The 106,364-nt window shown below is 31.5% G+C and overlaps 13 protein-coding genes across 19 annotated transcripts; 7 read left to right on the forward strand and 6 right to left on the reverse strand.

The window, feature by feature from the left end:
• The first annotated feature begins 1,935 nt into the window (after positions 1-1,935).
• On the forward strand, positions 1,936-5,248 carry LOC114414978 (G-type lectin S-receptor-like serine/threonine-protein kinase SD2-5). Its single transcript, XM_028379451.1, has one exon. It carries the CDS (start codon positions 2,608-2,610, stop codon positions 5,059-5,061), a length of 2,454 nt encoding a protein of 817 aa, XP_028235252.1. The 5' UTR covers positions 1,936-2,607; the 3' UTR covers positions 5,062-5,248.
• A 1,007-nt stretch (positions 5,249-6,255) lies between these two features.
• Positions 6,256-11,763, forward strand: LOC114414979 (putative L-ascorbate peroxidase 6). Of its 2 annotated transcripts, none has more exons than XM_028379452.1 (10): positions 6,256-6,439; positions 6,522-6,630; positions 6,724-6,851; positions 7,632-7,786; positions 7,871-7,913; positions 7,996-8,092; positions 8,404-8,487; positions 9,180-9,301; positions 9,617-9,683; positions 11,354-11,763. In XM_028379452.1, exons 1-10 carry the CDS (start codon positions 6,298-6,300, stop codon positions 11,454-11,456), a joined length of 1,050 nt encoding a protein of 349 aa, XP_028235253.1. In that variant the 5' UTR covers positions 6,256-6,297; the 3' UTR covers positions 11,457-11,763. The 2 variants fall into 2 exon arrangements, with proteins under 2 accessions (XP_028235253.1, XP_028235254.1); XM_028379453.1 differs by having other exon boundaries at positions 6,259-6,439; positions 7,632-7,702.
• A 5,867-nt stretch (positions 11,764-17,630) lies between these two features.
• Positions 17,631-24,380, forward strand: LOC114414980 (protein WVD2-like 5). Of its 2 annotated transcripts, none has more exons than XM_028379456.1 (9): positions 17,631-17,784; positions 18,650-18,928; positions 19,021-19,266; positions 19,424-19,464; positions 19,589-19,660; positions 19,809-19,905; positions 19,999-20,070; positions 20,153-20,263; positions 23,399-24,380. In XM_028379456.1, the coding sequence occupies exons 2-9, from the start codon at positions 18,659-18,661 to the stop codon at positions 23,873-23,875; spliced, it is 1,386 nt and encodes a 461-aa protein (XP_028235257.1). In that variant the 5' UTR covers positions 17,631-17,784; positions 18,650-18,658; the 3' UTR covers positions 23,876-24,380. The 2 variants fall into 2 exon arrangements, with proteins under 2 accessions (XP_028235257.1, XP_028235258.1); XM_028379457.1 differs by lacking the exon at positions 17,631-17,784 and adding an exon at positions 18,268-18,402.
• Positions 24,381-28,935: 4,555 nt separating this feature from the next.
• On the reverse strand, positions 28,936-32,619 carry LOC114414981 (EIN3-binding F-box protein 1-like). The gene is made up of 2 exons (XM_028379458.1): positions 32,280-32,619; positions 28,936-31,588 (listed from the first exon to the last, which is right to left on the reverse strand). The coding sequence occupies exons 1-2, from the start codon at positions 32,302-32,304 to the stop codon at positions 29,697-29,699; spliced, it is 1,917 nt and encodes a 638-aa protein (XP_028235259.1). The 5' UTR covers positions 32,305-32,619; the 3' UTR covers positions 28,936-29,696.
• Positions 32,620-42,873: 10,254 nt separating this feature from the next.
• On the reverse strand, positions 42,874-47,055 carry LOC114414982. Of its 2 annotated transcripts, none has more exons than XM_028379460.1 (5): positions 46,554-47,055; positions 44,585-44,787; positions 43,897-43,984; positions 43,528-43,594; positions 42,874-43,257 (listed from the first exon to the last, which is right to left on the reverse strand). In XM_028379460.1, the coding sequence occupies exons 1-5, from the start codon at positions 46,607-46,609 to the stop codon at positions 43,204-43,206; spliced, it is 468 nt and encodes a 155-aa protein (XP_028235261.1). In that variant the 5' UTR covers positions 46,610-47,055; the 3' UTR covers positions 42,874-43,203. The 2 variants fall into 2 exon arrangements, with proteins under 2 accessions (XP_028235261.1, XP_028235260.1); XM_028379459.1 differs by having other exon boundaries at positions 42,895-43,257; positions 44,585-44,792; positions 46,554-47,048.
• Positions 47,056-47,719: 664 nt separating this feature from the next.
• Positions 47,720-51,941, reverse strand: LOC114414983 (phospholipase D alpha 1-like). The gene is made up of 5 exons (XM_028379461.1): positions 51,827-51,941; positions 51,544-51,670; positions 50,560-50,640; positions 48,568-50,428; positions 47,720-48,336 (listed from the first exon to the last, which is right to left on the reverse strand). The coding sequence occupies exons 2-5, from the start codon at positions 51,637-51,639 to the stop codon at positions 47,894-47,896; spliced, it is 2,481 nt and encodes an 826-aa protein (XP_028235262.1). The 5' UTR covers positions 51,640-51,670; positions 51,827-51,941; the 3' UTR covers positions 47,720-47,893.
• Positions 51,942-53,775: 1,834 nt separating this feature from the next.
• Positions 53,776-58,650, reverse strand: LOC114414984 (phospholipase D alpha 1-like). Its single transcript, XM_028379462.1, has 4 exons — positions 58,338-58,650; positions 57,651-57,716; positions 54,716-56,576; positions 53,776-54,390 (listed from the first exon to the last, which is right to left on the reverse strand). The coding sequence occupies exons 1-4, from the start codon at positions 58,425-58,427 to the stop codon at positions 53,942-53,944; spliced, it is 2,466 nt and encodes an 821-aa protein (XP_028235263.1). The 5' UTR covers positions 58,428-58,650; the 3' UTR covers positions 53,776-53,941.
• A 3,980-nt stretch (positions 58,651-62,630) lies between these two features.
• On the forward strand, positions 62,631-63,839 carry LOC114414985 (ethylene-responsive transcription factor SHINE 2-like). Its single transcript, XM_028379463.1, has 2 exons — positions 62,631-62,888; positions 63,025-63,839. The coding sequence occupies exons 1-2, from the start codon at positions 62,809-62,811 to the stop codon at positions 63,500-63,502; spliced, it is 558 nt and encodes a 185-aa protein (XP_028235264.1). The 5' UTR covers positions 62,631-62,808; the 3' UTR covers positions 63,503-63,839.
• Positions 63,840-71,861: 8,022 nt separating this feature from the next.
• LOC114414987 (RNA-dependent RNA polymerase 6-like) lies at positions 71,862-78,018 on the reverse strand. 2 transcript variants are annotated; one of them, XM_028379465.1, is made up of 3 exons: positions 77,854-78,018; positions 73,880-76,615; positions 71,862-73,105 (listed from the first exon to the last, which is right to left on the reverse strand). In XM_028379465.1, the coding sequence occupies exons 2-3, from the start codon at positions 76,592-76,594 to the stop codon at positions 72,206-72,208; spliced, it is 3,615 nt and encodes a 1,204-aa protein (XP_028235266.1). In that variant the 5' UTR covers positions 76,595-76,615; positions 77,854-78,018; the 3' UTR covers positions 71,862-72,205. The 2 variants fall into 2 exon arrangements, with proteins under 2 accessions (XP_028235266.1, XP_028235265.1); XM_028379464.1 differs by having other exon boundaries at positions 77,717-78,018.
• Positions 78,019-79,922: 1,904 nt separating this feature from the next.
• Positions 79,923-81,639, forward strand: LOC114414988 (SPX domain-containing protein 2-like). The gene is made up of 3 exons (XM_028379466.1): positions 79,923-80,282; positions 80,355-80,481; positions 81,000-81,639. The coding sequence occupies exons 1-3, from the start codon at positions 80,040-80,042 to the stop codon at positions 81,380-81,382; spliced, it is 753 nt and encodes a 250-aa protein (XP_028235267.1). The 5' UTR covers positions 79,923-80,039; the 3' UTR covers positions 81,383-81,639.
• A 146-nt stretch (positions 81,640-81,785) lies between these two features.
• LOC114414989 (protein SPA, chloroplastic-like) lies at positions 81,786-83,267 on the reverse strand. Its single transcript, XM_028379468.1, has 4 exons — positions 83,004-83,267; positions 82,794-82,869; positions 82,317-82,413; positions 81,786-82,035 (listed from the first exon to the last, which is right to left on the reverse strand). The coding sequence occupies exons 1-4, from the start codon at positions 83,148-83,150 to the stop codon at positions 81,957-81,959; spliced, it is 399 nt and encodes a 132-aa protein (XP_028235269.1). The 5' UTR covers positions 83,151-83,267; the 3' UTR covers positions 81,786-81,956.
• A 2,693-nt stretch (positions 83,268-85,960) lies between these two features.
• LOC114414990 (DEAD-box ATP-dependent RNA helicase 56) lies at positions 85,961-91,346 on the forward strand. Of its 3 annotated transcripts, none has more exons than XM_028379470.1 (12): positions 85,961-86,141; positions 86,247-86,393; positions 86,482-86,582; positions 87,014-87,186; positions 87,275-87,506; positions 87,599-87,717; positions 88,341-88,397; positions 88,486-88,670; positions 89,559-89,703; positions 89,803-89,886; positions 89,975-90,038; positions 91,027-91,346. In XM_028379470.1, exons 2-12 carry the CDS (start codon positions 86,281-86,283, stop codon positions 91,035-91,037), a joined length of 1,284 nt encoding a protein of 427 aa, XP_028235271.1. In that variant the 5' UTR covers positions 85,961-86,141; positions 86,247-86,280; the 3' UTR covers positions 91,038-91,346. The 3 variants fall into 3 exon arrangements, with proteins under 3 accessions (XP_028235271.1, XP_028235272.1, XP_028235270.1); XM_028379471.1 differs by having other exon boundaries at positions 85,963-86,019; positions 86,278-86,393; XM_028379469.1 differs by having other exon boundaries at positions 85,973-86,141; positions 86,278-86,393.
• A 10,223-nt stretch (positions 91,347-101,569) lies between these two features.
• On the forward strand, positions 101,570-103,190 carry LOC114414991 (probable sugar phosphate/phosphate translocator At5g25400). The gene is made up of 2 exons (XM_028379472.1): positions 101,570-102,749; positions 102,957-103,190. The coding sequence occupies exon 1, from the start codon at positions 101,627-101,629 to the stop codon at positions 102,665-102,667; it is 1,041 nt and encodes a 346-aa protein (XP_028235273.1). The 5' UTR covers positions 101,570-101,626; the 3' UTR covers positions 102,668-102,749; positions 102,957-103,190.
• Positions 103,191-106,364: the final 3,174 nt, after the last annotated feature.

Here is a 106,364-nt window from a genome sequence, read left to right on the forward strand (position 1 = left end):
TTTCATTCACTCGTGTCTAAGACTTCACTCAAATCAATTAACTAGTTGTTAGATTCTAATTTGTGATTATGAATACACAGAAAATATAATCCAATATTCTCGTCTAGGGGTAGGTAAACGGGCTGATCCGTCTCGCGTAAGTCCGTATTGACAGCAGAATGGACCAGCCCGTCCTGCATTCTTACATAGACCAAATAAATTGGTCCGCTCCAGCCCCACAGATCCCACGGGTCAAACGGACTGGTTTGCAGACATAATTTTAAAAGAATTTCAATTTCAATAAAAATACAGTACAATCAAATTAAGTTCAATACTAATGTAAATAAAATCTTAACAATTAGTCAATTATATCAATAAAATAAATAATATCTTAATAAAAGAAAATCCAAGCAATAAATCTAAAATATGAAACTTAAACATCTCCAACAACAAATGGTTTCATATTTGAAGAAATAAAATCCTAATGCAGGCAACCCGCGGAAACCACGAACCAAACCTGCATAGTCCGCGGTTAAGTGGGGTGGGCCCACAAATATAACATAATCATGAACCATTTAAAAAATAGGTCCGTTATCCGCGCAGACCGTGGACTCCGCGGGCCAGTCCATTGACCTGGACCTGTTTACCCACCCCTACTCTCGTCTAACGTTATTTGGTTTTTTTTTTCGTGAATACACTCTCTTTTCTATTTTTTTCCCAATTTACACCACTTTACAATTTAATTTCCAATCTACACTACTTTGGATTTTGTGCTTTGATTCACACCGCTGCAAACTCAAATGAACGTAAATACACTCTCTCTCACCTTTTTGTTTTTTTTTTTAATTTAAAATATTATAAAATATAAGTATTATATTATATAATTTTTTAAATTGGTTTTAAAATTACTTAAAAATTTTGCACAATAGAAATTTTGACTACTTTTAACAAACCAGTAATCAAAATACAAGAAGACATGTATCCTGTACAATATATTTCAGATCATCATTAGTTTTGTCATATTTACGTTGTAATTGTATTTTTTAATATGTTTCATTATTTTCGACTATCATCTTAGTTATTATATTTTAAAATTTTATATTTATTATATAAGATAGATGTATCAAGTATTTTTTCACTGTGTTTTTTAATTTGTTTTAATACTACTGACTAATTTTCTTATTTTTTAATTAACGAACATAACAAAAAAAAACATTAACAACACATAAATTTAACTATAAAATTACATACAACATAACTAAAAAATTGTGCTCTAATTTTATCCAATTTGTTTTTTCTTTTTCTTTATTTGTATATTTTTCTTAAAAAAAAATAAAAAAACAAAATTAAAAAATTTAATTTAATAAATAAGTAATTTTAAAATCAATTTAAAAAATTATATAATATACTATTTATATTTTATAATATTTTAAATAAAAAAAACAAAAAGGTAAGAGAAAGTGTATTCATGTTCATTTGCAAAAATAGTGTAAATCAAAACACAAAATCTAAAGTAGTGTAAATTGAAAATTAAATTACAAAGTGATGTAGATTAGAAAAATAAAAGAGAGTGTATTCACGGAAAAAAAAATCACGTTATTTTTCTATAATACACATTTCTCAAAAGATTATTTATTATATAAGTTATTAAAATAAATTGAATTTTTAATATATTTTTTAAATAGAATATAATTAAAATTTTATTTAATTATTTAGGTAAAATATTAATAATGAGAATGTTGTTAAAACTAATTAATAACTTTTCATTTTATAAAATATTAAATATTTAGAAACAAAATTTTATCATCTATAACAATAACAATTTTATCCAACTTTAATAAAATTATTTTGAATAAAGAAAAATACCACAAGCCTGGAAGAAGAAAAGAAGGTTCTTCAACGAGTCAATTCGTGAATCCACAAAAAATATTTAAAAAAGGAGGAAGATACCTCCCTTAATGCGTTTCACGGCTCCAAGACCTGAGTTAGCTGTAAAGTACAAAGGCAACCAAAGTCAGATCCACTCTGAAACCATCTTCTACCGCGCTTCTCTTCTGTGTAAATACTATCGCAAATTCTCTGCTTTCTCCACCTTCATTCATTCATTCATTGTCATACTTAACAACGCGCTTCTTCTTCCACCTCTTTCCTTTTGCATCTTTGATCTCCTTTCACGTGCCACGCAGATAGACTCGTGGTCAAATGAAGAGTACTTTGCCCAGTTGTCTTTGTTGACTTTTCCCACAACTGCTTCTCTCTTCCCTTCTCATCTCCACAACCACAAACTAACCGTATCAACCCCTCCGTTTCACAATTAATATACTCCTTCATTTTCAATCTGCTCATGCCCCTATCCATTTTCTTACGTGTGATTTCAGGATTCTTCATATTCCAAATCATCTACTATTAGACTTCTTGATTGGTCAAATCCTATATTTGGGTCTGTTCATATTCTCTCATTTCTTGTTCTTTCTCCGTACTTTACATACCCTTCATAAAACATTATTAATAAAAAACAGTTACTTGGTATTCTTTTCTGGGGTGGTTCTTGTTGTTGGTTGGTCTCATATTGCTAGCGGTTAGATGAATTCTGTTTCTTCCATGTGCGTTTGATTTCCATTTGTGAACATGGGAAAACATTGGTCTTTCTTCCATATTACGGGTACCCTTTTCCTTTTGTGCAAAGTCTGTCTAGCTGGGAGTCAATATTCTGGACGTGTCTTACCCGGGGTATTAAATGGTTCTCAAATGAATTGGATTGACAGAGATGGCAAGTTCCTTGTCTCAAAAAAGGTTCAGTTTGCCTTTGGCTTTGTCACCACAACGAATGACACCACCAAGTTTCTACTTGCAATCATCCATGTGGCCACTACCAGGGTAATTTGGACCGCCAATAGAGCAGTTCCTGTTGCTAACTCGGACAATTTTGTGTTTGATGAAAAGGGCAACGCTTTCTTACAGAAAGATGGAACCTTGGTTTGGTCAACAAGCACAAGTAACAAAGGGGTTTCTTCAATGGAATTGCTTGACACAGGGAATTTGGTTTTGCTTGGAATTGATAATAGCACAGTGATTTGGCAAAGTTTTAGCCATCCAACAGATACTTTGTTGCCAACTCAAGAGTTCACTGAGGGAATGAAACTCATCAGTGATCCTAGCTCAAACAACTTGACCCATGTTCTTGAGATCAAGTCTGGTAATGTTGTTCTCACTGCAGGTTTTCGAACCCCGCAGCCTTATTGGACTATGCAGAAGGACAACCGCAGAGTCATCAACAAGGGCGGTGATGCGGTGGCTTCAGCAAACATTAGTGGAAATTCATGGAGGTTCTATGACAAAAGCAAATCTTTGTTGTGGCAATTCATTTTCTCTGCAGATCAAGGCACAAATGCGACTTGGATTGCTGTTTTGGGGAGTGATGGCTTCATCACTTTCTCGAACCTCAACGATGGAGGGTCAAATGCTGCTTCTCCAACAACAATACCCCAAGATTCTTGTGCTACACCGGAACCTTGTGATGCATACACCATATGCACAGGTGACCAAAGAAGGTGTAGTTGCCCTTCTGTTATTCCTAGTTGCAAACCTGGTTTTGATTCTCCCTGTGGTGGTGACTCAGAAAAGTCCATTCAGTTGGTTAAAGCTGATGATGGGCTTGATTACTTTGCGCTTCAATTCCTTCAACCTTTTTCGAAAACCGATTTGGCTGGTTGCCAATCTTCTTGCCGCGGAAACTGCTCGTGCCTTGCTTTGTTCTTCCACAGAAGTTCAGGGGCCTGTTTCCTTTTGGACAGTGTAGGTAGCTTTCAGAAACCTGATTCTGATTCTGGTTATGTTTCTTACATTAAGGTCTCGACAGATGGAGGCGCTGGCACGGGTTCTGGGGGCGGCGGAGGTGTCCATAAGCACACCATAGTTGTTGTGGTCATTGTCATAATAGCCTTGGTTGTCATTTGTGGTCTGGTCTTTGGGGGAGTTAGATACCACAGAAGAAAGCAAAGGTTGCCTGAGTCTCCTAGAGAAGGTTCAGAAGAGGACAATTTCTTGGAGAATTTGACTGGCATGCCAATCCGTTACAGCTACAAGGACCTTGAGGCGGCCACTAATAACTTCTCTGTGAAGCTTGGGCAAGGGGGTTTTGGGTCAGTGTACAAAGGAGTTCTACCCGATGGGACTCAGTTAGCAGTGAAGAAGTTGGAAGGTATTGGACAAGGGAAGAAAGAGTTCAGGGCTGAAGTTAGCATCATTGGTAGCATTCATCATCTTCATTTGGTTAGGCTTAAGGGATTCTGTGCTGATGGAACTCATAGGCTCCTTGCTTATGAATACCTGTCTAATGGCTCCTTGGATAAATGGATATTCAAGAAAAACAAAGGTGAGTTTCAGTTGGATTGGGATACTAGGTTCAATATAGCTCTGGGAACAGCAAAAGGACTTGCTTATCTGCATGAAGATTGTGACTCAAAGATTGTTCATTGTGACATCAAGCCGGAAAACGTGCTTCTGGATGACCACTTCATGGCCAAGGTTTCGGATTTTGGGCTGGCTAAGCTCATGAACCGAGAACAAAGCCATGTTTTCACAACACTGAGGGGCACCAGGGGATATCTTGCACCGGAGTGGATAACAAACTATGCCATATCAGAGAAAAGTGATGTCTATAGCTATGGTATGGTGCTACTAGAGATCATTGGGGGAAGGAAAAACTATGATCCCAGTAAGTCTTCAGAGAAGTCCCATTTCCCAACTTATGCTTATAAGATGATGGAAGAAGGGAAGCTGAGAGATATTTTTGACTCGGAGTTGAAAATTGATGAGAATGATGATAGGTTTCAATGTGCTATAAAAGTTGCATTGTGGTGCATACAGGAAGACATGTCAATGAGGCCATCTATGACCAGAGTTGTCCAAATGTTGGAGGGTATTTGTATTGTTCCTAACCCACCAACCAGTTCTTCGTTGGGTTCTCGCCTTTATGCCACTGTGTTCAAATCCTCCAGTGAAGGGGCCACCTCTTCTGGTCCCTCAGACTGTAACAGTGATGCTTATCTCTCCGCGGTTCGCCTTTCAGGGCCTAGATAACAATACCTGTCTCTTTTGTTTATTTTCTGTGTGTTGTATTGTTGAGTAAATTAGTTTGTGTAATACAGCAGAGCTACTCTGGATTGTGTGGGCTTTGCATGCTTCCAGCTCTTGTACATTTTGTTCAAGTTCCTCAAATTTTGTAATATAAATAGCTATTCATAATCATCCTGCAGCATTTCTTTCTCTTTTATTTTTTATACATTATTAGCAACCTACAAAATCTAATACAGTTGATACTTGATAGGTTTGCTCACCTCAAAAGAGATTCATTTCCAATGATCAGCAGGATAACCTTATTGCTAAAAAAGAAAAAGTTGCACTTTCTTTTTACATTTCATGAGAGTTCCAAATTTTTATTGATCAAAAGATGCTGTCAGGGTCAGGAATGGTGATATTGATGACTTATCAGTGATAGGCTCAAATGGAATATTTTTTTTTTGACTTTTTAGGTTAGAAATTGTACCCTCCTAGATCTTGACATGCTGTTGGCTTTCTATTCAAGCGACTAGCGTCATCAGGAACTGTGTACTCTCCAGAGTTATGTCACGGATTTTTTACTGCAGTGCTCCCTCGTCTAAATACTCAATTTATATTAGTTTGGGGAAATATTTCCAAATTACACATCTTTTTTTGCTTTACAGGGTTCTGTCATCCCAACTTATAAAGAAATAATTTTTTATATACATATAAAGGAAAGTTAGAATGACATAACCTGACATTTGAAAATATTTTTCAAACTAGTATAGATTGAATATTTAAATGAGATAAAAGGTGCAGTAAAAATTACCTTATGTCATGGTCGACCTTTTATTCAAACCACTTTGTACACAAGGCATTTGTGGCTCACGGCTAGCCTACTATATCCATTTAAAAAATCATTTTGTTATTCTAATCTTGGAAAATTTGTATCTTTTTAGAAAACAAATTATAATAAAATATATTTAAATTTGTATGCAGATTTGCTGTCTCTCTATCTGTATAAATAAAATCAACAGCATGAAAAAAAGTAAGTTGCAAGGGACGCTTAATATTTATAAAAGAAAATGATTTGTGAATATAAAAATATGATAATAAAAAACTATCCTTGTTCATCTAAAAATAAAAGAATATTTTTTTTAAAAAAAAAATGTATCTATCAAGTATAATGTTAGTAATTTTATTATGTTAAAATGACGAAATTAGTGGAAAGGGGGTTAAAGAAAGAAAGAAGGTGTGTGGCGTCAGGTAGAGATAATGAGATTAGGTGTGAGTGTGAGTGTGAGTGTGCGGTGCTCAATCGGCACCGCTTCAGGCAACACCCAAACCGATTATCCCGCCAAATTCCAACGGTCATCTTTCTCAACTGCCAACTTCCTCCCCGACAACGCTTCTTCAGGTAAGGGAGGCAACCTTCAACCTCGGATGGAGCTGCTGTTATTGTGCTTATACTTTAACTACACGGTAACCGTTTTTCGTAGATTTAGCAGTTTCAATTTCGAGTAGTAGCAGCAGGAGAGGGCTAATACGCATAGCCACGTTGCCATGTCTTCTTCCCCTCATAGGTTGCCTCCCAGCCAACGCCATGCAGTAAGTATGTATATAATTAAAATTTAATTTTGGACCATACATATTACATATTCATTCATGTCTTGAATAGTGAATACATGGTGGTGATTGAAGGCCAGGTTCAAAGGAATATCTTCTCATTAAAGAAGAGGTGAGGAAGGTCTTGTCCAAGGGAAAGGCTGCTGGCGTGCTTCGATTGGTATTCCATGATGCCGGAACCTTTGACATCGATGACAGTACAGGTAGTATTCTTATCTCATCTGAGGGACTCAAGGTTGCTGTTATTTTTCATACAGTCCTTCTACTCTCTTTTATGACCAGAGTAAAACATTTGTCTGAAAAATGAATAGCCATGTTTTCTCAGTGTCAAACAAACAGAAACAATCCTCGTTATGACTTTAAAAGTAGTTATTATACATAGCAGTTTGTAATTGGATTGGATGACAGTATAATAACCTTTACACGATCAGTGCATATATTATGTTTTTCCCGTTAAATATGTAGCTAGTCCACATTTGGGGTGCCAATGCCATTTGTTTTGACTTTTTTACCTGATATAATTAAGCTTGCATCCTCTACTTGATATGCTTCCTTAATCATCCAATTTGGCATCAAGAGCCTCACTCTAAAACTAAGTAGAATTCCAAGCTGAATTCGATTTTGAGTCTTACAGGAAAAAATGCCAATCATTGCTATCATGGAGACAAACCATGCTAGTAACGTAGTGATGGCTTTTTCAGATATGTCTCATTGCTGGTCCTTTTCAAACAAAATTATCCTGTGACTTTTCTCCTATGTAATGAATAATCAAATGGAAAATTTCCCATCTTTCTCTTTTCTATAACTCCATTTTAGTAGTAGTTCTAGCCTTTGCTCATCGATTGAATTTGTTTAGGTAATTTTTCACAAGGCGTGAGCCAATTATAGAGGAAGCTGTGCGGTATCTTATTATGTTTTCTTGGTAATAGTGTCATCATCAAATTCAAAATGTACATATATTTTTTGCACTTTTCATGTTGCAGGTGGTATGAATGGTTCTATAGTCTATGAACTTGAAAGACCTGAAAATGCTGGCCTGAAAAAATCAGTAAAGGCATGCTCTGTCTCACTTTTTTCTCATTCCCCTTCTATCACTTCTATTTCTATTACTATTTGGAGAATTCCACATGATAGTGAGGTAGTGATGGCTTTAAGACAAATATCTTTTCTTACATTTTAACTGCCACCTAATATCTCAGTGGACGTATCACATATTTTTTAGGTTCTGCAAAAAGCAAAGACTCAGATAGATGCTATCCAACCAGGTCCTTCTTCTATCTGGTAACTGCTGCTAATAGTAAGTGATAATTTGGTCTGGATCAACAAATTTTCGTTTATCTTTATTAGTATCTTGGGCGGACATGATTGCTGTGGCTGGAGCTGAAGCAGTTGAAGTATGTGGAGGTCCACCTATTCAAGTTTCACTGGGCAGATTAGATACACTGTAAGATGCTTGGTTTCTAGTTGACTTGTTTTCAAGTTAGTACTTATGAAGTATGATGTGACAAGCAACTGGTCTTTTCTTAACAGGATGACAAACAAACAGTTATATGTTAGTTTTGGTGCATTAGGTGCTCTGAAAATGTTTTTTAGCCAATTATTGAATTATGTTCAATCTGTTTGTTTAATGAATGATCAACCATTTTGCTGGGAATAAAAATTTCCTCCATGGGAATTTAACTCATTGGTTTTCATATAACAATGAAGTCTGGTTAGTCTTCAGTCAAATAATATTTTCATTCATTTTAATGATAGGGTGCCTGATCCAGAAGGGAGACTTCCTGAGGAATCTCTCAATGCTTCTGGTTTGAAGAAATGTTTCCAGAGCAAAGGCTTTTCGTGAGTATGAGGAAAAACTCCTAATTTACCTTGTATTTGTGTTCTATAAAGTATCATTTATTTGTATCTATTTTAGACTGGTGCAGCTATACATCATCTAAAAACTGTCTGATTGTCCATAACATGAGAATCTTAAGATTACAAAGGCAGACTGAATCTTATACTACCTCCGATCCTATATATAAGAAACAATTACCTAATTCATAAACACCAATAAAAGTAGTTAGATTAGTTAATTTGTCATAAAATTTTATTTTATTTCAAGACTACCCATAATATTAGATGATTTAAGAGGTGAATATTTTTTAAAAAATAATTTTTCAACTAATGAGTGTCTCTTATTTTGATGATACCTCAATAAATGCACCCACTTTGATGGAAAAATGATTATAATCATTAATAGACCTCACAATAATTAGGGGTCAAAAGCAAATTTAGCAATAAAGTAATCTTATGTTTCTTATAATTAAGACCAAGAAAATGTTACATTTTGTTTCATATATAGAGGATTAGAGGTAGTATCTTATAAAGTCCTAATTCTAAACCAAACTAACAAGGCAAGAAAATAGTGATTTTCTGACCCAAAAATTACTTATCATATGTTTATTAGTCATTGTATAAATTTTATAAAATATTTTACTTGAATTAGTTTTGCTTATGCATCCTTATCATTTGGAGCTTTTCTTTCATAGAACACAAGAACTTGTGGCTTTGTCTGGAGCCCACACTATTGGAAGTAAAGGTTTTGGAAGCCCAATTTCTTTTGACAATTCATATTATAAGGTTCTTTTGGAGAAGCCGTGGACGTCTTCAGGTAATTTAACAGCTTATCTCATTTAAACATTGTTTTTATATTTTTTTTGTATACTTGCTACAAGTCGTTGTTTTCTGAAGACAATAAGACAATAAGGAAATGCAAGAGTTGAATGGATGTTACTATGTTAGGCTTAGCCATTGGATTATCACATAATTTTTGTCCAGTCTTCTCTGGATATGTTCCAATCAACAGCTCTACTTTGCGGTTGCATGCTCATTTTTCTGGATAGACCCAACATATTTATTGGTTTGTTTTTGTAAAAAAAAAAAAATTATTTGTATAATTCTCATCTGCTGGTTGTCTTTTATGCAGGTGGTATGCCGAGTATGATTGGACTTCCTTCAGATCACGCTCTTGTTGAGGATGATGAATGCTTAAGGTTCTTTATCTTTGACAACCTCTTATGCTACTCTTAATATGAATTTGTCCCCCACTTTTTTTCTTTTCTGGCTAAGCACTAAAATTTTAGTGCTGAAGTGGTAAATCCTTTAAAGAATGTTAGGTTATCTAAACAGGTAAAACAATTAAAATGAGAAGCATATCCTTTTCTTGTTTTTCAGGATTCTATAAAATAACAGGTAACGCAAATAATCCATCAATTGGAAGCAAATAATCTCTATCAATTGGTAGTGAATAAGTTATGTTAGTTATATTTGTCTGACACTCTGACACCATAATTCGTGATTCATCGTGTCTTGCCCTAGTACACCATATCCTTGTCTCTGGAGTACTAGTTTACACACAAAACTAAACATTGAATTTTCCTTTTCTAGACCTCTAGTTGAAATCTGAAACATCAATTTTCAAACAGTTAGGTGATGATCCCGAGCCTAACGCATGTTCTTGTTCAAATTCTTGTATTATAGTTGTTTGTTGGCCTCAGGACTCATTTCTGATTCTTTTTTGTCCATGTAAGCAAACAATACAACAACAACAACAACAACGCCTTATCCCACTAGGTGGGGTCGGCTACATGGATCAACTTCCGCCATAATGTTCTATCAAGTACCATACTTCTATCCAAATCATTAAGTTCGAGATCCTTTTTTATAACCTCTCTTATAGTCTTTTTGGGTCTTCCTTTGCCTCGAATTGTTTGTCTTCTCTCCATCTGGTCTACTCTCCTCACTACAGAGTCTACCGGTCTTCTCTCTACATGCCCAAACCACCTAAGTCTATTTTCCACCATCTTCTCTACAATAGGCGCTACTCCAACCCTCTCTCTAATAGTTTCGTTTCTAATTTTATCCTGTCGAGTCTTACCACACATCCACCGCAACATCCTCATCTCCGCTACACCTACTTTATTCTCATGTTGGCTCTTGACCGTCCAACATTCTGTTCCGTACAAAATCGCCGGTCTTACCGCAGTCCGATAAAACTTTCCCTTTAGCTTGATCGGTACCTTTGCATCACATAACACTCCCGATGCTTTTCTCCATTTCATCCATCCTGCTTGAATGCGATGATTCACATCCCCTTCAATCTCCCCATCATCCTGTATTACAGACCCAAGATATTTAAACCGTGTGACTTGAGGGATAATATGGTCTCCTATTTTCACCTCTGAGTTAGAAACCCTCCTTCTTTTGTTGAACTTACATTCCATATACTCCGATTTGCTTCTGCTTAGGCGAAAGCCATGTGTTTCTAAAGCTCGTCTCCAAGTTTCCAACCTCTCATTCAACTCCTCCCTTGACTCTCCAAGGAGGACTATGTCATCTACAAAAAGCATACATCTCGGCGCTATCTCTTGGATTTGTTCCGTGAGGACATCCAGACCATGTAAGCAAACAATGACGTGCTGAAAAGAAAATTGTCTTTTTAAGTAAGCTAGAGTCGGTATTGTCTATCAAAAACTCCCATCAATCATGTATTTAGGAGGGGGAAATTTTAACTAAAATTTTTAGCTGGACCATTTTATTATATCTTAATGATGACTAGACATTCACTTGCATGTTACATATCCCGGTGCACCGCATGTGTATGTTTCTGCTGATTATATGTTCCTTAGTGTGCATAACTAAGAGAGCTCCATTGATTGAACAGATGGATTAAAAAATACGCAGACAGTGAGAATCTATTCTTTGAAGATTTCAAAAATGCGTATGTCAAGCTGGTGAATTCTGGTGTGAGGCGGAATAGCTTATAAATTCAGGAGTTGAATGTTCCAACTTCCACTGAAGGGGCAACTTGCATTTTTATTGACTTTCTAACAGTGTTTATGCACAGTTGCCATGAAGTTTTGGGTGCTTTATTATTGATTTGAACATCAAGATCTACTACCCCCTAAAAATCAACCAACGAAGTATGTGCATGCAGGGCCAATAAATTTCATGGAAAAGTCGTTTAAGGGGTGTATTGGATTAAGATTTTAAAAGACTATTTTAGCATAATTTTTTTTTTGAATTTTAAAGATTATGTAAAATTATTATGATTTATTATATTTCTTTACAAGATTTTTATGATAGTTTGAATTTTAATGGACTTTTATCATAAAAATTTAAAGGATTTGAAATGATTTTATAGGTTTATAAGATTTGAAAGAATTCTGTAAATTTTTAAAAATACATTCTAAATTATAAGAATTAGTGAAAAAATAATAATAAATATTAAGTTTGGATAAGAAAAGTAAAATCAATATATTTTTTTAATCTTTTAATAGTTATATTGATTCTAGTTTTATGTTCTTCTATATTAACTTTTATTGTAATAGTATTTTTTCATTCTCACTTTTGGATTTGAACAATATATTTAAAATTATATGTTAATTTTCTAATTTTTTTAATTACTACAATCATTTCACGATAAATCTAATTATATGTATAAAAAAGGTGCAATAATAAGCTTATACTATAACGGAGTAGTGAGGGTGAAAATTGATAAAAGGGTTACTAAATTATGTGGATAATGAAATTAAGGGTGATAATTACGAAATATTACGTGTGATAGATATAATCAAACTAAAGAAAGCATGATTAGTCTTAGTACATAAGACACATTTTTAATTTAGAAAACAAAGGAAAAAATGCATAGGAGAGAAATATATTTGAATTTTTTTATATTCCAAAAGAATAGAAGAAATATATGTGACACACACATCTTAAAGAATATTAAAGAAATAAAAGGGTATATGTGATGAGAGAAAAAAAATGATAACCAGTAGAAAAAGAAAGAAAAAAGTTTAGTAAAATTTTAAGGTGGTGAAATTATTTAACAGATGTTTTATACTAAAAAGTCCCGATAAAATCTATCAAAATTTTTCTTAAAAAAATAATTCATCGAAATTTGTATATTTTTTAATATTAAAATACTTTTTACAAGTTATAACAAATTCTAATTAAATAGCATTGAATTTTGTTGTCTTTCTTTTTTAATTAAATACCACAAAATTTATTTATATTATTTAAAAATTTTGATTGAATATCATAAAAAAAATTATAAAAAAAACTATTTTAAAATCCTTTAAAATCATAATTCAATAATACAACCCCTAAATTTGAAATATGAAGGCTTGACACATGGAACAATTTTCGTATGAGCACAGTTCTTTTAAGTTTTAAACACAACCAAACGCTTTTTAATATTATTTATTCTATAAAGATTTCCTTTCATGACTCATGGTCCATGTCCAATTACAAGAAAATTATTTATTAGGGATTATCACTCTATTTTATTTTATTTTTTACTGAAGTCACTTAAAAAATATATAATGTTAATTATGAATAAGTTTCTGTTAATTAAGTAAAGATATATAATTAGAAAATTTTCAAGTATTTTGAGACCTAGTCCTTGAACCACTAATCCCTTTACCAATTTTTACATTTTAAATTAAGATCACGTGCTTAATGGAACTTTAAGATACGTCCAGTTACGAAATTAATAAAAAGCATTTGATGATATTTTGGACTTAATTATAAAATTTTAAAAAATAAGGACCTTTGGTAAAAAAATAATGATTAAAATATTTTTTGTCCTTATAAAATTATCAAAATTTATTTTTAGTTTGTTAATTTTTTTTGTCTGTTTTTTATTCTCAAAAAAATTAAAATATGTGTTTTTGATAAGAGTTTAGGTTCGGATTGATCGCAATTTATGTGTTTGATGCTTATCCAATAAAAATTTGGACATGTGTAGCGTAAATTGTTTTTCCTTTCTCTTACTCTGACCCCAGCTGGTCCCCAACCATGCCTTTTTGTAATGTGATAATTAGCTTATTTTATTGTTGACAAGGTAAGTTATGCATTTTCGTCAATAATATTTCTTTCTTGGTGTGTATCTTAGGATCTTTAATGATTGAGTGTCAACTTAGTTGGGATCTCCTGCATTATGTGAAGTCATACACCAAGATCCATTAAAAAAAAAACAAACAAAATGAGATATTCTAAAATATTTTAAAAAAATAAAAAACAAAGATTTAAACCGTTAATAATTATTTTAATTTTAAACTTTCCGTTTTCTCTCCATTAAAAATTTAATTCCTCTTTCAAATTTGGGCACCGCTCAATTGCTCAAAGTTTCAAATCCGTGAAGGACTTATTGGTTTTGCTATTTGAGATGGTTCTTCTCACTTCTGGGTATAGCCTTGACAACCTCAATAGCTTTTGGAAACAGGATCCATAGGATGTTGAAGCTTGGATTGAGCATCGATCAGGATGGAAGAGTGATGTGTTGCTTTCTTTATTAGTAGAGCTTTTATTGACAATGCGGAGAATTTGGAGCGTTGCACTAAATATCTTGGTCAATCACTAATCACTAATCACTAATCACGTTCGAATTTCCAACTTTGCTCGATCCCTTTGCAAATGACCCTATGAGAATTGAATTTAACTTTGTTGTTTTGGAAAATGTTGTTGGTGAAGAGTGAAGCGTGAATTGTAATGCTTTTTTTCTTTCCCAAAAGCGTGAATACATGAATTGTAAATTCTCTCAATTTTTTGAACCAAAATCAAAGAATGTATTCGGGTTTGCTTGTAAAGTTATGCACTTTAAAAGCCCTCGACCAATTTTAAGAATTGTTGCTTCAGTTGTGTAAAATAAAATTGAAAAAAGTTAGGGTTCATAAAAGCATCTTCATGAACTTCCTTTGCACTTTTTTTTTTTGTTTCTTTCTTTCTTGTATTTATGTTTGGGTTTTGTTTAAATGGAAATATTTGGTTGTTCTGGGTTGTGGGTGGTTGTAATGTTGTTTTGGGTTCTGGATTCTAGGTGGTTAAAATAATTTCTTGTTTTTTTTTTTTTTTTTTTTACTTTGAAAATATCATAGTGATGGTTAAAAAAGTTGTCATTATGTGTTAATTATAATATTCAAGGTATTTTAAAAAATGTATTTGTGATAAATTTTAGTAGCTAATATTTTTATATTATCAGCTTATCAGATTTATATTGACTCATTTTGGATCGTTCTTTAAAACATAAAAAACTAAAATAATTTTTTTTAAAAAAATATAAGACTAAAGTGAAAAAAATACCAAAAACATCGTTTAGCCTAAAAAAAATTAAGGACCTACATATTAAGAAATTTAAGATAATTCAAAGAATGGACATGAATTTCTCCCCCGATTTTGTATCAGAGGCTTTAGCAAATGATGTTAACCTCCTTGTTTAGCTCGTTGCAGTTTTTCTGTTTTCACTTTACCAAAAAAAAATAAAAAATTGGAGAATATCACACGAATTTAATTGTATTTAAACTTGAGTGACATTTAAATGAAAGTTTTCATCCTACCAAGGGAAAATAATTACTCGACTTAGGGTAAATAAATAATTTTATGTTTTCTTAATGTGTTTGTTTAAATGATTTTTGATTAAAAAATGTTTATTTTAATTATTATCAGTCCTTAACTACACATAACTTATCATGTTGTAGTCAGTTACAAAATTAAAACATAAATTACATGAATAAATTAATTTAATTGATTAAATAAAAACAAGTTGACACTAGTCTAATACGCAACAATAAAATTCATCTAAACCACAAAGCCACTAAGTAGAGATACCCAATTGTAATATTTGAAATGTTTTGGGATCTAGTTCTTTAACCACTGGTTCTGAAACAACTTTTACATTTTTAATTAAGATTATGTATTTAACAGAACATTGACATAAGTATAGTTAGGAATACAATCAAAAAATAGTTTCTTGATATTTTGGACATAATTATAAACTTCTAAAAACCTGTGATCCACGTAAAATGTTAAGGTTTCATTAGGTACATGATTTTAATTGAAAATGTAAAAAAAAAAATGTTAAGGGAGAAGTTTTTATGGAATATAAGTCACAATATACGAATCAAGGTTATTTTTCCTTTTAAATCTCTTTTGTTTGAAATGTCAAAATTAAGGATTCGTTTATTTTAATTAAAGTTAGACGAAAAAATTGAAATGAATAATTTTAATCTGATAAATAGTATAACTATCGCATCGTATTACAATGGGATTAAGGATTGTTTGAGGTCTTTTTAAGCAAAGAAACATTTTTTTTAAAAAAATAATTAATGTTCTTTTTAAGGTTTTTATGTGTTTGTTGTAAATTTTCAAAATAATCAGAAGCTGAAAAAAATCTAAAATCTGGTTATATTTAGAATATGTTTTAATAGTTTCTCATAAAATCAATTATTTCTTTAAAAACTATTTTTCCTTATTATAAACAAACATAAATTAGATAATCTTAAAGAAAGCAATCCTATTACTAGATTTTTTTACATATATCATCTTGGATAACAAAATTTTACCTTTAATTCTTTAAGTTTTTAACGTAATTATATACGAAACACTTAAATTTTAAATTATTATTATTTCTGTTTTTTTAAATAAGAAATATAATAATTTTTCTTGATTATAATAAAATAGTTAAAAAAATTCAATTGCAATCATTTCTCTTTTCACTTCATAATAAATGTATCTATAAATTAATTAAAAAAATTCTAAAAGATACAATGAGATTTTCGTCATAAGAGCAAGAATGTGTGTTGTGTGAAATCCCATAATTAATTTTTCAATTATTTAATTAATTTTTGTTTTAGAAAAGAAAAAAGTCCAGCCGTATTGTTACTTTCACACTATTCGTGCAAGGGACCCTTCATTCTAAGTAGCAGCACACATTAATTAAAGATAAGAAAATACGTAATGATATAATTGATAATTAAAGATAAGAAAATAAGTAAAAATATAATTAATGAAGTAGTAATTAACATGATGTTAAACTTTATAAACGACAAATAAATATAAATAATATTTTTTCTAAAATCCGATAATTAAAAGGAAACCAGGGACTAATTAATATAAAACAATTATACAGTATTTAGTTCACATGCTCCATGTAAATCACTTAACTTTTTAAATTTTTATTATCAAAGAAACTGACCCTAAACGCTCTTGATTAGCACTTTAGCTAATTACAGCTAAGCTACTTGTTTTGGTGATAATAAGCATATAACTTGATGTAACCGTAAATTGTGAGTACAGCAGAGAAAGCGACTTGACCTGACCTGGAAATTGAAATTCAGCATTTGGATTTGAAATGAAACCGTTGTCACCAATACGAAGCTTCTCACTCTCAAGTCTCAACCTTATACTCTTTTTTTCCTATTATTTTTATTTATTTCATTTTTAAGAATGAAAAATATATAATAAAAGATAAAGAAAATATCACTTTTGGTAATTATTTTTTGTCTCTCTTTTTCTAAAACATGTAATCCTAAAAAAACACACTCAACAAGATTCTCATGATTAAATTAAAATAAAATAAGTCAAGTACAAATAAGAAATACACAAATTTTGGTTTATATGTTTATTTTATTATTTTATTATTTTATTCCCTCAACTAAAATTAGAATTATTTAACGTTGTAATCACCTATTAATAAATAATATCTAAAATTAAAATTATTTTTTTTTCTAAAATATAATTTTGTTTGTATTGCTATTTTATTTTCGTACTTTTAAATTTGTATGTATTAATTACTAATTAGTAGGCATAATTTGTTAGTTATAATTTTTTATTTATTTTTTTATATCTCTTAAAATTTCTCTTTTATTCATTTTTTATCATCAACAATTAAACAACCGTTGTAGTATTCATATTTATTAATAATCAGTTTAGATTTTTTAAAATTAAGATTTCACACTATTTCAATATTTTCTTAAATAAATCAATATTACCTAAATAATATCATATCATTTTATTTTATTTTAAAATCCCAAACTATATTATTATTTCCTTTAATTTTATTTTTATTCAAAAAACTTGAAATATTTTTTAAAAGAAATATAAGAATTATTTTTTTAACAATAAAATAAATATACAATAAAAATACAGAGACACGGTAACGACCGTCGTGTTTCCGCTGGTAATAGATAAAGCATCAACAACATCTTCTACCACAGTTTGAATCTTTCGGATCTTGTTGGTAGGACTCGGATCCCCCATTTCTCAGATCTCTGAACCCACGATGCCATTCGGCTCTTGACAGTGACACCTCAGGTAACATTTTCTGGGAACTCATCAAAATCTTTTTTTTCTTTCTCTCCCCATGTCAAGTCCTGTGCTTCAATTAAGATGGTACTGTAGTTGTTGTTGTTGGTCTTGATTTGTTTTCTGCTGCAAAATGGAGTTTTCTTAATTGTTCCTCATTGGGTGGCACTCTTTTGGGATGAAAGTTTTGTTCTTGGAAATGGTAGTGCTGTGGAGAATGCCAATCTTGCTTGTATTACTATCCTCGGATTTGATTTGCTCACTTACGCTCTAAACTCTTCTTATTTTGATGATGTTAGTTTATAGCTAAGTACCTTCTTTTTTTTTCCAATTTGGTTGCTTAGACGTTAGACCTAAGAAGTGCTTTAGAAGCAAGTCAATTTGGTCCCTCTTTCTCTAATTTGTCTTCATGCACTTGGCCACCAAGTGGAAATTAGATGCATCTCTTAATCTACCTAAAGTGCTCCACATTATTCATTAATGTCCATGACTTTGATGTGCCCTGTTTATAATCTTTAACTATTGTATATTGCATTTCATCTTGTGTTATGTTGCTTTCACCATTTTGACTGGTAAGTAAACTCATGACACCACCAGACAAGTATGCTGTTTTTACACATCAAGTGGGTAAGTTTCCTTGCCATTAGATACAAAGGCTCGAGAATTTTGGTTTTAGAAACATTGAAAACAATCTCTTTTGGTTCTTTGGATAGTGAAGAAAATTATGAGGATTTTCTAGATATTTTTCGAAATCATTCTGGCTAACAAGGCAAAAGATGAAATTTTCAAACAAACAACATATGAAGGGTAAAACTTGTTCACTCGTGTTAGATTATCTCTAAGTTGCTGATCATTGGTTCCATGTAACTTGTAGCTGGCTTGAATGATGGATCCAAGCAACCTTTTGCCAGCTGATGGACTTGAAGAAGTCCACCAAAATGGTGTTCATGATGAACTGTCTATTTTTGGAAAGGATGGTATTGCTTCCAATGTAGACCCTGGTGTTACCAAAATTATAGAAACTGCAGCTACAAATGGAAATCTTGAAAATTTCATCCAGTATGATAGCACTGCAACTGATTATTCGTCCAAGGAAGAAATCAAGGAAGGATCAAACGATAATATATATATGAACAATGTCACCATTTCTAAGGTGAGAGGATATTTTTTCCTTGAATTGGTTTAATTAATTTATTAATATTATTCAAATCGAGTATCTCTTCTCATGTATTTTCTCAATTCTAGGAAGAGGAAGCAGAAATCATAGATCGGACAGAGCAATTAAAAGTAGGAAAAGGTCCTGCAAAGAATAAGAATGCAAAGCCACCAAGCCCCAGAGGCAGTCATGCAAGTTCAGTTAAAAAGAACAAAGATGGAAAAGATGAAGAGGTAGCATCTTCTGTTTCAAATGGTACTTTTGCTTCAGACTCTCACCCAAGACAGCCTATTAAAAACAGATCATTGAGTGACAAGCAGGCTCGATTGTCCAAGGTTAACTTTGTTGATATCTTTGTTTGCTTATGGAATTCGACATAGGTGGTCAGGCATTCAAATAGTTGTGCCTTTGTTTCTTTTTTCCTTTTGGTTTTGAGTAGCAAAAATTTAAGTTTTGGCATTTCCTGATAGTTTTTACTTTTTACACTTTCAGCACCCTGGAAAGTCTAACACAGCACATTCTGAAGAATCAATGTATGTTATGCTTAGCATTTATGTTTGAATGTTTCATCGTATATTAGTTGAAGAAAGAATAGGTATAAAGAATCCTCATCTTAACTATTTGACTTGTGGGCTGTAATTTATTTGTTGGATACAGGGAGAAGACTAGACCACAATTATCGAAGAAAGATCCCCATGATAATCTTCAAGGAGAAGCAGAATCTTCTTCGTATCCTTTTTTTTCCTGGTTGAGCATTGTTTATGGTGGTGAGAGGCAATGGGGAGCTAATGTGGATTTGTTTATATTATTTATGTTGTTAGTTTGTTACTGAGAGTGGCACAGTGTATTTATGGTTTATCCTTAATCCAGTTGTAAGTCCTACTGCAGAAGATGCCAAACCTCGCAGGGTGGGGGCGCTCCCAAAATATGGATTCAGTTTCAAGTGTGATGAGCGAGCTGAGAGAAGAAAAGAGGTAAATGATTATTATTTGCTTCTGCCTTTTGTGTTGCACGAGGGTTTCATTTTGATCAACTCATAGTTTAAAAAAAGTTATTTTGGTGGCCAGTTCTACACTAAGCTTGAGGAAAAGATTCACGCAAAGGAAGTGGAGGAGAGTAACTTGCAAGCAAAAACCAAGGTGATAATATTTGATATCTAGTATGAAATGTAACTTGCAGATATTGGCATTTAATCACACCAACCTTTCACCTTTTTTATAGGAGAACCAAGAAGCCGAGATTAAGATGCTTAGAAAAAGTCTAGGATTTAAAGCAACTCCAATGCCAAGCTTCTACCAGGAGCCTCCTCCTCCTAGGGCGGAGTTAAGAAAGGTAAGTTTCTATATGCATGTTTGTGTTTGTGTACCTGTCTGTATGATTGCATGCAAGCTCTCTATGTGTACTCTGCCTAATTATTATCTGATTTCTTTTAATTCATATGTAATGCATTTTCTGTTACTACGTGGATGCTCACATGCACAGATGTGTACACATGGACTCACCCACATATTTATGTTGTTTCAAATAATCAGAGCATACAACAATCTTTTAGCCTTCTGAACTATTTTGGAAAGAGCAATCTCTGCTGATTGAAGCTCTTTTCTCACTGTTTCCACTTCTTCCATCAATAGTCTGAGAAATTCTAGGGCTTTAGACTAAATTTATATCTGACATTCAGTCTAATATAACCCATCAATTCTCATTTTGCTAGCCATTTGAATTGCAAAATTATTTTATTTAAGTAATTCTAATATTTATTCTCAATAGATGATATGACTAATTCATATAATGCATCTTAGTAGATAAATTATCTCAAATAGGATTTAAATAATTGTAATTTTGAGAAGTTTCTTTCAGCAGTAGCAGAGATTATAGTGATGTGAATAATATTCTATAAGTAATGTATGAATTGAAAAAAGAATCTAATCTTTTGATGTAATTTAATACTTCTAATGAGATATTAATTTCTTTTGTTAGTATTTTTTTTCAATTTTTGAAAAATAAATCAAGACCATCTATACGCAATGAAGAAATTGATGAACCACTTCAAGACTAACACCTTTGTGACCCATTTGATTAATTCAGATATTCACCTCAACCCTTCAAATAAAAAATGAAACAAAATATTGGCTTGGGTGATAGAAGGTAGATAATAGTTAATTGGTAATAAAAAATAGAAAGGGGAAGACAGACGATGTCCAAGAGTAGTAGGACAGATAAGTAAGAGAGGGGGGATAATTAAAATATTAGATATTTTAAAAAATTGGGATAAATAGTTACAGCTTACAAATTATAACAAAGTAATTAATATAATTAATAATGTGTAGAATTATTAAAAAATTATAGCAATAGTGATAGGCCGATAGTCTACATTTATAGAAGGGGAAAGGAAACCAAGATGGGCCCTGTAGCAATGGTGTGCAGGCATATGAAAGGAAAAGGAAGAATAACAGAAAGGGAAGTTTTAACAAATAGCTTAAATCTAAAATTAGGAATTGATTGTAATTATTATACAACAACAGCATAAACCTTATCTCACTAGATGAGTTTAACTGCATCAAATGTGTATGTAGTCATTGGACTCGGTTAAAAACCAAATTTTTAGGGATATTATTCACCACAAGATCCCTTTTATTCTTTCAATGTTTTTTTGTCTCCCTTTATGCCTTTCATAAGGTTAAAAACCATATAATCTACTTTCCTCACCAATGCTTCTAGTGGCCTTTTTTGCATTTACCAAAATTGCCTTAATCGATTTTCTGTCCTGTATTCTGTGATAGGTGTCACACCAACATCTTGTATACATTCATTTTGTATCCTCCTGCCCTTTCTTGCGTGGTCACACATCAATGATATTCTCTGCTACTCCCAGCTTTTTCTCTTGTTCTTTTAAAGCCGATTTCATAGAGTATAATTGGGCATATGGAAGTACAATAAAACTTTTCTTTGAACTTGGCTGGTACTTTGCAGTCACATATAACCTCTGATGCCTTTCTTCATTTTAACCATCTAGCTTGTTTGACATGTTCATTAATTTCCTCATCATTTTTGTAATGTTGATCCTGGATACTTAAACTTAGAAACATGGGATATGATATCTTCGCACATTTTTACCTTCCAATTCATTTTCATCTTGTTTTTTTGATAAAATTGCAATGCATATTCTTTTTGTACTCCTACTTAAGTGAAAATCCTTTGGTTCCAAACTTTTATTCTTCCATACCATAGCATACACAATTCTGAATATCTCCCTTGTTTTTAAATATATGAACCAAATTGCTCCTCTTCTGACTTTTGCTCATCTAGCATTTTTTTAAATTTCAAAATCTCATTAAATAGATAGTTATGTTGATGATAAATTAATCTTAAAATAACAAAAGAAAACTGAACGAAAAACCAGCTTTAATTAAATTTATTACTCAATAACGTAAATTGATACTAAGCAAAACTTATTAAAGATATAAAATTTTCTTATGGTCTTAGGTGACATGAGAGCATTATTAGGCTATTGTCTTGGCTCATTTGCCTATGGCCTTGCACAGTCCTGGGTTCTGTCTATGTCTTGTGTGTTCTTAAATACCTGTAATTAAGAATGATTGATCATTGTATAAAAATAAAATAAAATAAAAATGCACATACATTTGTAGCTATTAATTTCTCTCCTAAGTCAAAGTGTGGTCTTTTATGCAACCAAAAAGTTTAGGTGTGCTAGATATAAGAATGAAAGGAAATGTCTATTATGTAGATGTAGATTGAGGAAGTAATTGTGACATGGGTAATAAAACTTGTATTTTCTGAAGTTATTAGACCAAGATTAGCAGGGAGGTGAAATAAAAGATAAACATATTATACTATACATTGATGCTCATTTATTATGATTTCAGTTTCAACTGATGAATCTGATGGTTTATTCTATAAAATTAGGGACTAATTGGAATGCCAATTTTGTTTGCAGTTATTTGCTTTTGTTGATCTCCATGTTGAAACCTTAGATGTGGTTTGTGATTTGGTGACTTACACATATCTTATGGATTCTAAAAATTTAGGTGGTTTTGCTAATTTTCCAAAGTAAGCCCACTGGATTTTCGAGTCCTATTTCATTGCTAAAAAAGTATAATTCTTAATTTGTTCTAGACAGTGTTTCACTTATCAATGGATAGGTGCTTGATCAGGTTCATCTGAACTACTTTTATTTAGACTTTCACAACCTTTTTAAACACAATTCTTATATGCATGTGATTCTAAAACCCAGTTTTCTATTCTTTCACTTTCACTGGTGAAATTTAGATTGTCTTGTTTGCTTTGCTATTTGAACATTCATTTGAGCTCACAGTTTTGATCTTTCTTTTCTCCCTCTCTCTGACATGTGATGTGACTGTTGATGTTTTTTCATCCTATTTGGAGTTAGCAAGTTTGGTCTGTCATTTGGAAATTTAATTTCTTGAGCTTTTGGACTTTCTAATGTAGATGCCAACTACCAGAGCTAAATCTCCCAAGCTTGGTCGCAAGAAGAGTTCAACAAATTCAGAGCCAGAAGGAAACACTAGCAACAGTGCTCGACAAGGTCGTTTAAGTCTGGATGAGAAAATGTCTCAGACTAACCCCACTAATGGCATTAGTCCTGTTCATCCAAAGAAGCCACAACGAAAGTCTCTTCCTCCACGACTGGCTTCTGAAAAGATCAGTTCATCCAATTCAGCGTCTGTGAGAACCTCATCTAAGGCAGTGAATGGTGGCAAAACCTCCTTATCAAGTGTAACGGCTGAAGTTACCTTATCCAATGCAAGAGGGAAAGAGAAAGTTCAAATAGCTGCAGCAGCCACTGAAGAGAACAATGCCTTATTGAATGAGACAAGTAAAGTTCTTCCTGTGAATGGTGATTTAGTCGTTGAAGAGAAACCACAGCTCAACTTGGCACAAGAACCCATAGCAGCGGAGCACTAAGCAAACAGCAGGAACAGAACCAAATATTAACTATCAATCGGATCAATTGATTCATCTCGTGAATGTTATAGAAGCATATGACTGAGATTATTTAACAATGAAGGCTTGCAGAATTTCTTTGTGGTTTGTGATGCCATTTTGTCTTAAGCAGCATGGTTTTGTCCCTATGATTCTCTCCTCCTCCTCCTTGCAGGGATGTATGTAACTATTTTCCAGGTTGTTCTAGTTGATGTTATTTTAACATGTAACATTTGTCTGTTTAGTTAATATGTTGGCGAAAATTTTGAGAAAGTTTGCCATCGGTGGCTCAATCACAGTTTGAAACAAGTTGTGTTGTGAACACTCGTCATGATCCATATGATTGTGTTAGCTTTGTCTTGTGTTATGCATCGATTTTCAGCTCTGGATTCTACCTTGTAACCGCATATGCATGTGCTCAAGCACAGTCATAGGCAACTCAAGCAAAATAAGTACTTTTACTTTTATTACATGTTGTTAGAGTTCATTACGCAGATGTGGGATTAGTTAGCTGATTGGTTGGAGGTTTATATATATATATAATATTGTATCATTATTTTATAACATTTATTTAGATACTGTTGTTTGAAGTAACATTTAAGCTTATAATTTATTGTATTTTTTTTATCCTTAATACCTTAATAAAATTTACCATTTATTATCTCTATTAATATACTAATATTTATTTCAATTATTAAGCAATTTATACTATTTGCTTTTCATAAATATTTTATCCTTAAAACAAAAATAATTAGAGCTAAAAAACAGTTAAAAAATCTTAAACATTAAATGCCTAAAAATATTTTTTTACTAATAAAATAAAAAATTGTGTAAAAAACATATAAATATATCTTTATTTCATTTTACATTTTTTAAAGTATAAACTAGTTCAAGAATTAAATTTATCAAATGCTTCTAAATTTTCCTATTGCGACTTTCTCTTCAAGCAATATAAGATTATTTAGTATATCCAATTGACAAAAATTAATAATATTAACAACTAACGTTTACTGATAAAAGAAAGACTTCCTCCTCCACCGTCATAAAAGAAAGCGAAACAATTATCTCGTCGTGTATACTCCTATGTTTTACTTTTTCTCCGTCACCACTGAGCATTTTGGGGACAAACAAATTTGCTTCAAACAAAAGCAGATACAAGTGGTCTTGGAAACTCTGCATTTCACAAATTGGATTGAATTATACAGTATCTTAAAATTAAAAGAGCTTCTTGTCATTGGCGTTTATAGTTCAACACTAAAACTACTTTTCACCTAAAGAATCGCGTTCTACGAAGTTGATTGGCTCACCATTCCATCAGTGGCTATGACTGAAACCAAGTATTTGTCCTAGGGTGGGAGCATTCTTAAATACTCCAAAAATAATTCCATCAACAATTGGGATTTAACTTGAATAACATTATAGTATATATTTATGCTGACTATATAAGTTTTAGTAAAACAAAGATACTATTCCTAGAGTTCATAATAAATCAATGAAATCTAATTATATTAATTAATGAGTACGTAAGTATTATAATTTTTTTTTTATATTATTTAACTTTTTATAGATAAAAAAGAAAATACATAATAAATTTTCTAGGATATGCTTATATATGTAAAAAATGTTATAAATCTAAATTTGTTCATGTATTTTTTACTTATTAGCTTACTCTTTTTAACTATCAGTATTGACAAGAGAAATCTCTTAAACATGTGGTATTTAAGTTTAATTTTAAAATAAATTTCATTAACTGTTATCTTAAAAATGGTTAAGGAATTAATAGATAAATAAATATTAAAAAGTGTGACATTTAATGTATTGATAACATTAAAATTTTTCTCTTTCTTTCTCTGCACATCACTTAAATCTTTTATTGTTTTTTTAATGTTTCTTCCTTTTCTTTTTTCTTTCTATTCCTCTCTTCATTATACCCATCCACCCCAAACATTTCCTCTCAATTAAAAAACTCGTTTATATTGAATTCCTTCAGAATGATTAATAAAAAGAAAAACATTTTAAGATTATTTTGTACTTCTGTAAAACAAAAATTCTTTCGTACCAAAAAAATATGATTAATTTTTCATTTATTAGATGAGAGAATACTGTAGGAAACTAAAAAAATATTCCTAACTTTATAAGATAACTGATTCATGATAAATTATCAAAGTCTCTATAATTGAAAAAAGTTAACAAGTATAAGTATCAAGTAGTAGCATGTACTATTAACGCATAAAATTTGGGTGTCTCGTGATATACTGTCTGTCCCTGTTGACCTTTATTTGTGTATTTTTGGTGGTTGGTGGGAGGTTTCGTACGTCTGATCCCACAGTTGTGAGAGTCTGTGTGCTTAACCACAAATATTATGTGTGCCTTAATTGGTTGTAACCTTTTTCAGTCTCAATTCAATTAATCAACAACTTCGTGTTCCAAGTGGTCCTGATTCCTGAATAACTGTTGAGTGTCTACGCAATACAAATTCTTTGTCAGAAATGCAATGCATGTATCTTATTTATTAACACCATATCCATCACACAAGGTCCCAGTCACACAACCAAAAGCTAAATAAATAAATAAAATATTGAGAGGACTCATCATTTCCTCTGACATCAAATTTAAGGCTTGAGAGGACATATTCTGGCTATATTTCATATTTCTTGTATGAGGGAGGCTAGAGTTAGATGGGAAAGTAAAACTTATTTAATTGGTACCATATACAAATTCATTTTTTATATTTTTTATCATTTATTTTTCATTATACCCTTTCTCTTCTTTCCTCTCTCTTGTTTCTCCTTTTTCCTTTCATCTTCTCTGCAAAATCTTTAAGGTTAAGAATAAAATCTCGATACTTAATTCAACAACTATGATCTTAATACTATAATTATGCAAGGTTTCAACACAGCAAATACTCATTTTCCATTCCACTACAATCACCCCCAAAATACTACAATAGCAATACAACCACCGTCTCCATGAACAACAATAACAAACCCTCCACCACAAACCAAAATAGCAAATCATGCAAACAACAATGTGAACAGAAACATAATCTTATTGGGGACCTACAACCGTGAGGAGAGTTTGTGTGTGTTGTAACCGAAGGTGATCCATTGTTGTCACACACAACAATGCCCCTTTTCTAAACATGCATATTTTCATTTTTCTTCTTCTAGTCCGATCTCACCCTTCACTTGTGCACAAATTTATTTACTCATAGTTGTGCAGTCAAAATAAGAAACTCCCCTTCCCAGCGGTGGCAGGCGTCAACCTCCTCAATGAATTGTCGTTGCATGTTTTTTTTTTTTTGAAGGGGGAGGGGGAGACGTGAGAGCAGATGAGCAACAATAAGAGGTTAAAAAAGAGGAAGAAAATGAAAAGAGTAAATCTGTGCCAAAGTTAAAAGGTGGATGGAAAAGGAGAGGAGAAGAAGGGAAGAGAAAGGGAAGAAAGAGTAAGAGAGAAGACAAAAAGGACAAGTTAGGAAAAATAACAAAAAAAATAAATGAAATAAAAAAAGAAAGAAAAGTTTGAACAATTGATTTAAAATTAACTAAATCTAACGGTTATGAAATGATCATGATAACTTTCACACGGTACCAAAAGAGATTTATTTTGGCATCCTAGCCTCCACTTCTTGTATATTGTGAACATTTTAAGGTAAAGAATTTTTAAAAAAAAAAACATTGTATAAATAAACGGCAAAGAAGGGTTGACCAATAATAGAGAAGCTTTGGATTCATGGCAGCCTTCTCAACCACTACAGGTTTGCCACTAAACTCCTCAAACAAATTATTGAATAAATTATAAGTACTTGCACAATCAAAGTCCTTAAGATACTTTGCTTTTGGTCAATCTCTATGGTACAACAAAGTCGTAATATATATACGGCTTTTATCCCGTTAGCTTCTCCATATACTTTATTAGACAAAGTAAACAACAATATTTTTGAAGATGAAGGTTGTGCTACTATCATTTATTTTTAATAATAAATTAGCCATCATACTGGTTATATATATTAGATAAATATTTGTATTGTTCCCGCTACACTACTGACTACACATATCATAGGCATCAAATCCTTTATAAAATGCCAAGTTGGGCTTGTCTTCCTTCCAGGCTGAACCCATGCTACGTAAGCTATGAATTAATGAAGCTTCGTTTGATAATCACGTCACGTGTAGATTTTGCGGACATGGCCAATGTTTCTTCACTAGTAGCGTTACCACATGTCCTGTTAGAAATCGTGTGGAGTCATTTCAAATGATACATCAATAATTGCTTTATGAGAATGCATGTGGAGTACATGTGCCATTATAGAAACTCTGACCCTATTGTCTCTACGAAACTTTGCATTTGATGCAAAACTTTACCAAAGGTGTGGCAGATGCGTGTTGCTGATGAAGTGCAGAATTGAACAGTTTTAAATCTTTCTTAATAATACTTTTATTTACTAAATAAAATATTAATTTTGTATAGTAAAATATTAAGTATATTTATTTATTTTTAATAATTTTAACAAAACTTAGTATAAAAAGTAGCATTACTAATTAAAATTTCGAATATAAAATACAAAGTCAAAACTCTCCTAATGTCTTTTATTTTCATCATTTGCGAGTATTAAGAACTGAAGTCTTACATTAACGAAACGAAACTTTACCATTTAAACCAAGAGCAGTGTGTAAGTTAGCTCTCTCTTCTCCGAACTGTATAGTTTACCAAAGAAAATAATAAAAAATCATGTAGCATAAATTATGGTAGAATTCGCATACCCGGTTATGCAAAACAGTGATCCCGTTTGTAAGCAAACCATAACAGAGTATACTTTAAATATTCGGTTATTTTTTAATAAATCTCTTCATAATCACTTTTAGGAGAATAAAATTCTCTCAAACTAAAATCAACTTACACATATAAGTTAGCTTCTATAAATTAACTTAAAGCATAAACTAGTTTTAGCTTATAAGATAAACTTATTTCAGTTTCTTTTCTCATTTTCTTGTCCTATAAATTTATCCAAACATGGAAAAGTTTATTTTCAAGGCAAATTTTTGGACAGGGGACTACAATTTTTTATTTATTATTTTTTCATAAAATAAACATAACAGTACAAAGGGCATATCTCAGTATCATTACATGATATAGAAGGTTACAATGACAAGTTCAAAAAAAAAAAATGAAGCTTAAAAAGCTAGGGCTTTGGTAGTAAAAAACAACCCATCCCAACGGGAAAAGATTGTGATGACAGACCAGGATAACTTGCTGCCATGACCAACGCCCCTGAGGACAAAGGCTTCATAACTCTGAAGAACTGCCAAAGTAAACCAAGACAACACCACATAAACTGGAACTTCAACATGCCCCTTGACTAAAACTTAAGACCCAAAAATCACGTAAAGAACATAAGCTCAAATACGTGAAAAATTGGGTAAACACCACTGGACAGACTCGATAAATGTACTGCTGCAAAGAAACGAGGACAAGGAAACACATGGTGGCAAAACCGATACAAAGCAGAGCTAAAAACATCAGGTGCCAACACTAGAAAAAAAGATACCTAACTCCAGAACTCGGTAACTATGCTCGCAGAGATAAACAGCCATTTTAAAAGTGGCATCTCATCAACGGAGTGCCAAAAAATTTGTAACAGATTTCCAATTAATGGAAACCTGCAAAAAAGAGGTTTAAATATAACTGTTATCCTCTGGAAAAAGAGAACCGACTACTAGACGACCAAGATCCATCGTGAATGAACCCAAAAACACTAACGAGCAACACTAACTATAAAAGCTGCTGAGGCATTTCCTGTTCAGTAGAGGATGTCACACATGCAGAGATGTTCCTGAAGCTTGTTGACAGAGCGGCTGCTGATTCCTTTGCAACGCTTGATATTTAATCCAGCAAGGGAACAGCCCATTTTTTTCAAGGCAGGCACGCTCTTGTCTGAAACCAATGCACAACCTGCCAAAGAAAGTACCTCAAGGTTAATCTGCTTTCCGCGTGCAAGGGCTGCGATACCTGTATCAGTGATTGCACACCTGGAAACATCGAGATCAGCAAGCAATGGGCAACTGCCTGCAATTGCCATCAAGCTAGCATCACCAACTCTTTTACAACCATCAAGGCTTAGCACCTCGAGAGTCCATCCATGTGAGTTGACCATGGACAAAACTACTCTGTCTGAAAGATTTACACAGCCATTTAGATTAACTTTAACCAGACCAGCCTCAGAGCTCTCCAGCAATGGAAGAAACCCTGCATCTGTTACTCCCTGAAGTCCACTCAATTCAACATGCTGAAGCCGAGGACACAGCTTTCCAAGTAAGGCAAGGTTAGCATTGCCAAATCCAGGGCAGTCATGGATTGTTAATGACCAAATTGATTCAGAAGGAGATATTGCTGGCAAATCCATATTGAGATCTTTGATCCCATAGCAGCTAATCAGAGTAAGAACCTTCAATTTTGCACCACAGTTAAAAAAGACACCAAAGAGCCCAATTTGGGTAATTCTGTGGCACTCTTGCAATTGCAGGCTCTCAACTGATGGAGCAGCCCTGGCAAATGATACTAATCCCTTGTCTGACAGAAAAGCACTCTTACGAAGCTTCAAGTTTTGCACATTTGGACAACCCCTTCCAATAGCTTCAAGCCCAACATCTGTCACTCCTTGGCAGCAATTGATTGTGATTGAAGTTAGTTTCTGCAGTCCGTGGCCATTACCCATAACCCAGAACCCTTTCTCGCTGACATTTGGGAGGCAACTTAGGACAAGATCGGTAACTGCAACACCATAATGCCCAATCACTGCTAGAGAGAGATCAGAAACAGTCAGTGACTCAAGCTTCACCTTTGTTAGAGCAAAAGAAGCTGAAGACAAGAGGCCAGCAACTCCCTGATCACCAACCCCGGAGCAATTCTTGATTGAGATTGACCTCAGATTGGGACACTTCCCAATAGCTTGTAGACCTTCATTACCAATGTTGGGACATGACTCTATGGATAACTCAGCCAGATTCGGACAGTTCTTCGCAACTGCTATTAAAGTCTTGTCAGAAATATTAGGACACTTGCATAGGTCAAGCTTCTCTAACTGATGGCACCCACTAGCAATCTCAATCAGGCCTACATCACCAACAGTAGCGACATCCCATAGAGAGCAAACCTTTAGAGAAGGACACCCATGAGCAATTGCCTTGAGACCTACATTAGTCACCCCACGATCTGAATTGCATCCACGAATTGTAAGCTTCCCCAACCCTCCTCGAGAGGCTGTCCCAACGGCAATGGCAGCAAGTCTAACATCTGTTGCCTTCTTTCCCTCCAAGCTTCGGGATAGGTATCCTTCGTCACTAATTTCCTGGTTTTCATTTCCAGTACTTCCGTAGCTGTGGATTTCAGTCTTGCAAATACTGCTCAGAAGCATAAGCCAGCGCTTGGATACAGAAGCACAGACACTCCTATCTTGGCCTGCAGGCAGCCTTCTAAGGATCTCAAAGAGGCATTCATCTGGCAAAGATTCAATAGATGTCTTTGGCTTCTGCTTCTGCTCAAACCATTCTCCGCTGATATCAAATGGAACACTGAAGCGAGACCTCTTCTGAAGAGGAAGGTAAACATCAACTTGACGGCCAAGAGACAAGAAGAGACATGGTTCCTTCGGGTTAGGATAAATAGGGCCCCCATGGTAGAAATCATCATTTCCTGAAAAACCAAGCATGTCCAAGGTCAAGATCGCGACAAAAATATGAATATAAAAAATAAAGATAGGTAAATTCCCACAAGTAAAACCACAGAAAGGATCTATTCTATGAGTGACAGATTTCAACAAACAATAGAAATCATATATTTTCATCGAGCCTCTAAAGGCAACAGCGGGCTCAGGTTAACTCTGAACAAAATTGCTGATCTCACTCAAAAGTTGAACCTTCTGCTTAAGTGATCTAAAAAACAAGATCCAATTTCCAGTAAAGACCACTAATATTGAATACCACACCAACAAAAATTCTCCTTTGTACACAAGATTAGCTACAAAACAGTTGAACCTTCGGCTAAGTGATCCCAGAAAACAAGATCCATTTTCCACAAAACACCAATAACTACTACCAAAAAAAATACCCTTTGGCCCATATTTTTCCAATCTGAATTATTTTCCCATCTCTCATCAGATCCACCATAAAAGACAAGATATTCAAAGAATTCATCACTCAAAACCCAAATAATAATTTTTGACCAACCAAACAACAAAACAAACATAAATAACCCAAACTTCGATTTCATATCTAAGGCAGCCTCCAAATAACAACCACATCCAGTCACAGAATTCAAACAAACACAAACACAACAGCCAGACCTATGAATCGGGAAAAACATGCGATCAAACAAAAAAACTTACCGGTAAAGCTGAAAACTTTAGACATGGGCACGGTTCAAAAAACCCAGGGAGGTGAAATCTGCTCTGTTCCACACAAAAGAAGGCTCCAAATACAGCAAAGAATAAGAGGGCAACGGCAAAGAAGAACTCGTGAGAGCAAAAATGCATGAGAGAGAGGGTGGAAACCCTATGAGATAGGGCAAAAAAAAAAGAGAGAGAAAGAAAGTGGTGGAAAGAGAAAATGAAGGCCTTGGGGTAGTGAAAGAGAGGCTTTTTATTGCAAGTGGAAACAAACAGACTCGGGTACACTGAATGGGAACGTTCCCAAGTGCAATGTATCTGAACATACAAAGTGGGGTTTTCTTCGTATTATTCTCCCACCAAATGAATACCAGAAACCACATACATATAGTGGTTTTCTTTTTCTTTTCCCCTTATTTTCATATCTTGTCTGGTTGGGGATGTTTGGCTGAACGAAGGTTGGACAAGTTATTATTTTGGAAAGGTATGATAATTAAAAAAAGTTATGCATAAAAATTGAATATAATATTAAAAAATTTATAATACTTATACATTTTATTTAATTAATTGAGTTAGATTTTATAGGTATAATAATTAATCTAAATAATATAATTTCTCTATGTAGTAATAACTTTAGTGTGTGTTTGGATTGATTTGATATACTTGATTTTGAATTAAATTAATTTTAAAAAATTAATTATAATCATAATTAATTATGAATAATATAATTTTTGTTTGTATAAGTTAAAAAAATTAACTTTTTAAGAGGATGTTGTTTGGATACTTTGAATTAAGATTGATTTTGAGTGTCTATGACCAAAATGGGTTTTAAAATTTATATACTCTTTTTTATTATAATTATTTTTTAAGCATATTATAATTAGTTATATATTAATTGATTTATGTTAAATAGGCATAAATAAAATTAAGAGAATATATATATATATATATATATATATATATATATATATATATATATATATATATATAATATGCTAAGTTGCTAACTTTTGAGATAGAACCACATCCCTTATAAAACATTAAAGTTGGATTAAATAGGTATTAAAAATATTAAATTAGCATAAGCATTAAACATAAATGATCTAAACTAAAAAGTAGAAACAAGAAACATAATATATGCATGAGCTTATTGATGTGAGAATAAATTAGAAAAATTTTAACTAAAGTTTGTTTTAGTTGAAGTAGAACTTACTCCTACTTACTTTAATTTCACTATAATTTTGTTAGAAGTGATAAATATATAAATTTGTACAATAATTTATACAATATTATATTTTGTCTTTATTTCTCTCATTCATCTTATTGTTTATTGCATTTCATAATTAAATTGTATCTTTATTTTTTTTCTTTATCTCTTTTAGTTGTATATTTTGTTATACAAGTATAATTTTTCAAAAAAAAAAATCATCAAAATTAATCCTACTAAAATAACCAAACATACAAAAATTTTGGTCAAAACCCACCTCATCCTAGTTCACCATGATTTTTAAGCCAATTCAAACTCACACTTAGTACTTGGATTCTTGTTTATCCGTTAACCTAATTTTAGGTAAATGCTTATATATTTATTTCAATTTTAAGTTTATTTTTTAAAATTAGTTATGAATTTAATTTGGATTCATGATTTTTTAAAATAAAACTTAACCAAAATACACCCTTAATGTTGCATATTACTTTCTCTGAACTCGGATATAACAAAAAAAAAAAAATGACTAAATTTAGTGGACTGAAATATAAGCATTTTTTTCCTAATTTAATCTTATTTAATGTTATTATTCTAAAAATACTTTTAAGTTAATTCAAAATGTGAGATGAGCACTATTTCCAATAAACATTACATGGTTAAGGATAGTTTACGAAATATAATTTTTATATGAAATAAAAAATTAAATAAATTTAACTAATATTCTTAATCATCGTAAAATTAAGTAAAACCAAAATAGGAGACATTATTCTAATTTTGATTACACGTTTATTATGTTTATCCCCCCTAATATTTCCTCCATGAGTTTCAAATGCATTACTTAATCCCAAAACATGTGAACTTTGGATTTTTAATAATTTTTAAACAATTAAGGTGAATTAATATAATGTATAAGGAGTGTCGGTGTAATATTTTTTACACAATTAAAGAAGTTAGTGTAGATAAAAAAAACGTGTTTTTTTATAATTTCACAAAATCTCATTAATGCTAAATGTAATTTACTAAAAATAATATTCAATATGCATTTTAGAAGTTCATAATTTCATTCATTTTTACCGGTATTTATTTACAAGGCAGGTTCAATGAACATGAAGACATGAAGGAAAAATTAAAAATTAATTCTTTTATTGAAATAAATTAATGAAGTTAATTAATTCATTCATTCATTTTTACAAGTTTTTTATTTACAGAGTAGGCTCAACGAACATGGACACATAGAGGAAAACTAAAAAATGAAATATGATTTATAGTTTTAATGAAGGGGTTAAATATCTTTTTTTGTCTTTGTAATTTTTTTTTTTCATTTTTATCCTGTAATTTTTTTGGTGTTTGTCTTTGTAAAATGTGTTAAATCCTTAAAATTAAGGATGAATCCATAAATATTTTCTAATTGAGGAAAAATACTAGTTTATAATATTTTTTAAAAAAAGTATTAATTTAAAACTTTTATAAAATACATGATCATGGTAAAAATTTAAATTATTTAAGCTTCTAGAAATTACAATTGGGTCAATGTGTGTGTCTGTGTTGCTTGTTTGTTTAAAAGATAAAATAATAAAATAGTATCAATTTATTATCTCTTATAATTTTTTATATGTATTTATAAAAACAGTTCATATTATGCGAGTGACATCTATTTTTTTTATGGGGGTAATTTTCTTATCTAATATATTTAAGTAAAAAGAAAAAGGAGGCAATTGCCCCCACAGGGCTTGAGGTGGATACATCCCTGCTTAAAATGTTTTAGATAATGTTTTGATTAAAAAATATTTTGAATAGTGAAAAAAATATTATCAAACACTTTAAGGATGAAAAATAAAACAAATATATTTTATAATGACTAAAAAGAAATAAAATTTTTCAGGGAAAAAAATAAAAAAAATTAAATTGTAGGAATAAAAAAGTATCTAAGCCTTTAATGAAACTAAAAATATAAATTTAATAAAATAAGTTTACTATTTATTCTATTTTTAATGAATTTAATTTATTTATTTTCTATAAAAAATTGATTCATTTATTTATTATATTTATTCATTCAATTATTTAATAAATATTTTAAATATAAAAGTATAAAAAAATTCAAGTTGGAAGCTAGTGTTTTAAAGAATGTTACTTGTAATAATTTTTTCAAAAAATACTAAAAATTGTTAATAAAAAATTATTTACTGAACAAACAATTTTTTCAGTTAATAAAAAAGTTAGATGCTAATTAAAATATTTTATGAAAGATAACCTAAATTAATTTAAAAACATGGGAACTTAATTTTTGATTTCATGCCATCCAAAATAAGTTTTGATACTGAAGTTAAATAATGATACGGATTCCATACCAGAAAAATAATAAATAAAAACGTAAAAAAAAGTAAATTATATACTAATATCTCTTTAAATTTTATGAAATTACACAATTTTTTTCTTGTTTTTTTAATATTTACATCAAGTTCCCTTACAGGAAAATATGTTGTAATGTTTTTTTTAAATAATTAAGATAAATTAATGATATATAAGGAGTGTCAGTCTAATATTTTCTAAGTAATTAAAGTAGTGTAAGGATAAAAAAAAGAGCATGAAAAACTTATATAATTTCACAAAATCTCATTAGTGCCTAATGCAATTCTCTAAAAATAATATTCAACATGCATGTTAGAAGTTCATGATTTCATTCATTTTTACAGGTATTTATTTACAGGGCAGGTTCAATGAACATGGAGACATAAAGTAAAGTTTAAAAATGATATCTTCTAATGAAATAAATAAATGAAGTTAATTAATTCATTAATTTTTACAAGTTTTTATTTACAGAGTAGGCTCAACGAACATGGAGACATAAATGAAATTTTAAAAAAGAGATATGATTTATAGTTTTAATGAAATAATAAATTTATTATTTATTTTAGTTTTAATGAATTTAATTTATTTATTTAGTTTTTTAAATATAAAATAATACATTTATATATTTAATGAAATAAATTAATGGAGTTAATTAATTCATTCATTTTTTTACAAGTATAATGAAATATTTATTATTTATTTTAGTTTTTGAAATATAAAAGAATTTAATCAACATGTACTCAAAGTATAAAATAACCATTTCACATTGTCAACTAATTAGCCCGAACTCAAATTCTAAAATATTAAATATAAATGAATCCTAAAATTATATTCTTAAATTTTATATAATTGTCTCGTTAGTTGGATGTTTATATGCATTAATTTTTTTTGTATCTATTAAATATTTATACTTAAATATAAAAATTAAAGATTTAAATATATTTCGAGGCTTTATAATTTAACATTTTTTTGATTTTTTGTTCTTGTAACTTTTTTTATTTGTTTTTAGTCATTGAAAATTATGTTTGTTTTATTTTTTGTCCTTAAAACACTTTAAATAATACTTTTAACAATGAAAAAATATTATTTAAAGTGTTATAAAAATAAAAAATAAAAAATATATAATTTACAATGATTAAAAACAAAAAAATTACAAGGATAAAAAATAAATAAAAAATACTAAATTACAAAAGACTAAAAAGATATTTAAACCAAAAATAAATAATTAAAATTGACCGACTATACAATTTAGAAGCTAAGTAACTTGTGAGTTGTGATATGGAAATATAATTTTCTCGTTAGTAAGTCTGTTCATACGAGGTTGATTATTCATAGATATGGTTGGAAGAAATTCAGAGAAAAGAAGGTATGGTTGAGGAAAAGAAACTGAAAGGAAAAGTAACGAGAGAGAGAGAGAAAAAAAAGGAGTAAAAAATGAAATGATTTTAAAAGATTTTTTAGTATTTTGTTAGTCAAGGGACATATGTTTTATATGATTTTTACTTTGTTCATATATGTAACTTTTTGTTCCTTAAAATTACACAAGTAATTTAGTTTTTTTCCCCCTCTTGAGAAAGGATGTAATGTAAGTATTCACTGATCGTTCTCTCTCGGGTTCGCACGTATTCTTTTGTATTTCCAAATTCCAGGTTCGTTGCATGGAGGTAAAGATCACCACACCATCCTTTGTTTTTTATACGAGTATTTTGCATGCCAACTAATTTTGACCCAAACTTGGACTTTCCTTTAATTAAAATTAAAATACCAATCATGATCTTTCACCCCCACAATCATGCAATGCACTTGGATTATTATCAGAGCATAACATAAACATAAAGTGATCCCCTTTTCCCTTATCCTCGAATATTGTCGTCCACTAGGGTTAATATATAGCTCGCAAGTCATTTCCCTTCTTGAAATCGCAACCTTGGACCTAGGGCTGAAAATTCAATATTCCAATATCTTTCGTGCAATGTTGCCAACTCATCCAAAATTCGCAAGTGTGTGCTGTGTACCTGCTCTATTTGAATATTCTAAGGTATCATCACTTGCTTCTTTGCAATGCTTTTTTATCCCCCTTATTTTTTTTTATTGTTCCCCCCTTTTAGGTTAATGATAATTGTATATTTCAATATGAACAAATAAAAATTAATTTAAAAATTTATAAAAGTTAATTTATGAGAAAATCATTAACTAATTTATTTATTTTTATATTGTGACTCTGAGATTTTATTCTCAAACATGGGCTATTTTCTATTTAATTTTATACACATGATTTAGTATTGATTTTTTTTATATTTTAAAATTAACAATTACGTTATGACTGTGATTGTCATTATTCCCATGATCAAATTATTGTTATTATCATTACTACTGTGTCTACCGTGATGTTTTTTTTTTTTGAATTTGTCTCCGATATATATATATATATATATATATATATATATATATATATATATATATGTATTGATGCGGAAGATACAACTTATCTATAAAAAAAGTGTTGATTCCATAACCATGGTAGAGTAATTGGCGTTGAGAGGAACAGCGACTATTCCACAGGAAATATATACATCGAAAACAAAATGTCGTACAAGCCTTTGTTTCTTATCCACAGGAAAAATCAAACAGCATGCGCTATATGAAGATAATTAAATAGATGAATGAGAACCACAGAGTTTGTAGGGTTACTAATTAAACCATTCGTTCCCGCAGATAATATTGCTATTATTGAGATTATGAGTGACAGACAGGTTTGAAGCTCGTAATGGTACAGGGGGCAACCAATGCCCACAATCATCCTCATCTTATGTCAATGTTCTTTCTGGAACGCATCCTTTTACTACTATTTAGTGGTAATACTTTTAATTTTAAATACAATAAAATACTTGATCATATTTTCTTTAGTCATGTAACTAATTGTTTCAAAACATAAAATACTTTACTAAAAATGAATATTTGCAATTAATTTTAAAGTATGTATGTTGGGACGAATTCAAGGGGGAAAGGCATGAGCCTTGCTCCTCCCTCAAGATCTTTTTTATATATAAGATTTTTTTTTTTTGGAAAAAGTATTAGTATAAAAAAATGAATAAGGGAAATATGATGTTGAGTTGATGCTTTCTTAATTCTACATCAAATAAAGTAATACTATATGATTTATCCATATTTTATTTTAAAGAGTTCAAATTATTCATCTTTTAAAGTATATCCTGAAAAGTTAATTATTTGGGAAAATAAAAAATAATGAAGCACTAAACATGCCCAATAGCAAGAAGGCAGAAGCTGAAAGTTTGTGAGATATCTCAGCAAGCTTCAATGCTATCTGTCGGGTACCTAAAGAAGTTAAAGGCGTGGATGTAATTTTTATAAGATTTAATTATTAATTAGTTCCTTCAATTAATCTTTATATAATTTGAGTTCTTATTTTCTAAAATAAAATATTTTGAATTCAATCTACCCTTATATAAATTTAGTTTAAATAAATTATCACACATATATAACTAAGGGTAAATTTTTTTTTTTTTATATATACGATCCTCATACATGTAAAGTTTATATATTAAATTTTTAAGAAGTAATTTAGTTGAAAGCAAAGGACACATGTTAATTGGACACAAACATTCCTGCATCAACTCTAGTTCTTGAGCACCTTATATTACCATACTAGTAATTATTAAAACACGTTTAAATCAAGAAACATGTTAACTGGCCTTTAGGTCCAATTTGGAGGCTACAGGGGCTCACGATTATTTATTCTGCAGTTCTCTCTTTCACACCACTTTTGGTGATTTTTTTTTTCTTTTATTTACAAAATCATATTCAACGTAACTACATGCTAAAAACTTAAATTCAAGACTAGTATTAATTAAGCTAGAATAACTTGATCTTAATATATTCACATACATGTTATAATACCCTTTAGGTGTTTTTGTCACACGCTGCCGTATATTTTGTCTCACTCTCCTTATCTTGTTCGATTCAAAGGTGCTTGGGCTCTTGCAAATGCTGCATATGAAAGCAACATATTATAATTTCAAACATGTTTCTAAACAATAATTATAAGTTTACAACTTTATTTTTCAATATACACATTTTTATTTTATAGAAGTCAAATTCTTACTATTAATTGCACTACCAACACAAAATTATTAACGAATAACTTGCATCATAAAACTTATTATATTTATGTTATTTAATTTTATTATTTTAACTGATTTTCTATGTAAAACATTTTTAGTTTGTAAAAGAAGATCATTTGACATTCTAATGGAATGTGTACATTTTTTGAAGATAAAAATAAACATAAAAAGTACAAAGTAAACATAAAGGACAGGGTATGAAAAAATTGTAATTGTTTTAGGCTTTAATAGGTATATATGAATTGTGTGTGTGAAAGTTTTTATGTTGTTAACCAATAAAAAATTACCATTCCTGTGATTTTAAATGTGATTATTATAAAAGTCAATAAATATATATATGCTTGTGATTGAATGATAGTATTTCAGATATTTACAGTATAAGTGTATGTATTTTTTTTTAATTTTTATTTTACTGCTTCAAAAATAGTACGTGGTAAGATAATAAGATAAAATGCTTCTTGTATTTTGAAAATAATTAGTATTTTGACAAATTTAAAATGCGTGTGTGAGCGTAATATGATGTAAATGAAAATATTTAACGTTGGATAGAAATTTATAACGTGGAACTGTAAGATGATTCATTTTTTTTTTATATAGCACTGTAAGATGAAAATATTAAACTTTTATTCCTCAATTTAACTCTCTAGTTTTTGCGGATGAAAGTTTGGTATGTTAAGAATGAAAGTTGGCAATTTATGAAATACAGAAACAAAAAAGTGAAATATTTAAAAATTAAGGACAAAAACTAAAGATTATCAATTTTAAGTAGACAAGAAAGACCATTAACCCAGAAATAATAGTCTTCACCCCCTAACGAAATAGCAGAAGTCCCGGCAAAGTTAATTTCTTCAATTTGTTAGTTGACAATGCTTCTGTTTGTTGGGAGCTAGTATTCACACTAACAAAATGGCTTTTCTCACTGCCCACAAGTTTTCTTTTACTAATTTCAAAAAATACCCTTCTCACGTAAACATGTTTGTGTTATTCACTGGTACAACAAAATTATATTTTCATTTCATATAATTGGGATAAAAAAGAAATTAAAATAACAAAAATATGATTTTATTATACTGTTTATATTATTTACTGGAAGAATGAAAAAAATTAAACAACAAAAACATGATTTTGTTATATACTAGAGTGGAGTGCATAGATTTTAATGATATACGGTGGCATGGTACCACATAGAACTTGTTGGTGTCCCTCACCACCATAATCTTAGATTTGGACATCAGTGTTGGTGGATGTTCGGATCTGGACGGGAAAGGGTGGAACGACACCATGATGCTATGACGGGGAAAGTGCCGTGACAATGAAGTTGTTTGGGGTGAGAAAATGGAAATGGAAAGTTGGGGTGGGGAGAGTTGCTGAACAATGAGAGGAGAAGGGGACAGGGTGTGGGGTTAGTAACTCCTCCATTTGTTTTCCCAAAGTTTAGTTTGGGCCGGTTGTTCCTCTCAGTGTTTCGGGTTGAAACTTGCACATAGGCCCAATAGTATGCCATTAGCAAGTCCATTAACAACTTGCAGAGTTTGTTAGGTATTTTAAGTTTTTAACATTTTGTTTTTGAGGGTAGGTATTTTAACTTCATACTTACTATAGTATTTTTTTTCCTTTCATAAAATGAATATATGTATGCTATGATGTAAATGTAAACACTGCCTCTTTGTTTAAACTTTAATTTTTTTTAGAATAAACACTTTTTATATAAGTATTTTTTAAGAAGAAATAAAATTTATTTTTTAAAATAAATAAAAAATTGTTTTTTAATAAAAATAATTTAGATTAGCACATTAAAAAAATAAAAAACTTTATTTTATTAAAATAAATCCTTATATCAACAAATTTTAAACAAACTCACCAAAAATTCTATTGAATTATTATAATTTTTTTTATAGAGGTATGATATCAATTAGACTAAAAAATGCTACCAACAACATAAATACCTCAAATGGTAAGAAGCCCAAGGCCCCAATTATGCAGGCGATGAGTCCGTTTCTTGGAAATTCATCTCCTCTTGGCATTACGAATTGGTAAGTCTCTTACAAATCCATTTATTAACAGGAAAATAAAAAATGTTGGATGTAAAAAAAAAACCACTGGGTGCACAAAGAAATTCCCGCCACTTTAACAGCTAATTCCAATTAAAACAAGATGAAACGTCAGATTTTGAAAGTGACACTCCTAGTCCTAATTTAGAACGCATATAGATTCTGCTTCTGCTTGAGGTGAATTTGCCAGTATCCTTATTCCTTGGAACTTTGATTTCTGAGATCGGGTCTTGTACTATACAAAATTAAAAAAAGGTGGTAGTCTTCTGCAAGAAACAAATCCGCGTTTTGATGGTAGAATTTTACTTTCATGCTAATAAATTCATTTTCTCGTTTGTTATAAGTTTTTTTTTTTTAATCAAAGTTTAATAATTTATATCGAATTATTGCTAGTTGCTTTCATGACAAAAACTGAAACCATAATACAAACTGCTAGTCCTTCTGTCGTGTCAGTTCTTAAATATCAGCAATTAGGACAGAAGCTTGGATCAGCTGAAGCATGAAATTAACATAGATAGGATCCTTTTTGTTGCAGATGATTTGCCTAGGGTGAAATATATTTTTAATTTCCAAGATTAAATATGATTTTAGTCTTCTAATTTTTTTATTGGTTTTAATTTTCATTTTTTTAAGAAAAAAAGTAGTTCTAATTACCATTTATTAATGACGCAAACATGTCACCTTAAAATGGTTATTAACGTGACACAATTAGATATATACCACTTCATCATTAGGTGATAATAAGGACATTTTTTTTATATATATAAAAAATATGAGGACCTAACTGGCTAACTCAATAAAACAAATCTTCAAAATAAAATAAAAACTCTATAAAACAAATTGGAGAACTATAACTAAACTATATATACAAGAACAAGAACTAAAAACATATTCATACGTCTATGAATCACCTTAGTCAGAGAATTATACAAATGATGTACTATATTTTTTTATCAAAACACAATTTGGTGTAAATATACTTCACGTAGAAATGACGCCCCCGGAAGAAAAAGCAAAACCAATTAGTTAAGAGTTTCCCCATTTAGCCTAAGAAAAAAAAATTAGCCCATGTATGTACAACAATCCAGTGGGGTTATAGTAGGATGAACAAATTCTACCTCCCTTTCCCTCTCCTAAGAAAATCTCTAAGGAAAAAAAAAACCTGATTTGTCTGCTTAGTCATATAGGCCTTCCATCTCCCAAATATCAACAAGAAAGTCAACCATTTCCTGCCAGGTATGATATTATAATCAGTTAGGGGCATGCATTTACTGATTCCCTTGTACATGAATATCAACAGAAAATAACCAAGTTATAATGCAACAATGAGAATAAATCTTTTCATGTTCAAATTTTATATAACAAAGTCATGTGCTTGTCTCTATTTCTTTCTTGATAGACATTAAATGAGTGGGGTTTTATAAAAATAATTAAAGAGAGAAATAGATGCAAAACTTGTGTATATGAGAGGTGACAATCCAATGAATGCAGGAACTTACTCCAAGAGGAATTGGCCGGTGAAAAGGCTTGTTGGTCCCCATTAGACTCTCATAGGTGGCATTCCAACTGTAAATCAAAAACTCTAGAATTAGAACCTGACAAACATTTTGAAAGTGACTTTGATCACTGGATTGAATGCTATAGCTATATAGACCAATTCCACCTCTCCAATTTCCTATTTGTATTGAAAATGATCTTGCACCTGATCCGTGCATATCTTACTTACTGTGGAAGATTTTTATGGTCAAAAGAATCAAATTCCCACTAATCAATGCAATACTATCGATCTGCCTTGCAAAATGTTCATTCTAGATTCTACAGTTCAATAGTTAAGACTCGCTGAAGAAAGCTTATATATATTTATTTACCTTATTATAGGTTCTCCAACTTGTTTCTTATTCTCACGCCTTCTATTTCCAACCCACTGTCGCCTCATCTGGTTCCAGAGAAGAAGACCTGCATACATTGTAATAATAATCAGCTGGAGATATGCAAAAAAATGTAAAATATGCAAGAATGAAAGAAATATCCTACAGTAGATGCAGATCAAGGAAAATCCTGAAAAGTAGTTTTTAACTTCAAGTTCCATAAATGGAAATTACTTGTAATTAAAGAGATTACATCGGGATGAAAGAAAAATAGAAAACACAGTTTACAAGAAAATGTACAAAGAGAAAGGAGTATATAACAAGGCAATATGACAATCAGTGTCTGTGTAACCAACTTGCCTAAGGGAGAGACAAGAGAATGAAAAAAAAGAAAAGCATAAAGTGGCAGCTGCATTTTGCAGAACCAGTGTTAAAAGTGTGGAATTCATGCTATTTCAGGGCAGTGGAATTGTGACTGTTCCTCCAGGGTTAAGATGTTGAATTTCAAAGTTCCATGAAAATATTAAGATACCCGACAGTTGGCAAATATGTCTGGCAAGATTGTTTCCGCATCAGAGAAAATGGTTACCAGGATGATACAAGATTACAAGCACCCTTTGATAAGGTATGAGACTAACTAATAAGCCAACAGAGATAATAGATAAGCAGACTATAACAGAATACTTGCCATGATTGACATATTCAGGAGAATCAATCTGAATGTCAGCACTACTTTGAGGATCAGAAGGTATGCCAATTGATGAGATGCTTTTCTGGGACTGAAGTGCACCCTGATCTATTTCAAATGCACTGCTGCTCCAAAAATCTTCTGATCTGTTGTCTTTGTTTGTTGATTGGCCTTTAGGATTTGGGAAGCATCCCAGACAACCTCTGCTCTGTTACAAAGCAGGTTTAACCACAAGCTTGATTAACACTAATTATTAGCTATAATTATCCTACAAGCTTGGATTAAAAGAAGACGATGTTGTGAAAAAGAGTTGCAGGAACCAGTTAAAAATCAAGTTGAACAATACAACCTAGCATTAGGGGTTCACTCCATTTACTGTATTTTAGTTCTCATTAGACCTAATCAATACATATACCTTTGAGGTAAAGTAAAACAGAGAGAATGCAGCAGCCTAATTTGAGGTTCTTTTTTTTGGATGGACAAATGTTAATTGTTAGATTTTGTTAGAATGTTAGTGGGAGGGATTTGAACATGCAACCTCTCTCTCTCCCTTTCTCCCTTCAATCACCAAGCCAACCTTATATCTCCGCCTAATTTGAGGGTATATTCACTTATAAATTATTATGGTATGATATTTTATGTTGGAGGCTTTCTCAGGTCAACTAGCATACTGAACAAATATGAACTTCCTCTTATAACTTGTGTGTCTTTCTCCTTTGCATTATAAGAACAGGTTTTGTATTTCAGTTTTTCTGTTTACAGACTACATAGTCAATGCCTACTAGTTTCCAGGTATTCATTAACTGACTCATTTAATTAAATCAGCAGTTCTTTTTATAAATTTGTTTTAAATTATAAACTATCTATGATAACTATTTCCTGCACATATAGATAAAAAGAAACAACCTCTCGCTACAGCATTTTAGGATAAAAAATGTGGAAAATGATAAAGGGACCTGCTATATGTTGGAATGAACAAAAAATTCACATGGACAGCAAGAGAGAATAATCAAGGCGCTATCAATTAAGTTAGAATCAATAAGCAAAGATAGAACAAGAAACCAACCAAGGATTAAGGTAAGAGGCCAGGAATATAACATCAGGTTCACATTTAAAACCTTAGGAGATGCTCAGAAACAACTTCTTTGTCTTTTATTTCTATTTTATCTACCAAAATCCGTGATATTTAGCAGAAAGATACAACTTATAAAATGGTAAGAAGATGTCTGCAATTTGAGCAACAATAAATTTTCTGAAATTAAATAATGAAATAATTTCTCCTTACACTGAAAAGGTCCCAGAAATTGGGGCCTTATCTGTTCCATTGCAGAAAGCAGAAGGACCAAAGCAAGCATGGGAAAACAGTAAAAATGAACAACAGCTTTCTTTGCGGAGCATCTTCTCAATTGAGTTAACAAGCAGCACCTAAAATACTATGAAACCCTATAGGGGCAGTGAAATTCTATGTTTCATATTACCAGCTTCAGAAGAATACAAGGAAAGAGTAGCAAACTGTAAAGCCCCATCAATTTTCCCTGATCACCAGATCTCACACTTGCTTAGAAAGCAAGCAAGTACAAAGAAAGATTCCCATATATAATTTAAACAATTACTAAAAACTAAAGAGAAAGATCTTAAAACTAAATTACCCAGAAGAGGCAAAACAGTATAAAAACATCAAACTTTAGTTTCATAGAATTAGAAAAGTATATAAAATCAGCAACACCTAATCAACCAAGTGAAGCAACCAGTTCTATGCTTTCCTTTGAGGCAAAGGCAAGTGATCTTACATCCCAATTCACCCAGGAATCTGAGCAAACTACATATCTATTAAAGGGATCTCCTTAAGGTTTAGTCAAATTGGGAAGAACATACAAGCATATTGATCTGAAAAATTCAATCTTTTTTAATTTTTTATTTTCTGGGACCAATGAAACAAAGAGAGAGAGAGAGAGAACAAATAAGTTACCCCATGCAAGCGAGAATCTGACAGAGCCAAGGTGGAACACATCCACAGATATGCATTTATGGAAGTCCGAGCAGAGATCTGTCACCGAAAATTCTGAATCCAGGACGAAGATCATTCAAGAACCAGCATGCACAATTTTCTTTCTTTCTTTTTTTTTTCTTTCTTTTTTTTTAAAATGAAAATTGAAAAGGCAGAGAATCACTTATCTCAGAATTTTATAAAGCAAAGTAGTACTAGCAAATAATAAACGGGGACAAGAGCCTTTATTCTAGTTGTTTGGTTCTTTGATTTATTAAGATAATAAATTAATGGTAGTAAAGGATAAATATTGGAACAGAATCCACCAACTAATGCAGTAAGAAACCTCAAATTCTGCCTGTTTGGTTACACAAGCGAACCGTTTTATGTCAAAATGGCTTCAAAACAGAGTGATTAACTAAAGAAGCCTCAAAGATGACAATGACATGCACGAAGGAAAATTCAGTGTCCCTTCCCGAAATCAAGGGGTTTTTTTGCCCTGTTTATTTTCAAAGCTTAGATAAGTTCAAAGGAATTTTGTGCCCTCAAATTGGAAATAGAAACGGGTAAGTTAACAACATTCTTTTCTTTTCTTCAAATTTTCTTTTAGAATGTTAACGAGAATCTTTAGATCGATGATTAATAAGTTAAAGGTATTTTTTATATATATAAAAAAAGTATTACTAACGTATCTTGTCGTCTTATCATATATATATTTTTTTTAAAAATATTTATTGACTTAACTAGGATCTTAAAAATATCAATTAATAATATTTTTTGGGGCCTTTTCAACTCAAATTTTGTCATATTGTTCGGAAACATATTTTTCTTTGTGTTTTTACAAAATTAAATACAATAATATAAATATATTGTGAGTATTATTCTTTTATTAAAATTAATATTTCATTGTGGTAAAACAGTTACACAAATAGTACCCATATTATATAAAAGAAAAGTGAGAAGCTCAAATTCTTCAATTCCTTTTTACCATAAAACAACGGGTGTATGGATAATATGATAAAAAAAAAATTGAGTGTGAATTAAGTTTTTTTAATGGACATATGTTATGATATGTTAGGGACGAGAACACCTCATCACTTTAACCCCTATGTCATCCTTATGACTGTGAAAAAAATCAAGTGCTCTACTTAGAAACAAGACGTTACATTTATTATTGTACAAATGGTAATAGCAATTATTTGTATGAATATACATTCAAATTTTCACCACCCTCTTCGCAACAAGAAATTACATGGTTTGACATTTTAAACTTTTTATCTCTTGGTAAGATGGGATAGTTTCCTTCACATGTACAATACAATCTAGGTGGTGAGAATTGGACGAAGGTAAACTGATTGGGAGCCCAAAATCTTAGCCTTGGTGTCAGGAAAATGTTCTAGCCCTTGAAGGATCGTTATTGCTCCATTGTTGGTTACTTCTATGGGGTAGCGCATGAGGTGGTGAAATTCTCTATACTCATCAAAAGTTTCCTTAGAGTATATGTCCCAATTGGTTTCAGCAAGATGATTCACAAGCCTGATGCAGTCCACACTTTCTGGATTGTCGAAGATGTTTGTATCCCCATGATCCCCAAGGTGCTCACACCATAGTGCACGCCTAAATCCATATATTTGTCCTCTGGGTGCCCCATTATATGCTATATGACGTGGTTGGAATGCACCCATTGCAATCTCAGTGTCTCTTTCTCCATCCATTGATCTCTGGTTTATGTTGGCAGATCCAATTATAATGTATTCATCATCAACTGAAGGAAGCAACAGTCACCACAACTTGTTAATTTCATATCATGACCAAATATGAAAGGATGGAAAAATGTAACTACATAGAAAATATGTGAAAGAGTTTAATTTCTACACTAAATTCTTTACATTGTTAATTAATAAGAAACTATATTAAGTACGACATCTAAAGTAATTATTGTAAAACTCAACAAATTGGTCATATATCACAAAGTACTTTAGATTGGAAGTCTTACCTATCATCATCTTGGCATGAACATAGATCATGAATCGCCTAGCCTTTTGTGCTCTAGCATAATCAGTATCAGGCTCTGGTGCCTCAGTAGGAGTATATTCCATATCCTTCTTACCCTCACGGTTTCCAAGGCAGAAAAAGGTCAAGTAGTCCCTTGGATTGGCTTGAATTCTTTTTCTCTGAATGGCTTTGGCTATATCAGCATACATCATCTCCATTGTTCTCCTTTGCCAGTCTAATATTGCCTGAACTGAACCACTCTCAGGTATGCCTTCTGGCCACATTGGTATAACAACATACACTGAAAACCTCTCCCCTGCTTCAATCTTGCTAACAATCTTCAATGACAGCTCCTTTGGTATAAGATGCAAAGCACCAATATCCTCAACCACAATATCAGATGCTTGCCAACCATATGAACTCCCTAGGAAATACTGGTTTTCAATGTAGATAAAGTTTTTGGCTCGCCGAATAGCGCTTATATAAGCATCTTGAATGCTTCTATCAATGATGTTATCTTTTCCACTAACGAGGCCTAACTCAGCCGCTTCTTCTGGGTCAGGGGGAAAGCCAGAAGCAGCACCACCATCAATGGATCTGAACAACTGAACATTCCATGTCTCATTTTCATTTGTTGTCACCACCGTGGATCGAGGGACAAAGTACTCATCAAGCTTGCTTGAAGAGAATAGGAGCTGATTTCCAACCTGCTTCTCCCACCTTTGTTGAAAATTGTACAAAACATCCCAAGCAACAGACCCTTCTAACTTGCAATGAATGTCATGCCATGGCTCTCTTGGACCACCTTTCTTGATGGAAGCACCAGGGAAATTTGGCTGATGGAAATCATCTTTATGCACTGTGTCCAAAGTTGAAAATAGAGGATGTTCCTGAGTATCATATCTCCCATCACAAAGATCAATGCCACCTACAAAGCTTACTATTGTTCTCTTTTGTCCTTGTTGTCCCATAGCAACTTGGGTGTCAACAACTATAGTCTTTTGGTGATGAGTGAACATTGTTGAAGTTTCAAAACCTTGCACTATGCTTTTCCCATCATCTGGGTTCCGTGGACACAAAACACATTTCACCTTTGTGTTTTTGAAGTAATCAGCAGTTTCTTGATCATGAGTTGCCATCAAGCCATCTTTCTTGAAATCTGGCACAGAGGTTCTGTCATCCCAAACAAGCATAAGAACCTTGACACCTTCCTCAGCTTTCATCTTGAGCAGTTCCCCAAGGGTGATTCTTGTTGTAGGCTTCATTGGGTCCCTAATCAAGGTTATTTCACTGTACACAGACCAACCAGTTATATAAATAAAGTTCCTAGCATCCATAATGGCATTATAAATATCCTCCCAACATTTCCTATGCTCATAAGGTTTTCCTCCTGACAAGGGGATCCATGGCACAAAACCATCTGAGACATGAGCATCTTGGTACAAAGTAACTTTGCAACCATTTTTTTGACTAAAGAAGGTGTGAGGAACTCCTTGAAACCTTGGACTCCTTATTCCTTGAGACCAGTTTATGTCATTCCTAACACTAGAGAATTGCATTTTGACATGGATTTTAGACTCACTTGGTATAGGGTTATGATCCTCGTCTAAAATTTGGACCCATTCGTCCACTATGTTGCCATTCACAACTTGCTCAACTGGGACATAAGCTCTTCCAATTAGAGTTGCATCAATTGGATCTTTTTGTTTGACAGTGAATATAACATGGGAGATCAAATGGGCACAGTATACGTGAAAGGTCTCGTCCCACGTGGGGTTGGAGGATTGATCATTTAACAATTTAGTCCTTCCAACCCTTGCCTTATCTAAATCAATTGTTGCATAGAGACCCGTCTCCACAAACTGTGCGAAACATTATTACCACAAGTCGAGAATTAGACTCATTAGCTAGAAGGAAATATATTTTATTTATGGCGCTTAAAATAAAATGTCAAATAGTTTAAAGCAAATTATGTCAAGAATTAAGATACTACCTCTGGCTGGCATTGGCATTGACAGAGAAAACAACTCTTGAGTTGGGAAAGAAATCTCTTCCCCACGCTTCTACTTGTACCCTTGTTTACAAAATTTGAAACCAGACATGAAAAAAAACACAATAAAACTTCAGATAATTCTTTTCACCAGAACAGATACTAGACTATATTGACACCTACTGAAGTAGTTCATATTATGATGACGAATTCTTTAGAAATAAATTGTAAGAACTAATTAATAAATATCATACAACTATGCACATAATTAGAAGGCAAAGCTTATTGTTAAAGAAGCTTTAGTCCATCTACATTAATTAAACTGGAAATAAGTTGAGTTGTGGTATGTACCAAGTTACTATTAGTTGAGCTTTTTTTTTTTTTGGTTTTAATTAACTCCTAGATTTACATTACAGTATGACAGATTAAATTCGACAAGGAAAAGACTAGTAATTTCTCTTACACATGGTTTGATATTGACCGCATTTCCTTTTTTTCTCTCATCGATTGAGTGTAAATAAAGAGGAAAGAAAGGAAATTGAAGAATGTAAAATTGAAATACCAAATTTTCTTTTTTATTTGAGAGGAAAAATAATATTTTTTTTAACACCTACAAGAAAAAACTTACCCCAAAGTGCATAAAATAGAGTGGGACAAACTCTCTCTCCCTTTTTCAATTTTTAAAAAGTTAAACAAAAAAAATAATATCAAGAAAAAATTAATGAAGTAAAACGTTTAATAAAAATGCATATAATTTATTTTTTTTACTATTTTTTTCTATTCAACAAAATTTTCAAATTTTTCTTAATTATTTCCATCCATTTAAATTAAAGATTTTTTTTTACTTGTTATGTTTTTATCCTCCCTATTTGTTTTTAATTTGACTTCTAATCTAAACAGAACATTAATATTTACAGTCATTAGTCTAGTACTGTAACTATGTTGATGAAAGAATAGAACACGAGGGGAGTTTTTCAATTAAGGCACCTTGCTGCAGAGGTTAAGATTGCAGTCGTTGAGAGTTGGTAGTGTGTCGACCTCGTATATGATCACATCGAGCCTCCCGTGCAGCAAATGCGGCATTATGTTATACTATTATGTTTGATCTCCCTTCCTGTTTTGTGAGGAAAAAGAAAAGAAAAGAAAATAAGTGTAATATAGTTTTAGCTTTTAGTTTCCACAACAGAACACATGCATGCTACAGATTTTATGAAATAGCCAAAATCAATGATACACTACAACGCAAAAGGGAAGTTAAAAACGTTCTTACGTGGAAATGGAGGTTAAGGATTGGAAAATGTTGACGATGGTACCGTCCTTATGATGAAGGGCTCTTACGCCTTAATGTGATGCATTTATATGCAGAGAAGTGGAGATGATGGGAACTGAAAAGGAGGATATGACCCATATTGTGTCTTAATTATCAAGCAAGAGATATACTGTGTATAACCATAACTTTGAAGATTAATAGAGATTCTTTTGCAATTTCTCAACTTGGAATTAGTTCCCGCCTTAACATTCAAGGAAGAGTATTCTATGAAGGAGGCTTAGGTTTCCATTGGATTATGATAGACTATTTTAGTGGGACCTGGATAGGTTAGAATGTCTCAAACGTTGGATTTGGATAGATGTGTTATGAAATATATTCCTAAGTTTAAAAGTATTTCAATCAAGCAAAAAGTTAACAGAGCAAAGAGCATAACATGCTGTGACTTATGTCTTTTTTTTTTTTTTTTGAGACCGTTGTTCTTGTTATGGTAAGAATTTTGCCATGCGTCTAACGTATTGAAACTTGAAAGGAGTCCCAGTCACGAAAAGATCACACAAAATCTAGGCACCGTCCTGCGTGAGAATGAGGACTATTATTTGTTAGTCTTTACAAAACGATGTTAGTTAAGTAATTAAAAAAAATATTATAGTCAAAATATAAGAATTATTCAATATTTACTATTTAAATAGCCAAAAAAGCTAACTAAAACCACTTTGTTAAATTCACAATAATTGAAATATTTTATAATCGGTAAATAGTTAATTTATAGCAAAGTGAAAAAAAATGATGTTCAATTTTGTAATCAATCATTAAAGACTTCGGTAAATTAATTATTAATTTTAAAATATATATTTTTTAAAAAAAACTTAATAGTTTCTCACTAAATTCATTGTTGTCTAAAAAAATACGCATTGACAATTCTCAATCTAGTCCAATAAGATGGTCTAAAAAAGGTGGGTATGGCTAGGTGCACCAGCTTTATTACTTGTGTACTTAACATTTTTTATTAATTCCAAAATTATCCTGTGATGAAGGTATACAAGTTCATGGTTGATTCGTATGGTTTGTACGGATGAACTTGATCTGTATGAGTCATATATGACTCATATGGATCAATTTGAGTGAAGAACATTTTCGTCCATTTACTTAAAATGTTGGGTGCACCTAACATCACCAAAAAAGGTAAGTGGAAGCCCAAAAACATTGAAATTGTTCCTCAGATCTTAGGATGGGTCAAGGGTGGCAATATACTCTCAAATATAAGATGAAGTTAGATAATAGTATTATAGATTTTATTTAAATAATAAGATGCTGATACATGGATAGATGATATCCATTGATTGACATTAATTCAGACTATATATTTGTATTCCTCTTTTAGAAGATCAGATAATGAATGAAATATTTGACTATTAATTTTATTGTTTATTTTCTCTTTTTCTCTTCCTCTAATTTAGCAGTAGCATTAGGGTTATTTTCTTTCCTATCAGAGGCCCCTTCTTTCTCAAGTCCAAGATTCATTTCAGATTAGCCTTTCCAGATTGAAAGAGGGTGTTGTTGGCTGATATTTTTGGGGTACAAGAAGAAATACCCCTTAGTCGCATTAGGTGATTTTTAGCTACTTTCATTACAACCAACTAGCCAAAGCAATTTACAGGCAGTGTCTATATCCATCAATCTTTTGATTGAATAATCCGATTTTACTTTCAGTTCATTTTAATAAGATCTCTTGCTGGATTGGGCCATATCTACCTGATTGTGATGCATTATTATTATTTTTCCTCATTAGTAAAGCTAAAAAAAAATCACCGTAATTAGTTCGTATACAGATGAAATAAGAGCATCTACAAATATCGGAATTAAGTTACCATGAGAAACGGATGCAATAAAGAAAATAGTCTTGGGGAAACTATGGTCGCAACAATCGTAAAAGATTTCTACACGAAAACTAGACGTTTAAATTATTTATTTTTATTAAAAATGTAATGTTGTAACTTGTAATGCTAATTAGTTAATGTGAATACATTCAATTTCTCTTCACCCTCCTCCCTACAAGTCATTACATGGTTAAATTTTCTGTCTTAGGTTTAGTCACTTAGATGAGCACAATACTGGCTAAGTGGTGAGAATTGAAGGAATAAGTTTTGATTTGCAACCCAAAATCCGAGCCTTGGTGTCAGGAAAATATTCAAACCCCGGAAGATTTGTTATGGCTCCATCATTGGTTACTTGTATGGGGTAGCACATTAGGTGGTGAAATTGTCTTTTATTTTCAACAAATGTTTCCATTGAGTACATGTCCCAGTTGGCCTCAGCAAGTTTATTCACATGATTGATGCATTCCAAATGTTCGGGAAAATCGAATATTTTTGAACCAAAACCATCATCCCCAAGGTGCTCATACCATAGTGCACGTCGAAATCTATATATCTCCCCTTTGGGTCGCCCACTCGATGCTAGATGACGTGGTTGGAATGCACCCATTGCAATCTCTGTGTCTCTTGCACCCTCCATTGATCTTTCATTTATGTTAGCTGAACCAACGATTATGTATTCGTCGTCAACTGAGGGAAGCAAATTAAAGTCACATTAATACCAATTTGTTAATTCATGACCAAACATGGAAAGAACATATATATACAATAACAAAGTCTTATCCCACTCTAGGTGGGTTGGCTACAAGAATCATAAAACGTCATTCAACTCAGTTAAAAATAAAAATTTTAAGAGAAAGATCATATATAAATATAATCAACAAAAAATGGTTCATGCACACTTATTTGCCCATGGACAAGAAAGAGATGGAAAAGAGATAAGCATAAATGTGATATGTTATAATTGTATGTACTCTATACTCTATAGTCAAATAAATGGTATTTGATCTCTTACCTATCATCATTTTGGAATGAACATAGATCATGAATCTCCTAGAATTTTGTGCTCTTCCATAGTCACTATCAGGCTCTGGTTTCTCTAGAGGAGTATAATCTCCTGGATCCTTATTCTCCCTCTTGCCAAGGCAAAAAAATGTCAAATAATCTCGAGGGCGTGCTTGAATGCCAGTTTTTTTTAAGGCATCAGTAATGTCAGAATACATCATCTCCATGGTTCTCTTCTGCCAATCCAATATTGCCTGAACCGAATCACTGCTAGGTACACCTTCTGGCCACATAGGGATAACTATGTACACAGAAAACCTCTCTTTTGCTTCAATCTTGCTTGCAATCTTCAATGATATCTCCTTTGGTATAAGATGCAAAGCACCAATGTCCTCAACCACAATATCACCACTTGCTTGCCAACCATATGAACTCCCTAGGAAGTACTGGTTCTCAATGTAGATGAAGTTTTTCGCACGCCGAATAGCATGAATGTATGCATCCTGAATGCTTCTCTCGATGACATTGTCTTTCCCACTAACAAGGCCTAATTCAGAAACTTCTTTCGGGGTTTGGGGGAAGCCAGAAGCAGCACCACCATCAATTGATCTAAACAACTGAACATTCCATGTTTCTTCTACTCCCACTTCTGATTTTTGTGCTTCAGATGGGTGGACAAGAATCTCATCAAGATCATCAAGTGAGTACAACAACTTCTTCCCAACTTGCTTCTCCCACCTTTGCTCAAAATTGTACAAGACATCCCAAGCAATAGGCCCTTCTAGCTTGCAATGAATGTCATGCCACGGCTCTCTTGGACCGCCTTTATCTATGGAAGCATTTGGGAAAGTTGGCTGATGGAAATCATTTCTATGCATAGTATTCAAAGTTGAAAATAGAGGATGATCCCTTGTATCATACCTCCCATCACAAAGATCAATGCCACCTATGAAACTTATGACACTTCTCTTCTCTGATCCTACAACATGGCCATCAACTACTACACTCTTCTGGTGGTGAGTGAACATTGTTGAGGTTTTAAGGCCTTGAACTATGCTTCTTCCATCATCCGGGTTTCGTGGACACAAAACACATTGCACCTTTGTGCCTCTAAAGTAACCAGCAGTTTCCTGATCATGTGTTGCCATGAAGCCATCTTTCAATTCTGGAACAGAAGTTCTGTCATTCCAAATAAGCAAAAGAACTTTAACACCTTGATCAGCTTTCCTCTTAAGTAACTCCCCAAGTGTTTCTGATTCGTCTTTGTCTCTAACTAAGGTGATTTCAGTGTAAACAGCCCAACCAGTTATGTAAATAAAGTACTTAGCCTCATTAATGGCTTTGTTAATGTCCTCCCAACACATTGCTGGCATGTAATCTTTTTCTTCGGATATTGGAATGTAAGGGACAACACCAATGCCACGTGGGACATGAGCATCCTGGTACAAAGTAACATTGCAACCTTCTCTTTGATTGAAAAAAGTACGAGGTACTCCAAAAAATGGCATGCTTATACCCTGAGACCATAGACATGTTGTGTCATCGGTGACATCGTAGAATTGCACGCTGACACGGATTTTGGCGTGACCAGGTACAGGACGTTGATCTTCTTCGTCTAATATCTCAACCCAACGCTTAACTATGGGGCCCTTGCGAACTTGCTCCACGGGGACAGAGGCTCTTCCAATTAGAGTTGCTCCAATTGGGTTACCATCTTTGACAGTGAATATGATCTTTGAGATTTGATGGGCACAGTAGATTTCGAAGGTCTCGTTCCACCTGGGGTGAGAAGGTTGGTTTCCTATCATTCTGGTTCGTCCAACCCTTGCCTTGTCTAAATCAATTGTTGCATAGAGTCTTGTTCCAACAATCTTCATCAAGTTTTTACATGTTAGGATTAAAAAAAAACAAAGGAATTAATGTGATGGCATTTGTTTTAAGATATTACTTTATAGGTTTAATTGCACTTTTCGGGGTTGGAGTATTCTAATTACTCAATTTTGATCCCCATACATACAACATTTTCAGAATAAATAAACTGATGTTTAGAATTTAAAATCAAATGTAAGTCTCAAAACTTTTTATTTAAATATTGTAATACGATTTTAGTCACATAGAATGATGATGTGACCATTAATGTATTATCTGACACATTTTTTATTAACTTGTCAGACATATGTTGACATGACTTAATCATATTTTTTTTCTTATAATATTATAATCACGAGAGGAAAAAGTGTAATAAAATCATACTAAGGTGTGTTAAGTAATACATCAATTTGTTGAATATTTAGTAAAAAATCCGAAGATAAATCAAAATCATACTATTACAATACTTGAAGGACCCCATTTGCAATACTTGAAGAGACCAAAATTGGATAATTGTGACTAAAAATATAATTAAGCCAAATCTATATTTTCATAAATACTATAACCAATAATGATATATCAAAGTAAATTTAAAACATGTTTTTTAAAATTCAAAATAACTTAAATAAAAAATACGCAGAAATGGAAATTATAAGTGCATTAAAAAACAACTTGATATTACTATTTTACTCCTCATCAAGAGAATAAAAATGAAATAAAACATGATATTACTATTTTTTTCAGAAATAAAGAATACTCAAAAATGATTTTTCAAAACTTAATAAACATAAAAGAAATAGAAAAGAAAAGACACGCTACCAAATTTTCATTTTCAGAAATCAAGAATATCCTCTCACAAATCTTCCTATCTTTTATTGTAAGTATTTATACTTTTAACATGTTAATATATTTATTTTTATCCAATACTTAATATAAATGGTAATAAGAGATTTTGTAAAAGGATGGAGCAGGAAGATTTAGAATCATTGGTAATTAAATAAACACACTTTATAAAAGTGAAAGAACTAAGTGGCCAATAATTAAAAGATTGAAAAGTTGGTTATTGTTGAACATACCTCAGGCCGGCACAGCAGACATCCCTTGACTTGGGCTAGAAATCTCTTCCCCTTGTGTGTTGTGCCCTTTGTTCCCATATTTTTAAAGAAGAAAACGAAACACAAAGTCAAAGAGCTTAAGCGTGTTAGTTTCTCTTGAAAGTAATCCATGAAGCATTGGCATGCACAAAAGCTTCATTAGGAGAATTCATCACCGAATAGAACTTATCAATTGATGCCCGGGTTGCATTTTTTAGGGAGGGAAAGGTCACACTATGTATGGGGTAACCATGGCTATTTTTATTTTTTTTCCTTTTAATTCTCATGATTAGCTAAGAATAAATAATATATAATTATTTTTTAAAAATTTAGATGAAGAATGGTTTTTTTATTGATTGAAAGTCTAACTGTACATGTGTATTAAATTCATCAGACAAATATGATTGATTATATATCCCAAAAGAAATTATTAGTTTTCGTAAAATTATTGTGATTATGATGTGTTGATAGATTAAGACTTTTCTTTATAACATGGCTACCCATTCATTCTCTTGGACTTTTATTAATCTTATGTTAGTTGCTCAATAAATATTTCTGGACCCGCCCCTGCTTGTTGGGTAAAATTGTAAACTTTCGTTTTTATAATATATGCATTAACCTTCTGTAAAAAAAATATGCATTAATATAAAGCAGGAATAATGAAGATACCTTCTGGCAGAAATCCAAATGACATCCAGTATGTAGTCTATCAACTTCAAATATGGTTACCTTAAGCGTCCCGTGTAGCAACTGAGGCATTTTTGTTTCTATGCTATGATCTGTATCATAATCACAGAAGGTAATCAAATTGAGTGAAATAAAATTCGAATTTTCACAAAATTGTAGGAAACTTTTGAGGAATGGCTAAATAAAGCAGGGATCGTTTCTTAAATGTGATGAAAAAAATAAAGGGTCACATTTAAGTTGATAATGATACATTATATATGGAGAGAGACACGGAAAGAGAATATAGGGAGGGTTCTGTTTCAAGAAAGAGAAATGTGTTTGGAGAACATAAAACAAAATCCAGAATCAGTTCCCTCCTTGGCTTGTAAGGAGCACTTGCCTACTTGAAACGTAATAGGAAGCCCGTTTTTCCAAGGTAGGTGGCTTGTCCACGACCCAAGTTACCATTTTGTGTGTACAGAATATGCAGTTATTTGCGATTAATTGCAACTTCTTTCAATAATATACGTTCTTACTCAATTTTTCTTTTAAAAAATAACATTTGTATCTAGTGGTTACCTGTTTCACAAATATCTCTACAAACATATTTATGAAATTATTACTTCTAAATAAAAGAGCTTACTTTATAGTATGTAGTCTGAGTGGAAAGATTTTTTTAAATGAATTTTGAACATGTTATTATTAAATTAATAAAGCTTAAATATATATATATATTAAATCTTTTGCAAAATTTACTTATAGTCTTTAAAACAAATACTATTTTTGTTCTTATATTTTTTTTCATTAACATTATCGATACCCGTCATTATTAGAAAGTGTGATTTGTTACATCATCGGCTAGCTTGATGCAAATGTTATGTGTAATTTTTTTAAAAAATTATGATTTTAGATTTTTTTTTTCTTTTCATGAAATTCACTTTTAATCCTTCAACAATAATTTTTTTTTTTATCGGCTTTAGACCCTTGCCTTTTATGACCTGTCTGGAACAAAAAAAAAATGAGTAGTACAAAAAAAGTTTGAAATGTGAATTAGAGGAAAAGTAGGAAAAAAATTGTTAATGTTGTTTCCAAAATTACTCCTTTCATTCTTCAATTACTACACCAAAAAGCTTAAAACATCAAAATGAAATCTAAAACTAGCAAATTATCCTAAATCCCGTTTAGTTAGATATCTATCTAAAAATATGGCTTTAAATAAAGGAAATTAAGATGATCACTACTCTATGTCCCTGAAAATAGGCTAATCTTTTTGTTTACAACTTCACCCAAAAAAAAATGTCCCCGGAAAGGTAAACATATAAGGAAATTATTAACTTCCTAAAATAATTTTATATTATCATTTAATTATAAATTATTATATATGATAAATTTATTAATTTTTATATTAATTATCTTAAAAATCATATCAAAAATATTTTTGATTACGCTAACGTTATAGTCATTAAACTCTTGAAATAAACATTATCTTAATATTTAAAAATTTCAAACTGATATTATTCTTTCCTGTTAAAAATTAACGTTGTGACAAAAAATTGGCAAATTAATTTATTTAAAGATAAGTTTAGCATAATTCTTCACGAAGACAATATTTTTTTTATATAAATTTAATTGATGGCCACATTTTTTAAATGACCAATAGCGAACTGGACTTTTCTCAAATATTAAAGTGATAACATCCTACTCCTAATTTATTACTCTTGGCCCATATGCATTTTGTATGTCTCTACCGTCATTATCACTATCACATTATTTCATCAACAGTAAGTGAAATGGACTTCATATTGCTAGGGGTCGTGACGATATTTCTTTTTATTAAAAAATGCTTTCAAAATTTAAAATAAATAAATAACGTAATTAAAATTTCCAATATTTTTAATTAGATAGCAAAATTTAAAAAAAAAAAAAAAAACTGGACGACATTGAGGAAAGCCCAAAATTTTGCCCCACCAATAAATTGACAGACCAATAGCTCCAATGATAAAGAGACATTTGGTTGTGTAAATAAACAGTCAACAATCGTCAACAACCTTCGACTATACTAGACCTATTCCTTTCCTAACTAACCCCAAAAAATGAAGATGACGAAGTCAATTTCCATATTAATCACACCACTCTCACTCACGCTTCCATGTTAGTACATTATTATATCCATAAATGGTTCATTATGTTTTAAGCCACACGTACAAAGGAGGGTAAAAAGGGAAAAAGCAAAGTAGTTACTATCGTGATAACCAAATTTCAACGAATAAACTCGTACAATTAATTTAAGTCCTTTGACACTACTCCAGTCTTAACTACTTGGGAAATTAATTAGCTAATTGTTTTAGGGTTCCTTTTTTGTATTTTAAAATTACAATCTATGCTTCTATCGAAAGGTCTTTTTTAAAAGCTATAATAATTACGTAAATCATTTTGTTTCAAGTTAAAACTCAAGAAAAAACTGTTTTCCCTACTTTTCTTCATAAGTTAAAGAATAACATATTTAAAATTAATAAATCATACAATTATTTTTTATAATTCAAACAGATGAATCTTTAATCACGTAAGAAGTATTGTAGCGAAAAAAATTGATTGTGACAAAAGAAAAATATGTGAGAAATAAGGATTTGTTAAAGCAGATCTACTCTTTTTGATGGATATAACTTTCTTCTTCAATGTGAATCCTCCAATCCCAAGTTCAGAAAGGTTAATTCTATTATTGTTAATATTTAGAAGACAGATGCTAATTAATTTTGCTACATTTTTCTTATTATATATTATACAAAGGTTGAAAGTGATATAAAAAGAGAGAAAAAGAAACATGTCATACGACGAGTACTATAATATAAAAATAGAGAGAAAATTAAGTATTTATGTTGTAAAAGTTGTATATATGAAACTGGTATGTGGTACTCAGGCTATTGCACAAGCTACATTGATTTTTATACACATTTTAAAACTATTTATTTATATAATATAATTCAAAAGGAGTGTAATTATACATGTTTTGATTTTTGTTTGCTTAACGTAATTGTCCTATATATAATAAAACAACTAAATAGTGTTAATATAAAATATTGGATAGTGTTAATGTCAAATACACTAAAGTAAGAAAAACAAAAGATAAGTAATTTTCAAGATAAAATACAAGTTTAAGATAATAATAAAAAAGTTAAGGAACTAAAATCAGTCAAAAATGAAATTTAAGAATTAAAAATAGAAATCCAAAGAAATTTAGGAATTAAAAAGATAATAATCTATATTAATTTTTCTAAGACACATTTTTGACAGGATATATACAATTAGATCTCAATGTAAGCAAATTCATCTATAATAGTCGGTGCATATAAATGAAAATACTCTCAAAACCAAATGTGCATATTCATATAAACGAAATTTCTCTTTTGATATGTAAATATGAAAAATATTGTCGAGGAGTATTTAGGCTATGTGTGAAAATTTTAGAAAATAGTTTATTTATGATGATATTGAAGAAATAATTTAAAATTGCTTTCCAATAAAAATATATTTATTATGTACTTATGTAAACCTTTTTAAAATTGCATATAAATATTAATGAATAGAATAATCATATATTAATAAAAGAGTTTAATAGTAATACGTAAAATAATATCATATTATTAATTAATCATAATCATGGTTGGTATGATTTTTAGGTTAACTAGTAAAAGTCAGTAAATTTATATTCATAATAGATTATAATTTGATGAAGTATTTTAAACTATGAATGTATAATTATTTTATTTATTTTTAAAGGAAAACACGCACATTTTATAAAAATTAAAAAGCATAAAAGATTTTCCAATGAGATAGAATTCACGTGTTGAGTACTGAGTAGGGAGTTTTGATCGCTTTCACATTTTCACGCAATTAAGCTGCCCCCCTTACTCTGCTATGGACTTAATATATGTGGAAGATGTCCGCAGGTTAGTCTTAGCTGAAAAGGTGAAATTACAGTCTTTATTTGGGTTTATTTCTTTCACACATTACGTGTTGCAAAAGAAGCTAGCTAACCACTCTCTCCAAGTTTTTCAACGTGTGGATGGAAAGGAAATATTTTAGAGAAATGGAGCACAGCTTGTGATATATGCTGTAATATTTGTGGGCAGAAGTAGCCCTACCCGCTTCTCATCATTTATTTCAGTTGTTAAGGAGCCATGGATTGATTTATTAAACTTGTATGTGCAGGTACAAACTTTTATTGCATGTCTACTGTTTTTTCACTTCCACTTTCCGTCCTCACCGACAACCCATATATATTTCGTTATGCAAACACTTTCTTCACTTTGTACCTCAAATCCCCCCCTATTAATTCCCTTCACCCTGCCCCCTCGTACTTCTCCAACCCTTTCTTCTTTTTATTTTACATCTCTCTCTCTCTCTCTCTCTCTATATATATATATATATATAATCAACACCATCCACTACTTTCTCACGCGCCATTAACAAAGATATGGTACAAACAAAGAAGTTCAGAGGAGTTAGGCAACGCCAGTGGGGCTCCTGGGTGTCAGAAATTCGCCACCCTTTACTGTAATCATCTCATTAACTAATGCAACTCACACAATGCTGCTTCTTTCATACATCATTGTTACATTACATATATAAATAAATTAACTTTTCCTTCTTTTTTTTCTCTTTTCTCTTCCTATCTTTTTGTTGAGTGCAGGAAGAGAAGGGTGTGGCTAGGGACATTTGAGACAGCTGAGGCAGCAGCAAGGGCATATGACCAAGCAGCCATTTTGATGAATGGTCAGAATGCAAAGACCAATTTCCCCACCTCAAAGAACCAAGCTGAAGCTGATGACAACAACAACACTGACACTTTCTTATCTCCAAAAGCTCTTTCAGAACTTCTCAGCACAAAGCTGAGAAAGTACTGCAAAGACCCTGCTCCTTCCCTCACTTGTCTGAGGCTAGATGCTGATAATTCCCACATTGGAGTGTGGCAGAAAGGGGCAGGACCACATTCTGGCTCCAACTGGGTCATGAGGTTAGAGCTTGGAAAGAAACAAATTACCGAGGAGGGTAGTGAGTCAACGGAGTCACCACAAAGTAGTACTAATGGTGCTACTGAAAATAATGAAGTAGAAGAGGAGGATAGAGTGGCTTTGCAGATGATTGAAGAACTACTTAATTGGAACTAGAAGAAGAAGAAGAAAAAAGGGAACCTTAATCCGTGTCATATATAGTTCTTGAATAGTAGTCCTTTTTTCATGCTATCCTTTTCAATTCGTTTACTTTTGTGCTTTCTGTAAAAAAAAATGTTTGTCAAAGTGCTGATATCTATATGATGATGGCCAGTTTGATAGTTACTTATATTATACACTTTTTAAGATATATTGTGATTGATGGTAATTATGCATCAGAAGATGGATCAATCTAGGAACAAGGAAAAGGTACTTTGTGTGTCAATTTTAATTATTCCTTCCAAGTAAAGCAACGCCTGGGAAAAAATCAGCCACAGGTTACTTCCAATCCAAACCATATATATGTGTATTCCTGTAGACATGCATGGCTTAACAGGTTACTTCCCATTCATAATTGAAGCAATGATTGTAAGAATTCTACTTTCAAAACCGCAACATATCTCTGCCTATGCTTTTTCCTCTTTCAGCTAGCTTAGTGTATATATATATATATATATATATATATATATATATATATGTCTGCCTCTTTCCTAAACCCATGTTACTGTAACCTATTATCTTGCCTGCAGGTGTTTATACTAAATGATGAAATATATATAGATACAGCTGTATTATGATCAGACATTAATATGTAATATTTCTTTTTATCTTTTTTTATGTAATAATTCTTTCCATGTTTAGACTTACCCATCTTTATTCTTTTTCCTTTTCTTCTCTAGTGTTCGAACAGAATTCAGTGTTCATAAAAAAGTTTCATGATTTAACTATTTTAAGTGTTAGTAAAGTTTTTGATATATAGAAGTATCTTTATATCATAACTCATTATACTTCGGGTTTAATGTTAAGTGTACCCTGTCCTGGATGAAGACAAATAGACAATTAGCGTGGTTTCTTTTTAAGAAGTGATGAAATAGTGCCCGGTTGGATAATCGTTTTGAAGGAACTTTTGGGTGTTTGAACATAATTTTAGAAAAGATAATAAGTCATTTTCGTCTTCAAAAAGTAAAATTTATTGTCAGTTAAAGTTCTTGAAAATATTAATAAAATTTCAAAAAGGTTTCGAAATTATATTTTATATCTATTACTTTAGTTTTGTCATTAAGAACTCTTCTTAGAATTAACATTCATGCCTATATCACATATTATTTATTTATGTAGCAATTAACAATAGGGGATGACACATTTATCGTATACATGCAAAAAATAGATAACATCGTTATTTTAGTATTCGATGGAACTATCACGTGTATATTATAGTTGCTACCTAGATAGATAATATGTCACATAAACACAAGCATAATTTTAATGAAATTCTTTTAAGAAAAGCTAAAGTGACATACAAATTATATTTTCAAATTTTTTAAAAAAATTTAAATACTTTCAAAAACATAAATGATAATGAATTATATTTTCAAGACGTGTGGTTGTTTACCCTTTTAGAAAATTATACTCTTTATATCTTTTATTATGAAATTACTTTGGTAGGGATGCAATGATTATTCAAACAACACACACACGCACACACAACTTAGTCAGTTTTAGTCTTTCACTTTCTCTTTGCATATTATTTTCATCTCATTTTTTTATCACACCTATTATTCTTTTCTCTATTTTTTTTCTTCTTGTTTTTCTCTCTTTCCTCTTATCATAAGATGAATTTATTGTTTTTTAAAAATAATTATTTTAAAAATTATATCAACGGTAGTTTTTTTTACAGTGTAATTTTGTTTTATATACTGGCACCTAAATATATATTATTAATTAAAAAATAGACTTGATTATTATATAAATTAATACCTAATTTTTCATCACAAAAAGTAATAAAAATAAATTTAAATAATTTCTAACATATTATAAATTATTAAAATGTTCTAATATAATTTTTGCCATATAGATAAATTATTGACATCTAAATCATTTTTAATTTGGTCTATAGAATATAATTTTTTTCTATCTCCCTTTACTCTAATAGGTGACATCTATAAATTACATTTTCTTCATTTATCAGATTAACATATTTCACATAAGTGAAATAATGAACTCAACTAAATTGGAAGGAATTACCTACAATGAAATAAATAAAAATGAATTAAATGATAAATATTATATAAAATATAATAAAAAATTATTGGAAATCATAACATTTCCATGTTATCTATTTCTTCTTGAGCTTCTCCATGTGTTCCATACACGTACAGAAACTATTTAAACCAAGATTTTTTGTCAACTTTCTTTCAAACGCACTTGTTTCTAATCGATATTATCAAATATATCTAATAACCCAATGCAATAAATCAAATACATGAAATTTACTTCACCAAAAAAATATACATTAAATTTATTCTCTCGTTGATTTTTTACCTACTAACACATAGTATTATGCAATAACACAACTGTACAGTAAATTTCTTTCCTACCTTGAGTGCACTTTTGCACATATAACAATAGGAAGTAGGAACCCTCCTTGATCGATTTCATCTACACCTTACTTGAATTTTGTATTTTATATTGCCATCAATTTTTCCTTCATTCTAAAATTTATATAATAGTCATAAACTATATTTCTTATAAACTCAGATAAATAAATACTCCCTTCATTATAAAATAATTATTATTTTAGTAAAAAAAATTCTATTTATTTATTTAGATATAATTTTTTTACTTTTTCCTTCTTTTTCTATAAGAAATGCTTGTCGAACAAAAATTTTGCACACACTATATGCACCATTCAGAAAAAAAAAAAAAACAGCAAAAAACATATAAATTAAAAAGGTACCATTGAAGGGAGTATGGCCAAGAAGCCAACATACAATAACAGTAGTATGGCCAACCTCCACCCCTTGCTATCATCCCTACTGCATTGAATATGAGGAGGGGGGAAAAGGTAAAAAGAAAACCAGGCAGAACTCATACAATCAATCATATAACAGCAGGGTATATGATGGTCCATAATCTAAGGATATAATATAAATATTTTAAAGTTTATATTTTATTAACTTATTAAGTATGAAAATAAAGTTAGTAATAAATAACTTATACAAATAGAACTCACCAAGCGGAGTCCAGGACAATCAGTTCTCAATCTCAATGTACTTTAAAACTTGGTATAGTTTGGTCATTATGCCTGTTACTTCCCCCTGTCCAGCCCTCTCTAATATTAACTCATCTTGCCTTTTTCTTCTTCTATGGTAGATGAACTTTCCTCAAAATTGCTAAACCAAACCTCGGAGATAAGGAATGTAGAACACAATTGGATACCCTAAGCATAGGCATGCTGATGTATTTTATAATACATACATAGCTCTAATGTAGAGGAAAGAAGATTATTGCCGCAAAAATATCTACTCTTTAATCAACCGTGTATATGCTAGTGTGAAAAAAAATGAAGGACTTGGTATTCTGTGAGGACTAAGCTACGGCCTCATTTGATCTCAAAATATGACAATTAAATGAAAATTTCCACAAACAACATTAGGGATTTTACTAATTTAACTTGAAATCTATGATCACTTCATCGAATTTGCATTGAGATATAGATGCTGTGATGAAAAAAGAAAAGTGGAATAAGAAAAAAAGTAAGGTAAAAATAGGTTGAATGGTAAATATTTTCCATTTGCATTTTCCATTGGCAAAGCTGTCCTAATGTCACTAGATTTAGAAGAAAAAAGATTAAGTCAATCACCTAACTACTTGATCTGTAATCACATGCATAGATTGTACATGTTTATGAATGAAAGTTCGTACGACAACAATAAAATTCGACAGTGAAAATAATATAAAACTTTTCAACTATAAAATCACATGCCAGACTCCATTTTTGTCTAAAGTAACTGTGAGACCAATTATATCGTTGTATCTTAACTTCCAAGTTGAGCTATAATGGAATGGCTGTGGAGCTTTCTACAAATTATGAGTACGGGTCAGTCAACTTATAAAAAAATGTCATTTAATTTTTAAAATTATCAAACCTTTATTATTTTAATCTATTCTTATCATTTTAGAGAGTAAAACAACTATTATTTAATAATGTCAATAACCAACATGACAGTTATTTAATAGTTTCACGGATCAAAACAATTTTTATATTTTCAAAGATTAAATTAGTCGATGTTCATCATTTTGAACACTAATTTGATTTGATACATTATATCATTTTTTAAGTAACAAAATGAATGGAAGCTACTGGCTAGCCAGCATCTAATTTCTGTGGCCTACATTTAGCAGAAGTTAGCAAGGATAGACATAAAGAAGAAATTGACATAAAGGAAGAGATGACACAAGTAGCTGGTTGCTTAATAAATGCTCCATGCATCAAGGAGCAATCTATCTAGTAAGCGTACCGTTGTCATCGGTAAGATTTTATTTTATTTTTATACGTGAAAATTATATCAATAATTTATGAATCTTATTCAATCAAGACACTCAATTTTTTTTTTACTCATTAGTAGAATATAATAAACTTTTTTAATTTTTTATTATTTGGGGTTAAATTTTAAGGCACAAATGAGTTGAACACGACAAAAGAGAGAGAGAGAGAGAGTTGAAGACACCTTGAAATCTTGAAGTCATCATGCTATAATGTGTATTAATGTCCTTAATTTATGGTTGTGGTTGTGGAAATGAAGATACACACGTTACCTCAACAATGTGTTCATGTACTTTTGTGGGGGAACTCTTCTTGAAGAATTAATTTCGCACAAGTTTAGTAGGTGACCGTACAACAACACCATTTTGGAAGCCCCTTTCATTTGCAAATTGAACAGGGATGTTTGTCAACTGAAAGTGGTGGCTTTTCTTCTCAAGAACCCGAGCTGCCAAACCATACACACAGGCTTTCACTAATTAATCTATTTTCCCAGAAATAAGAGACTACTAATCAGTGAACGTTTGTTCATGAATTAGGCTTATGTGTCACCCATTGTTCAGTGTTGATAAATTAATTTCCAATATTTTTGTTTAATAAAAAAATGAAAGACTAATCTTTGAGGATGTTATAATTCATTTTAAGAAATTAATTTTCTAAACATATCACTTTCAAACCAAACCATGGTCGTGTAAATAGTTAGACCATCAAGGATTGGTCTTAGATCTATTGAAAATATGAGTATGGATGTACATCACAATAAAGTATTTGCATTATATTTTAATATTGTAATTATTAATTGGTAAGATAAATAAATAATTGAAAGAGAAATTAAAAAGTATAACACTATGTACTGCAATAAACACAAATTTACACGTAAAAAAATAATTTAGTTATAAAATATTAATAAATAATTTTATAACTGAAAAATCTAAAAAATTAATATAAAATTGATAATTAATAATAATTTATATTTTTTAAAAAAATGGTCTTAAATCCATAAATATCTACACACGACTCTGCTTCAAACATACGAATCTAAAGATGAAATTTCTGACAATCATATCACACAGTTAATTTCCAAGATTAATTAATCTACAAATAAAAGAAGGTCCTGCATCCACCAATTAATTGTACTATGATATATATATATCTATAGATAAAATATAAAGTTCTTGTATTTGTATCTATATTTGTTCAGATGCATTCAAATATGGTCGGACACAATATTAAACACTAAAAATTTCTCAAATAAATTTTCCTCCAGATTGTTTCTGAACTACATAGCAAGAATCAAACACCTCGATCTGATTCTGCTACAACGTGTGACCGTGTTTAGATTCAAAGTGCCTACCTCTGTAAACGCTGATGTTACCCAACGATTATTGGAGACATTTTTTAACATAATAATTAGATAGATGTATGAATTTTATTAAGGTTAAATTAATATGTAAGTTTCTATAATCTCATCAAACTTTTAATTAAGTTCCTCTAATTTAAAATATTTAGGTTCTTGAATTTTTAAAATAAACTTAATTATAATATACTGAAAATATAATTTTTTTTACTCCTCATTCAATCATAAATTATCATAAATAGAAATATTATTAAATTTGGTGGGAATTACTTTAAAAAAATCACATTTATGCTGATTTTTATTTGATTCGTAGTATAAAAAAAATTACACTACAACGCATCAATTTTTTATTTTAATTCTTAGACACTCCTTGGGCTAATAGAGGCATCTTTCGATAAAAAAAAAAAAATTGTTTATAAAAAAAAATTCTTTTAAAATTTTGTAATTAAGTTCTTGAAAACTAACTGTTAGAAATATTAGATGATACTAATTGGCTTTTCTGATGTTTATGTTGATTAGAGATCTGTAAAAGAAAGATAACTTTTTCTAAAATAACGAATTTGTTGGTTTACTTTCATTGTCAAGCTTTGTCTTTGGTCTACCATCATTCCACAGTCCTACAAAGGTTTTGCATATCGACATATGAACAGAGGGTAATAACCTTGAATTTGGAATAAATGTATCTCCGGTTGAATCATTTGACTAAGAGTGTTTGGTATTATCGTTGTGTTGAACGGATATGCGCAGGTTTTGTCAGAAATTTTAAATTTAAATTTTTGGTTCAAAGTCCGTTTGAGAATTTCTCAACGAAAAAACAAACATGTACTGATTGGTGTCATTGTTAACTAATCTATTATTATCTGAACCTAGTCTATAAATTTCTGGGCCTCAACGATCCCATAAAATATTTTTTAGTTTTGTTTCCTACTTTTATTTTTAATTAAAAAATGTCACTTTATCTTTTTATTTCTTAAAAAAAATTGTATATAAAAGGCTAAAATAGAAAAGAGTTCAAATTAATTTTTACTATTTGCGTACAAAATTTTTAAAACAAAAAATAAAGTAAAAATAATGTGTCCCTTTTATAATTATTTTTTTTTCAAATCAGGCAATCCTTAAATTTGAAATTTTGAATTTTTTTTATTAATCAATGTCAACCAACCTTTTTGCCTTTGCTAAAAATCTAAACCACTTGGCACTAACTATAAGCCATCTTTTCAGTCCTTCAATGTACACTGTCCACAATCTTTTATTTATGTTTGAAGCTTATAGCTTAAAATAAAAGCAAACAAAAAATAAAAATATTTTCTCAAATCAAGAAATCCTAAAATTTTCAATGTAAAAATGTATTAATGACAACCAACCTTTTTGCCGTTGCCAGAAAATCTAAACCAAATGGAACCAACTATAGGTCATCTTTTCAGTCCTTCTATGTGCACTGTCCACATTTTTTCAATTTATGTTTGAGGCTTAGAGATAAAAAAAATGTAAAAATCTTTAATCAAACAATTCTTAATTTTTTATGTAAAAATGTTGTATTAATGAGAACTAACTTTTTTCTGCCTTTGCCAGAAAATCTAAACCACACAGCACCAACTATAAACCATCTTTTCAGTTCAATGTGCATTGTCTATAACTTTTATTTATGTTTGATTCTTGGAGCCCAAAACAATAAATTGACTTGTATATATTAATTTACTTAGTTTGGATAATTTCTGTTAATAAATATTTATAAGAGAAAAAATGAAAGTAATGAAATAAGTTCTCTCATAAATTAAAATCAACTTACATTCCACAATTTTGTTAAAAGTTTCCTCTTTTAACCTTTTTTTCTCCGTAAATGCATAAAAAATATTAACATATATTAAATTAAAGTATTATTGTGAAGAGTAAGAAACAAATTCTAACTAAATCAAACATGTAAAATCAATGTTGCCATCATCTAATTAGAGATAAAAGTTAGACCTAAATTTAATGGATAATTACAAAAAAATCCACGAAATTAGATATCATATTTAATGGATAAAATCAATGTTGCCATCGTAACCTTTTCCTAGAATTTGGTAACTCCAACAATTGAGTTATGGGAGAGATTTTAGGTTGGTTGAGTGTCTAAAAAAAGAAGGAAAAGGTCGGATTCAATCTCCTAGATTAATAAAAAAAAATTAATAAATAAATAATTAATATTTATCTATTAAAAAAATAATTAAATTATGTGATATCTTGGTGATCATGGATGCTAATTTTATAGTTCAAAGATTAAGATAAAACACCATTCAGGTCCCTAAAAATGTATAGTATTATCAAATTAATTTCTGAAAATAAAAAAATTCAAATCCCAAAAGTGTAACCTTCCAATCACTTTAATCCAAAATTTAAAAGTTTAAAAATGAAAATGTTGAATGGTCAAATTATTTTTTTATCCTTATTATCAATTGTAGTAAAACGCAAATTGAAACAATATGTAGCCTTGTCAAATATAAATAACTTTTTTTAATTTTTATGCCACTTCCACCGACATACCACAGGCACATCAGCTGCGAACTAATCATCTGCTTCTTATTAGTTGACACATATGTACTTCGCCAAGACATTTAATTCCCAAGAGCTTTAACTGTGCCTATAAGCCAAAGATCTCAATAATAACTTCACTATTGTTTAAAATACTTATGAATGCTGCACACAAAGATTTCAATGATAGCTTCACCATTGTTCAAACTATGTTTAGAAAGCTCAAGAAACATAATTTAATCACAATCACATACATATAACCGCATGCACAAGACTACTATAACAAAACGGTCAAACAGTATCAAATGTAACTAGACTAGATACAGTCTTAAGCCTCAAAACCAGAGGCATTTCCTGGCTTGGGAACAAACCTAGTTACAATCGAAGCAGCTAAAGTGAAGACACATTATACGTAATATTATAGGATGGCAGAGTGGCCTAGTAGCCAAGAGCAAGCTCAATAGAATTATTATAACCTTTCAGATAGATACTTTGCCAGAGAATCAACTGGCTTAGTTGAGTCAAAATTTCCACATCTCTGATGTCGTTGCCTTATCTTTGTGCGAGCTAGGTAATCAACTGCAATCCAAGGAAAACTCAACATCACCGTACTTCCCAAACTATCAGCCTCTTGGTTCTCTGAGGATTTATCTTGCAGATCAAGGGATTTTTTCACCCACTCAGGATGATATGTCACCTGATACCAGGCCGAAGCTTTCTGCTCATAGAACAAATTTTTTTCTTCCTCGCTTAATTCTCCAACATCTGAATTCAATTTCTCAAAAGTGTGCCTAAATTCTTTTTTCAGGGCACTGTAAGAGTGCTTCAGCCTCTCTTTAAGCTCCCCTTGCTTCCTACTGTTGTATTTTGGCATAGACCAAATCTGTCCAGTAACAACTTCCTCTTCTCTTTTCACTTTGTATTGTCCAAGTAGCCCACTCAATTGGCCATCATATGAGCATTTTTGCTCCCACGCATCAGCAATAAAATCAGCAGATCCTGGAACTTCAAGATCTTTATCATACGGTATATCGCCAGTCACAAAGTTCAAATAGGGAGCATCAATATCTTCATCATAAGCATCTTTGATACGCCGGTAAAGTCTACCCAGGATTTTCTTCGACCTGTAAGACTGGTGCCGCTCTTTCCCCATGAAATCAGGGTACAATTTTGGTTTCAGATGAGGAGGCATAGTGACAAGCTTCCCGGTCTTTGGAAAATCAACAGCAGTGGCTGCTAGCTCGGCCAAGTGTATGCATTTCTCATCCAAGGCACCGTAGTCACTGGAATCGGCATGTACCACATGTGCATGGCAGATTGCACCCAAATGTTCATTTACCATGCTTCTGACAAAAAATTCTATGATGTCCTGCAATGCGGAAGACAAAACAACTTTAAATTGCTGACTCATTTTAAGAAAAAACACACCATATGTACAACAAGACAAGTTAGAGGACAATGTGCAGAGCATGTAAACATGTGCAAGAGAACACACTAGCAACATATACCTCAAATCTATGATTGAATGTGACTGTGTAGAATTAGTTCCAGCATACTCACAAACTTTTATGTTTGAGATCAGATGAAATATTGCCCAAGTATGAAATGTTATTACTATAGGCAAGTCCCTGTAGTGAATATGTCATTTGAATTACAATCAAATGCATGACACATTGAGACTATGAGAATTCATGTGAAAAAAACAATCCTATGTAAATATTCCCATGTATAGCACAAAGCATACATGGGAACAACTTTAAATAGTTGACTCATTTTCGCAATGCATATTCAACAAGAAAAATCACTCCAAATGTACAACAAGACAACTTAGAGGACAATGTGAAAGAGAACACAATTGCAACATATACCTTAAATCTTTATGATTGAATGTGACTGCCGAATTACAGCATACTTGAAATTTTATGTTTGAGATCAGATGAAATATTTCCCAAATATGAAAAGCTATTTACTATAGGCAAGTCCCTGTAGTGAATATGTCATTTGAATTACCAATCAAATGCAGGAGGCTATGAATAATTCATGTGAAAAACAACAATCATATTTTAATGTTCCCATGTATCGCACAAAGCATACAGCTAGCTAACTATGGAACTTCATAGAATGAAATTCAAAAGGCACATACTCGGGTCATCACTTGACGTGTCTTAAGTTTGCTTTCTTGAGGGGCATACTCCATAGGTATCCAGCTCCTCTTACTTGGTGGAATGAGATTTTCATCCCATGTGACAAAATATAAATCCCCGTCAAGGTCACTTCCAGAAGCTTCATTTGTATGGGGTCTGTCACCCTTTTGAGGGAAAACAAGACAATCATTTAAATGATGTAAATCGGGGGCATCAACTGCCTCCAAAACTCTTACATCTCCTGGATGAAGGCAAGGATTTTTTGCTATAATCACAAAACCTTTAACTACATGCAGGTTCTTTGTCTCTGAAAATCTTGAACCATGCTTTGAGAAACAATTTTCAAGAGAAGGAGTAGACACTTGAACAAAGCACTGCCCTTGTTCAAGCACGCCCGACTCATCTAAGACACCCATCAACCATCTCCCAGACGATACAAAAATCCTGGACTTTTCTCTAAGTCCCCAAAGCTGCGCAGCACGTGTAGAAGTTAGCATTCCTCTAAGATGAGGTTCTGTTAGGGGACTGAAGCCACAACTTAACATTATTGCTGCAGCATTCCCATGCTCAGCACATGATTTGGTAAGAACATCGAAAGCAATATCTGCATCCACAAGCATTTGATTTAACTTCAAAAGCATTGCCTCCTGCATTTGCCAAAATACTTCATCAGGCACACCCAGTGCTGAAAGCAATGTTATAATCTGCCGGTTAAGAAAACCAGGCTGAAACCTGGTCCAAGCACAGATCTCCAAGATATTATGAGTAGATTGAAACTTGTTCATACTAGGCCTCAAAGAAAGTCTGACCCCATCCCCTTTGGCCGGCCAAGAGGCCACAACCCCTTTAAAACCAGCATATCTGATCTGGTAAGCAGAGGGTACATTGTCCAACTTCAACTTTTCTGCAACTTCCCTTGCAAGATCATGAGTGATAACACCAATACCATCAGAGAAAATGTAATTGTTCCTCTCAACATCAGGTAGCATGGAGTTAACTTCATTTGCAGCAACTTCAACTGTTGCATAAGTAGACGAGAAGCATTGTCCCATCCTAGCAGCACATTTTGCAACATTCCTCTGATTAAACTTGCCCATCCAATTTCGTATATCATCACATCTTATTTTGTCTTCAGCAAAAAACCAAGCAGATCTATCTCTAAGTTGATTGGATGAAAAGGCTAAAAATGAATATTTTCGGCCACAAAAGTAAAATCCCTGTTCCAAGATAGTCTTGACCCTTTTATATATTTTTGTCCTTTGAGAGAAAGAATTCGATGTGATTTCCTTCACTATAGGAGCAACATAATAGTTAAGAGCATTCACATTAATTGTTTGCATGCCTTCATCCATAAAGGTGACTCTCAAGAAACAATCTGAAACTTCTCTGAATTTTCTGAGAACCCTGTTGGACAATTCAACTTCAGGCGGTATACAATAGGCTTTTGATGGAGTAATAACCAATCTTCTAACCTCAACAATATCATCCAACTGTTTAGAGATCTGATAAAGTTTAGGATTTCTGAGCAACCATTCTTGGACTATTTTTAGCCTCTTAGTTGCATCAAATACTGGGCGCTTGTAAGAACATAAATGCTTCAGGGCAGCCACATTGAGCTCCTTAGGTTGATTTTTCAGCAATTCAAAAAACCTATCCGACAACCTGTGCTGATTGAATATGCCTTTATGTACAATAGCATTGACCAAAAACATTATGTCAAAAGCAATGTCCTTCTGAAAATGTATATAGAAGAAAGCATCTGACATGGGCACACCAAAATCAGGTTCATTCAGTGTCCTAAGTGTCTGTTTAAGTGCAAGTTCTTGCATTTGCACTCTTTGACCTTTCAGATAAAGCATGGCCTTCATCAATTTCGCACCATGGCGAGGTGGGATTGAAATTCTATAAAAATTGCATCGACCAATTGCCCCACTGGGAGTAAAATCAGTGGTTCTAATCCAAGGATCATCATCATCTAGCAAATCAAATGGTACTGATTCTTCAATGTCATCATCGGCAGTTCTGTACCAAACCCAAGGTGAAGAAGCTAGGTGCAATAAAACAACGAGATATGATGTATCATTATATCTCTTGATCTCATTAATGTCTCTAACCAGGAATCCCACCTGAAAATCACACTTTATCACTGCTTTTTTTTCTATCCCTTTGAATGAGAATGCAGTATCCCTACTGAAACAAAACCTGCACATGCCATCAAAGGGATCCACAAGAAATTTTACACCTTTATCAGGTCCTCTCCAAGAAACAAAAAACTCCCCTGGGCTAACCAAAGTCCCAATTTCAACAAGTACATCAGACATCTTAAAAGGAGTTGTAGTTCTCCTCCTTTGGTTCAGGAAGTATGGATTTTCAGGCCCACAGCTGACCTTTAAGGGTTGATTCTTCAAAAATAGATCACAACAACCTGAAGCATTCAGGGCTGCAGTCACAGATTCCGGAGATGCAAAATGCACAAAGGCATGGGGCTCCACCTTCTTATAGTTATCCGTTCTTCTAATATTTGCAGTATCAATGATATTAAATTCTGGATATGACTCTGGAGGGGTCCAAGAAGTCTTCAACCTACACCTGTACACAAGTCCAATTTTATCCTCCAAGTAATTCACGAGATCACTTGCTTTGACCTCACCGCCAAATCCGCCAATGCTAATCTGAGTAACCACTGAATCCTTTTCACTTCCTTCTAAGTCCATGTTCTCAGTAGTATGTAAATTCTAAACCACACAAATTTGCAAGTTAGATTAACCTTTTTGGAATTGCCAACATAAATCAATATTTGAGAATTGAGGAAAAAAAATACTCATCTAATGAAGATTCAAAGTGGGGGGTTTATGAGCATGAAGAGAAGACTAGCTCAAAGTATCATCAGCTCTAGATTAACTTTGGTTACAAAAATATATTTAAACATAACTCAATAAATCAGTCATCAAAAATAGCAAATTCAATGAGTATAGAAAGAACAAGATACAGGGAGAGACAGATGCACATAGAGAAATGGATTTGAACTCTGAGCATGGTTTTGTATATTTAGGAAATTATGAGAGCATTTTCACAAACTGATTTTTTTTTCAAAGAATCCTATCAATAAGAACCTTCTTCTTCAGAGACAGACACAACATATCCTACCCTGCCCCTTTTCCACTCTTTCCTTACTCCCAAAATATATGCACTAAGAAAACTAATGATACAGAAACAAATTGCACCAAGAACAGGCCACCAAGGCTTCACTAAAATATGAGACAAATTTCCCACATATCAGTTCATGGTGCAGCGGAAGAATGAAACAATTTGACACACAAATCAAGAAGAATATGATAATAAATCAGAAATATTATTCAGATTAAGATCGCTGCAAAACAAATACAAATCAGAGGCTTTAAGTATGTGTTTGGGTGAGTGTCTACACAATTAATTTTGAATGCAAGGTTTTAAAAAACAGTCCAACATCAAGGTAATTACGGGAAATAATTTCAAAACGGAAACTAAAAAAACTCATAACAAAACAGAAATTAATCATTTGATTTCAAACTCATTGACTCACTTTCTTGACTAAAGAGTTCATGCGAATTTACACGAATTCATCGAGTATACCTGAGTTTATCCAAAAAAAGAGTTAACAGCGAGTTGATTCGTTTTTACAACTAGAATCATAAAGTCCTAAGAGCATATGAGTTAAGAAAGAAATTTGACAACAATGGCTTCGAAGCATTTTAGAATACCCACGATTCAAAACACAACCAAGTACGAAATCCAATGTCGAAAAAAAAATCTTGGGGCAAAGAAGAAGCAGAAGGCATTAAATGCGAAAAGCTTACCCAGTAACGAAACCAAACGCAGGATAGCGTTGTGATCAAATCATGAAAGCAATCATGCTCCCACGTAGTCTCGCTCGCAATACCCTTTGATGAGAAAGGATTGATACATTAGAAAAGGGTAATAGAAAGTGATGTACCTGGGTCTTTGTATGAGAGTGGGAAGTGAAGGAATTGCGATTGAAGAGAGAGTTGCAAGTTGACGGGTCAAGTCTAGTCTGATTGATTCAGTTTGCGATACCTTCTCCACGAAGTTTACATTTTACGATACACACACAAAGATAATGTGACTCAGTGAGACTGAGAGTGTCGCTATTCGCTACCATTGTTAGGGCTAAAAAAAAAAAAACAAAGATAATATTTTTATAAATTATTATTTAAATTATTTTATAATAATTATTTAAAACATAAATTTATTTATGATGCACGATGAATTATGATTTCATGAGTCTATAAAATTTTTTATTATAACCATTTTTTCTCTTAAAATAAAATAGAGTTCCACACATAATGTATTTTAATTGACTTAATTTCATTTTTTTTCATGAAAATCAATGATAGTGTCAAAAAATTATAATAATTTCCGCATCTTTTCTTAACCAACTAAATTAAACTTCATTATCATGTAAGTTTAAGACAATTCGTGATTTAGTTTGATTTGAATTGTTTTCTTAAAATTCTAAAATATCTTTTGTTTAATCCAAATTCTATTTGGACTTAATTTTATTTTTGATAAATAATTGTAATAAAAAATAATTTGGGAAGGAAATTTATTTTTTAAATAGGATTATGAAATTAATTGAAAATAACTATTTTTTTATTACTGTAAAAAAATTACTTATAGTAAAGACTAGAGGAAGTCCAGATATTTATATTAAGTATGAGAACATATTAAAATATGGTTATTTTTATTACAGAAACAAATAAATGTAAATTATTGAAACCATAATGCATTTGTGTTTCACTCATTAAAATATGTAAGTAATTGATGCTAATAATAATATAAATCTTTAAATTTAATCATTAAACAAAAATTGCACAACTTGAGAATTAATAATAAAATATTAATCCATTAACTTTTACTTTGTTTTGGTTTTGAAATTTTATTACCTCAGCAGTTACTAAAGGGTACTATTAGTTAATTTTATTACCTTAGCATCCCCATTATCTCCTTAGCAGTTAATAGAGAGATGTATAAGGAGATAATGGGGGAAAACTGTGTAGATTAGACAAGGTCTTCAGTTAGTCTAAGGGCAATTGTTTATTTCACACCATAATTTGCTTTGTTCGTTTTAAAATAAAGGGTTTAATTTTGTTCAAGAGCTTTAATCAGCCAAGCTGTAAAAAACTTAAAACCATAAATGAACATAATTAACTGTAAATTTACTAAAAAAGAATACTTTGTAGAGCCAAAGCTTTTTTCTGTTATAGAAGCTAATTTAGTTCTCTGTTGTAGTATCCTTCGATGTGGAACTATAAGATAAATCCGCACACCGCCTATTACCACCCACTGCTTAAGACTTGATAAACAACACTTATTCCATTGTACCCATACCACCTGCTCCAAGCTGTGCTTTTCCAAATCAAAGTTAAACACGATCCAATTTATGGGTGCAAATCAAGGTTCATTTTACTGTGCTTCAGAATTTTGCAATAATTTGGCTCAAATTCATGCGCCCAATTGTGTGTGTTTTTCATTCACTTCAAGTCAACACTTCAATTTCTTGTCTGTCATCTTTGAAATGTAAACACAGAGAGCTCTATAAATGAAAATCCTCAGTCACTAGAAGGCTGCAAATTTGTGCCAGAAATTTTTCAATTATATTTAGAATGCCTTTTTACTTCACATAAACTTCATTGAATCAATACTGTGTTGGGTTTACTGCTCTGTGCTAAGTCATCAAGTTATTAGCATCGAGATTATTATTTAATGGATTAGCATAAAATTATCGGATGTTATGTGATTCATCAATTACAAACCCACAACATTCTAACAAGTGAATTTATGACTTTGGCATCAAGTGAATTTTGATCAATCCTAAGCATCGTGTAGTAGTGGTAAGTTGGACCAAGAGAATATTCTAACAAGGCAACTAAAGGAATAGAATAGAATTATACTGTTATCACTTAACATAAAACCGGTGAAACCTATGCATATTGCGTGCAGAACATTAAAGTATATTCTTACTTCAACATTAATATTCTATTCCGGACCCGAAGAATAACACTTTTTTCCCTTTATTTACTTTTAATCTATTCCACTCAACTCCACTAATAATATCCTTGTGCAAAACTGAGTAACAGATCGATCATTAGTGTTGTTGCCATGAAGTTCTGGAAGATCCTCAAGAGCCAGATCGAGCAGACCCTGCCCGAGTGGCGTGACCAGTTCTTGTCCTACAAAGACTTGAAGAAACAGTTGAAGGTTATGTGTCCCAAAGATGCTCTAACTCCACCTCGTTTGGATGCTGACGAGCTTAACCACTTCCTTCGCCTCTTGGAGCTTGAGATCGATAAGTTTAACGCTTTCTTTGTTGACAAGGAAGAAGAATACATCATCAAATGGAAGGTAACTATAATTTCCTTCCCTTTTTTTCTGGTTTTATGAATTTAAGAGCAGTGGTTTGTGTTTGCGTTGCAGGAGTTACAAGACAGGGTTGCCAGAGCCATTGGTTCAAACTTGGAGTTGATGTCACTAGGGAGGGGAATTGTGGATTTTCACGGGGAGATGGTTTTGTTAGAGAACTATACTGCACTCAACTACACAGGCATGCTCTAAGAGCTCATGCACTATTGATAATTGATGACTAGTGTGTTTTCTTGAGTGGTAGATCATATCATACTTTCTAACACACTTTTTCTTATTAGAAGAAAGAGGAGTGCTAACAACACACTTTCTTAAACTTTTTACTATTGAATCAAATTTTCTAAAAGATACAAAATGATAAATGAGACAAACTAAATAATTAATGATTTTCAATAAATTTCAGTTAATAACAAATAATGTATTCAAAAAGAGTGTATCAAAATGTGTTATTAGAATTTCTTAGTTAAAGTTTCACTAGTTTAGGAATAAGATCTATACATTTAGTGGAACTTATATGAATTTAATCCAACAATAGTAGAGAGTGCGTTAAAAAGAGAATACCTGTGAATGTATTACTATCATTTCTCATGTTTTCTTTCCTTTAAATATATATATATATATATATAGAGAGAGAGAGAGAGAGAGAAAGAGAGAAAGTTATGAGATTATGAGGGGGTTTGATGATGAATGTTTGTGCAGGTCTAGTGAAGATAATAAAGAAATATGATAAGCGAACTGGTGCACTGCTTCGCTTGCCATTTATCCAAGAGGTGCTGAACCAGCCCTTCTTTAAAATTGATGTGCTTAACAAGCTTGTAAAGGAGTGTGAGGTGATACTGAGTATTCTTTTCAACAATGACTGGCCTTCAATTAGTGGGGATTTTGAGGAAGATGAATATGGCTCCACGACTGGAAATGAAAGCAAAGCGACGCTGATGCATGTTCCAAAAGAACTTGCTGAAATTGAAAACATGGAGAACACGTTCACCAAACTAACTTTATCAGCACTGCGTAGCTTGGAAGAAATTAGGGGTAGAAGCTCAACTGTTAGCATTTTCTCATTGCCTCCTTTGCATAACTAGGCTTTGCAACTGCAAGAGGATTGGAAAATAAAATGACTGCACTAGCGACTGCAACCAAATAGGTCCTCAGGATAACATAGATCTTCTCGTGTTTATCTTCACATCTATCTTAATGTTTATTAGAAAAGAAATAGACACAGAATTTAGACATGATTTGTCATTTATACAAGAGGATCCATTTCCCTGTCTCAATGGTAGATTTTCATATGAAACAAAAGAAGGAAATTAATGCATACTACTCTATATTATCGTGCGTGTATGGCTATTTCTTTCTTTCCCTATTTGGTTTTCTCTGCAAACTTTGTTTTCAAGCGCTATTGTCATCTCACTAATCCCCTCCCAAATTCTCAAGGTAACAACAAAAATTTGAGTGTTGTGAGTTGTGACAGCTAAACCACATCTCAGAAAGGGGGCAAATATGATACTACATAAATCTGTTTATTCATTTTTAAACGACCGCTATGTCTACAAGTGAACTGAGAATTACCAAATATGAAATCTACAGAGTGAAAGTATTTAAAGACACAATATACATGTGTATGTTATTGCGCATATGGCTACAAGGACTTTTTTCCTACTGATCATAAGTGCTCAAGAAGCCACCAACAAAGCCTGCTCCATTGCAATTCCCGCATAACATCTCCTTCCTGCCTCTAGAAAGAGGGGGCAAAAAAGATTGTATAAGTCATGAAATCCAATATAGAAACCAAAGGTTGTTTATTACACCATTGCCAAAATTCCCTGCTTCAAGAAGTGTTGCATTAAGAATTCAAATAACAACAAATTTTTTATCTTATCCGGTTATCCACTAGGTGGTTGTGGTATGAATTCAAGAATTGTAATTTTAGAATGCAACTAGAATAGAAAGTAGGGTTTTCTGTATCAGATAGAACACAAATAAAATTATACTATAATGGAATGGTTTATTTAGTACCCGCAAAGCCAACAAGAGTCACCGGCTTTAAACTGTCCATTGAAAATATCAACAGAGTTCACCCCACTGCCTTTGCATTGAGAGCATAGAACAGCTCCTGTTAATCACACATAACACAACAAAACCAAAATTTCAAATTGTAGATACTTTCTCTTGTTTTTGTCTTCTTCAAAGTACGATGCAAAAGGTGCTTGAATTAGAGACGTTCACATCTCATATAACTACTGCCTACTTCAACTTTGCGAAACATGACTCTTTTACATGTTTTGGTTAGATCACCACGTATTTGGATATCAGTTCCATCTAATTAAACTGTTCAACACCAGTTTGAAACTCACATTGCTTTTATGTTTGTGCATTGAAAGTGTAAAACCTCCAAATACAACTTTAACTTATCTAAAAGTGTTTGAAGAATGGAAGAAGGAACAAGGAAAAACACTTTGCATTTACTACCCACGAAACTCAGATGACAATTACCATTTCCATCACAGTCAGCACAAATCACACTATTCGGTTTTGTGTTTCGGTTTGTGCTTTGGTTGTCTTTTGCAGCCTACATGAATAGAAACAGATAACTAAGTCAGCTAATACAAAGACAACTACCTACCTCAAATCATTAGAGTGCGTAGAACGTAAATGCGGAAGGAAGACACGTTTAAAACTAGTTATGAGCATGTAAAAAGGTACCTTGGTAATGACATAGCGATATTTGGTAGCAATAGGGACTTGAAACGCATAATTGACTCCAAAATGCTTTGGATTTGTATGGCTTTCTTTACCAATACCTGGGGCTGGTGTAGTATTGGGAGAACGTAGGCACAGGGCAGGAAGCATGGGAAGATTTAGAGTATAACTTTGTTTAAGTTGGCTGAGTAATGAACAATTGAAGTGGTGAGGATTAGATAATTTGGTGTGCTGTTGGACACTCAAATTGAGGGACAGAATAATGGATTGAGATATTTGTCAGATTTTTTTTTTCTGTGGTAAGAGTGAGGGTCAATTATTTATGTCCAATGCATTTTGTTATCTGTCATATAGGGCCCGCTTTGAATGCGATGTGGTATCAAGCTTTAAAATTTGAAGCCATTCGACGGCTTAATTTCCCTAATGGGACGGCTTTAGCCCCCTCCCTCAAATTTCTTTAAATAATTTTTAATAATATGCTACTTCTAATAAAAATAAAAACAAATAATATTAGTTAGTATATAATAATATATATTACTTCTAGTTAAAATTAAATAATATATTATTTAATAAATCTGATAATTAATTTCATTGATTATATATTATTTTTTAATACCGAAAAAAAAATACTATTTTATAATAATACATATTGCCACCAATTATAATCTAACTCAAACATATATATATATATATATATATATATATATATATATATATATATATATATATATATATTAAGTCTTATTTATCTATTTATATATTTAATTATTAACATCTATCTGTCTATATTATAAACACAAATATGTTATATATAATTGTTATAAAATTTGATAACTTTTGTTATCATTGTATTTGATGTGTTTGTTTTTTTATTGTGAGACTATTATTACGAGTATTATTTGATTGTTAAAAAAAACTTTTAAAACCTGAAAAAAATTATATGAGTTATAAATATATGTATTTTTTGTATAATTTGAAATAAAAATAATTTTAATTTTACTTATAAAAGACTATTTATTAAATATTTGTTTTTTAGAACTTAGATATCTAAATAGTTAAAGTAAAAAATCAGTCCAATTTAATGGTTTCTGGATCCGTCAATCCCTGTGAATATGAAATAGTTTGCCTTCTACAAATTTATATGAACATCAAAAATAGATGAAAATATATATATTTTTTTTTATTTTGGTTTAATGCAGTTTAAAGTTTAAAAACTTTTATCTTTGTCTCTTAAAATATCTCTATTAGATCATAATGCTCTTTCTATTAGGGCGCGTATCCATAACTCCTATTACATTCTCTTTTTTTTTGTACTTTTGTTTATATAATTTTAAAAATATAAAATAATTGATATAATAATAATAAAATAACAGACTTAAAATTATATATTTGACTAAAAATATAATTCAATTGTTAATTTTTATTTTTCATATATTATTTGAACTAAGGTATAATTAGTAACTTAATAATCAATGACATCTAACGACTTGATTAAATAAAATATGTAAGTTATTATAAACTCTTTATTATTCACTTAATATAATCAAAGGGTGGTTTATAGGCTCTATTCCACTGAACTTGGTAAAAATTAATAAATATAGGAATTAATAATAAAATTTTAAAGCTACTATTTTTAATCCAAATCTGTCTCATCTTGTATGGAGATATGAAGAGTAAAGTCAAACTCATTCTTAACTCATCATGTAATCATGCTTATTGTATTTCATATCATTTGTGAATAACATCTTACTTAGGATAAAATTGCATTTTCTGACATTTAGATTCAATAACCTTACGTTTGCATTATTTTTTAGTTCTTTGAGGATTTGATCACGCTTTTGGTGTTTTTATGTTTCGGGGCTATATCTTGAACTTAAAAACATAAAATATAGAAGAGAGGAGTATATTGACTTCAAAGATTGAAACTATGAGCATAAAGACACATCAAAAATAAAAGAAAAGTGAAATCCATGTAGTAAAAAAGTCACAATCACAACAACTTTTGTATAGACAGCGATCTTCTTCTCAAACTCACTCATAATCTTCCTAAAAGAAGACATATCATCAAACATCATTATCTTATCTTTTAGGTAAAATTACATTTTTGTTTCCCCAGGTCATAATTGGACATTGACCGTTACAAATAAATTTTGACAGTCACGTGTCACTTTTTTATTAGATGATGATTGTCACATGTTATGTTCTGATTGATCAATGAAAACAACAATATATTTCATCTTTCACGGAATTAACATTAAATTAGAACATGACACGTGACAATCATCATCTAATAAAAAAGTGACATGTAACAGTCAACGTCACTTGCTAACGGTCAAATCATGAATCAAATTACTAGGAGACTAAATGTGAAACTGAAGATAAATTGGGAGACCAAAAATACAATTTCATCTATCTTTTAATTGTAATTTTAGACGAAATCTTTTTAGTCCATTATCTTTAAATAGCATTTTTCTATCCAAGATTAAGCATTCTAACCTTGATTAGCATACTCCTTAATGACCATAAGTCTAGTCTCTTTATTCTAGGACAGCCGCTTGGCCATTGTATCGATGCTTAATTGAATGATTTTTATTTTCAGCTGAGTTTTCTTCTATTAATTCTAACTATGTGAACCATTTAACCGTCATTTTTCATAATCATAGACATCTAGAGAAAATCTAAGAGATGAATCCAATCGTTAAACCTATAATAAGAAAGGGACCTGAAAATTAAATCACAAAAAAAAGTTTAAATCTTCGAGAATCAAATGAATTAACACAAAACTTTACAATATACAAGATACATAATAAATATACACTGTACCAAATAAATCCCCTAAAAAAATACATTCTACAAAATAAAATACTAGTAATAAATATAAATAATTATATACAAATTTATAAATATATATATAAAAAAAAGCAAGGCGGTGGCGGCTTTCTATAAAATGGCCTCGTGCCCCCTTAAACCATATCGTCACTCGCTCATCCACTAACTGCTACTCGCTCATCCCGTGGAGGTTTCGCTCTCTCAGTTTCTTTTCCCCAAATTGGTTTTTCATCTAACAATTTACTTTGCAGAACCGTAACCCTAACCCCTTCCCCTACCTTGTAACCTTCCTTTCGATCCTTCACCTCGCAGGTATTTTCCATCTTCCAAAACCCTAGATTTCCTTTTCTCACTCTCTCTAGGGCAAAACCCTAGCTCAATTTTACGACTCTGTTTTCATTATTATTTTGTTTCAAGGTCTGATTTTAGTTGATTCGGTGATTCCCAGATAATGGGAGAAACAAAGGACGAAGCATACGAGGAAGAGCTTCTCGATTACGAGGAGGAAGACGAAAAGGCCCCCGACTCCGCCGGAGCTAAAGTCAACGGCGAAGCTACCAAGAAGTATGTGCATGATGTGTTGTTGGGTTAAGACATATTATATCTATAACTTTTTTTGTTATTAATATTTTTTGTTGTTTTTAACTTGCAGGGGCTATGTTGGAATTCACAGTTCGGGATTCAGGGACTTCCTTCTGAAGCCAGAGCTTCTTCGGGCTATTGTGGACTCGGGATTTGAGCATCCATCTGAAGGCAAACTATCTCTATTCATCTCAATCTTTTATTTAATTTGCAGTTGTTGTTCTTGGCTGCGGCTGAAGTTAATGTGATGTTTTTGGGGATTTTAGATTTGTAATGGTTATTAGTATTACTGTTTTGAAACATGTACTGGGTTTTTTCATCTATGGTTAAATTGTTTGGCGCTCGTTACAATGCTTTTGAAATTTCGGATGTTGTGGGGTTTCAACTTTCAACAGAATAGTTAAATACACGTTACATATGTGTCTACTGTATCATCCTTATGTGAGTATTTTTTGTTTTTGCAGGTAATACTTGTATCACAATCTTGTTTTGGAGAACTAAATTGCTTTGGTAACGCTATCAAATGAATTGAAAGCGTCAGAAAAGGTTTATTTTACTTACCCTCGGTTCCTTCGGCCGTGTTTTATTTGCTTCATCATCAGTGCAACATGAGTGCATACCACAAGCAATTCTCGGGATGGATGTAATTTGTCAAGCAAAATCTGGAATGGGAAAGACTGCTGTCTTTGTTCTCTCTACTCTGCAGCAGATTGATCCTGTTCCTGGCCAAGTTTCTGCACTGGTTCTTTGTCATACAAGAGAATTGGCATACCAGGTACTCATGGGCGATTTGATACATCAAAGTTATGTAACTTGGTATTCTAGTTGGTTCTGATTTAACATTTGCAACCTCTTCCATGCAGATATGCCATGAGTTTGAGAGGTTTAGCACTTACTTACCCGATCTCAAGGTTGCTGTCTTTTATGGTGGAGTCAACATCAAAGTTCACAAGGATCTGCTGAAAAATGAGTGCCCTCATATTGTTGTTGGAACACCGGGAAGAATACTAGCATTGACTAGGGATAAGGACCTTTCTTTAAAGAATGTTAGACATTTCATATTGGATGAATGCGACAAGATGCTGGAATCACTGGGTATGTTTCATTGATGAATAGTCACTACTGATTTGAATTTTACTTTCGATTTTTTATAGTATGATTTTATTGTTCTTATATGCTGTCTGCAGATATGAGGAAAGATGTTCAAGACATTTTCAAGATGACTCCCCATGATAAGCAAGTTATGATGTTCTCAGCAACACTCAGCAAGGAAATTCGCCCAGTCTGCAAGAAATTTATGCAAGATGTAATGTCTCATGGCCAGTACTACTTGAAATTAGAAGTCTCTTTTTCATTCTGCTCAAAATCCCTGAGAGTTATCTAGATATTTAGAATGTTGTGGTTTCATCAATTTTTTTCTTCTGATTGGGGTTTATTGTATAGTGCCTTTTTTCATATTTTTACTGAAACACCCAGCTGGTAGGGTGGAGTGTGGTGGGCTGGTGGCTGGAGATTGGGCTAGAAAGAAGTTTTGGATTTGGGATGTTTTAGTAATGGTCCTGTTTTTGGCAGTATGTACTTTTTTTCTCTCCTTTGGTTCATGTTGGAAGTTTGTTTCATCTCTAATACATGGTGTGTGTCAGGTATGGGCTTTTTGCTAGGAATGGTATTAATTTAATTTAATTAGGGGGAAGGGTGTGAGGGCATTTTGGGTTTGTTTCTGCCAGTTTTCTTAGGGTGTGAGTGTCAAGTGTCAGTGGCACTTGCTTGGCGTGACTAAAAAATGTTTCTGCAAGGGGACAAAACAGATGGACCAGAACTGTCGTTCAAGGGATCTACATCCTTCATTCATTTCGTTGTGGATTCCATTAGCTTGAGGAAGGACCCTAATACCCTAATATGATTTACTGTGAAATTTGTTCCTTTCAGCCTATGGAAATTTATGTTGATGATGAGGCCAAGTTGACCCTTCACGGGCTTGTGCAGGTCAGCTTTTTGCAATTTTTAAGTAAAATTTCTTGCCTTAAAAGATAATTTGTGATTGTATGGCTTACATTGATGACTGGCATGGCAGCACTACATCAAATTGAAAGAGGAAGAAAAAAACCGGAAGTTGAATGATCTTCTTGATGCACTGGACTTTAATCAAGTTGTGATCTTTGTGAAAAGTGTTAGCAGAGCAGCTGAGCTGGACAAACTACTCGTGGAGTGCAACTTTCCATCTATATGCATTCATTCTGGCATGTCCCAGGAAGAAAGGTTTGTTTTATAGATGTCAATGGACCCTGAGGAACACTGTTTCCAGTCAATTTTTGGTTGACGATTCAATTCTTTTTTTTTTTCTTAACTTCTTTCATTTTGTTATTTGATTTAAACTTCCAATCTAATATTATTAATGTTATTAGAGAAATTATGTATCTTTAATGTTGGATATGATGTGGTTTTTAACTTTTAACAATATACTTGATATGGTCTTCCTTTTTGATGGGAACCTTTAAAATGTAATATAAGAGGGTAATAATGAGAAGTGTTGATGTTACCTTGCTCAAATCTGGTAGGGAAGTAATGTTCTGTAACCATTTTACTTGTGCGTTATAGGACACGGCACTTTCTGCATTCAGGTGTGTATGGATTGTATTTTGAGTGATTGAGAGAGGAAGACTCTGTTAGGACTCGGGCACGTGTATTCTTTAACGAGAATTTAAATACATTAAGAAAATAGCACATTTGTGTGAGATAAGTAAGTTTCAACTGCCAATGAAACTAACTGCCTTTATGTAAATGTTGATGAGTCTGTAAGTTGTGATTTTCTGAATGGAATTATTGGAGTGGTTGGATGAATTTGTCAATTATCACCCTCTACTATGGTTTTTAACGTGCTAGAGCATAATGATTTTAGCGTTGCTTTTAATTATCTCCATGACTTATTTTGTTTGTTACTTTCATGGCTTGCGGAAATAATAAAATAGTCTTCTATTCCTAGTTTGCTATTGAAGTGTCATACAAGAGACTGTTTATTTGTTATTTTATTCTGATTTCACCGTTTATATATATATATATATATATATATATATATATATATATATATATATATATATATATTGCTGTGATGTGACTTGCGTATGATCATTATTTATGTATTTGTAGGTTAAAGCGCTATAAAGGTTTCAAGGAGGGGCATACAAGGATTCTTGTTGCAACAGATTTGGTTGGAAGAGGGATTGATATTGAACGTGTCAACATTGTTATAAACTATGACATGCCTGATTCTGCTGACACATACTTACACAGGGTATGATTGGATAAGATATGCTATTAGTTTTTCCGCAGTTTTTTGTCAATAAAATCTAGTATAGAGTGGGCTGACTAATTTTAGAGGGATTGTGCACAGGTTGGTCGAGCTGGAAGATTTGGCACCAAAGGCCTTGCAATCACATTTGTTTCCTGTTCTACTGATGTTGATGTTCTCAACAATGTAGGGAATTAATTAATCTTGTTAATTTTTTTTAATGTTATACACTTATACCCATTTGCATTTCTAATGTGTTTTGTGTGATTTCCAGGTTCAGTCAAGGTTTGAGGTGGATATAAAGCAACTTCCTGAGCAGATCGATACCTCTACCTATAGTACGTATTTTTTCGTCCATTGATTCTTAGTTCATATAGTGGTTTAATTAGATGGCTGAAGTGCAACCATAAATTCTCTGTTTGTATTGTATACTTGGGGCATATAATTATAATTTTAAATTGAATACTGATGCATTATTAGTTAATTATAGTCCTTATTAAAAATGTATTTAATTATCAAATAACTATTTATATATTATTTTAGTGCATTTCAATTTCAATTGGTTATGTATTGATGAATCTAATATTAGTTGAACACATTTTCAGCTCCTAGATGTTCAATTAGCAATTTTTTGAGTTTTACATATAGGCTTAACCTAGTTTTGAACTGGCTTCCTATGATATTTATTGTGAAATAATGATTCTTATTTTGAATTGGCTTCCAAACATAATTAGATTTAGAGAGGATTTATGATTAATCATGCATACCGAGGTGAGTCAATGGTATGCCTCCTAGGATTACTTTCTGGACTTTCACATTCAGTATGTTGGTGTTTTGCAATAAATCATTAGTGGGTGTTTTATGTAGTTACATGTACTTGTTTTTTTACGTTGATTTTTTTAAAAAATTCAAATAGGAATTATACATTGTCGATTTTTCGTAAGATTTTTACTCAATTTTTCCGAAATGCTTGGATTGTGTTTCCTTAAAGTTCCTTTAGAATCTTTCTGAAGCATAAAATTTAGATCAACACTTGATTCGTTGTTCTTCTTTCCCAGTATTCATTTCTGAATTGCATGTGATGTATGTTCAGGTATTTATGAAAACAATAATTTCTTTTTAATACTATTGAAATACCGACATTTCTCGTCCATTAAAATTTTACTATTTTGCCGTCGTATTTAAATCTATATCAAATTTTAAAATCTTCTGTTTTTAGTGTCGTGAGATTCTTCTCCCCCTTAGTGAGGTTTTATCTTTTATTTTATAATTCTGTTTACTGATGTGAACATTCTTTTGACTTGATCTTCTCTACATTTTCTGCAGTGCCATCGTAGAATTTTTTGGGAACAATGTTAAGTGCTTGGTGGCATGAGTAATCGTGACGCAGAACGGTGCAGCTGATGATTAACCGTGCTGATAGATACCAGAGTCTGTTTACAGACTAGGCCATTTTACCATTGGATATTTATCGGTATTAGATGTAGCAGCAGTGTAATGGCTTATGTATTTATGGGTTTTCACTTACTGTATTTTGTGTGGCACCTACGCTGTTTTCATGAACGGTCATGTTTTGAGTTGGTCTTACTGCGACCTTGATATTTGATGCTTTATACTTTTGTTGAATTTCTATACGTTGCCTTTGATTTCTTAGTTTGATCTTAAAAATAGAAGATCTCACATTTAATTATATTTTTTTACATAAAATTAGGATAGACTTTTAAGTTTTCTAAAAAAAGATTTTTAATCCTTTGAAATCTCGTGATATTTTTAATAAAAAAGATTTAAACCTGTGTCATATTTTTCTTTTTGGAATTTCACTTCTTAAACTTTTAAAAGATGTTTTTTAATAAAAAATTCTTTTGATATTCATTCAAATTTTTTAAATAAAATGAATAAATTTTATGATATTCATTTAAGTTTTTTTAATGAGATAATAAATCTCATTTAATTGAGATTTTTTAATTTTATATTAAAAAATATATAAATTTTGATAGGTTATCTTTCAAAAAAGATTTTTATGAATTTTATATTTTTTAGTATAAAATATTTATCAATTAATTTCACTCTTGAGATTTTGTTATTTTCTTTTATATTGGTTATATTCGTCATTCACATATCTGGATAATTTTCCTATAAATTTTTTTATCCTCACCAATTCCCAGTACCTCATTTGAAAATATAATTAAATTTATCATAAAATTGCATTAAATAAGTATATTTTTAAATTTAGTTTAAATCTAAAAATGAAAATAAGAAAATATTATTATATAAAAAATTACTATAGGAGGACATAAAGTTATAATTAATTTAAATATTAAAAGATTAAAAAATTTATCAATTTTTACTTTTTTTATCTAAATCTCATTTTTATTTTTTTTCACTAACTATTTCAGTATATATGTTTATCTTTGATCCATTCCAATCCATTCCTGAAATCTTGACGGAAGGATTCTATTCTTTTTCTAATGCAAAAAGGAAAAATCTGTTTTGAATGTGTTTTAAAAAATTCATAAAATCTTTTCAAATTTTTTAAATTTTATGCTATAAATCTATTAAAATTTAAATTATTATAAAAGTTTTGTAAAGACATATGATAAGTTATAATATTCCTATGTAATCTTTAAAATTTACAATATTTTTTTATGATAAAATAATCTCTTAAAATTCTAATTCAAATATATCTCCTTAATGTATCAAAGTGAAATATAATAAGATCAAAAGTGAAATTGAGTCTTTTAAAATAATTAACTTTATACAATAAAGATTAAAAATCGTCACTATCTTTAATTTATTTTGAAAAAGATAAATAACTAAAAAAATCATCTCTTTCAACTTCTTTTAGATTTGAAAAGATAAGAAATGCAACACTACATAAATTGAACGACGTCAACACATAATTTCGATGAAATCACGAAAAATTCTTATAGTTCTCACAAGAAATTCAAAACCTTTCATACAACTATACTATTATAAATAGAAAAAGCAAGGGAGATTGAAATGAGAGTTCTTTCTTTGATGAAAGACAAAAAACATGATCTTGACTTGCAATTAATCCAGATCTGAATGAGGAAGTCACAATGTGGCTACAAGATCTCAACTGTTGAGCACAATTGGGTCAAACAAGTAGAGGATTTTCCACTTAACATCTACAACTGGGTCGGGCAAAGATGAGCAACGCAAAGAGGGACGACGATGAGATAGGTGTTGTCGGGAGATTGTGGCAGAGATGAAAGCGGGGTTAGGACAACAATCTTTTTGGGTTGACGACAACAAGTAAAGCGACGAAAGGAGAAAGAACTCTTACCCATTATGATTGAGAATAATTGGTGAATAAAATTATTATTGTTAATGAATGATTAAATTGAATACCAAGAGCATTTAGCCTTGCATAAGGCCAAAAGCTTCTCTCCCATGCACAAGATTTTGTTATCAACATACAACCAAGATTCTCTATCCCTTCATCATGTATATACAGTCCTAAGGACAACATTTCAAGTCCCAAATTTGTCAAGACTCTTCCTTTTAAAAGAAGCTACCATGGAAGCATTTCAAGAAACATTTTAAAATGTTACTATTCAAATAAAATATTAGATAGTATGCAATATGAGTGCTTATTTTATTTGTAAAAGAGTGCTATAAATAAGGAGTCTCATGTAGAGACTAGTACGTTAAATTTTAGTTTGAGTTTTCTCTTAAAAGTGTTTTCTCTGGGAGTATTCTCTTGTGAGTGTAACTGAGTTTGTTTCTTTCCTCCTGTATAAACCTTGTTGTTATAATAAAATGATATTCTATTGAAGTTTCCTTTTAAGTCTTTTGTTGTTTCAATCAAGTCTTTGTTGTTCAAGATTTCTTATGCTATCTTCCTTTTTGTAAATATCTTTATTCCTTCTTGCATTAGTTTATTTCTTGCTCCAATTATTGCTTTAGTTAGATTCTTGCCTTAATCTTTATAGTTGAATTGAGCTTGTTTTATAGTAACTTTTTATTAAGCAACTACTAACTTTATTTCTAATGTACGATTCGTCCGCTTGGGTATTAGAGCTTGGTTCGTGGGGAGTGGCTGAGACTTTGTGTCTGGAAGATAATAAAGGGAAATTAGTCAAGAATTACTCTTTGATAGTGTTAAGTGGAACATCAAGAGTTACTAGGATGTTGGTCAGCTTCAAGACATAGTGGTCCCGGTAAGTATCTTGAAAGAGTAATAAACTCATTGATCACCTAAGTTAAAAATCGAGGTAGTTCTGTCACAAGAAACACTAACAAAGATAAGTAAAATGGCTAGTTTGTTAGGAATTTAAGTTACTTAAATTTAAGAAGAAGAAATAAGATAGTAGTAACACAGTCATCTTCAGATATTTCCTCGGAGCAAATCTAAGAAAATCTTCTGTTCAAGTACCTTAAAAGCTTAAACACAAAGATGTAGTGGATAAGATTATTTATAGACATTATAGAGGAAGAAAAAAATTATAATACTCAACATCTTTTAAGGCAATAAATTTATTCCAGAAGATTGGCCACCCTTTCAAATTGATAAGCAATGGATAAGCGATGACTTTGAAGCTTCATATAATAAAAATTTAAGAGATTGGTTTTTCTCAGCTTTTACAAAATATGAAACAATCAATTCAGAGAATTTTTATTTTTTATCAATACATGAAATAAAATGAAATTAACATATATTTATTTGATTGGTTTTCAAACTATTGTAAAATAAATAATTTAAATTACCCATTTAATAGGGAGAAAGAACTAAACCCTTTATCAAGGATATCAACACCCTCAAAAACATTAGCCAATAAAATAGTAAAATATGAGTATTATCCCTTAGAAGGAATAAAACTCCAAATGAAGGACCTAGAAATAGAGGTTGCTACTTTCATTTCGATAAAGGCTTCTTCTTCTTCAAATGTTGATGATAATCGTGATAACGATGAAGATGCCAATGATGATGAAAATGAAAGTTATTGTTGTTTGTGGTTTCAAATTTATCTTTTCTTCATTTACCTATAACATGTTTGAGAACACATTAGAATCATGTTGAATGGGAAAAATATACTTTTTGATGCAAAAATTAGAAAGCAGGGAGAGAGTTGTTTTTGCTTTGCGTTTAAGAGAATGCGGACACAAACATACTATTAGTGATTTTTAATTTTTTAAATAAAAAGTTAGAGATTATTTTTAGATGTCACTATGTTAACTATTTTAAAATTTAAAACACTAACGTTTTAAATAAAAATTTTAAAAAATGATCAAAATAATACCTTTTAAAAATATAAAAGACAATAATAAAATTTTTAATACATAATATATCAAAACAAAATACCTATAAATCATAGTTATGAATCAAAAGTAACGTTAAACTATTTTGAAATTTAAAAATAAACTCAATTTTATCATTTTTAACAAAAAATTTAAAAAATGATCAAAATGATATATTTTAAAAATATAAAACATGATAATAATTTTTTTAAATTAATATATTAAAATAAAATAATTATAAAATATAATAGACAAAAATAACATTTTTAAAAAAATAGTGTTAACATTTCCCTACTCCCACCTCTATGACTAACGGGGGCTGCGTCCAAGTTAGGCAATTATTGGATTTGGAGCCTTAACGAGATTGACCCAACTCATGATATGATATGACAGCCCAACAGCACTTTACATCAGGAGTGTTGCTAGGTGCACCCAGCATTATTGTTGGTGCACCCGGAATTTAATTAAAATATTAAAACTGCCTCTGTGCTTTTTTCGCATTTGTGATAAGTACGTGTGAGGGTGATCCATAAATTATACGGATCAAGTTGATCCGTAAGATTGATACAGATTAACTTGATCCGTAAGCCTTTTACGGATCAACTTAAATGACTTACAGATTAAGAGTATTTTCGTCATTTTACCTTAAATGTTAGGTAACAGCAATAATGCTGGGTGCACCTAGCAACACCCTTACATCAGAAAGTCTCCTAATAATAATTCAGACTCCGTCTCTGAAAAAATTGGTGAGAAAGGAAAAGAAATTTTGAAAAACATGTGTTGATCCTACAATTTTATCGTATTATTTTAATTTAAATATCTATTTTTTATTTCAATTGTTTTTCCATTCAACCAGACCAACTTTCGGATACAGCGTCTCGGATAGAAGAATTATGGTACACCAAGAAAAAGAGATGAATTATAAAATAATTGTTTAACAAAAAACTTAAATTAATTTTAGTTACATTGTTTTTATTTTGCAGATCTCTTCCTATTGGCTATTGTCCTACTATGTGATTTTTTTTTCACAAGCCTTAAGTCCTCAATAACAAGGATTATTTTTAAATTATTACAATAAAATATTCAATAAAAAAACTTAATCATGTAAATTATTAATATTAAATCAAAAAAATATGATTTTAAGTTTATCATTTAATTATTTAAAAAAATCTAAAAAATTTATTTTTATTCCATCTTATTAATAATTCTTGTGAATAAGTTACTTTTTTATAATAAAAAAATAAATTATATTATTCATTTTGAACATGGAAGGATATTCTTATTATTTATTTTTTATGTCACTCTAATGTTATTCTAAATCTTTTCTCATTCAAAAATTAATAATTTAAAATTCTTACTATAACAGAGGAATTTAGTTGTAATGTATTTACAGAAAGTAGAAAATTTGTGTAATGTTTAACAAATAAATGGATGACATTTTTGCGCAAATTTAAAAATAGAGGACATTTTCTATAAAAAAAGAAGAAGAAGAAGAAATAAGATGAGAAGTTGGGGCAATTCACTGGAAAAAAGAAATAATGCACGAGTCCTACTTTTTTTTCATGTGATTCAAGCCGGTATAGCTTGGCTTTCGAAATTTCACTTATAATAATTTTGATCCTTGGTTTTCGTGCATTTTAAAGAAAGTGTTATTAAGGTTAATTCGAATTTCTTATTCTCTAGCTTGGGTATAGTGTGTGCATTTCACATTTGACTTGGAATGGAATCAAATGGCACTCGGTCTTGCCTTGCATTTGCATGCAAAGGAACGAGTAAAACTCCTCTCCATATGCTCAAAATTTTCAATAAAAGAAAAATAAAATACATACACTGCAGACAAACTGTCTTTCTCCTATCGAAAATCTTACAATAAATAAAGAGAGCCTCAACCCCAAAGAAACGTCTTAAATTTAAATTCCCTTAGCACCACTCTCATCATCTTCCTAGGATGGAAATGGGAGTGTTAAAGAGGATTAACTCACTTTATTTAAATTGCACTTATTATAAATTATTTAATAAGTAAGCTAATTTGATTCTATATATATTTTTTATTTGATGAGTAAAAAATAAAATATATACAACTTATTTTATCATGGACTTCGAAAATAAGTGAAATACACTCATGAGATTGACTTATGAGTTGACCAACTTAATTTAATATATATATATATATATATATATATATATATATATATCAGCTAAATTTTAGTATTATTCATTAACCGAAAAACTTAATTAATTCTTCGATAAACAGGTATTTTAAAAATATTAGTTTCTAATTTTTTACATTTTTTTTCTTTTTTATCCTCAATATATTTATCTAATGTTCCTTTACATATTTTTAAATAAATCATGTTTTATATATTTTTTTATTTCACATTTTTCATCTACTTTAACTGTAAATTTTATTGAACATTTATAATTTAATAAGTTAAATTTTTTATTTTCAACTACTAACTAGCTTTTTAACTTTTAGCTAATTTTATCAATCATAACCTAATCACATAATTAAATTAAAATTAGAAATATTATGCATACATTCCACAGCAAATCCAACAAATAAAATAAAACTAAACACAAAGATTATGATACTTTGACAAAATTATTTTTACCTGAAAACCGAACATGCACTAATTCATAATAATAATCTCAAAGAACAAGGAAATTAAATTAAATAAAATGCTCCAAGGCATTTAAGAAAAAAAAATTCAAAAAAAAAAAAAAATAGGTTGACATGAGTTGATCCAACTCAATTTAAGTTGATGAACCTAAACTCACAAGCTGGTGAGAGTGAATATTTTAATAACTCGACTAACTTGTGGGTGAGTCAAATGTAGGATTATTTGATTCTTAGAAAAATATGTGTAAGCATTTCCCAAAAAATTTATAACTAACCAGATAAATTTTAACCCTTCTAAAAAATTATGATATCCAAGATCGACTATTCGAAAAAACACGATTTTAAGATATATAAAAACTTCTCCTTATCAAACATCTGCTCAGAAGTTAGAACAATAACGGGTTCGTAGTATATTATGACTAAAGAAATTCTTAATGGTGAAAAGTATTAATTGAAAGAAATACAAGATTTCAAGTTACTTTTTATAAAGGGAACATACCGAAATTGATTTTGGGGGATAATCTAATAATCTGTAGTATGTGCTACACTGCTACGGTACAATGTCGATGCCAATGTCAATGTCAAGAGTAGCGCATGGTCTTAAATTTAATTTGAAAAAAAGAATGGTCTTTTTTTTGTGGAAGCCCCTCCCACACAAAGCATGGACCATTCTCACCTAACACATGGAATAAAATATTTCAGCATAAAGTTAATTACACACCAAGTTTGGCAAAGAAAATGGAATGAGTAGGGTTTGAATTTTATTCATGCTCTGAATGCAAGCTGCTTGCTTTGGCCATTACCATTAGTTTGAGGTAAAAATTAATGAGTGAAATTAAGAAGCTACGTGTCACACTTTAGTTGAATCCAACATTTGCGCCAAAGAACTCGAAGTGGCCAACACGTTCGCCATCTTTGAGGGTTTTGCTAAGTACTTTGATAACAAAATCATTCAATCAACAATGGTTTTCCACAAACTCATTGAGTTTGTTTATGCACACTTGTCGTATCATATCCCGTGGCTTCACACCTCATTAAGTTTTTTTTCATTAGTTGAACTTAGCTACTTGCAGTTTTTTCCTTGAGAAATTGCATTTGTATCAAGTATTTTTTCAACATAATATTGATTCACCTACAGGATTTATTATTTGTTAATTAATTTTTATTAGAAATCTGATTTGTTATTTTTAGGAGATTTTTTCTCTCAATTATATTTTTCTTTTCTCTAATATTCGAATTAATGAAATGATTGAGTTTAGTACCACTTTAATCAATAATTTATTAATTTTGTATCATGTATTTTTATCATATTTTTTTTATTAATAAAGTAAAAAATATGATAAAATAATTAATGCGATCAAAGAGAAATAAAGTTGTAAGAACATTATACCATTTTTTTCATTTGTTCAAACTTAAAATTAACTAATATATATCCCATTATTGGTAATCTCTGGTCTCTTTACACGCTAGAAATATTTAAAAAATTTAGCTGTGCGCGCCCGCGTATGCGTTGCTACGGACACCTATGGACACCCATCAAATTATGTATACAAAATTCAAAGATAATAATACAATTAATCAATAAATAATTGTTTCACTCCAACATTTTTTAAAAAATAAGAATCTCTTGTTCATTTATCCAAAACTCATGGTGTTCTTAATGACAAGATGAGTGTTGATTGTTGAAAAAACAAAATAATCTTAACTCACCTTGTCATATCTGGACACAATGTTGTAAGAATTGGACTGATGAATTAGAAATATACATAAACTTAATTCATTTAATTACAAGAATCAGCCTTGTGAAAAAATGATATTTGTTTTTTTTGGTTTTCGGTTTAAAACAGGAGTACCCCATAATTCACTAAATCAAATATTACTACATGTTTCCATCTTATTCTATTTATAAGAAATAATATATAAGGTAAAATATTCTATAATTTATTTATAGTAAATAAGATCAAATATAATATTTAATATATTATATTAAAAAATAAAGTGATATTATTTATTATTATCAATTCAACTATTTTTTTGTGTTTAATTATAAGATTCTTTTTAAAATTTTATTTGTCATTTTTCATAACATCATTTTTTAATTTTTAGATGTATTAAATATTTTTTATATATTATTACTTAATTATTTTTCTCCAAACAATAATAAAAAATAAGTGAACAGAAAGAAAATAAAAATATAATTTTAAAATGATACTACAAATAATTTGATAAATTTAATGAAATAATTATTTTTTCAAAAGATACAAATTAATTGAAAAAAAAAATCTTATAATTGAAGAGAAATGAAATATAATTAAAGCATTGAAATACTTTAACCAAGAATTAAGATGATCTTTTTAATGACCAATCCCTTCCCTTCAATGACAAATCCCATTTTCACAACCTTACCGTCTGGGTTATCTCATGGTTTTTCACGGTTTGCTGATCGTTATTTATTTTACACTCCCCAGGCCCACTAGCTTTAGCCTAGCCATATCTACACAATTAAATCACGTTGACATTATGTATAAAAAAATATCTCATTCGATAAAAAAAAATTCTTAATATATCTTTTATTTTTCTAATTAATTATTCTTTTATTCTTATTATATATTACTACCAATAAGTATTAATTAAGGGTAGTTCTAGAAAAAATATTTAATGCAATAGTGATTCTGTAAAATTATATTTTTTTGAATAATTATTTTCTCTAAAATATATGATAATTTAAAATGGAGGAAATACATTTTATCATATCAAATAAATAAAAATAAATTTAAATTTCACTTATAAGAATAGAATAAAGGTTTAATTACTTATTTATTTTTCATAACTATAAAAAGTGATTTATATTTAAAAGAATTTGAATAAAGGTTTAATTCAAATTTATATTTAAAATCATCTCCTTTTAATTGTCACATTTATTATTTTAAACCCTTCTTAGTTCTGACTGCACAAATAAAAAGAGATTGAAAATGGTATGTGTAGAGACTAATAAAAGAAAAAAATATATAACTTTAAGGATTGAAAGAGTAATTAAACTGAAATTAAATTAATTTTTTCTTGTAAAATCTTCCATTTAATTTCTCTATTTGTTAGATAAAAAAATATTAAATACAGTTTTTAAAGATTTCATGACATTAAATATATTTATTTTTATTTAATACTTGGGTAGTTATTTTTCTAATACGTAAGAAATTTTTTAAATAATATCATCTTATTGAGAAAATTATGATTTGTGATTTGCTTTGATGTGTCATTATTAGAATGAAATTCTACAGCCAAATTTATCATATTCCTATATATCAACAATTCTATATTCATATATTACGTTTAGGATTGCCATAATCTTTTTCTTTTTCTTATCTTGACAAATCAAACTTGTACCTTCTTTAAAAAACAAACTAAAATACAAATTCCGAATTCATATCTTTCTGTATAACTAAAACTAAAACTAAATAAATCCTTATCCGTATCATGTTTTTTCATTTTATATTTTCACAAACAATATATTCTTTTCAATCTCATATGTAAAAGAATTATTTTAATTAAAAAAATTAGTTAATCACATTTAATCACATCAAATTTAATTAAAAAAAATATTTTTTCAACTTATGCTTAATCATTTCATCAATAAAAGAGAGTTATTAAAACTAACACTTCAAATAAATAAAAAAAATATTTATTTTGATATTTTAGAGATAATAATATTAAATTAATTGAAAATTTATTATATTTAAGAGCAGAGAGGAGGTATATACATATTAGAAAATTTATTTGAACCAGAACGTACCTACCATCTTATCATATACTCAGTATGTCATTAAAAAATTGACATATTTGACCATTGAGAGGCAATTTGAAATTTTGATGTTAGAATAATGAATTTATGATCCCTTACAGTTCAAAAAAGACAAATTTAGTTATTTAATTTAAAAATGGGAAACGGAAAGTGAGAAAGTGTAGTAGTATTTAATAATAATAATAAGGCGTAAGTGGAGTGCATAAAAAAGAGTGGAGTTGTCTTGTCCATCTGCATCTGCAAGAATGGGAAAAGGAGGATCTTTGAGCGAGGGCGTGATGAAGAAGATCGTCCTCTCCTACAGCTACGTGGCCATATGGATTTTCTTGAGCTTCAGCGTCATCGTCTACAACAAGTACATCCTGGACAAGAAGATGTACAACTGGCCCTTCCCCATCTCCCTCACAATGATCCACATGTCCTTCTGCGCCACCCTCGCCATCCTCCTCGTCCGTGTCCTCCGCATCGTCGAGCCCGTCTCCATGTCCCGCCATGTCTACCTCTCCTCCGTCGTCCCCATCGGCGCCCTCTACTCCCTCTCCCTCTGGCTCTCCAACTCCGCCTACATCTACCTCTCCGTCTCCTTCATTCAGATGCTCAAAGCCCTCATGCCAGTCGCCGTCTACTCCATCGGCGTCTTGCTCCGTAAAGAATCATACAAAAACGACACCATGTTTAACATGCTCTCCATCTCCCTCGGCGTCGGCGTCGCCGCCTACGGCGAGGCCCGCTTCGACGCCTGGGGTGTCCTCCTCCAGCTCGGCGCCGTCGCCTTCGAAGCCACGCGTCTCGTCATGATCCAAATCTTGCTCACCTCCAAAGGGATCTCGCTTAACCCAATCACTTCCCTCTACTACGTTGCTCCCTGCTGTCTCGTCTTTCTCTCTATCCCGTGGATCTTTGTTGAGTATCCTGTTTTGAGAGACACTTCAAGCTTTCACTTCGATTTCGTCATCTTCGGGACGAATTCGTTCTGCGCCTTCGCGCTGAATCTGGCGGTGTTTCTTCTGGTTGGGAAGACGTCTGCGTTGACCATGAATGTGGCTGGGGTTGTGAAGGATTGGTTGCTGATTGCGTTCTCGTGGTCGGTTATTAAGGACACCGTGACGCCGATTAATTTGTTCGGCTACGGGCTTGCGTTTCTCGGTGTGGCGTATTATAATCACTCCAAGTTGCAGGCGCTCAAGGCCAAGGAGGCGCAGAAGAAGACCGCGCAGCCGGATGAGGAGGAAGGGAGCTTGCTCCAGGACAGAGATGACAACAAGAGGAACGACCAGCAGAATTAATTTTTCATTTTTTCATTTTCACACACCAAAAAATAAAACCAGGAACAAGACCTTTGGATTTCGAGGCCGAATTGCCGGTTCGGTATGTTCCCCCCCTTAGTTTATAGATCTTCTTCACGTTGCTAATGATTGCGGTGGGTAGTTAATTAGTAGATTTGGATTTGAGATTTCAGGACAGTCATGTGTTACACTGTTACTGGAGCGAGTCTCGAATCCTTTTGTTATTAATATTTTTTTATCTCATTCCCGTTCTCGGTGGTTTAATTAATTTTATGTTATGCTATTGTAGGAACTGGATTTATGGAGCTTACATGCTTATTAATTCATAGTACATTTCAATTCTGTGTAACGTGAATTTGGGATTTATCTTATAACTCAAGGTCACTCAAAGCTAATAACTGTCCGACAATGGTTTAGTTCTGATGAGATCTTAATGTTTCAAATTACTCTGTTTCGGTCGGATGTGCGGGTTGTTCACTGTTCGTTCTGCGTTGGTTTTAAAATTATATTGAGGGTTTTGTAACTTGTTGATCTATTGCAGTTATGGTCAATGTATGGTTCCGTATATAATCCTAGGCCCATAGATTGCGTTACTGGGTGATCTTTTTTGCCCCGCATCCAAGCCAGTGACTAGGTCAGATACACTGTCGGTGGAAACGTGGCCATATGAATACATTATAATTCTGTCATTGGGTTATGGAGAGAGAGAAATTTAATTAATCTGTCTTTGAATTTTGAACAATTATTCAAGACGTTGGGTGTGATTTAAACTATAAAACCAGTTCAAACCGCGTAATTGAATTAACGATTGTGATGTTGCACTCGGTCCGTCCATGTTTAGAATAGATGGGGAAATGGGCATGTTCACGATATTTCCTTGTCCATCAAACTGAAAAAGGTTACATACTTTTCTTCAGTGAATAGTATTCCAACTGATGTCTGCCTTTAACGGCAGTTTGCGCTGCACCTGTCTGATTGTTTTTACACTCTTATCTGTTGCACCTCTCGGATCCATCCATATATTAAAAAATTCCTGCCCTTTCTTTGGTTTGCTAATTGCCAACACTTTCGCTCATTCATTATCCCAGAAGAGGGAATTTTAATTGCTAGACAGCGGTTGGTAGCCATTAACACTGCATTACCATATATGGAAAGAAAACACATTTCCCATCATTGAATTCGTTTCATTGGTATCCAACTACCCATGTACGCTTGCACCATTTCATTTACAAACACACTGAGCTGCTAGTATCGGGCGTGATTATCTCTAAAGTCAGTGATCATGGGCCATGATCAACTATAAGATGGTGGCATTAGCTTTGGTTAGGTTAGGTGCACCACAAGATTCTGTATGTACCGTGATGGTCACCGACTAATAGGACAAGTGAACTGAATTATAAAAATCCAGGTGTGAATAAATTATTTTTATGAAGTTACGTATTAAGCATAAAATATTTTATTAATGCAATGCTTGATGTTGACATAATTTCATTAATTTGTGAACTTAAGAGCCAAGATAAACAAAAGAGGAAAAGCGCAATTTCTTATTTAGTTTAGCCTAAAGTTAAGCTTAGCATGACTCTCCTGCGTTTCCAACAGTTGTTCATTGTTTGGTATTCAACAAGGAAAAAAGAATTAATGGTTTTTGGTAAACAGAGAAATAACTTTAGCTTCAACTTAATGAATGCCTACCTAATGGAAATGTGATCGTCAATCTGACTCTCAAGTATATTTAATTTGGATAAAGAGAAATGGGTAGAAATGAAATGTATCAATTGGGTGTATGCATGTATCCATGTATCTTTCCTTAAAAAAATTATCAATAGAAATCGTGTACATACAATCGTGTGCTTGGTTTCCCTTCTATGCTACCTTGTACGCTTCCATTCTAAAGCAGTAAGGCATACATAGCTTTTACGTTTTTGAAGTGAAATCAAAGGTAGACGTGCGTAAGAAAATGCACAAGCAAGCACACACTAAGAGTCCCTGGAAATTGCGCTTTTCCTCTTTTGTTTATCTTGGCTGATAAAGTTGGGAGAGTACAAGGTAGCACAAATATTCCTTCTCTGGGTTCTGTTTCTCTTCTTTACTATATGATTCTGTAATCATGTTCTAGTTTGCTTGTAATAACTGCTACGGACCTACTCGTGGACTAAAATAAACTCTCCTTGTCTTTCTCCTAGCTCTCATATCTTTACATTTTAGACATGTGCTATTATAATCTTTGATCTCGTTCACACACTTTGACCCGTGAACATTGTCCTCCTTGTTCTTTTACTCAAGTAGCTTCAATTAGTTTGTAACTTTCCTTTGTCAAAAACTTGCGACCAAAACGTTTTTGAACACCCAATTCACCCCTATGAAGTATACATATCGGAACAGTTCTTGCTCTCATCAAGGCCCATCGATCGGTGCTTGTCTTGCACCACATTGCTGTAACATCGAATTTTTGTTCTTCTTGGCTCCAATTCGTTTGCATTATTGCTCTTCTTTTTCTCTAGCTCCTGCTACAAATTCTGTCACCATTTCTTGCCAGCTATATTCAATTTTAGCCTTTTTGATAAGGACAAATTCCATTGCATTAAAAATTAAAACGGTCCATCTTTCTTTTACTCGAGAAAAAATATTGCCTCTACCATCATGCATTTTTAATTAGGTTGTCCCGTTTCTCCATTTTTGCTGCTCAGGCAGGCTCTATGTGAAAGCTCAATGAAGAAAAGAACAATTAACAAGACGACATGAATATTAGAATTACTAAAAGATGATTTGTCCCGTTTCTGATTTTGCATCACTAGTTGGTATTGCTATGTTTTTATATATTACTCAGTGGCCCTCCTAAATACATTCCAAAGGTGATTAAGACTTGGACATTATCATGGATTTGAATAGTCTCCTTTTTCTTAATTCATCTTGAATTTTGAATATATATGATAGCACTATGCTCCATGAGAGTATGTTATACTTTTCCCATTACCTCATTCTGATCATGTGAGCTGAGAGTAACGTATAATAGAGCAGTGATTACCCTACCACTGAAATTTCTCCGCCTAGCGTTAGTATATGTTAAAGAATTTGACGAGTCAGCTACAAAATAAAGTTTAAATGTGATGAAATCAATTCTCTATTGCAAGCGATTTTGTCACTTGATCTTAGACGAACCAAGACCATTCTTCCTTTCAAATGGGCTCTATGTTTCAATCTCCTCACTTTCTGTGTTTATTACCTTTATTTCTCTTGTAAATATGTCGATAATAATGTTGGTGATTTCAGTTATTCTATTTTCTTATACAATGCTGAAAGTTACAATTTTTATGTTTATAAAGATTTGACTAAGCCATGTATACCAAAGGATTAAGAACTGAGGTTGAGTAATCAGAGAGAGAGAGAGAGGGAGGGAGATTGAGAGAATGTGGTGCCATCATCTATGAGCTCTGACCAAGGGCAGTGTGTTAGGAGAGGTTACACGAGAAGGACTTAGAAAATTGGGTGAGGAGGGTGCGGAATGCAGGGCGAGGTAAGGATTTTGTGATGGAAGAAAGGGTGAGGATTCTATTGTAGTAAATGCATAGAGCAGATGGGATATGTATTTGAGTTCAGACAATTGAAAAGCAAAACTAAAATAAGTTTTCAAGTGTTTTCCAAATTTTGGGTTTTAAAAGTTGGAAAAAGATATTTTTTTAAAGTTGTTTTTAAAACA

The sequence above is a fragment of the Glycine soja genome, chromosome 6, assembly GCF_004193775.1.
Source record: "Glycine soja cultivar W05 chromosome 6, ASM419377v2, whole genome shotgun sequence".
Taxonomy (NCBI): domain Eukaryota; kingdom Viridiplantae; phylum Streptophyta; class Magnoliopsida; order Fabales; family Fabaceae; genus Glycine; species Glycine soja.

Excerpts from the sequence above, each read along its gene's own strand:
- LOC114414978 (XM_028379451.1), top strand. The coding sequence starts at position 2,608 with ATGGGAAAACATTGGTCTTTCTTCCATATTACGGGTACCCTTTTCCTT.
- LOC114414979 (XM_028379452.1), top strand. The coding sequence starts at position 6,298 with ATGAGATTAGGTGTGAGTGTGAGTGTGAGTGTGCGGTGCTCAATCGGC. Across the intron at positions 7,914-7,995 it reads GATAGATGCTATCCAACCAG|TATCTTGGGCGGACATGATT; the intron begins GTCCTTCTTCTA and ends TATCTTTATTAG. Across the intron at positions 9,684-11,353 it reads GAGGATGATGAATGCTTAAG|ATGGATTAAAAAATACGCAG; the intron begins GTTCTTTATCTT and ends TTGATTGAACAG.
- LOC114414980 (XM_028379456.1), top strand. The coding sequence starts at position 18,659 with ATGATGGATCCAAGCAACCTTTTGCCAGCTGATGGACTTGAAGAAGTC. Across the intron at positions 19,906-19,998 it reads GAGCTGAGAGAAGAAAAGAG|TTCTACACTAAGCTTGAGGA; the intron begins GTAAATGATTAT and ends TTTGGTGGCCAG. Across the intron at positions 20,071-20,152 it reads ACTTGCAAGCAAAAACCAAG|GAGAACCAAGAAGCCGAGAT; the intron begins GTGATAATATTT and ends CCTTTTTTATAG.
- LOC114414981 (XM_028379458.1), bottom strand. The coding sequence starts at position 32,304 with ATGTCTAAAGTTTTCAGCTTTACCG. Across the intron at positions 31,589-32,279 it reads TAAAGTTTTCAGCTTTACCG|GAAATGATGATTTCTACCAT; the intron begins GTAAGTTTTTTT and ends TTGGTTTTTCAG.
- LOC114414982 (XM_028379460.1), bottom strand. The coding sequence starts at position 46,609 with ATGCATATCTGTGGATGTGTTCCACCTTGGCTCTGTCAGATTCTCGCT. Across the intron at positions 44,788-46,553 it reads CAGATTCTCGCTTGCATGGG|AGGTTGTCTGGGATGCTTCC; the intron begins GTAACTTATTTG and ends GTAACAGAGCAG. Across the intron at positions 43,595-43,896 it reads GTTGGAGAACCTATAATAAG|TTGGAATGCCACCTATGAGA; the intron begins GTAAATAAATAT and ends TTTGATTTACAG.
- LOC114414983 (XM_028379461.1), bottom strand. The coding sequence starts at position 51,639 with ATGCCGCATTTGCTGCACGGGAGGCTCGATGTGATCATATACGAGGTC. Across the intron at positions 50,641-51,543 it reads ATCTTAACCTCTGCAGCAAG|GGTACAAGTAGAAGCGTGGG; the intron begins GTGCCTTAATTG and ends TTTGTAAACAAG. Across the intron at positions 50,429-50,559 it reads AATGCCAATGCCAGCCAGAG|TTTGTGGAGACGGGTCTCTA; the intron begins GTAGTATCTTAA and ends TGTTTCGCACAG.
- LOC114414984 (XM_028379462.1), bottom strand. The coding sequence starts at position 58,427 with ATGCCTCAGTTGCTACACGGGACGCTTAAGGTAACCATATTTGAAGTT. Across the intron at positions 56,577-57,650 it reads GTCTGCTGTGCCGGCCTGAG|ATTGTTGGAACAAGACTCTA; the intron begins GTATGTTCAACA and ends AACTTGATGAAG. Across the intron at positions 54,391-54,715 it reads TCATTCCAAAATGATGATAG|TTGACGACGAATACATAATC; the intron begins GTAAGAGATCAA and ends TGCTTCCCTCAG.
- LOC114414985 (XM_028379463.1), top strand. The coding sequence starts at position 62,809 with ATGGTACAAACAAAGAAGTTCAGAGGAGTTAGGCAACGCCAGTGGGGC. Across the intron at positions 62,889-63,024 it reads GAAATTCGCCACCCTTTACT|GAAGAGAAGGGTGTGGCTAG; the intron begins GTAATCATCTCA and ends TGTTGAGTGCAG.
- LOC114414987 (XM_028379465.1), bottom strand. The coding sequence starts at position 76,594 with ATGGACTTAGAAGGAAGTGAAAAGGATTCAGTGGTTACTCAGATTAGC. Across the intron at positions 73,106-73,879 it reads CACGTCAAGTGATGACCCGA|GACATCATAGAATTTTTTGT; the intron begins GTATGTGCCTTT and ends TCCGCATTGCAG.
- LOC114414988 (XM_028379466.1), top strand. The coding sequence starts at position 80,040 with ATGAAGTTCTGGAAGATCCTCAAGAGCCAGATCGAGCAGACCCTGCCC. Across the intron at positions 80,283-80,354 it reads AATACATCATCAAATGGAAG|GAGTTACAAGACAGGGTTGC; the intron begins GTAACTATAATT and ends TTTGCGTTGCAG. Across the intron at positions 80,482-80,999 it reads TACTGCACTCAACTACACAG|GTCTAGTGAAGATAATAAAG; the intron begins GCATGCTCTAAG and ends ATGTTTGTGCAG.
- LOC114414989 (XM_028379468.1), bottom strand. The coding sequence starts at position 83,150 with ATGCTTCCTGCCCTGTGCCTACGTTCTCCCAATACTACACCAGCCCCA. Across the intron at positions 82,414-82,793 it reads TGCTGACTGTGATGGAAATG|GAGCTGTTCTATGCTCTCAA; the intron begins GTAATTGTCATC and ends TGTGATTAACAG. Across the intron at positions 82,036-82,316 it reads GACTCTTGTTGGCTTTGCGG|AGGCAGGAAGGAGATGTTAT; the intron begins GTACTAAATAAA and ends CCCTCTTTCTAG.
- LOC114414990 (XM_028379470.1), top strand. The coding sequence starts at position 86,281 with ATGGGAGAAACAAAGGACGAAGCATACGAGGAAGAGCTTCTCGATTAC. Across the intron at positions 86,394-86,481 it reads AACGGCGAAGCTACCAAGAA|GGGCTATGTTGGAATTCACA; the intron begins GTATGTGCATGA and ends TTTAACTTGCAG. Across the intron at positions 89,704-89,802 it reads CTGACACATACTTACACAGG|GTTGGTCGAGCTGGAAGATT; the intron begins GTATGATTGGAT and ends GATTGTGCACAG.
- LOC114414991 (XM_028379472.1), top strand. The coding sequence starts at position 101,627 with ATGGGAAAAGGAGGATCTTTGAGCGAGGGCGTGATGAAGAAGATCGTC.